Source organism: Sciurus carolinensis, chromosome 1 (assembly GCF_902686445.1).
Source record: "Sciurus carolinensis chromosome 1, mSciCar1.2, whole genome shotgun sequence".
Classification (NCBI taxonomy): domain Eukaryota; kingdom Metazoa; phylum Chordata; class Mammalia; order Rodentia; family Sciuridae; genus Sciurus; species Sciurus carolinensis.
This window is the reverse complement of record NC_062213.1, coordinates 133,321,615-133,465,793: the sequence shown is the minus strand read 5'-3', so window position 1 is coordinate 133,465,793 and position 144,179 is coordinate 133,321,615. Positions and strand designations below refer to the sequence as shown.

Here is a 144,179-nt window from a genome sequence, read left to right as displayed (position 1 = left end):
ATATTGTTGGATCTTTCTTTTTAATCCAATCTGCCAGTCTATGTCTTTTGATTGATGAATTCAGGCCGTTAACATTCAGGGTTATTATTGAGATATGATTTGTATTCCCGGTCATTTGGTTCATTTTTTTACTTTTATTTATTTATTTATTTTTTTGACACAACTTGGTTCCTCCTTTATTTGACAGTTCCTTTAGGATAATTCCTCCCTTTGTTTTCAAGGTTAAATATTTTTGTTCAATATCTGAAGTTCTCTCTTCCAGGTGTTCTATCCTATTGGTTATGCTTTCTATGGAGTTTTTATAGAAACTTTGTTTTCAAGGTTAAATATTTTGTCTTCAATATCTGAGGTTCTGTCTTCCAGGTGCTCTATCCTATTGGATATGCTTTCTATGGAGTTCTTAATTTGGTTTATTGTTTCCTTCATTTCAAGGATTTCTGTTTGTTTTTTTTTTCAATATCTCTAACTCTTTATTGAAATGATCTTTTGCTTCCTGTATTTATTTGCTCTTTTAACTGTCGATTGGTGCCATCATTCAATGCCTGCATTTGCTCTTTCATCTCATCATTCAATGCTTGCATTTGCTCTTTCATCTCATCATTTGCTTCCCTGATCATTTTAATTATGTACATTCTGAACTCCCTTTCTGTCATTTTTTCTGCCATGTTGTCATTGGATTTTATTGATGTAACATCTAGATTTGTTTGGGGCATTTTCTTCCCTTGTTTTCTCATATTGTTCAGGAATCAGTGGGTCATTAAGATATTGCGGATTCCTCTATTGACTTATAATGTCCCTGAAGATTGCTAGTATATCCCCTCTTATCCTTCAGTAGCCTGAAGTCTTGGAGGAAGTTGATAATGTGGTGCTCCACAAGGAAGCTGCCTCTCTAGGGTTGGTGACCCTCAGGTGGGGTATATTCCCTGATAGTGGGCAGAGGTGCCTCCACTTGTTGACCAATGGTCATCCAAAGGGGAAGTAGACTGTGGACTGAGGCAAGGCCTGTTTGTGCCTATGTCTCTGGCTTTACTGTCCCTGTGGGAAAACCTCCCCCGGCCGGGAAGAGTCACTCGGTGGGGACGTCTCGCTAGTCAGTTGCCCTCCTAGAGGTTCCCCTCAATTTACAACTACCGCCTGGGCTGGGCTGCCTTCCTCTGCTATGTTCCCAGGGGCCTGGACCTACCTCCTGGGCCTGGGAGCCTCACCCTTTGGAGACGAGTCTCCTTAGGCTGCCCCTCCTCAGAGAATCTGCCCGCAGTCCTGGAAACTTCGCTCCGCCCCTAGGCGTGTCTCTGTGCGGCTCTTCCACCAAGAAACCGCCTAGGTCCGGGGACCCTGCTCTGCACCTAATCGCCTGCCTATGCGGCCCCTCCTCTGAGTCGCCACCTGGAGCCCTGTACAATAGCTCCGAGACCCAGAGTCCCGCCACACACCTCTTCCTCCGGACAGCCGCCCAGTGTTCCAACACAGTCACTAGGAGTCCAAGCAACTCACTTCGCGTTCTCCTCCTCCCACCAACCGCCCATAGCCCTAGGCAGTCACTCTGAGTCCAAGTGACCCGCCCTGTTCCTCCTCCTCCTCAGGGTAGCCCCCTAGGTGTTCTGGAGCGGTCGCTTGGAGACCAGCGACCCACCGCGCTCCTCCTCCAGGCAGGCCACCGGTGTTCAGGAGCGGTCGCTTTGAGTCCAAACAACTCACCACTCACCTCCTCCTCTGGCAACCACCTGTAACTCTGATGCAGTCACTCCTAGACCAAGTGACCCACTGCGCTCCTCCTCTTCCTCCAGCAAGTCCCCCGGTGTTCAGAAGCGGTCACTCTGAGTCCAAACAGCTCACCACGCAGCTCCTCCTCAGGCAGCCTCCTTGAGCCCCAGTGGGTGCTCCAAGTCCAAGCGCTGTGCTGAACAGCCACCTCTACGATGTTCCCAGTGGTCCGTGTTTACCACTCCAGTGGGGGATGGGCGTCTCACCAGGCAACTCTACTTCACAAAGTTCCCTGCGTTCCGGGACTACCGTCCCATCTGGGATGCCTCCCCAACGGGAGAGACTCACCTGGCGGCTTTGAGTTGGTCCCAAGTTTCTCACTATCTCCTCTTTTGAATCCTGCATCCTGGAGCAACATGAAATGCAGCCGCCCTCTAGTCCGCCATCTTGAAACCTCTGGAAAAGAATTTCTGAGAGATAAAATCACCTCCTATTGCTTTTGAAACACATGGTTGAAATCTCTGAAGGAACTCTTGATGAAAATTTCTGTTGCCTCTTTCTCGCTGTCTCTGTGCAAACCCAGCAGTTCCTGGAGGGTCTCTGTGGGCAGCTGCACCTTCTGTCCCATCAACTTGTCATAGTGTGAAAGTGCCTTTTGCACAGCACCTGTGTTCTCTATCAGAGCCAAGGTCAGGATCGTGTTCTTCATACAGGGCAGATCCCCACTGTTAATGGCATTGACGTAGGTCAGTACCAGCATCTCTAGACCTACAAATAGAAAACAAATGATGACATTTAGTTTAGGTAGAGTGAAGGAAATTTTCCAGTTACTGTAGTTCTGTGCATGTCTATGAATATGTAATTGTCTCCTCAAAGGCATGAAGATCAACTGGAAGCCTAAAACAAATGCACACTCCCAAGTCTTGCCTCAGACCTATGAAACAGATCCTTTCCTTGGGCAAGATATACTTCTGATATATATAGACACCAAGGAAAGGATACCCCCTTGTATATAAGATTGCCTCTGTTTACTGGATCTTTTTATATGTATGATTTAGGACTATTAAGACAGGAATTGCTATCCCTTTGTTAATATCTATAGGGTATGTCCTCTGAACCTGGTCTATTATTTGATGGCATTAAGTCAGTATTTGTGGAACACATGTTAGAATTTCCATCAGATGGAGTCATTTATGGGGTTTAATTTAGCTTGGTGTTATACAGTCTCATGTCGCCATTGAGCTCTCAAAATATGGTCACATGACCTGAATATTTAATTTCATCAATTTATATTCAAGTTAAATAGGCACATATATTTCTTTGAATGCCAAATTGGACAGTGCATGTCCAGGTTAATAGGGAAATATTAAGAATAGAGCTTCTTTTCTTTGATCTTTGCAAGTTCTTCCCAGTCAGATATTTTATTAACAAAAACATTAGGTATTTTTTGTGACCATCTCAAATTTAGCAGAGCAATAGAAACAGCTGAAAAACAAATTAAGTCATTGTTAATGGAAGGATTGGAAGGGAACTCATGAGATCCATTAACCTAGATGCCTCCTGAGAGAGTTTTAGCCTTGGAATAATTGAGGATGCAGAAACAGAATTCTGCCACTTTTTGCAAAAAACCAGAATCCATTTCATCATCATGCAGTATCTCCAGCTGGGTAACTTCTTCCACTCGTAGGTGGACAGAAGATAAAGAATTTCTCCTTTGGAAAGAACTTTCAAATGTAGAGTTGGGAAAGGTTGTGTTTTTCAGCTTCTTCACTAGTGTCTGGAAAAGGTATAAAATTAAAGGGGGCAGGGTAGTGGTTGGATGAAGTAGAATACATAACAGAGTGCTAATGTTCCATTTAAGAAATTCTTCAAATAAATGTTTCCTCTACTTCATATCCTTTAGGTATGTGCAGCCTCACAAAACCTATGTACCGGGATGAAAGTAACCTACTAACAGTACAGTTGAAAGGAAAGCAAAAGAAACTCATCTCAGGAACAATGGAATATTGCAGTTAAAACTGGATCTATTAAGACAGGTACTAAACAAGCATTACTTCCTAGGAATATCCTAGAGTGGCTGAGCATAGTGGCACAAAACTGTAATTCCTGTCACTCAGGAGAATAACGCAGGAGGTTCGCAAGTTTGAGGACTGTCTCAGCAATTTAGGAAGACCCTGTCTCAAAGTAAAAAATATAAAAGGCTAGGGATGTATCTCAGTGGAAGAGTGATAGATAGATATTTATGAAAGGAATAACCTGGAGTATATGAACAGAAACTTGAATATAAGTACCTGCACAAAAATATTAATTCCTGATAAATTTTCTCCCTGTTTTCTAATCAGCGGTTCCTTCACCTTGATTTAGGATCAGGGAATTCTTCAGGTACTCATCTGCTCTGAGGGATTTTTCACCTGCTTCCAGTTTCAGGGTCACTTCTCTCAGAGTCCACACAAATCTGGGAAGAAGTGCAGAAAGTCAGCTGAATCTTCAACCTCATTTGTAGCAGGTTTGCCTCTGATGCCTCTGGCCAGCTCTGTCACATAGCTGAGGAGCTAAGGAAAGGTGTCAAAATGAACCCTCATCTCATATTAGTTCCACAGTTCCAAAAGTTTGTTTTGCTTTGTTCTGACACTTGTGGATTTATCAAGTATTTTTTTTGGGGGGGGGGGAATTAGGGATTGAAATCAAGGACACTCAATCACTGAGACACATCCCCAGCCCTATTTTGTATTTTATTTAGAGACATGTTCTCACTGAATTGCTTAGCACCTCACTTTTGCTGAGGCTGACCTTGATATCCCAATCCTCCTGCCTCAGCCTCCCAAGTCTCTGGGATTACAGGTGTGCACCACGATGCACAGCTATCAAGTATTTTTCATGTTTCTTTTTATCTTTTAGTTTGATTCTGTAGGATTTGTAGTTAGGCTGCTCTCTTGTTAATTCAGGAACCCTTCTAATGTTAGAGTCTTCTGAGTCACAGAATGGATATTGCAGTTGGTCCATGGCCTGCTGGTTGATGGCTCCCATGCTGTTTTACACAAAGATGCTGCTCAGGAGGACTGCGAGGGCAAAGATCCAGCAGTCATTTTGGTTGTTGCCCTGGAAGTCAGAACATAGTTGGGTCAGGCATAAATTCATCATCCTGGTCCTTTCTGGATAAGCATTGTTAAAAAATGTGTTTGTTTAATTAGATTTATCTAGAACTATAGGAAGAACCTGAATATAAAATTATGTTGTTATCAATAAGACTTATAGTGTGAACACTTTCTAATTAGTATATTTTGTTGGAAACAATTATATTTTACCAGCACATTAGGTCTGCTACGACCACTAGCAAAAAACTGCAAAATAAATAGTCAAGATTTGTGGGCATTCTAAACTTGAAACTTTCCTTCCTGTAAAGCAAAGTTGGCTTATATATGAGTAATAATATTTGAAAGCATTTATTGAGCAATTATGCACCTGATTCTATGCCAGGACACCATGACTTCTGGAGAATTTGTTGGTAATGTCCTGACTTTCAGTAGAGGTGGCATGCAAAAAGAACTCTGGCATTTAATAGCAGCCTCAAATTTTCTCTAGATAGAGATGGTTCCAATTCTGACTTGAAAGATAGGAAATGTAAAGCAGCTTCCTTCTATGGTCAGTAGGCCTGTATCCAACCTCCTTGTGTTTTAATTTCAGGACAGGTAAATGTAACAAGAATAGGAGAAATGTATCATGTAACATAAGAGATGAAATCTGGCCAGCAGCATCACTAGGCATGACAGAAGAAAGGGAATTCTAGTAATAAACTATCCCTCCTGTCTTTTACTCCCACCTAACATTTCAGAACCATGGTATTCTGATGCAGGAGTTCAAGTCTTACAATAGATGCATACCCAGCTAAGTAACCCCAGTGATAGGTCTTATTATACATGGAGTATTCATTTTGATATCTATTTTGGTTTCTGCCATGACAGCTTCTCTAGCTTTATCCCAAGAAACTCAAAATTCTCATTTTCTTAATAATTTGGCTCAAAATACTTCCAAAGCCCTACATAATTGGGTAAATATTGATGAAAGACTGAGACAAAGTTAAATAATTGTGAAACTACTGCCATAAATATAGGAAATGAGCTTACTGCTCTCAAATTTAAACAAAGACTTTGATGCCATGCTGGCTATAAATACGTCTGTGATACTATAGCCAAATACAATGCTTCCCAATGGGATGGGAAAAGGTAAAGAATCTGGGCATTTGGCACAGAATAATGACAGTATAGATCTTATGGAGTTACATCATAACATTCAGGATATTCAGGCAAGCAGGAATGACTTCCTGGATCCTGTGACACTTGCTGAATTCATAATTCATGATTTTAATGACTTTAATTCTAGGAATATGTTAAAACATTCAGTATGGTATATTTTTGGAATCATATTGTAGTACGAATTCTCTTTTGCATTGTAATTGTTGCCTTATCCTCCGACATGACATCAGGGAACTCCAAATAACAGAACATTGAGAGGGAACCAAGATGGTGGACTAGAGGGTAATCGCATCTCCCGTCACTTCAGAACCCAGGATTCAAGAAGGGGAGGCATTGAGAGACTCGGACTAACATAGAGCCGCAGGGTGAGTCTCTCCCACTGGGTGAAACTTGACCCGGGTGACAGGCTGGGAAGGGACAGCTTCTTGGAGTAGGGCAGGGCAGCTAGAGTCTTCCCCAAGCAGCCCTACTCCCTCCGGTGGCAGGCACGATCCACAGTCAGCTTCTTAAAGCAGGTTGCCCAATGTCCACACAGAGCCAATCCAAGCCCTGGACCAGCAGTGGGTTCCAGCCCACAGGTGGCTTCTGGGACCAGGGCAGGGCAGCCAGAGACTTCCCGAAGCAGCCCTGCACCCTCCAGTGGCAGGCGCGATCTACATCCAGATACTAGGAGCAGACCCACCCAGTAAGAACTTTTCCGCACACAGCCAGTCCCAAGCCCTAGACCCAGTAGTGGGTTAGGGGCAGCTTTCTTTGGAAGCACTGCATTATCAAGTTCCTCCAAGACTTCAGGCTACTGAAGGCTGGGAGGTGATATACTGGAAATCTACAGGGACACTATAAGCCAAGGAGGAAATCTCTAATCTCAGAGTCCCACTGATATCTGACCAATATGAGAAACAAAAGAAGAAAATGTCCCAAACAAACCCAGACACTATATCAATAAAACCCAATGACAGCACAGCAGAAGAAATGTCAGAAAGGGAGTTCACAATGTACATAATTAAAACAATCAGGGAAGCAAATGAGGACATGATCGCACCAATCAACAGTTAAAAGAGCAAATACAGGTAGACAGAGATCATTTAAATAAAGAGTTAGAGATACTGAAAAAAAAAAAAACAAACAAACAGAAATCCTTGAAATGAAGGAAAATATAAACAAAGTTAAAAACTCCATAGACAGCATAACCAATTGGATAGAACACCTGGAAGACAGAAACTCAGACATTGAAGACAAAATATTTAATATTGAAAGCAAAGTTGACCAAACAGAGAAGATGGTAAGAAATCTTGAACAGAATCTACAAGAATTATGGGATATAATGAAAAGGCCAAATTTAAGAATTATTGGGACTGAGGAAGGCACAGAGAAACAAACCAAAGGAATGAACAATCTATTCAATGAAATAATATCAGAAAATTTCCCAAATCTGAAGAATGAAATAGAAAATCAAGTAAAAGAGGCTTATAGGACTCCAAATATACAAAATTATAACAGACCCACACCAAGGCACAATATTATGAAAATACCTAACACAAAAAATAAAGATAGAATTTTAAAGGCTGTGAGAGAAAAGAATCAGATTACACTCAGGGGGAAACCAATAAGAATATCAGCAGATATTTCAATCCAGACCCTAAAAGCTAGAAGGGTCTGGAAAAACATTTACCAAGACCAGAAAGAAAACGGATGCCAACCAAGAATCTTATACACAGCAAAACATACTTTCAGATTTGACGATGAAATAAAATCCTTCCATGATAAACAAAAGCTAAAGGAATTTACAAAAAGAAAGTTGGCAATAAAGAACATTCTCAGCAATATATACCATGAGGAAGAGATGAAAAACAACAATGCAAATCAGCAACAGGAGAAACTAGCCTAAAAGAATAGCCAAATAAAGGAGAAACCAAATCATGTCAAAAAATAAAAATGAGTCAAATGACTGGGAATACAAATCAAATCACAATAATAACCCTGAATGTTAATGGCCTGAACTCATCAATCAAAAGACATAGACTGGCAGATTGGATTAAAAAGAAAAATCCAACAATATGCTGCCTACAAGAGACTCATCTCATAGAAAGAGATACCCATAGATTAAAGGTGAACGGATGGGAAAAAACATACCATGCACATGGACTCTGCAAAAAAGCTGGAGTATCCATCCTCATTTCAGATAATGTGGACTTCAAGCCAAAACTAGTCAGAAGGGATAAAGAAGGACATTACATACTGCTTAAGGGAAGCATAAATCAGCAAGACATAACAATCATAAATATCTATGCCCCGAACATTGGCCCATCCATGTACGTCAAACAAATCCTTCTCAAATCCAGAAACCAAATAGACCATAACACAATAATACTAGGTGACTTTAATACACCTCTCTCACCACTGGATAGATCTTCCAAACAAAAATTGAATAAAGAAACCATAGATCTCAATAACACAATCAACAATTTAGACTTAATGGACATATATAGAATATACCATCCAACAAAGAACGAATACACCTTCTTCTCAGCAGCACATGGATCCTTCTCTAAAATAGACCATATTTTATGCCACAAAGCTACTGTTAGCAAATACAAGAAGATAGAGATACTACCTTGTATTCTATCAGAACACAATGGATTGAAATTAGAAATAAATGACAGAATAAAAAACAAACTTCTCCAATAGCTGGAGATTAACTAATACACTATTATATGATGAATGGATAACAGAAGACATCAGGAAGGAAATAAAAAAAATTCTTATAAGTAAACGAGAACAAAGACACCTCATATCAAAATCTCTGGGACAGTATGAAAGCAGTACTTAGAGGAAGATTTACTTCATGGAGCGCATTCAACAAAAGAAGTAAAAATCAACAAATAAATGACCTAACACTACAGCTCAAAGCCCTAGAAAAAGAAGAAGAGACCAACACCAAAAGTAGTAGAAGACAGGAAATAGTTAAAATCAGAGCCGAAATCAACGAAATTGAAACAAAAGAAACAATCAGAAAAATTAACAAAATAAATAGTTGGTTCTTTGAAAATATACACAAAATTGATAAACCCTCAGCCACACTAACAAAGAGAACAAGGGAGAAAACTCAAATTACTAAAATTCAGAATGAACAATGCAATATCACAACAGACACCAGTGAAATACAAAACATAATTAGAAGCTATTTTGAAAACCTATATTCCAACAAAACAGAAAACCTCGAAGACATCAACAAGTTTCTAGAGACATATGAATCACCTAATCTGAACAAGGAAGACATACACATCTTAAATAAATCAATTTCAAGCAATGAAATAGAAGAGGTCTTCAAAAGTCTACTAACAAAGAAAAGTCCAGGACCAGATGGGTTCTCAGCTGAGTTCTACAAAACCTTTAAAGAAGAAATCATTCAAATACTTCTCGAAGTATTCCATGAAATAGAAGAGGAGGGAACCCTTCCAAACTCATTCTATGAAGCCAATATCACCCTGATACCTAATCCAGACAGAGCCACATCGAGGAAAGAAAAATTTAGACCAATATCCTTAATGAACATCGACGCAAAAATTCTCAACAAAATTTTAACAAAACGCATCCAAAAATATATTAAAAAGATAGTGCACCACGAACAAGTGGGTTTTATCCCAGGGATGCAAGTTTGGTTCAACACACAGAAATCAATAAATGTAATTCACCATATCAACACACTTAAAGTTAAGAATCACATGATTATTTCAATAGATGCAGAAAAAGCATTCGAAAAAATACAGCATCCCTTCATGCTCAAAACACTAGAAAAAATAGGGATAGTGGGAACATTCCTTAACATTGTAAAGACCATCTATGCTAAGCCCATGGCCAATATCATTCTAAATGGTGAAAAACTGAAAGCATTCCCCCTAAAAACTGGAACAAGGCAGGGATGCCCTCTTTCACCACTTCTTTTCAACATAGTCCTTGAAACTCTATCCGGAGCAATTAGAAAGACCAAAGAAATTAAAGGGATACGAATAGGAAAAGAAGAACTCAAATTATCCCTTCGCTGATGACATGATTATATATTTAGAGGAACCAGGAAATTCCACCAGAAAACTTTTAGAACTCATAAGTGATTCAGTGAAGTAGCAAGTTACAAGATCAATGCTCATAAATCCAATGCATTTTTATACATAAGTGATGAATCTTCAGAAAGAGAAGTTAGGAAAACTACCCCATGCACAATAGCATTGAAAAAAATAAAATACTTTGAAATCAATCACACCAAAGAGGTGAAAAACCTCTACAATGGAACTACAGAACACTAAAGAAAGAAATTAAAGAAAACCTTAGAAGATGGAAAGATCTCCCATGTTCTAGGATATGCAGAATTAATATTGTCAAAATGGGCATTCTACCAAAAGTGCTATACAGATTCAATGCAATTCCAATTAAAATCCCATGATGTACCTTACAGAAATAAAGCAAGCAATCATGAAATTCATCTGAAAGAACAGGAAACCCAGAATAGCTAAAGCAATCCTTAGCAGAAAGAGGTAAGGGGATATCGCAATACCAGATCTTCAACTCTACTACAAAGCAATAGTAGCAAGAACGGCATGGTATTGGTACCAAAATAGAAAGGTGGATCAATGGTACAGAATAGAGGACACGGACACAAACCCAAATAAATACAATTTTCTCATATTAGACAAAGGTGCCAAAAGCAGGCAATGGAGAAAAGATAGCCTCTTCAACAAATGGTGCTGGGAAAACTGGAAAACCATATGCAACAGAATGAAATTAAACTCCTATCTCTCACCCTGCACAAAACTCAACTCAAAACGGATCAGACCAGAGACCCTGCATCTTATAGATTTAAAAGTAGGTCCAATTCTTCAACATGTCGGCTTTTGATCAGACTTCCTCAACAGGACTCCCATAGCACAAGAAATAAAAGCAAGAATCAACAACTGGGATAGATTCAAAGTAAAAAGCTTTCTCTCAGCAAAGGAAGCTATCAGTAATGTGAAGAGAGAGCCTACAGAGTGCGAGAATATCTTTGCCAATCATACTTCAGATAGAGCACTAATCTCCAGAATCTATAAAGAACTCAAAAAACTCTACACCAAGAATACAAATAATCCAATCAACAAATGGGCTAAGGAAATGAACAGGTACTTCACAGAAGAAGATCTACAAGCAGTCAACAAACATATGAAAAAATGTTCAACATCTCTAGTAATAAGAGAAATGCAAATCAAAACCACCCTAAGATTCCATCTCACCCCAATTAGAATGGCAATTATCAAGAACACAAGCAACAACAGGTGTTGGCGAGGATGTGGGGAAAAAGGTACACTCATACATTGCTGGTGGGGTTGCAAATTAATGCAGCCACTCTGGAAAGCAGTATGGAAATTCTTCAGAAATTTTGGAATGGAACCACCATTTGACCCAGCTATCCCACTCCTTGGCCTACACCCAAAGGACTTAAAATCAGCATACTACAGAGATACAGCCACATCATTGTTCATAGCTGCTCAATTCACCATAGCCAGATTGTGGAACCAACCTAGATGTCCTTCAATTGATGAATGGATAAAGAAACTGTGGTATATATATACAATGGAATATTACTCCACCATAAGAAATGATAAAATTATGGCATTTGCAGGCAAATGGATGAAATTGGAGAATATCATGCTAAGTGAGATAAGCCAATCTCAAAAAACCGAAAGACGAATGATCTCGCTGATAAGCGGATGATGACAAATAATGGGGGGTGGGAGGGGTTAGCGTTAAGGTTAGGGTTAAGTTTAGGGTTAGGGTTAGGGAGGGGGGCAAGAATGGAGGAAAGAAGGACTGTATAGAGGGAAAAGAGGGGTGGTAGTGGTGGGTGGGAAGGATAAAATATTACAGAATGAATCAAACAACATTATCCTATGTAAAATTATGATTACACAAATGGTACGCCTTTACTCCATGTACAGAGAAACAACATGTATCCCATTTGTTTACAATGAAAAATAAAAAAAAATAAAGTCAGTCTGACACTTAAAAAAAAAAACATTGAGATAAGAGTTCAGATTAATGAAGGTCGGGAAATGATGTTACCATGATCAGATCTGATTTTAACTAAAAACAGAGAAAATGAAAAATCAGAATATGCAATCCCATTGTAACCTACATCTGCTCCAAGGCCACTGTTAGCTTTCTGTTACTTCATAAGCATTTTATTAAATGTTTTATAGCTTATGAATCTGTAGGTTAATTATCTCTATCACTTCCGGACTGATTCCATACAGAGAAAGGACAATTTTACTTTTAAAGAGGATAATTTAAGCAAAGTGAGGAGTTAGTTGAGTCTTATTTTCCAGACTGTAGTGAATAATAGCATGAGAAATGGACATTTAACTTTAACTATCCCTCCCTGACTCTTTCTCCTCTCCAGCCCCATGCTGTATGCCCACAGTGCATGTATAGAAGGCTCAGCAGAACTTTGTTAGTGGCACTCACACTTTTGCTTCCCAGCCTGCTTGTTCATCAAGTAAGATTTACCTGTGCAGTAGAGGCCCAAAATATCCACCTTCACCACAGGCTGCGTGGTGGCAGACAGGATCTTCTGGGCTTCCTGCTTGAACACTAGCTGCTCCTCCCTGTCCTTGATGATGTACAGGGGACCCAGCATGGCCATCACTGAGGACTAGTCAGGGATGTTACTTTTCCTGCAAGGGAAGAAGTGGGATTAGATAGAATTCCAGTCTCTAAGCTAAGCAAACAATTTCACCAGCTCATGTTGCCTTCAGAATGTCATAAGATTTCCCTGATTTGCAACATATTTTGTGTGTTTCAGTGAGACAAAGAAGGGTATATATTTGATCATGTTATATATTTGATCATGTTATATATTACTTAAAATAGTCCAATGCAAAAATATTTTTTATATTGTGGTTTATCTATATTTAAGCATTTGTATGATCAAAAGTTTTATGTTTTGAGGTTCTCATTAATAGTTTACTATGTATGTTAAGAGGGAAGTAGCATATGTTCAGAAGAAATTTACTTTATAAATTGGTTATATGTAAAAAGGAATGTATGTCTATTGATTTATTGAACCAATAATTATGTTTCTTTTTTTTTTTAACTTTGTGCAAAGACTAGGGTCTAGCTGCTTGTTTCTGACTTCAGTGAACTATAGGCTTGTTGAGAAGAAAAGTAACTGATGAACACCACTTATACTTACATGCGATGTGCCTCCTGATATTGAATATTGTTTAAAGTAATTTCTTACATAATACGAATCCCTAATGCTTTCCTTCACTTTCTGTCCTTGATTCCATGTCACTGGATGTTTCAGTCAGATGCTGGGTCCTTTGTCCTGTCTTAAAGGCTAAAACACTACATCTTTATCTTTGCCCTGCAATAGGATTCTCATTTTCTATCATCTAACCCAGGTAAAATTTTAGATTGAACTATTATTCCACTTGCATGAAGCTTATTATTTATCTACCTTCTGTGTAGGCAGATTGATTCTTCTTTATCTCTAATATTCTGTAATCCAAATTTTGCTTTAAAACCAACTCAGTTTGTATATTTCATATGAGGCTTTCTGTTCAGAGAAGGTATATTACTTTGTATTCTCAAAGGTGATTATGAAGTATTTTCTGATGAACAATGGCATTTTTTTTTCTGAAAAGTTCATTTTGGAACTATACAGAATTATAGTAGTGTTTTACAACAGCAATTAAATATTTTTTTAATTGGGGAGCAAAGGAGGTAAGTATTGATCTCTGCTGGTAGTGATGTAACTGTTTCTTTGTTTACTTAGTTTTCTGACTGCTATATATTGATCCCTGTGTCCTAAATTGATTCTGGTATAACTAACCTGTTAGCATTTTTGTGATTCATACATATTTTATTTAAAAGTTCCTTTTTCACTTCTTATTCTACATGAAAAAAAGAATTTGTTGAGATGTTTGCTTCTGTCCAGATGGAGCAAGGAGCAGCAGACATACACAAGTACTGCATGTGTGAAGCATTAATTTTCAAGACACTGGACATTCAGACAACAAAGTTGAATGATCTCTGCATGTCCTAACAAACAAAAGAGGGAGTGTGATTGACCCTTCTTGCTGATTTAAACAGAGACACAGGTAGAGAGAACTCAGTCCTGTGGAGTCCCTGATATAAGGGGATGGAGTTGAAATTTTATGGAGGACAAAGCACTAGAATGCTGTAGAGAATACCAAAGAGGAGTCAATTGAAGAGGGAGCTCTCTAGAGCACTGCGGGGCTCACCTTGGTATCTGCTGGATGCTGGTCAGTAGAGTTGGAGGAATTCCTACCAAAAGAATTAGAGGAAACTTTAAGGGATAGATGCAGTGCTGTTCCCATTGGCCAGGTTAGTAAACTCCAGGATTCCTAGATAATTAGGCAAAGTACACCAAAGGGTCTCTTCTTACAATTGGGGCATAATTGACACTAACTGCTCAGGGCCTAAAAATTCTCATAAATATCCTGAAAGGATGGAACAATTTCCAAATAGACTGAAGTTCAATGTATCTGGAATGCAATAAAAATTTACAGGGCATGTAAAGAAGTAGGAAAATGCAAGATGTAATAAGCACATAAAACAGTTAATCATAATCAAAGCAGCACTTACACAGATTTTAGAATGACCAGTAAAGGACTTTAGAGTAGTCATGATAACTGCATTCTGGGTGTTCAAGGAGTTAAGAAGATAAGGGAAGATTAAACAGGCCATCTATACACTAAGGCATTTTTACATAAAAGCAAGAAATGAGTAGGAATAACAAAAGATTCAGATCAATTTTTTGGTTAGAGCCAGACTCAATAGTTGTAGTATATAAACATGTCATTTAGCTGTCTTTAAAATTGTTTTCTAGAGAATGGGAAATAATTAAGAAAGAGTAAGTTATGAGTATCATATTTCTTGATTATAAGGAGAGATATGGTGGTGGGGGGCAAGAGAGGAAAAAACCTCACAAAATATAAGAGTTCAAATTAGGAGGAAAAGATTAAGACAGTGAAACAGGAAGGAGTCCAAATTAAGATTTATATATTCTGTCATACATTTTCAGGTTCTCTCTCTCTCTCTCTCTCTCTCTCTCTCTCTCTCTCTCTCTCTCTCTCTCACTGCTTTTCAATTTGAATTAGAAGCACAGTGAGAGGAAAGGGGAGTTTTAGGGGAACAGGGATAAGAGATGGAGAGGCAGGAGAGCACCTGCCTGTGGGTAGCCTGTGATGAATGAAGCTGGGGCTTCAGGCAGAGAGAGGAATCATCAGAAGGCAGGCTCTAAATCACCTGCAGGCACACACAGGTCCCTGTAAGCAAAGATGGTGCTGAGGTTAGTAATGCGCTGCTACAGAGCCTTGAAAAGGGCAGTTAGTGTGTGTTAATAAAAATAATAATAATAATAATAAGGAAAGCAGAAGGAAATAAAACAGGGAGCCCTGTGGTGGAGTAACAGTCTGAAATGGTGCTTCAAGGAGCTAAGCAATATGTGGGTCCTAAGTATTTGAATTTGGAGAATCTCAATTATTTCTAAAGACATTCATTTTGAATAAAGTACAAGCATATAAGTAAAAATTATGCTGTTTTCATGACTCCTCCTCTTTCACATAGGGTTTTAGTGTTTCCTCTTACTCTTATCAGTGGGCTTTTTACCCTGCATCTGACTTCCTGTGTTTCACTTTCATTAAAATAGCATATCTGTAGTTCTTTCTTAGTTGTGGTAGAAACTGTGTTGAGCAAGTTCCCTAATGGCAGTGGTAATTTGTGTTTCCAGTTCACAGAGAGTACCAAGTGAAAGACAATCCTAAGGCATTTAAAACTCTCAGCCCCTCATCTGCTGGTGACATTTGGGGACACGCTCCCTCTTGACAACAGTAGATTTAACCTAACTCCTGTCCCACATCAGGTTCTGCTGCAGCCTACCTTGTTGGTGGTGATTTTATGACTGACTGACTCTTGTAAAAGCCTTCCCAACCTTCCAGCATCATGTCATAGGTTCTAATTTACTGAGCAGGGTTTTTTTTGAGCATGGAGAATGCTCCTTTGATGAGAAAGTAGCATGCTTAACTTTGATTTGGACTTTTTCTCTCCAGTGTATGGGTTTTTTTTAAATTTCCTTGGTCAGTTAGAGAATGAGGACCAGCCAAGTCATTTGAAATGTACACTTATTTCACTACTGGGGACCAGTTAGAGAAGCCTAGAGATGAGAAAGTAATATATTATTTGGGGTCTTAATTTTCTAAAATAATGGGCACACTCAGAACTGACTTGGCTATTCTTTTAGTGAGGCAGCAAGTGAGGGAGGGCATGTCTTGTGTACTTCTGGACCCCAGCACCTAACCCAGCACCTGGTAGTTAAGTACCCAAGACATTGTTAGGAGGGCCTCTGCATACTGCACAGGTGTTCCAGGTCCAATGCAGACAGTTTTACATGAATTTACTTAATCTACTCACAACACACCCTTCCTCAGGGTTATATAGAAACTGAGGCACAGAAAGACCTTGGTTCTCAGATTTCATAGCATCTTGGCCATTTAAATGCAAGCATCTTTGATCTCAAATCTTCTTCTTGAAGCCCCTCAGTATACAGTCTCTATTTTCTGAGTGAATACTTGTAAAAGTAACAGCTTTTACTTATAGAACATTTACTATCAGCTTCCATGTGTTACATGTTTAGTGCAGCTTTGTCTGCAATCAAGAAAAACCTGTGGTATTGTCTCCATTTTACAGTGAAAACATGAAAGCTGGGCAGGTCATTAATAAGGTTGCCCATGTTTCCTAAGCAAATCACAGAAGTGGAATGTGAATTTTCAACTCTGTTCAACTTTTAACTGCTTCTTCTTCCCCACCTTTCTTCTGTAAGCCCAAAAAATGGAGTCAGCTGTCTATAAACTGAAGTCTCTGACCTCATGAACCAAAATAAACATTCCCCCTCTAAATTGTTTTTGTTAGGCATTTTGGTATGATTTTTTATGTATTCCATTTTTGCAAATACGCCTCCTTTTAGTTGTAGGCTTATTATTGTGAAGCCAATGAAACTGAAGTATCAGAACTCCTCTCTCCTGCAAGTGTCCCTACTCATGTGTTTAACCTGTTTTTCATAACATTTGCAAAAATAAGTGAAGTTGATTCAGTTTCCAGTGTGGCAGTATAAGGAGTGCTGTGGAACATTTTCCTAGAAAATAAATTACTGTAACTACAAATGTGTTTTAAGAAGTCAAAACTTCTAGCAGTTGTATTAAGAAAATAATTTAAACAATGGAACATTTTTAAAAAGGAGATCACCAGAATCTTGCTAAGAACAGCAAGAGCCTTTGGCACTGAGACAAGAACTGTTCCTTCCCTACTCAGTTTCACTGAGAAAGCTCCTCTTTTGAGATATGGCCAAGAAGAGAGGGTCCCCTCTCTCTTAAGCTTTCAGTCCAGAAATATGGCAGATTATTCACTGGAAGAGATAGGTCATGGCCATTCCTCATCCCCTCTGTTATGTGGTGAATTTTATCCCCACCCACAATAATTCAGAGAATCAAATTACATTCAGGGGGAAATCAGTAAGGATATCAGAAGATTTTTCAATCCAGACCCTAAAAGCTAGAAGGATCTGGAACAACATTTTTTAAGCACTGAAAGAAAATGGATGCTAACCAAGAATCTTATACCCAGCAAAACTTACCTTCAGATTTGAGGATGAAATAAAATCCTTCCATGATAAACAAAAGCTAAAAGAATTTACTAAAAAAAAGCTGGCATTACAGAACATTCTCAGCAAAATATTCCATGAGGAAGAGATGAAAAACGATGATGCAAATCAGCAAAGGGAGGAACTAGCCTAAAGGAATAGCCAAATAAAGGAGAAACCAAGTCATGCCAAAAAACAAAAATGAGCCAAATGACCGGGAATACAAATCATATCTCAATAATAACCCTGAATGTTAATGGCCTGAACTCATCAATCAAAAGACATAGACTGGCAGATTGGATTAAAAAGAAAGATCCAACAACATGCTGCCTGCAAGAGACTCACCTCATAGAAAGAGATACACACAGACTAAAGATGGAAGGATGGGAAAAAACATGCCATGAACATGGACTCTGCAAAAAAACTGGAGTATCCATCCTCATTTCAGATAATGTGGACTTCAAGCCAAAGTTAGTCAGAAGGAATAAAGAAGGACATTGCATGCTGCTTAAGGGAAGCATAAATCAGCAAGACAAAACAATCATAAATATCTATGCTCCAAACATTGGCTCATCCATATACGTCAAACAAATCCTTCTCAATTCCAGAAATCAAATAGACCACAACACAATAATACATAGGCGATTTTAAAACACCTCTCTCACCAATGGACAGGTCTTCTAAACAAAAATTGAATAAAGAAACCATAGATCTCAATAACACAATCAATAATTTAGACTTAACAGACATATATAGAATATATCATCCAACAAAGAGGGAACACACTTTCTTCTCCGCAGCACATGGATCCTTCTCTAAAATAGACCATATTTTATGCCACAAAGCTACTGATAGCAAATACAAGAAGGTAAAGATACTACCTTGTATTCTATCAGATCATAATGGATTGAAATTAGAAATAAATGACAGAATAAAAATAGAAACTACTCCAACACCTGGAGATTAAATAATATGTTATTGTATGATGAATGGATAACAGAAGACATCAGGAGGGAAATTTAAAAATTCTTAGAAGTAAATGAGAACAAAGATACATCATATCAAAAGCTCTGGAACAATATGAAAGCAGTACTTAGAGGAAAATTTACTTCATGGAGCACATTCAATAAAAGAAGAAAAAAAACCCAACAAATAAATGACTTAAAACTACAGCTCAAAGCCCTAGAAAAAGAAAAACAGAGCAATACCAAAAGTAGTAGATAACAGAAAATAGTAAATATCAGAGCTGAAATCAATGAAACTGAAACAAAAGAAACAATAGAAAAAATTGACAAAATAAAATTTGGTTCCTTGAAAAAATAAAGAAAATTGATAAACTCTTAGCCACACAAACAAAGAGAAAGAGAGAGAGAAAACTCAAATTACTAAAAGTTGGAATGAACAAGGAAATATCAAAACAGACATGAGGGAAATACAAAACATAAATAGAAGCTATTTTGAATATACTCCAAAAAAATAGAAAATCTCAAAGACTTCAACAGGTTTCTAGAGACATATGAATTACCTAAACTAAACAAGGAGGACATACACAATTTAAGTAGATCAATTTCAAGTAATGAAATAGAAGAAGTCATCAAAAGTCTACCAACAAAGAAAAGTCCAGGACCAGATGGGTTCTCAGCCGAGTTCTACAAAACCTTTAAACAAGAGCTCATTCCAGTACTCCTCAAAGTATTTCATGAAATAGAAGAGGAGGGAACCCTCCCAAACTCATTCTATGAAGCCAATATCACCCTGATACGTAAAACAGACAGAGACACATTGAGGAAAGAAAATTTCAGACCAATATCCTTAATGAACATCGACGCAAGCATTCTCAACAAAATTTTAGCAAATCACATCCAAAAATATATTAAAAATATAGTGCACCATGATCAAGTGGGTTTTATCCCAGGGATGCAAGGTTAGTTCAATATTCAGAAATCAATAAATGTAATTCACCATATCAACAGACTTAAAGTCAAGAATCACATGATTATTTCGATACATGTAGAAAAAGCATTTGATAAAATACACCATCCCTTCATGCTTAAAACACTAGAAAAAGTAGGGATAGTGGGAACATTCCTTAACATTGTAAAGGCCATCTATGCTAAGCCCATAGCTAATATCATTCTAAATGGTGAAAAACTGAAAGCATTCCCCGTAAAAACTGGAACAAGGCAGGGATGCCCTCTTTCACAACATCTGTTCAATGTAGTCCTTAAAACTCTAGCTGGAGCAATTAGACAGACCAAAGAAATTAAAGGGATATGAATAGGAAAAGAAGGACTCAAACTATCCCTATTTGCTGATGACATGATTATATATTTAGAGGAACTGGGAAATTCCACCTGAAAGTTATTAGAACTCATAAGTCAATTCAGTAAAGTAGTAGGATATAAGATCAATGCTCATAAATCTAAAGCATTTTTATACATACGTGATGATCTTCAGAAAGAGAAATTAGGAAATCTACCCCGTTCACAATAGTCTCTAAAAAAATAAAATACTTGGGAATCAATCTCACAAAAGAGGTAAAAGACCTCTACAATGAGAACTACAGAACACTAAAGAAAGAAATTAAAGAAAACCTTAGAAGATGGAAATATCTCCCATGATCTTGGATAGGCAGAATTAATACTGTCAAAATGGCCATACTACCAAAAGTGCTATACTGTCGGGGTACCACGGACCCCATCCTAGCCTGGCACTAAGCCGGGGCGGCCTGGTTTGCAACATCAAGGACTTCAGTGCGGAACCTGGCACTAAGCCGGGGCGGCCTGGTTTGCAACAAACAGCTGACAAGGACTTCCACACTGGCACTAAGCCGGGGCAACCTGGTTTGCAACAAACAGCTGTCAAGGACTTCCACACTGGCACTAAGCTGGGGCAACCTGGTTTGCAACAAACAGCTGACACTGCTTAAGGAAGTTGCCCCGGCACTAAGCCAGTGCCAGAATGGACTGCTCTGATTGGACAAGGTGACTCATGCTCGCTGCGCCCTTATTGTATTACATTGTTATCATGCTTATTGTATTACATTGTTATCATGCTCTCCCCACATGCTCTGTAACCTGATTGGCTCATGATCCATATATAATGACCATGACTTCCTTGTAAAAAAAAAAGAATGAAGGGAGAACAAGGAAAAGGAGAAAGAAGAATGAAGGAGAACAGAAGAACAATAAAGAGCTCAGATGAACAACCAGTGTGTCGTGTCTCTCTCTGCGGGCAGAGGGAACGCGACAAGTGGTGCCGAAACCCGGGAACGAACCAGGGACGAACTTTGGACCCTTGGAAGACAACAAACCAGCAGCAACTACCTAGGTAAGTTTTAAAAAAATTAATATAAGTTTTAAAGATCAATGTTTTATAAGTTTTAGAGATTAATGTTAACCAGTTTGTCTATTGTAAATATTAAAATAGGAGTGATAAAGGCAGCTTTAAAGTTCGCGGTAAAGCGACAATCAGGACACACGGAAAGTGGTACGGGGACACGCGGAATGCGGTCCGATTAAAGTTCGCGGTAAAGCGACGATCAGGACACACGGAAGGTGGTCCGGGGACACGCGGAATGCGGTCCGGTTAAAGTGAAAGTAGCACGTGAAAGGCGGCTACACCTTGGACTTTAAGCAAAAAGCGGTCCACATTAAAAAGTATTAAAGTGAAAGTAGCACTCAAAAGGGGGCAAATTAATCATGGGTTCAGAAGTGTCCAGAGTTCGCATGGAGGGACCTCTAAGAACTCTATTAAAAATAAATGGAACGCCTTTGAAGGCCTCCTCAGCGAGGAGATTCTTACATACAGTAGAGACTATAGCTCCTTGGTTTTTGGATGAAGGGTTATTAAATGCCCCACAGTGGGAACAATTGGGTGAAGACTTACACAAAGCCAATCAACAGGGAACATTGCCAACTGACATTATGGCTATATGGGCTCTCGTAAAAAGTTGTTTGACCTCACAAAAGGAGAAATTTCAACCCCCTCTAAATGAAGGAAATAACATTTTTGATCTGGAGGGAATGTGAGCCCAATACAAGTTCTTGTTTTCCTGTGTTTGAAAACCCACAAAATCAGAGGTATCACCAACCATTGGATTTTAAATTTATTAAGCAACTAAAAGAAGCAGCTGGTACTTATGGCCCTCAAACTGCATTTACCATGTCACTTGTAGAAACTATTTCATCTTTAAATTTGATCCCTAGAGTTTGGGAAAATTTAGCTAGGGCTACTTTGACTGGTGGACAGTATTTAATGTGGAAAACAACTTGCCATGAGATTTGTTTAGACACAGCTAGAAGGAATGCAGCAGCAGGCAATCCTGCATGGAATGTAGATATGCTTCTGGGGCAGGGTATTGCCAATCAGCAAACAGGCTTTCCATTAAAGGTTTATGAACAAATTAATAAGATCTGCATTGCTGCCTGGAAAGCACTTCCTAACAAAGGAGAAGTGCGAGGTAACTTAACAAAAATTGTCCAAGGCCCCACAGAAGCTTTTTCAGATTTCGTGGCTAGAATGGTAGATGCAGCAGGAAAGATCTTCGGGGATGCTAATGTAGCTATGCCTTTAATTAAACAATTAGTATATGAACAATGTACAAGAGAATGCAGAAATGCTATTAATCCATTTAAAAGCAAAGACATAAAGGCATGGATGAAAACTTGTAGAGAAATAGGTGGCCCATTAACAAATGCAGGCTTAGCCGCTGCCTTCCTTCGCATGGAAGGATTATTAAAGGCTTTATTAAAGGCTAATGGAGCACCTTTAAAGGTTTCCTCAGCTAGGAAGTTTTTAAAAACTATAGAAGACAAAGCCCCTTGGTTTTTAGATAAGGGCTTGTTGAATCAAGAGAAACTATCACAAGAGACAGAAAAAGGCCCCCCTCCTGATCCCTTCCACACAGCTCCATGGCCACCTAGGGAGGGAACACCCGTGTCCTTGAAGCAGTCCTCCCCCTAGGCAGAGAGCTCAGCAGCTCCATTCCTCAAAGTAGTAAGAAATAATGTTTTGTGATTTTCTGCATTCAAACCTAACCTGATTTCTCAACCAAGAAGAAAAAGGGTTAAAAAGTCCTGGGTGATCCTCCCTCCCCCTTGCCTGGCCTTGCTGAAGCCTGCATTGGAATATAGGCTGCAGCGGTCTCAGTGGGAAAGGGAGGTAACCTGAAGATAAGAAAAAAAGAAAGAAGAAAGGGTGTCTGTTTTAAACTTCTGGGTTGCTACACAGAACTACTCATTTTCCAGGATTCTTGTTTTGTTTTGTTTTTCTTTAATGCTGTATTTTTGAGCTCATAATTTTGATCTTGCATACCTAGGTTAATGATTTTTTTTTCTCTTTTTGATCAGTTCTATTTTTTATTCAACTAAAGTTTTTGAACATCTGTTACATTGCAATGGAGATTCACCTATAAAGTTACAAGGCCTTTGATTTTGTGTTATTTGTATGTCATGCTGTCTGGTGTCATGTCTTGTCTGCATCAAAACTGAGCGCTCCTAAAATTAAAATTTAAAAATGGATCCAAATACTTTTATTCACATGATTTGAAAGGGTTCAATTTAAATTGAGTAAACTAATAAAAGTAAAATGTCTTTAAAAATAACTTGCAAGTCTCTAGGTGGTCAAGCAAATAAAATGTTGATGTTAAACAATGTCTAATATCAATTGTTTCTAGGACTTTTCTTCAACAGGAAAGAGACAGCAAATACTGTTCAGGACACTTGTCTAATATCTTGGTTTTTACAGAATAAGTGAATTAGAGTTAACATATATGGGATTACTCAAATGTGTTTGTAGAGACATCTGATTAATTTGCAAAGCTAAAATGCTCATTGTTAAGTAACATCAAGTACTTTTAAGTCCTTAAATTACATGGGGTAACATACTTAAACATTATTGGTGTTTTCATAGGTTGGTAAATTAAAAGGGTTTAAACTTGCTTTGTGTCATCACTAAACTAAAAACAAGGTTACTAAGAGTTATGTCTTAACAAGTACAATTCTATATACAAAGGGTTCTAAAGGTTTCAACTGTGTTTCAGTTAGAGTACTGTAAACAACAAAGTATTTTATCTTGTTAAAATGGTGTAATTTATCTAAATTCAGAAATTTCATAAGAGTTGTTTCAGAATGTGAACAAAAGGGGGTCAACACATAAATAAGAAAAAATAAAAGGTTCTAAAAATACAACTATATTTAGTGAAGAACAAAATCTTTCTGGATAAGAAAGTGTTATATAATAAAATACATGAGGGTCTAAGTAAATGCTAAAAAAGTCTGTGTGTAAATGAAGGGCAAGTCTCAACAAGTCTGTGTGTAACTAAGTTGGTTGTATGTATGTGAAACAGCTAAAGGTATTTAAGGTTTTTCCTAAGGTGAAATACTTATGTTCTGATATAAGCCAAAGTTTAATCTATATGATAAAATAACATGGTAAAATGGCAAGGATTTCTTAGAAACACTAATTTACTCTTAACTTTGTGTCTATTAAGTTTTATTCTTTAGAACAATTAGTCTTAAAAATTGGGGTGTATACAATTATGGTTAAACAACTGTTAATAGTATTGTACTATGTTACAGAGTCTAAATTTTTCTTTAAAAACTAAATTTAGTAAGATTAAAGTGTCAAGATAATTGTGAAATGGTCACTCCTTGTATATTAAATGTATTCATATTTTCCAAGTATACAAGTTTTAAAGCAGGGTATTTATCAAGCTGCTATTCTCCAAACTTCTCTCTCAATGTTGGAATGCTTCTAGGTTCTCACGAGCAGTCTTAATGCGTATTCCTACCTTCCTACCAGTCCCAGTCTCTGTTACAGATATACAAAACTACCAGTACTATTATCAAGAAACAAAAGAGATTTTGGCATCACAATAGCTGTAATCACTGCCATTACAGCCTCTGCAGCAGCAGCCACAACCGCAGCAGCCACGTTGACAACTACAATACAGACAACAACTACAGTTAATCATTTGGCAGAAAACACTGCCACTGCCTTACAGACTCAAGAGACCTTAAATCAACATTTAAGAACAGGCATCCTCCTAGTAAATCAAAGAGTGGACTTATTACAAGAACAAGTGGACTTATTACAAGAACTTATGGGTCTGGGATGTGTTCTTTCTTTAAAAGCAGTTTGTGTTGCCCCTATCACTTTTTATAATGATAGCCATGCAGCTATGTTGTCTAAAAATCTTTCTCACTATCTTACTTGTACTTGGTCATATGGGTTTGACAATTTAACCTCTCAACTAAGAGCTAAAATTATGAGAGTCAATACCACCAGGGTAAATGTGGCACCTGTATCTAAAATGGTCAAATGGTTCTCTACTGCTCTAGATTTTGTAAAACAATAAGCAGACCTTGGCTCCCTAGGACTAATATTTTAGGTGTTTTATATCTCATTTGCTTAATTTATCAATTACGAGCCACCCAACAGAAAGATCAAATCATCCTTCAATAGTCCTAATTGCCATTGAGGCTAAAGACCTCCCCCCATATATGGCAAATAAGCTAGACCGGTAGTCAACGACGGGTAATGAAGGAGGTGGCCATGTACCAACCTAAGACAGAAGCTGTAGCATGCTCTACAGTCTTTGATGACGGGTAAGGACATGTGCTGGACCCCTCAACCTAAGACAGGCACGGTCTCAAGCCTTTTCTTTTAAATAAAAGAAAGGGGGGAGATGTCGGGGTACCGCGGACCCCATCCTAGCCTGGCACTAAGCAGGGGCGGCCTGGTTTGCAACATCAAGGACTTCAGTGCGGAACCTGGCACTAAGCCGGGGCGGCCTGGTTTGCAACAAACAGCTGACAAGGACTTCCACACTGGCACTAAGCCGGGGCAACCTGGTTTGCAACAAACAGCTGACACTGCTTAAGGAAGTTGCCCCGGCACTAAGCCAGTGCCAGAATGGACTGCTCTGATTGGACAAGATGACTCATGCTCGCTGCGCCCTTATTGTATTACATTGTTATCATGCTTATTGTATTACATTGTTATCATGCTCTCCCCACATGCTCTGTAACCTGATTGGCTCATGATCCATATAATAATGACCATGACTTCCTTGTAAAAAAAAAGAATGAAGGAGAGAACAAGGAAAAGGAGAAAGAAGAATGAAGGAGAACAGAAGAACAATAAAGAGCTCAGATGAACAACCAGTGTGTCGTGTCTCTCTCTGCGGGCAGAGGGAACGCGACACTGTACAGATTCAATGCAATTCCAATTAAAATCCCAATGACCTACCTCACAGCAATAGAGCAAGCAATCATGAAATTCATCTGGAAGAATAAGAAACCCAGAATAGCTAAAGCAATCCTTAGCAGGAAGAGTGAAGCAGGAGGTATTGCAATACCAGAACTTCAACTACAGTACAAAGCAATAGTAACAAAAACGGCATAGTATTGGTACCAAAATAGACAGGCAGATCAATGGTACAGAACAGAGGACACGAACACAAACCCAAATAAATACAATTTTCTCATACTAGACAAAGGGGCCAAAAATATGCAATGGAGAAAAGACAGCCTGTTCAACAAATGGTTCTGGGAAAACTGGAAATCCATATGCAGCAGAATGAAACTAAACCCTATCTATCACCCTGCACAAAAATCAACTCAAAATGGATCAAGGACCTCAGAATCAGACCAGTGACCCTTCATCTTATAGAAGAAAAAGCTGGTCCAAATCTTCAACATGTCAGCTTAGGATCAGATTTCCTTAACAGGACTCCCATAGCACAAGAAATAAAAGCAAGAATTAATAACTGGGAGAGATTGAAACTAAAATCTTTCTCTCAGCAAAGGAAACTATCAGTAATGTGAAGAGAGAGCCTACAGAGTGGGGGAATATCTTTGCCACTCATACTTCACATAGAGCACTAATTTCCAGAATATATAAAGAACTCAAAAAACTCTACACCAAGAATACGAACAACCCAATCAACAAATGGGCTAAGGAAATGAACAGACACTTCACAGAAGAAGATCTACAAGCAGTCAACAGATATATGAAAAAACGTTCACCATCTCTGGTAATAAGAGAAATGCAAATCAAACGTTATAAGGAATTCCTGTAGAATGAGAAATATTAAACCTGGAACAAAAATCTTTAAATGGTTTTGATGTATAAGCAGGAGCATTATCCGTTTTTAATTTTTTAGGCATTCCTAAAACAGAAAAACAAAGGAATAAATGTTGAATCACATCCTTGTAGGCTTCCCCAGTTCTGGCTGAGGCCACAATAACATGAGAAAAGGTATCGACTGTAACATGAATATAAGACAATTTTCCAAATTCTGATATATGAGTTACATCCATTTGCCATAAGACATTAGGTAAAAGTCCTCGAGGATTAACTCCCATCTGTGGAGAAGGAATAAATTTAGGACAAATATGACAATTTTTAACAATAGTTCTGGCTTCTTCTCTAGAAATATGAAATTGTTTTTGTAAGGCAGATGAATTTTGATGATGATTTTTGTGTGATATAATAGCTTCTTCTATAGCTGTTAAAATAAAATTTTTAGTTAAGTGATCAGCATGGGTATTCCCCTGAGCAAGGGGACCAGGTAATCCGGAATGTCCCCGAATATGACCTATAAAGAAATGTGAAGTTCTGTTATGAATTAAATATTGAAGTTCTTGTAACCTATGTATAATTTTAGACGAAAAGGAGAGTGTTGCTGTTTCTATGGTTGGAAACAGTTTAACAATGTATAGTGAGTCTGTGTACAAATTAAAGGGTTGAGCAACAGTCTTGAAAGCATAGATGACTGCTTCTAATTCAGTTCTTTGTGCAGAAGTTTCTTGTGTCCATAGAACTGTGGGTTGAGAATTAATTATTATAACTGCTTTTCCATTTGATGACCCATCTGTAAATATTAACATAGCATTGTTAATTGGAGTTGAAGAGCACCATTTAGGAAATATTATTTCTGTTTGAAGTAAAAATGTAGTAAAGGATTATTGGGCAAGTGGAAAGAAATTTTTCCTGTAAAATTTAGAAATGCAATAGCCCATTGATCATCAATTTGTAATAATTGGTCAAATTGTTCTCTTGTGTAAGGAATAATTATTTCATGCATTTCACAAGCAAACAATTCCTTACTTCTAAATCTAGCCTTTAATACCAAAGAAGCTACCATAGTAGGATAAGACATTAATATTTTCTTTCCTGATACTGGTAAGTGTATCCATTCAAGTGGATCATTTTGCCATAAACAACCTGTTGGAGTATGTTTCGTTTTTAGCACAATAAAAACCCAAGGCAAGTTATAATTAACTTGTTGCAAGTAATGTTTTTGAATTGCAGTTTCAACAACTTGTAAGGCTTGTTCTCCTTCTTTAGTTAATATTCTACTTGAGTTAGGATCTGAGTCACCCTTTAGTATTTCAAACAAAGGTTTTAAATCATTAGTTGAGAGTTTTAAATAAGGTCTAATCCAATTTATATCTCCCAATAATTTTTGAAAATCATTTAATGTTAATAGTTTGTCTTTTCGAATTTGTAACTTTTGAGAGCTGACACAATCTGTTTTTATATTTCTTCCTAGATAATTATAAGGAGGTTCCTGTTGAATTTTTTTAGGAGCCACTATCAGACCCCACCTCTGTAAATCTTTAATCAAATCCTGTAATATTATTTGTAACAAATGGCTTTGAGAATGTGCAATCAATATATCATCCATATAGTAATCATATAGCAGTCTGGATGCTTTTGTCTACAATTAATTAAAGCTTGATCTACAAATTTTTGACATAATGTAGGACTATTTTTCATTCCTTGAGGTAATACTTTCCATTGAAATCTTTGATAAGGCCTTTGTAAGTTAGGCGATGGTAAGCTAAAAGCAAAACGCCGTCTATCTAGTTTAGCTAAAGGGATAGTAAAGAAGCAATCTTGTAAATCAATGACTAATATGATAGCCTTTAGGGACAGCCACAGGAGAAGGACATTCTCCACTAGCTGCAGAGTATAAGGGGAAGTAGGTCCTAAATCTTTTACAGCTGTTTTTAGTTCTTTTAATATTTTAAAAGAGAGAGGCTCCCAATGAGGCTCTCCTCCCTCATCTATAGCCCATACTATGGGGCAACAAATACCAACATCTCCCTGTTTTTGTGCCTCACGAACAGCACCTAGAAATCCTACCTTTTGGACTTTCCTTTTTATTTTATCTGGGGGTTTAGGAAGGGCCGGCACAACAGGAGCCACCAAAGGTGGATCCTCATTGTGATATCTGAAAGCGGCTTCTTCCAAGTCCTCCTCATCAGACGGGGAGAGCTGATCAGGTAGACCTTTCTCCTTTTTGCCGTCTTCATCATCGTCTGATTCACCTTCACTTTCACTCTGAGTTTCCTCTGTATATTTTTTAACCGAGGCTGTCAGCAAAGGCTCCTTTTCTGAAATTTCATCTGGTGATCTTACCCTTTTACTTAGCTGCTCACTTTCATGTCTAGGGTCTAAACAGTCCCTAAAAAGATTCCACAATGCAAAAGCATCGGCGGGGACTCTTTCATTGCCATATAATCTATGATGTACATGCATAGCATCGCCTACCTTTTTCCAGGTTTTAACATCTAAGTTTCCCTGTTCAGGAAACCAAGAGGCACATTCTTGCACAAAATGAAAAAATCTTTTTAATTGAGCTGTTTCTACATGCGTTTCTCTTTTAGTTAATAAGTGCTTAGCAATATCAATAAATAGTGCTCTTTCTTTGCTTTCACTACCTCCCATGGTAGCTGTTCTGTCTATCCCTGCCTATCCTTTCTCGGCCTTCTCTACCGAGGGGTCCGCGGCACCCCAGGCAGGATCCTAGCTGTCTCGAAAAGGAAAGAAATTAATAATAAATGGGGGGTTTACCAGAGGGCCCCACGTTGGGCGCCACTTGCCGGGGTCCAGCCCTAGCAGGAGTCCATGGGTTCCACACCGGTAAACGGGGCGCGGGGAGACAGCGTCGGCGATGGATGGAGAATGAAAGACACAGACTCTAGTTCTGGTGCAATCAGTCCCACTTTATTCTGGGGAGGGCTGGGTTTATATACAGTTTTCTTCAGGCTATAATGGCAGTCTTGTGGTTAATATTAAAGAAGTTTTCAAAGCACAGGCAGAAATTGTTTTTAACAAGGAACAGAAAATTATGAGAAAACAGTAACCTTACAGATTATCCTTACCTATTCACAATTGTTTTAAAAATATCAAACTATTATTATCTAAACTCTATGTGACCTAAAACTATTCTTAATATTCTCGTGGTTAAAACAATAGACAAGTAATCTCATGTGACTATCTCTACTAGGTCCATCTGGTTAATATCTGAATTGCTGAGTTAAGGGGTACAGGAGGGCAGCGGTCTCAATTGTAATTGTGTACCAACGTTTATTATAGGGGTGACATATTCTTTGTAGGAAGGAAGGAATGTTATGAAACCTTATTCTCTTACCTCACCATCACACATGAACAAAACCATCGTTAAAATTTAACCAGCCTGTTGGAGACAAAGGCAGATCTACAACTATTTTCTCCAGAGGCTTTCAGGGACTCATTGCACGGTTGCAAATTATTTTTAATTTTGTTAATGGTAAAGACCCATTGTTTTTCAGATTGTAGGTAATATTTTCTAGAATTTTTGTTGTATTCCCTTCATCCCCTTAAGCAATCCGTTCAGACTGAAATGAGTAATATATTATCAGAAAAACACAGCAGAGAAAACACCATGCTCCGGAGCAAAACATCCAGCAATTCCTTTTAGGATGAGCCTTTGCAATCATCCTCCAGAGGATCTTTGTCAAGCACTGGATGGAATTCCGGATGCCCCCGCATACCCTAAGATTCCATCTCACCCCAATTAGAATGACGATTATTAAGAATTCAAGCAACAATAGGTGTTGGCGAGGATGTGGGGAAAAAGGTACACTCATACATTGCTGGTGGGGTTGCAAATTAGTGTAGCCACTCTGGAAAGCAGTATGGAGATTCCTCAGAAATCTTGGAATGGACCCACCATTTGACCCAGGTATCCCAGTCCTTGGCCTATACCCAATGGAAGTAAATCAGCATACTACAGAGATACAGTCACATCAATCTTCATAGCTGCTCAATTCACCATAACCAGATTGTGGAATTAACCTAGATGTTCTTCAATTGATGAATGGACAAAGAAACTGTGATATATATATATATATATATACATATATATATATATATAATATTCTATTGTTTATATATATTATATATTATATATTAATAATAATATATTATAATATATGATATATAAAATATTATATATAATATATAAATTATATATCATATTATATATTATTATAATATATCATAATATAATATTAATAATATTATATAATAATATATTGTATAATTATAATATTAATATTATAATATATAATATTATATATTATAATTTATATATATTATATGTTTATATATATATTTATGTTTATATATTATATATAAACATATATAACATGTATATATACATATATGTATATAATGTATATACATGTATATATGTATATGTATATACATATGTATATATACACATATATATAAATATATATAAACATATATATATGTTTATATATAAACATATATATATGTTTATATATAAACATATATATGTTTATATGTATAATTTTATATATATAATATATTTTGTTTATGTATATATTATTTATATATAAATAAAATATATATAAATATATATAATATTTTATTTATATATAATATATTTTATATATAATGTATATAATATATTATAATATAATATATAATTATATATTATATATGTTATATAGTATATTGTAATATATTATTATTATTAATATATAATATATATATAAACAATGGAATATTATTCAACCATAAAGAGTAATAAAATTATGGCATTTGCAGGCAAATGGATGAAATTGGAAAATATCATGCTAAGTGAGATAAGTCAATCTGAAAAAATCAATGAATGATCATTGATGAATGAATTGATGGATGAATGAATGATCTCGCTGATTTGTGGATGATGCCACATAATGGGGGGTGGGAGGTGGGCAAGAATGGAGGAAGGAGGGACTGTATAGAGGGAAAAGAGGGGTGGGAGGGTTGGGGGGGAAGGAAAAAAATAACAGAATGAATCAAACACCATTAGCGTATGTAAATGTATGATTACACAAATGTTATGCCTCTACTTCTTGTACAAACAAAGAAACAAGATGTATCCTATTTGTTTACAGTAAAAAAAGAGAAATGGAAGAAGTTTTTGCAATCATATATTCAGTTAGGAGGATGGTATGTAGCATGTATAAAGCACTCAAAATTCATTTTAAATAGCAAATAACCTAATTAAAATTAACAAATATCCGAACGAACATTTCTTCAAAGAGCAGGTACAAGTGGCAAAGAAGTACACTGAAGAAGTGCAATGTTATTAGCCATCAGGGAACTGCAAATCGAAATGACAATGCAATACCACTTGCCTTCTACCTGGTTGGCTGTACTAAAAATATTCATGGTAAGGAGCATTGGAGGATGTAAAAAAATTCAAATACTTATATACTGCCAGTAGGAATGTATAACAGCATGGGCCATTAATGGAATGAGACAAACATCATTACCCTATGTACATGTATGATTACATGAATGGTATGACTCTACATTGTGTACAACCAGAGAAATGAGAAGTTTTACCCAATTTTTGTACAATGAATCAAAAAAGTTTTTTAAATTAAAAATATATAGAAAAAATTTGAGGAAAAAAAACATTCTGGAAGTTCCTCAAAATTTAAAAAAAGTTACCACATAATCTATTGATTTCACTCCTATGTATGTACCCAAGAGAAATAAAAATATACATCTGCTTATAACAGCATTCTTCTTTCTTCTTTTTTTGGTACTGGAGATTGAACTCAGGGGCACTTAACCATTGAGCCACTGAGCAACATCCCAGCCCTTTTTTATATTTTATTTTGAAACAAGGTCTCACTGAGTTGCTTAGTGTCTCACTTTTGCTGAAGCTGGTTTTGAACTTGCCATCCTCCTGCCTCAGTCTCCTTAGCCTCTGGAATTACAGGTATGTATCATTACACCCGGAAGCATTATTCTTAATAGCTAAAGGGTGAAACGGTAACAATGTTCTCAATGGAAAAAAGGATAAATCATGGTATCTATGGATCATGATGTTATTTGTCAATAAAACAAAGAACAGATACCTTGTAAACACTGATGGACCTCAAAATGTTATACTAAGACATAGATGGAGTCCACATATGATAAAATTTTATTTATATGAAATATAAAAAGTAGGCACATTAAAGAGATAGAAAACAGAGTAGTATTTTACTGGGATTGGGGGAAGGGAAGAATGTGGAGGGAGTGTTTAATGGGTTTTGGATATCTTTGTAAGTGATAAAAAAGTCCTGGAACTAGAGAGTGGTCAGGTTGCTCAACATTGGGAATATAATTCATTCCAGGAAATTGTCTCCTTGAAGATGGCTAAAGGGATAAATTCTGTATTATGTGTATTATACAACAATTTTTATAAAACTCAGTATGACTGTTGTATGGAGATTAATTTGATAGGGCCCCAGACAATTAATTTGGATTGTACCATTCACCTAGGCAGGGCATGTGTTGTTTCATAAACTGACTAGTTTCTTTGTAGATTTAAAAGTGCTGACTGCCTTATACTCATTCTTGGAAAACCAAATCAGAGAGAAGGTCCTGTCATTGGATCTCAGATGTTCTTCTTTGTTGTTGTTCCCTTCAGCCCATGTGAGCTTTCGGTTGCTATGTTTCAAAATGGGCGCATATAAATGTTTTCTGCCAGGAAAACAATCTCATGTTGATTTTTTTTTTTTTTTTGGATATCGCTTAAAATCATATTTTTTAAATTGTAATTCAGAGTACAACTGAAATCAATGAAGAGCAATGCTTATGAGAAATTCAAATTCTAGCTGTTGGTATGATTCATTCAATTTCTTATTTCTGAACTGAGACACAAAAAAGCATAAGAACCCTGACTGTTGTGTAGCCACACTCCTTTTAGTACCTTCTCAAGGACTCCCCAGTGCCAGTAGTACATGGACAGCTCAATTCAGTAGCCAATTCCCCACTTATCAGATGCAATCATAATTAAAAATACTCGCTATAACCTCACTCAGGATCCCATATGAGTTTTTCTCTCTGCATTGTGAAGGTATAAAACAAATCAGAGAACAAATCTTAAAGGTGAGCTTGAGTCAGTCTTGATTTTCTTGCTATAATCATCTCCATCATAATCATTTTGTTAACTTTTCATACATTTTTCTGTCATTAAAAAGACATTATGTCTCTAACATATACAGTTTTATAACAACATCACTTGTTTTAGGAATTTTGCTCAGATTTTTCATGTCTATACTAGAGTTTTCAATTTTATTCTTAGTTCAATTATTTACTTAATATTATTCTTAATAAATATGAGTGGAGATCTGTAGGAAATTTCTGATTCTGAAAATATTTTGAACTTGTAATATGTAAACTCTGTCAACACAAAATATTGAAAAATGCTAATGAAACAGAGCACATTTTTTCATATATCAATAAAGCTACAAAAAAGAGAGACCTAAGAAATATAGCAAGAACCAGATATGGTGGCACACACCTGTAATCCCAGCAACTCAAACCTGAGGAAGGAGGGTTTCAAAGTGGAGGCCAGCCTCAGTAATTTAGCAAGGCCCTAGGATACTTAGCAAAATCCTCTCTCAAAATAAAAAAAATAGGAGAGGCCTGGAGATGTGACTCACTGGTTAAGTACTTGGGTTCAATCCCTGTAACCAAAGGCAGGGGGAGAAATATAGCAGGAGTCTGAGGGTTAGACCATGTTGCTTTGTCTTCTCCACAGTCAGGCAATTTAAAAATATTTGATCCCAGGAGGCATTTGGTGATGTCTGGAGAAATGTTTGGTTGTCCCAACTGGGTTGGTTACCACACAGGTACCATTATGAGACAAACTATATGTGCCTGGATCAGACAAACTCTGTTTTACCTGACTCCATTTCATATAAGAAATGCTTCTCCTCTGAGAAAATCCTGCCTCTGCCACTTCCTTATAAGCACACCCTGTTTAGCAATGCAAGGCAGTTGAAAACTGTTTGATATTTTTATACAATGTTTTATGAAGAAATACATCATAAGATTTTCTCTTTCAGTTCCCATTTTTCTTGGGCAGTGTACTGTATCTTGAACTGGGTCAGTCTGACCCACTTAATACATGGCTATGGTTTTGACTGACTAGTAGCTTGTAGTTTTTTGACTATAAAAGAAATACCTACCTTCTATAACGGCTCGAAGGTTGCAAAGGCAACTTGCTTGCTACCCTTCCAACCTGCTGACAAATAAGTTCCACACCTTGTTTCAAAACTGATGCAGTGGGTGAAGCTCGGCCCGGGTGGAAGGCCCGGACAGGGGTGGCTTCTCAGAGTAGGGCAAGGCAGCTAGAATCTTACCCAGGCAGCCCTGATCCCTCTGGTGGCAGGCTCCTTCCACAGCCAGCTTCTCGGAGCAGGCTGCCCAGTGAGAGCCTTTCTGCACAGAACCAGCTCCAAGTCCAGGAGCCAGCGGCAAGTTCCGGCCCGCAGGCAGCCTATCAGACCAGGCAGGGCAGCCAGAGACTTCTCCAAGCAGCCCTACTCCCTCCGGAGGCAGGCTCCTTCCACGGGGCAATCCAGAATGGAGGACTAGAGGGCGATTGCATCTCCTGTCGCTCCAGAACCCAGGATTCAACAAGGGGAGGCATTGAGAGACTAGGACTAACATAGAGCCACGGTGTGAGTCTCCCCCACCAGGTGAGCTCAGCCAAGGTGGCAGGTCCGGACAGGGGCGGCTTCTCAGAGCAGGGCAGGGCAGCTAGAGTCTTCCCCAGGCAGCATTGCTCCCTCCGGCGGCAGGCTCCTTCAACGGCCAGCTTCTCTGAGCAGGCCGCCCAATGAGAGCCTTTACGCACAGAGCGAGCTCCAAGCCCTGGAACCAGTAGCTGGCTAGAGGCAGCTTTCTTCGGAAGCACTGCATTATCAAGTTCCTCCAAGACTTCAGGCTACTGAAGGCTGGGAGGTGATATACTGGAAATCTACAGGGAAACTATAAACCAATAGAGGAAATCTGCAATATCTCAGAGTCCCATGGATATCTGACCACTATGAGAAAACAGGGAAGAAAATGTTCCAAACAAACCTAAATACTATATCAATAAAACCCAATGAGAGCACAGCAGAAGAAATGTCAGAAAGGGAGTTCAGAATGTACATAATAAAAACAATCAGGGAAGCAAACGAGGAGATGAAAGAGCAAATGCAGGCATTAAATGATCACACCAATCAACAGTTAAAAGAGCAAATACAGGAAGCAAGAGATCATTTCAATAAAGAGTTAGAGATACTGAAAAAAAACAAACAAACAGAAATCCTTCAAATGAAGGAAACAATAAACCAAGTTAAAAACTCCATAGAAAGCATAACCAATAGGATAGAACACCTGGAAGACAGAACCTCAGACATTGAAGAAAAATTATTTAATCTTGAAAACAAAGTTGACCAAACAGAGAAGATGGTAAGAAATCATGAAGAGAATCTCCAAGAATTATGGGATATCATGAAAAGGCCAAATTTAAGAATTATTGGGATTGAGGAAGGCACAGAGAGAAAACCAAAGGAATGAACAATCTATTCAATGAAATAATATCAGAAAATTTCCCAAATCTGAAGAATGAAATGAAAAATCAAGTACAAGAGGCTTATAGGACTCCAAATATACAAAATTACAACAGACCCACACCAAGGCACAATATTATGAAAATACCTAACATACAAAATAAAAATAGAATTTTACAGGCCACAAGAGAAAAGAATCAAATTACATTCAGGGGGAAACCAATAAGAATATCAGCAGATTTTTCAATCCAGACCCTAAAAGCAAGAAGGGCCTGGAAAAACATTTACCAAGCCTGGAAAAAAACGGATGCCAACCAAGAATCTTATAACCAACAAAAGTTACTTTCAGATTTGATGACAAAATAAGATACTTCCATGATAAACAAAAGCTAAAGGAATTTACAAAAAGAAAGCCAGCATTACAGAACATTCTCAGCAAAATATTCCATGAGGAAGAGATGAAAAACAACGATGCAAATCAGCAAAGGGAGGAACTACCCTAAAGGAATAGCCAAATAAAGGAGAAACCAAATCATGTCAAAAAATAAAAATGAGTCAAATGACTGGGAATACAAATCATATCACAATACTAACCCTGAATGTTAATGGCCTGAACTCATCAATCAAAAGACATAAACTGGTAGATTGGATTAAAAAGAAAAGTCCAACAATATGCTGCCTGCAAGAGACTCATCTCATAGAAAGAGATACCCATAGACTAAAGATGAAAGGATGGGAAAAAACATACCATGCACATGGACTCTGCAAAAAAGCTGGAGTATCCATCCTCATTTCAGATAATGTGGACTTCAAGCCAAAACTAGTCAGAAGAGATAAAGAAGGACATTACATGCTGCTTAAGAGAACTATAAATAAGCAAGACATAACAATCATAAATATATATTCCCCAAACATTGGCTCATCCATGTACATAAACCAAATCCTTCTTAATTCCAGAAATCAAATAGACCACAACACAATAATACTAGGCAATTTGAACACACCTCTCTCACTACTGTATAGATCTTCCAAACAAAAATTGAACAAAGAAACCATACATCTCAATAACACAATCAACAATTTAGACTTAATGGACATATATAGAATATACCATCCAACAAAGAACGAATACACCTTCTTCTCAGCAGCACATGGGTCCTTCTCTAAAATAGACCATATTTTATGCCACAAAGCTTCTGTTAGCAAATACAAGAAGATAGAGATACTACCTTGTATTCTATCAGATCACAATGGATTGAAATTAGAAATAAATGACAGAATAAAAAACAGAAACTTCTCCAATACCTGGAGATTAACTAATACACTATTATATGATGAATGGATAACAGAAGACATCAGGAGGGAAATAAAAAAATTCTTAGAAGTAAATGAGAACAAAGACACATCATATCAAAATCTCTGGGACAGTATGAAAGCAATACTTAGAGGAAGATTTATTTCATGGAACGCATTCAACAAAAGAAGTAGAAATCAACAAATAAACAACTTCACACTACAGCTCAAAGCCCTAGAAAAAGAAGAAGAGACCAACACCAAAAGTAGTAGAAGACAGGAAATAGTTAAAATCAGAGCCGAAATCAACGAAATCGAAACAAAAGAAACAATTGGAAAAATTAACAAAATAAATAGTTGGTTCTTTGAAAAAATAAATAAAATTGATAAACCCTTAGCCACACTAACAAAGAGAAAGAGGGAGAAAACTCAAATTACTAAAATTCGGAATGAACAAGGAAATATCACAACAGACACGAATGAAATACAAAACATAATTAGAAGCTATTTTGAAAACCTATATTCCAACAAAACAGAAAACCTCGAAGACATCAATAAGTTTCTAGAGACATATGAATCACCTAAACTGAATGAGGAGGACATACAGAACTTAAATAAATCAATTTCAAGCAATGAAATAGAAGAGGTCACCAAAAGACTACCAACAAAGAAAAGTCCAGGACCAGATGGGTTCTCAGCTGAGTTCTACAAAACCTTTAAAGAAGAGCTCATTCCAATGCTCCTCAAACTATTCCATGAAATAGAAGAGGAGGGAACCCTCCCAAACTCATTCTATGAAGCCAATATCACCCTGATACCTAAAGTAGACAGAGACACATTGAGGAAAGAAAATTTCAGACCAATATCCTTAATGAACATCGATGCAAGCATTTTCAACAAAATTTTAGCAAATCGCACCCAAAAATATATTAAAAAGATAGTGGACCATGATCAAGTGGGTTTTATCCCAGGGATGCAAGTTTGGTTCAACATCCAGAAATCAATAAATGTAATTCACCATATCAACAGACTTAAAGTTAAGAATCACACGATTATTTCAATAGATGCAGAAAAAGCATTCAAAAAATACAGCATCCCTTCATGCTCAAAACACTAGAAAAAATAGGGATAGTGGGAACATTCCTTAACATTGTAAAGGCCACCTATGCTAAGCCCATTGCCAATAACATTCTACATTGTGAAAAACTGAAAGCATTCCCTCTAAAAACTGGAACAAGGCAGGGATGCCCTCTTTCACCACTTCCACTCAACATCGTCCTTGAAACTCTAGCCAGAGCAATTAGACAAACCAAAGACATTAAAGGGATACAAATAGGAAAAGAAGAACTCAAACTATCCCTGTTCGCTGATGACATGATTATATATTTAGAGGAACCTGGAAATTCCACCAGAAAACTTTTAGATCTCATAAGTGAATTCAGTGAAGTAGCAAGTTACAAGATCAATGCACATAAATCTAAGGCATTTTATACATAAGTGATGAATCTTCAGAAAGAGAAGTTAGGAAAACTACCCCATTCACAATAGCATTGAAAAAAATAAAATACTTGGGAATCAGTCTAACAAAAGAGGTGAAAGACTTCTACAATGAGAACTACAGAACACTAAAGAAAGAAATTAAAGAAAACCTTAGAAGATGGAAAGATCTCCCATGTTCTTGAATACGCAAAATTAATATTGTCAAAATGACCATACTACCAAAAGTGCTATACAGATTCAATGCAATTCCAATTAAAATCCCAATGATGTACCTTACAGAAATAGAGCAAGCAATTATGAAATTCATCTGGAAGAATAAGAAACCCACAATAGCTAAAGCAATCCTCAGTAGAATGAGCGAATCAGGAGGTATCGCAATACCAGATCTTCTACTCTACTACAAAGCAATAGTAACAAAAACGGTATGGTATTGGTACCAAAATAGACAGGTAGATCAATGGTACAGGATAGAGGACATGGACACAAACCCAAATAAATACAATTTTCTCATACTAGACAAAGGGGCCAAAAGTAGGCAATGGAGAAAAGATAGCCTCTTCAACAAATGGTGCTGGGAAAACTGGAAATCCATATGCAACAGAATGAAACTAAACCCCTATCTCTCACCCTGCACAAAACTCAACTCAAAATGGATCAAGGACCTCGGAAACAGACCAGAGACCCTGCATCTTATAGAAGAAAAAGTAGGTCCAAAACTTCAACTTGTTGTCTTAGGATCAGACTACCTTAACAGGACTCCCATAGCACAAGAAATAAAAGCAAGAATCTACAACTTGGTAGATTCAAACTAAATAGTTTTCTCTCGGCAAAGGAAACTATCAGTAATGTGAAGAGAAAGCCTACAGAGTGGGAGAAATATCTTTGCCTTTCATACTTCAGATAGAGCACTAATTTCCAGAATCTATAAAGAACTCAGAAAACTCTACACCAAGAATACAAATAATCCAATCAACAAATGGGCTAAGGAAATGAACAGACACTTCACAGAAGAAGATCTACAAGCAATCAACAGATATATGAAAAAGTGTTCAACATCTCTAGTAATAAGAGAAATTAGAATGGTGATTATCAAGAACACAAGCAACAACAGGTGTTGGCGAGGATGTGGGGAAAAAAGTACACTCATACATTGCTGGTGGGGTTGCAAATTAGTGCAGCCACTCTGGAAAGCAGTATGGAGATTCCTCAGAAAGCTTGGAATGGAAACACCATTTGACCCAGCTAACCCACTCCTTGGCCTATACCCAAAGGACTTAAAATCAGCATACTACAGAGATACAGCCACATCAATGTTCATTGCTGCTAATTCACCATAGCCAGACTGTGGAACCAACCTAGATGTCCTTCAATTGATGAATGGATAAAGAAACTGTGGCACATATATACAATGGAATATTACTCTGCCATAAAGAATGATAAAATTATGTCAATTGCAGGCAAATGGATGAAATTGGAGAATATCATGCTAAGTGACATAAGTCAATCTCATGAACTAAAGAACAAATGATCTCGCTGATAAGCAGATGATGACATATAATGGGGGGTGGGAGGGGTTAGCATTAGGGTTAGGGTTAGGTTTAGGGTTAGGGATAAGGAGAGTGGTAAGAACGGAGGAAGGAAGGACTGTATAGAGGGAAAAGAAGGGTGGGAACGGTGGGGGGGGAAGGAAAAAAATAACAGAATGAATCAAACAACATTGCCCTATGTAAATTTATGATTACACAAATGGTATGCCTTGACTCCATGTACAGAGAAACAACATGTATCCCATTGTTTACAATAAAAAATAAATAAAAAACTGAGGCCGTGACTATTTCTAACGTGTCACAATAGTTCTACTGGCATCAACCAGTAATAGGGCAGGCATGCTGCTAAACATCCCACAGTGCACAGAAGAGGCTCCAGGACAAGCACTATGCTGCCCAAAACATCCATCCTGAGGAATGGAGGGCAATGAAGGAGGGCAAACGCCTGCCACCTGGAGTGCAGAGGATTCCCACAAACAGCACTGAGCAATTAGAAAGCAGCACAGGAAGCTCTGCTCTTTGAATTCCAGAAAAGACTAAACTAGTGAATAAACTCAGAACAATTGTTAACAGTGGGTGACCAGAACTAGAGGCTTCTGGGATTCTAGTAATGTTCATGCTGTGATCTCAGTGGAATTTACTGAAGGAAGTCATCCATGTTAGCAAAATCAAGCTTAGTAGAGCCCTGGGATACAGAAGTCTGACTCCCAGGAACTGGCAGTCATGAGATTTCAGATAGCCTGGGGTTGGTGGCCCTGTACAAAATTGGCTCACTATCTGAGGAAATGCTAATTCTCTAAGCAAATGGCTTCCCTATCTCCACCCCATTCTGTTCCTCACAGAAATCCCTTCCAGTCTGGGCCCCTTTACCTGTGTGACTATACCTAACGGGAAAGTGGGCTTCTTTACCTTGTTTTGAGGCCAGATCTTGGTGTGGCCCAATCTGTCACACCCCCTTCCATTTGAAAAGATTATTGGTTCTTGTGTTTATTTGATTAGATAAATTTCTTGATGATTAATCCATAGCCAGAGTGTCCTCTGACAGAAACTCTTTCCCTCATCCACACAGGAAATGGCAGAAGAACCCCCCACATTTGGTGCCAAACAGGGACTGTTCCAGAGGATTTTATAAGAAGTAAATTAAGGTAGTTGTCTGGTCCTTTCTACTGGGAAGCACACACATATGAATAGCTTATTCAGAGGAACAGAACAGAATTTTTTTTTTTTTATAGTGTGGCATTAACCTGGGGAATTCACTCTCTACAGAGAGAAAAATTAAACCAGAAATCTATTAAGCTATATTCAATATGTAGTCAGAGTGAAAACTCAGTGGAAAGAATGTAACTTCTACAGTTCTTTAAAGTAGCAGCAGACATGGTCATTTTAAATCTTGCAGACTCCATGGGCAGGTCTGCCTGCTTCCCTCTCCCATAGTGCTACAAAGTGGCTCGAGATTGAGACCTGACTTGGCTGACAATAGGTGCAGAAGATTAGACTCCTGGGAAGAAATCATCCTAATCAGGAGTTTAGAAGAGGACTCTAACTAGGCAGGGGAGATTAATTCGCAAGTTTCGTGGTCTAAATCCAGCCATGACTTTCCAAGACACAGGGATAGGCATGGTTCTTACCCCGGTCAGGGAGGATGGAGGTCAAGGAACAGGAATCCCGATCCCACCAGGAGAGCTCCATACTGCCGCCTACTCCGACAGAGCAAGACTGGTTCCTATGTAGACATAGCTTTTTGGAGCCAGGCCACCGGGATGAGAGGAAGGGTAGCAAGCAAGTCGGAAGTGCCTTGGCGAGCTGTAAAGAATTCAAAGAAAGTTGGGGGAAGTAACCCAAAAGTCCTTGTTCTCTATCAGGTGGGGTATGGACAGTTAAGGGTATTTAGCATCAGAACAGTCCAAAGGTCCATAGTGGCAGATGGCAGGTCACACATAGGTCAGGGATCATGCTAAGACATCAATAATCAAGACAGCAAAACATCACTTTTTTGTAAACAATTACCAATACAGCAATTAGCATTTCAGCCAGTCTCTGAAGCCAGAGATTATTGGCACTTGTGTTTATTTCCTTACATAAGTTTCTAAGTGACTAATCAATAGCTGGCACAGTCCTCTGACAGAAATTCTTTCCCTCATCCACATGGGACATGGCAGGAGAAACCCCCACAAGTTATAATGATGTTAGTATTTGTAAACCCCAAGCACGTGTGCAGCAAAGATCTGGGTACAGTTTTGAATGCATATTTAGTCTCAGAGGCATGATTTTTTTCTTAAAAAGCTATAGCCCACAGAAACATATAGTTAAGAAAAATAAGTTTAATAATATCTCATAGGGAAAATATTTTGGGTCAAGTTTACACATAGTGATTATGGATCTGACTTCATCTTGAGAGTTATGTTTTCTAGCAAATGAACAAAGGAATCACCTTCATTCACATCAATACAAAATGTAAATGCAAATAATATTCCTATGAACTTGGGACAAACACATGTAAAAACCACCACCTCCGCCGCCACACACACATGCAGAGCAAAATTTAGTCCTATGAAAACACCAACATTCCTCTCTTCTGACTAAAATAGTTACCCTTCCTAACGGAAGCATAATCTGAAATCCACATGCCTGATTAAAAATGAAAGATAACTTTAGAGGTACATTAATCCAACTTTGTTCCAGTGTCAAAACAAAAACTGAAAGGTGTACAAATAACAGTGAGGCACATACCCAGTGCAGACCAGCAGAGGCCAAATGAAAGATGAGCAGAAAACAGCATAAGTGATAAATGTGCTATGAACCAGCACAGAAAATGCTCTTCAATACAAGCAGTTCAGAACTTCCAGAAGTTTTTTGATAAGACAAAACATAAATCTAATTTCTATCATTTTTTTTTTTTTTTTTTTTTCTGTGCTGGGGATCGAACCCAGGGCCCTGTGCTTGTAAGGCAAGCACTCTGCCGACTGAGCTATTTCCCCAGCCCCTCTATCATGTTTAATTGTAGTTATACTCTTTGATGTTTGAGGTAACTTTGTGGACAATGTGCCTTGTTTTCCTGCTAGAGGCTTAAACATTCACCCCGGATACTTGTATTGACTTGATGATGTTTTGAGTAAAGTTTGGTATGATTATTATGAAATTCTTCACCAGTTTGGTTTTCATTAAACTCACATCTACTTTCTAATGACTTGAGAATTTGTCCCTATTATTATGAAATATTTATCTAGCATGATGTCCGATTTTCTAAAATGTATAATGGTTCTAAAATTCAGTGCAAATAAGGCCAGATTTTGCTTCTGATCACCAGGAAGTGAGGGACCAGCACAGTGTTTTGATCACTGATGCAAGCTGTCAAAAGACGGTCACGGACAGTTCTTACAACTCTAGGCTATCACCATGCTGGTGTCAATGGGAATCTCTGCCTCTTAATTATGCTCTGCAGAAAATCCTAATGTTCACTTTCTTTTGGATTCAGAAATAAGTCCAATCATTTTTCCCAAAATATCACATCTTGCCACCACCCTCAGCTACATTAACAGGTTTTAATCAGCATCGATCTGAGTCTTAGGCTCTTCTACTTTGTCAATATTATAGACTCATACTATTTCATCCTTTCCACTCTACTTCATCTATTTTTATCTATATCTGAGTGAACTTTAGCAGGGCCAATCCTCAAAAAACAAGTCTTAACAAAAGCAGGTGTAACATGGTATTCTATTGTTCCCAAATAATTTGAGATCCTTAAATGAATTGGTTCATGCCTCTTCAGAATTTTGATGCCCAAGAAGTGTGGAGAAAGAGAGACTTCCATACCTACATGAAAGAACTTCCTTCTTCTCCTGAGGGAGAAGGACAGAGAAGGCTACTGGGACTGTCATTGCTTGCTCCCCTAGAATGTGCCCCACAGCAGAAGAGACAAGCTGCCCAGGGCCCATCACCATGGGTTCCAGCTCTCACAGAAGCACTAAACAGAGAAGAGGTTGGTCACCCCGAGTCTGAATACTGGCATACTCTGACAGTTCTAGGCCCACTCCCAGCTCATCTCACATTTGTGCTCAACTCTGTCACCACAGAATCCAAGTCTCGGTTTTTCCACAGATTTCACTCCTCTTTAGCTCATCACACTCCTGTACCGGTGCTGACCTTCTACACTTCTCCATTTTTACAAATGCCTTTTCTGTGTCCTTGGGCAAACATGGATAGTCATCAACAAACTGCCCTATATCCCAAGGTCTTCTCTCAGAGCATCCCTCCATATTCAGGCTAGAATAGAAAGTTGCTGACCCCTTGATGACTCTGCTTCCCTTACCATCATCTGAATTAGATACTGTACATTCTGAGAACCTTCATGATTTTAGAACTAAACATGATGTTGGTCTCTCTTTTTGCTGCTTTTGGTCCCCATCTATTTTTCCTCCTTGCATTTTATTTTTTTTATTTTTAATGAAAAATAATCATAAATTCAAGTTAATTTTATAGTTTACACAATTTAAAAAGGGAAGGAAGACACCTCTCTCTGAAGCCTTATTTGGAAAGTAAGAATAGTTCCCAGTCCCTAGATGTGGAGAGTTGTTGCCTGACTGGTAACACTGGATCACAGCACTGGAAAAGAAGTATTTACACCTTTCTGGTAAAGTACCAAACACTTAAAAAAAAAAAAAAAAAATCAAACAATCCCTAGTAGCATTCCTTGGTGTGCAAAGTCAGCAGGAAATGATTATCCATAATGTTGACTCATACTCATGATGAGTCTTAGAAGCATTCAGAAAGCAGAGGGTGGTCATCAGGAATTTTTTCAGATTAGGTTTTGTGGGATGACATGTTCTTAATTTAACTGAGTTCCAAAATTTCATTCCCTTTATAACATCTCTGGCAGGGTCATGTTCAGTTTAGTGCAAGTGCAAAACGAAAATGAAAACAAACAAGTACATTAGGAGCAAAGGCTGATCGTTAAGATCCGTAGTCCTTCCAAACTGTGTGGGCCATCCAATTCACTTTAGTAATCCAGCTTTCGCTGAGCGCCTCATCAAATTTTTGCTTAAATTGTTTGAGTGCTTCTTTGCTCTTCCCTAAGGCAAGAGAGTCCTTCAGGTACTGTATGTGCTTAACGGAAGTAAGCTGGGGAAGCCCTGCAGTCAACATCAGTGCAAAGAGGGTGATGAAGAGATTCCCGTGTCGTCATAAAATCAGATACGCATCTTCACAACACTGGCGGAACCTGCCGAACTTTTCTGTGTTTCCTGTTTTTCCTTGTTGAATGACATGAATGAAATCATAAGTAAGAATAAAAGGCACTCTCTCCCTTTTAATGCCAAATTTAGATTTAAAATTTCCAAGAATATGTCCAAAGTCAATATGAAAGAACTGGCCGGTTTTTTTGACCATGATGTTGTCACTATGTCTGTCACCAATCCCAAGGACATAAGAAGCTACACAGTAGCCAGCACAAGACAGGGTAAACTCCTCAATTGCTGGGTCCAGGTCATCCCCAGAGTTATATTCCTTCAGCCAGTTCAGAAGGGCATCTTTGTTGAAAGCTGCTGCAGCAGCCACATTGCTACTATTCAGCTGAATGTCAGCCATTGTTTCAGAGGCGCTCACAACTTCAATGAGGCCAGAGTGATCTCCTGTTGCTAAACAGCCAGCCATAAGGCAGCATGCAAAGATCCAGACCAGCTTCTTTCCAGAGTAAATCCATCAAGCACAGCATTTGGAGTATTAACATATCCTGTCGCAAATCATCACCATTTTAAAAAATCACTCCAACTGAATCCTCACCAAATACCTTGTTGTTGTATACCAGCCACAAAGGCTTCATTTTGGAATCCATGTATTTGCACTTTTCAACAAAGAGTTCTGAAAGGATGACACATGGATTCAGAGGTGACTGCAGGTCAGAGAGGGCTTCCCGGTAAGCATTCTGTTTTAAACAAGTGTGCATAGCCTCCTCCCCTTTAGCTCTGTTTAGCTTCATTGCATTCAGTTCGATTAAACTATTTAAAGTTTTTAACTTATTGAATGCTTCAACCTGCTTGGAAAGCACTTTCATGTGGCCTACACTTCCTCGACAATAAGCTTCAAGGATCACACCAAACTGTACCGAGACAGCAGGAATGTGCACCTCTGACCTAAGATGCCAAAACAGAAACTGCCCTATCCTTGGATTAGCAAGTACCCTTTCTAATAGGAATCTAGAGAGGGCACAATGAAGAAAAGGCTCAGATTTTAAAACTTGCACCAGTTGTAAAAGATATTGAGAGAGTTTCTCATCACTCATCTGTCTGTGGGCAGGCAGTCCACAGCATATTCCTGCACATACTGATCTGGATAGTTGAAATCCAGAAGCTCCAGAGCCTCTCGAGGAGAAAGTTTAGGCCAAATCTGAAGCAGTACCTGAAGCTGAGCAACATCTTCAAGTTTATTGCACTTAATCAATAGGAGTAATTTTGGCATTGACTGTGGGAAATTCTCTCTGCACGCAAAGTCCAAATAAGATCCATTTCATTCTCACCAACTGAGACAAGGGATCCCTGTCCAAGATTTCTTTCAGTACAACAAGAAACTTTTTTCCACCTCGACTTGATACGTTAGCACTATCACTGCTTGCAATCTCAGCTGCCTTTTCAATACTCTTATCAAAGGGAGGGTAATAATAAGGTTGTTTTTTATTCTCTGGAAATTTAATATGCAAAACTGTTGCATTTTCAGTATATGGATTTGTCTGAACAGTTCCCATAGGATTCAACATTTCTTCAAGTTCATCAGGAAATGAAGACCAGCTGTGCAATATTATGTCTCCAGACTTCAATTGTCCTTTAAAGTCAAAAACCATGGTATTTACCCACGCTACAGGATAATGCCCTTTCCTACCTTTCCTGATGGTCTGATATTTAGAGGGATTTATAGTTTTTGTTGATTTCTTTGTTTTTACTTTATCTAAAACTGCATAAACTGCAAAACATAATCGAGCCATTCTTGGCAAGTCACAAATATTATTATCAAATTCCAGTGATTCATTCCAAATGTGATCATTTTCCCTCATATCTCTGAGCTTACAATGGTTTTACACAGGAGCTTGGTACCATGAAAAAGACCAGTCCTGACATGAACTTTTACAGTTTCTTCTGTGTTAAGTTTATTTCCCTTAACCAAGATGATTTGAAAAGGGTTGTTATTGTCCCACACATGAGAAATAACTCATGTTTTCTTTGGTGGTAAGGGAAGAGGAAGGTTAGATGAATTGCGATTTATGGCAGCCTCTATGGCAATCATTTCCTGTTCATACATTTTCTTTATCTTACTGAATTCCACAAGTATAAAATGGGGTAAGGTCCTGTTCATTACACAGTTCCGGATATACTGGAACTGAATTAGTGGGTGATCACCAAATACATATTCTACTCTCCCACTGACTTGCAACACATAGTCATAGGGGCTAGATTCATCTTCCTTCCCAAACGTTTTTGGATTGTCAATTCATTTATTTGATAGGATTCATATCAGGAAATACTTGAAAGCTAAACACATCCTGACAATTTTCAAAATGAATAGCTACAATGAGCTTTCCTCCATAAAGCTTATCTTCCAAGTTTTCAAGGGTAGATGGCTCATGCTCCGGTGGATACGTTTGCTTTAGCCAGTCAATCCATGATAATCCCACAAGTGACTGAATTTGTGCATTTTTCTTCACTGAATTTGTGCATTTTTCTTCTAAATTTATTCACTTCAGGATCCTTTAAGGCATCAAATTCATGCAGACCTTTTCCTATAAGGACTCCAATTTGTGAATCCAACTTTTCGGCTGGATCACAACTTCTTGTCACTAATTTGAGAACAGGAAGAAAAGGTCTGACATCGCAAAGTCTTCGTGTTTCATCTTCAAGCTCCTCATATACAGCAGTTTGATTCACACATGCAAACATATAGGAATCAATTTCCATAAGGAAGTTAAACATTGGGTAATTGTGAACTTGCTTCCATAACATCTGCTTAATATAAGAAATAGTGGCTTCCCGTGGTACCTCCAACTGGATATAAATCCCAGTGGGCAAAAGGAAATCCACAGGTATGGAGCCATCAGATGCTATCTGTGAGTCCACTGCCCAGATGTCAAGGACGTCTGCCATAGCAGGAGGCATTATGAAGCTGAAGCACATTCATAACCATGGGGCCCTCTCTCACTACTGGCAGATCTTCTAAACAAAAACTAAATAAAGAAACTATTTCATCCATCAACGAGCGATACGCTTTTTCTTGGCAGCACATGGATCCTTCTCTCAAAATGATAGTCCCCATTTCATTCTTTTAGGAAAATAGCATTACGTATTTTTTAAAAGTAAAGTTTTCATGTAAGACTTCTTCAGATTAGAAGATACACTGGGACTCAAGGAGAGAACAGTGAATTCTTCCTAAGTTTAGGTGAAATAATTTTGCTAGTTGGAAAAAACTATGGAGCTGCCCGGCACTCCGCCACCGCGGGCTCCCGGTCCCAGTGCGCGGTCAGCAGCCCGGGCCGCCGCGACCGCCTTGCTCAGGCGCTCACATCTCGGCTCCTTTCAGTCAGCTCCGGCCGGCCCAGCGCAGCGCTGCGCCGGCCGCCGCCCACTGCCATGGTCTCAGCAGCCGCCGCCCCGCCCCACGGAGCACGTGCGCGCCGCCGTGCCCGCGCCTCCTCTTTGCTTTTTAAAACATCTATGTCAGCTTTGACATTCATTACCTTTTCTCATTGACAACCTCTGCAAAGCCCATTCTTTCCTCTCCCCATATCTGTGATTGCCTTCAGTACTTCTCTTTATGTTTCTTTCACCAACACTTCTTGTCATTTACAGTGACTTCAATATGACCACACCAATATGCTGACCTCCCAATTCCTTCCCTTCCAAAATACTTTCCTCCACCAAAGTGATACTCCCTATATTCACATTGTGTTGGTTAATTTGACGTGTTCTTTTAGCAGGGTCCCAGTCACCCACATGTTTGGCCAAACATTTTCCTGATTGTTTCAGTGAGGGTATTCTGAAGGAGATTAACATGTATAGGAGGAAACTATGAGCAAGTCAAACTATTCTCAATGTGTGAATGTGAGTATTCCCAAACATGTTGGGTAAAATCTTAAACAAAATGGGAATACAGGTTTCTTCACGATATAGAGAATTCTTTACCAACCTACCTTTCTACTTCATCTGCAATGTTGGCTACTCCTAGTTCCATCATGGACTGCCTTCAACTAGAAGTGGAACAATGGCTCTCCTGGGTCTCCAGCATGGTGGCTCACCCTGGTGACTTTGATCTTGCCAGTCTCAATAATTGCATGGGCCAATTTCATATAGCAAGGCTCTTTCTACAAATAAACACATCCTAATGCTTCATTTCCTCTAGAACTCCATGACTAATACACATGACACCATTTTAAAATTAAAAATAAAAATATAGGGCCTGAGATTGTGGCTCAGTGGTAGAGTGCTTTCCTAGCATGTGTGAGGCACTGGGTTCAATTCAGCACCACATATAAATCAATGAAAAAAATAAAGGACCATCAACAACTAAAAAAAAAAATATATATATATATATATATATATATATATATATAACCCATATACATTTATATATATATATATATATATATATATATAATTTGTGAACCTTGCCTTTAATTATCAAACTCTCCACATCTAAATCCCTTTTCTCTCTCTAAGAAAATGCCCCTTGAATCTCATAGAAGTCTATTTCCACTTTGTTTACCATATTTTCACCACTCCCATATTCCTCTTTTCTCTATCCATTTTATATTCTATGGTCCTGATACATACTGTCTTCTAAACAAACAAACAACAAACCAAAAACCTCTACTTTCAGCCTCTTTCTGAAGAATGTTGCAGACTCCAGGGTGATTGATCTCTTCTCTGTCCAAGTTTTCTGACGGCCAGAAGAACCTCAGCTCTCCAGAACCTTCCAATGGTGTTGGTGAAGCCATCACTGAGTCTGAATCACAACTAATTCCTCTTCTTCACATTACCATCTTCTTCTACACCCTTGCATAGGTGAAATGCTCACTAATAAAAATCTTAAATGCAAATATGCATCTCATGGTCAGCTTCCTGGGGAAATCCAGCCAGCAGTTGATTTTATCAGGACAGGTCTGAAATCTAAGATGTTAAGATGAGTTTCTGGGTCTAGATCACTGACTGCCAGGATACAGGAACCCCAGTGGTGTTAGTGCCATGTCACCTGCATGGACTTGGCACAATGCAGCTGTGCAGTAGCTGATATTTTTCCTGCTGCTCTCTATTAGTAGAATGTCTCCCAAATCCCCTTTTCCAAGCCAATGAACCCATAACTTTCCCACTGGGACTTTTCATTGGTGAGGTGTCAGAGCTGTCTTTTTCCCCAGAGAAATTCCCTTGACTAAATGGGAGCTATTCTGCCAGGACCTTACACAGCCTCTCCCTACTGGATGACCCACAGATGATGACTGACTGATGTAGGGTACAGAAGTCCAGCACCTTTGACTTGAGAAGGAGCCGTTTCAGGCAATGTTTGGGTCACAGAGATTCCTAAGCAATCATCCCTAAGGTAGGTTCACCAGAGACACAATCTTTTCTTTGTTTTATTTTCCTGCTCTCTCCTGCCTCCTTCAGCCTCACTGTACTCAACAAATCACTTGGACAAGAACCTGTTCCTGAGGCTGTACATCTAGAGAATCTGACAAAAGGCAGGACTAATCCTGCTTTATGGTTCAAACAGGTAAACTTTATGTGAAGGTTTCAAGTGTGCTTATAAAGAACACAAATGGTATGTCCATGTATAAACAGAGAAACAACATGTATCCCATTTGTTTACAATAAAAATAAATTAAAAAAAAAGAATGAGTATCCTACTTTTGTTGGGTGCCAGTCACTACAGTAATACATTAATCCATACTTGTTAATCCTGATTTTCAAAATATTCAAACTTTACTGATACTTATGATCTGTTAAGTTTTTTCTGAATTACTGAAATATGTTAACATAATTTTTACATCTTCCTGTAGGAAAGTTTAAAACTTTCCCTTTTCTTGAATGCATTACATCATAAGTGATGGTATTCATCCTTAAATCATCAAATTCAAAGTTATTAACCTTTACTCTCCTCCAAAAGAAATCAAGGACTTCAACATATTTGACTTTTATCCACACATTAACAGAACTATTTTTTTGTTAATTCTTTTCTTCCTTTTAATCAAAGTACTTTATTACAATCATTCTATACAATCAACATTCATTGGTCATTTTACATATATACTGCTATCTTGGCTCTTTATTCTCTTTCATTTTAGATCATCTGTTTGAGAACTTTTTTACTTCTGCCTATGGTAATGGTTGACTATTCCAGTTTTCCCAGTTCAGAGGTACTGAGTACATGACAGGGGTCCCCTAGGGGGAGCCTGGAAAAATCATTACCATTGATCCTTGTACTGAAGTTGCAGTGTCCTTTAGCCTAAGCCCTACCCTCTTCTCCAACTGATGGGTATTGGGAAACTAAATTTAGGTCAGGTTGAGGTTATGGGATGAGAAATTTTAGTAGGATTCCTCATACCTCCTAAAAAGTATTCTTGATTCCATTTGGTTTCTGTGCCCCTATCATTTGTGACCCTTATTAGTCAACTCCTGGTCACCATGACCAAAACACCCAATAAAACAATCTAGAGGAGAAAAGTTTTATTTGGGTTCCCATTTTCAGAGGTTCAGTTCATGGTTAGCTGACTCTATTGCTCCGGGCCTGAAGTGAGGTCGAATATCATGACAGAAACACATGAAAAAGGAGAACTTCTCACTCCATGGTAGTAATGAAGGAGAGAGAGATGGAGAGATAGAGAGTTCAAGAGAGAGAAGGAAGCATGCAACTCACCGGGGGGAAAATATAAAACCCAAAGGCCTGAACCCAGTGATGTACTGCCTCTCACCACTCTCACCTGCCTACAGTTTCTACCCAATACAGCAGTTCTTACAAAGTATTAAAATAAGTTAATCCACTGATTATGTCATAGCTCTCATAATCCAATCATTTCACCTCTGAATATTCCTGCGTTAACACAGGAGTTTTGAGGTGATACCTCTTATCCAAGCCATAACAGACCCCACTCCCCCACTTCAGAATTTTCCCTGGACAGGCCCAGAAGTTCATTACTATACCTGTGACTTCTTTGATTCTAGTCATTACAGGTCAAAACCTGGTCACCATGTGTCAGGCTCTATAATTTCCCATCGAGGAGTCCAGTCGTGCAAAGTCACTGTCCCCTCTGCCTTACCACCAGAGATACCTCTACTGAAATCACAAGGATGCTAAGATTCCTCCACCTATGCATATTCTTTTTTTTCTTCTTTAGGTACCAGGAGCTGAACCTGGGGGTGCTTTACCATGGAGTCACTTCCCATCCCATTTTTATTTTTTATTTTGAGACTAAGTTGCTTCGGGCATCAATAAGTTGTTGAGGCTGGCTTTGAACTCATGATCTTCCTGCCTGAACCTCCCCAGCTGCTGAGATTAGAAGTGTGCACCACCACACCAGGCCCAAGAAAATTCTTAACATGTGGTCATTGTGCTTCTAACACCTTAAAATTAATTCAGAATTAGGAAGTAGAAATAAGAAATTTAATTGACATTTCAAAAGGAACAGAAAATTTTATAGCTCAATTATGAAACAAACAGTGATTAAAAACAAGACCACAGTGAAAATAGATTAAGATGCAAACGTTTAGCTTTTTACTACTCAGCAGTTTTACATCCCTCAGTGAGTTGACTGATGTCATTTCTTAAAATAATGAGCTGATTTCATCATATAGTGATCAAATTCACTTTATTTCTATCATTATCACTATGAGTTTAAAGTTTCTAATTTATTTCTAAATAACCAGATTCAAGTTTTCTTTACTAAGTCAAACAATCAAGAATATAATGAAAGATCCATGTCCCTTCAACCCCTGATTCCACCCAGTTCTCCCCAAAAAGAGTCAATGATGCTAGTTTCTCATTAGTCTTTCATGAGATATTTTAAATTGCATTTTAATAGTGATCAGACATTGTTTTTAACTCACATTACATCCTTCAAATCATTCTATATTAGGCTTTATAGAACTCTATGATATTTTGTTTCATGTCTATTCCGATATCAGTGCATATGAAAATTTATAGTACCAGTTATATATATATATATATATATATATATATATATATATATATATATAATTTCAATAGTTGCAAAATATTTGCCATTCAAATCAATGCATCAAAGGACCTCTGGCATATGTATACTATTGCTGATGTGTGTTTCCTAAAATGAACATCGTCTGTAAATATGTACATGCAATGTGTCTATCTAATATAGGTCAGGCACTGATATCTTCTAGAAAGCACTTTTCATGTTGTGTAAAACTTTGTTGCATTAAAATGAAAACCATGCACATCAAAACAGGCAAAAGCATACACCACAAGCTATAGATTTCTTTAAGAAGAACTAATCATCTAAATAGCCAGGAGAATCCTTTTACAGCATAACCAAGTAATTTAGCAGGAGCGGAAAATATTGTAGTCAGCCCATCAGCAAAGGTATCCAAAGCTCCTGCAATTGAGGGAGAATCATCATTTTCTGTAGCTTCAATTCTACTTTGCAGATTATTAATCATTGCATTCATTTCCTCAGATTTCTTCCTAAATCCTTCTTCAAGCAAATCCTTTTGAATCTGAAATCAATAAATAAACATCAGAAGGAACTTAAATATTTTATAATTCTGAATCTTTAAGAATCACAATTAGTCAAAACTTTGTAAAATATCTCTTACCCCTAGAATGTCTTCTCCATTATTGTAAGATAATGGATTGTAAGATACTATAAGATAAAAATACCATCTGGTCTAGACCTAGGCACTGTCAGGAAGCATAGTTTCCAACTTGATTAATATTGGTCCACCATTAGAGCTTTGCTGCTGTGATAACCAAGGTGTGAAAACAATTTCTTCACATTCTTCCCAAAAGAAAAGTCACTGGTCTGACCAAACAGATACTCAGTCCCAGTGGGGTGGCAAGGTCAGCATGGTCATCAAACCATAGGAGTGGTGGGAACTCATCATCTAATCTAGAAGTCTGTCTTCATATAACATCTAGATGGAATACGAGAGATTTCCTCCCCTACAATATGCGTGCTCAGGCAGTTATGTAAACCTGGACAGACTGCAGCAAATTTAGAAGCTGTCACTTCCCTGTGCTTTTAACTTCAGAAATATCTAAGAGTTCTATGATGGTGCGAATCTGCCTAGGGTTTTGGGTTGGGAGCAGTTATCTTGGTCTTGGGAATGCAAACCAATTGCTGCTCATTTTGAGTACAGCTGTTTAGCCAGACACCTGTGAGACCATTTTAAATCTCCCCAAATGGCAGCTGAAATTCTGTGTATAATCTCCAAGGACTTTTAAGAGTCCAAATATGGAGAAAAAAATCATAGGATTAAGAAAAAAAGTGTGTGTATTGGCAGGAGGGATGATTATTTAGGGCTTGTAATGAATCACAAGCAGCAAATGGTGATGGTCTTCCTTCTGTGAGCTGATTGTAATCTTTCCTACTCATTCTGGAGCACCAGGATAATCAGGTGCAGTACAACACCCACCTTCAGGTGGTGCTCCAACATGATGTTCTGGTTTTTCAGGAGCTCTTCTCTCTCCTCCTCTAGCTTCTTTTTCAATTGCTCTAGGTTTTCCTTGAAACTCCTCTTTTCAGCCTCCATCTGTTGCTGCTTTTCCTGTAGTTGCTGTCTTGAAAGTTCCTTTTCCCTCTCAGCTGCCTCCTTCCTGGCCCGCTCCTCTGTCACAAGACAGTTTTAGAGAGGGAAGTAAGAAAAATATTGTACTTCCCTGAGCTCAGAGACTAAACCAAATTTGAAAGGCGGGACAGGAAACCACAGAATCCACACAGGTTCCCACAATCAAGGGTGTTTTTCAGAAAGTAATGGGAAAGGTCCTGCCCTTCAGGCTGAGGTCTGACCTCCACTCCCCTTGTTCTTCACCCACTCAGCAAGGCATGCATTCCACAGAAGGGAAGTTCACAGTTTTGGGAAGGTCTTCCTGTCAGACCTGTCAGAGGGCATTACAGAAATCCACCTGAAAGTGGAATCTTTCCCCTGTACCTGCAATGGTCTTTTCCCCCTCAGTGAGGGCATTATCTGTCTGCAGGATAGATTTCTCTGTTGCTGCCTGTGATTGCAGGAACCTCTGGAAGACATCACCAGCCTGCGGTGCCAAGAAGAAGAAAAGAACTTAGATTTCACTGGGAGACCACTTCTGTAAAAACAAATGGATCCATATCATGATTTAAATTCCACTGTGGCTCCCTACAGTGGTCGAGCTCCTCAGTATGAGCTGAGGCCCTCCATATCTCCGGCTTCCTACCCTCTCCAGCCCCTCTACCAGTGCCCCTTCCCTCCACATGTTCCAGGCTCCGGCCAGTCTAATAATGTGCAATTATACAAACCAAAATCTCTGATGTTGTCATGTATTTGTCTTTCAATGTGAAATGCTGCCTCTGCTCTGTGCTGTTCTCCTTTCAGATGTGTAAAATGTGCACATGAGGAGAGATATTACATAAAGTTGTTTGGGATGACTAAATTAAAATCTTAGGGAAAGAGCATTTCACCTTGTCTATAATCAATAAGAGTTTGACATGTTAGTTGTGCCATTACTGTGTTTCCTGCCACCACCTAGGTAGCCTGTTGTCCTTGGATCATAAGTGACACCACTCAATATGCAATTGTCCATTTACTTGACTCTTTCTTATTTTGATCAGCCCTGAGAGCAAAGAATCTGACTGAATCTTGTGAATCATCAGCACTTGGCATACTGCAAGTAATGTGGAGGAAGAAATGATGTAATTTTTTTGTCTTTCCTGGCTTTCTGATATCCATGAGAGACAGAGGAAAACATTTCTACTCTCAGGAATATGTAGTAAAGGGGGAGCATTAGAAACCTAAATGGGGTCAGGGTGTAGCTCAGTGGTAGAGCACTTGTCTAGATTGCACAAAGTCCTGGTTATGGTGCCCAGCTCTATGGAAAAGGAGGGGGATAAAGACAATATGCTTTCTTATCACTCACAAGTAGTGCTCTGTCCTCAGAATTAAGAGATCCCTTAACTATTCTCTAAGCTCCTCCATGTCCCTGTACTCCTCACCTTGACCCCTTTCCTGGGCACTTGCCAATACTCCTGTTCAACCTTTTCCCTTGCTTCCATGTAGAGCTTGTGGCCCCCAGTAACGGAGAAAATTCCTGCTGAAATGTTTTCCATTAGGGCCTCTGAAATCTTATTCAGTTCATCCTGGCAGTATTTTTCAGATTTCTCTTCATTCTTCAGCAACAAGTTCTTCTTCTTCTCCTCTATTGTTTTCTGAAATGAAATTATAGACAGATGTCAGTGGAAGACAGAAATGGAGTAGATAAAACTTCAAAGAACCTGATAGGTTGATCAATCTAACTACATTTATCCTGGGAAAAGCATTTTTGTGGAATAAGGCCTGGGATGAATCAGAAATTGTAAAACTTGAGTCATTGCTACCCTGAAGATCATCTGTGAGTCTACAGAAAATTTTCTTAACCTCCCAGGTCCTCAAGATGTTCATCTGTGAGATGAAGGGATTGCATTCCACAGGCTCCATGGTGTCCTATAGCTGTGGAGTCCTGTGATTCAATTAATGTTCAATGATACAGTGATACAAGGCACAATGTAAGATGAACGAAAACCTGGATAGAGGATCTGGGAGAGAAACTTTGGTTCCTAGGAAGGTGAGAGTATGCACAGCAAGGGGGTAACTTGTGGGTAGTTCAGTCCTGTTTGCAACCTATAGAAGTACTATGTAGAATCCTTAAGAAGCCTTCAGAAGGATATCTATTTAGATTTTGTGAGACATCAGTGAGAAAATTGTGCCCAAAATTTTACAGGGATGAAAGATATATGGTTGTGGGAAACTAAATTCTTCATTGAATCCAAACTGCTTTATCCTTGAATGAGAGAGAAGAGACATGAGGTCCATAAAAGCACCTGGAGGATTCAATCATGAAAGGTAGTGACTGAGACAATTACCACCAGCTCCTTCTGGAATTCCTGATTTTCATCCTTGAAGGAGTGCTCCATGAAGACTGCGATGGCTTCCCTCTCACAGGCTGTGTGCACCTCCAGCAGCTCCTGGAGTGTGTCTGTGGGGAACTCCACTCGCTGGGCCATCTGCTCACTGTAGTGGTTGGCTGCCTTCTGCAGGGCTGCCGAGTTCTCACGCTGGGCCAGAGTGGTCACCGCGTTCTCCAAACAAGGCACTGACCCACTGTGGATGGCATTCACATACATCACCACCAGAGCCCCTAGGCCTTAATGAACCAGAAAACGTAGGGGTTAAATATGAAGTTATAGTTCAATGAGATCCAAGATTCTCAGACTATGTTTCTAAAATCACACACACTCATGCCCTTATCTCCTTCTATAATATTCACTTTCATTTTCCTGTTGATCCTTCATTTATATGGTCCTCTAGGTAGAGTTGAAAAGTGTAAATATAAACCTTCATCCCACAGGCTAAGATATATATGAAAAACATAATTCTTCAGTTTAAAAAAAATCTTAAAGGAAAATATATTACAAAGGTTAAAAAAGAGGCAGCATATATCAGATTATATTCATATTTAGCTTCTCATAGATTTTCAGGACTTATAAGTCAATATTTATATCTGGACTGCTTTAAATTTCCAGAATAATTTCATATCCTCCTTGCAAGGTACATTTAGCATATAAGACTTCCCCCCCAAATAGTATACATTTGTTTTTATACCCTGTTAATGATCTATTACCAAACAAAAATTGTTTTTCAGATTTGTGGAATTTGTGTTTTTCAGATTCAGGAGAAAATTTTGCAATTTGAATAGAAGCCTGTAAACTCTAATAAGTTACATAATAATAAAATATACACATTTCTTCTACTATGACTATACTTGATTCTGTATATCTTTAAGGCATACAGATAAATAGAATCAAACAAAAGTAGTGGGAATACAGTGTATAGTATGTTAAACATAAATTAGTCCACACAGAAATGAAAAACAAAGACTCACGATTCCCAGTAACCACAATTCCCTCTCTGAGGATCTTGGTCTTTGCATAGGTGTAGATGTAAGAACAGAAAATATTTGTTTGTTCCTGGAATTTGGGATCCAGTAGGCCTTCTGAGACATTCTCAATATTGACAAGGTGTTCTAAGTCATTTGTTGGCCGGACAAAGACAAAACATTTCCGTTTTGGAAAGAAATTCCTGATGCATTCCCTGGGTTGATTGAAAATTTTGACACTGGGATGGTTCCCTGAGGGATAGGGAAAACAGAGAATACTGTAGGAATTATCTTGTGACTGGGTACTAAAGGATTTTTCCACAGGGGTTGTAAATTTGTAGTGTTGTATATTGTTACAGAATTTTTTAAAATATAAATATTCAATACTACTTTGCACACCAAAATTGTGCTAATGATATAACTTTGACGAGATATTTTGGGAAGTATTAGACCCCAGTGGAAAAAGCCATGTAGACTGATATCCCCAGATCTGAACATGATACCAGTATAGAGTTGTTATGTTTACTGAATGGATAGAAGATTAAACATAAATTTCTGGTCTACTTCATCCCTTGTAGAAATGGAGTTGTGGGACCAGAAGACATACAAATAAGAGATAATGGAGTAATATCAGAAGTAGCAACATTAGGAATACTGAGAATGATACCATGATTCATTAAGGAAATCTACTTTCAGGTTTAAAAGAATTCATTTTTCACAAAAATGGTTATACCACACAAATAAAACAGTGGTTACCAAGGGTAGGGAGGACATGGAAGATGTGGTCAAAGGATATAAAGTAGCAGGTATGTACAAAGCAGAATTTTAGAGATCTAATGTTACTAGGGTAACAAATCTATAGTATAAGGGATTTTTACTAAATAAACCAAACCCTTCAAACACTGAAAGTAACCAAAATATGACTTTAAGATAATCCCAACTCTATAAACCATGTGACTTCTTTGAGATTAAAGTCTATATTTGAATTAACAGTTTGTTCTTCTGCCTACAGATTTTTTCAAAAATGTTTCTAGAAAGCAAAGGTAGATAAACAAAAGCAAAAAGGAGTAAATCACAATTGATATTTCTCACAGGATTCTTTAGCTAGCCACCCTGAAAATAATTTTCATATAAACTATATGTGCCATTATGCCATTAAACCATACATGCCATTAATATATTTTGATTTCAGATTATAGCATAAAAATATGCTGGAATTAAGAAAATGCTATAATATGTAAAGCAAAATGAAGTGTTCTGAAAATTATAATAAATATTGAAAAGATACAAATCAAAAAGACATATGCTTCCTCAGGTTTATTTAAAATATAAAGTTATTTTTGTAGATGAAATAACTAGAACAGTATTTGAAAGTTATATGCTTCTTCATGAAGAATATCTAACTGGCTGAAGTATATTAGTTTTGTGAGATGGGCTTCTCATAATTACATGACTAACAACTATGTGGTAAATTGTATTCAGAGGAAAGCAGATGCCAAATGAGGGTACAGAAGTGTCAGGTTACTAGAAAGTTTTAGCATCCATTGTAATTGGGATGCTAAAGTACAAATTATAGAAAAAAAAGAATTTGGTTTTGAATAATTTCACTCTACTTTAAGCCTTACTATTCTTAAGGAAACTTATACTCCAATTCCTGCAGATTTTCAACTACACTCCAGTCACCATTTCTACAGACCATGGTTCACAAATGGAACCCCAGAAATTATGGACTCTGTTCAGCAGATCCCATTCTCTTGTAAGCCTCACATGGCCCAAGCCACACTCTTATACCTTGAATCAGCTTCAAGGCGTTATCCAGGTACTGGTCTTCTGTGATGGGGTGATCATCAATCTTCAGTGCCAGAGTGAAATCCCGTACAGTCCAGACAAAGTCTGGAAAGAAACTCACGAACTCTGTGGAATCTTCTGTTTCATGAGGATTTGAGGAGGACTTTGCCCTGATTAATTTTGTCAGCTCTGTCACGTAACTAGGTCTTGGCTGAGGAAAAACATCATTTCCATATTTCCCTATTAAAAATTTCTTATAAACACCCTCTTTTGCCCTAGGTGCCCTATGCTTCCCCAGAAACGACTAAAAGTCAGTGCAAAAGACAATTACTCAGGAGGAAATTCCTACCCACCATCTCCATATTTCCTTATTAAATAGTTCTTAAAAGCACCCTGTTTTTTCCCAGAAGGAAGTAAGTGACAGGGCAAAAAACAATGATTTAAAACTCATTCACCCTAAGTGCAACAATACAGGAAGTTGAGTTCTTGGAAGGATACTGCAGCTGCTCCAGGGCCTGTTGGTTGATGGTGCCCACACTGTTATAGATGAAGGTGCTGCTGAGAAGCACAGCCAAGGCAAAGATCCATGAGTCATTCGTAGGGTCACCCTAGGAAGCACAATTACAGAAGGGACTTAAGAGGTTAAATTTTCGAAATTCATTCAGATCTTTTTTAAAATTTTTTATTAATTTTTTATTTCTTCTAAGTAGCTGTACATGACAGTGGAATGCATTTATACATTTTGATGCATCAGACCTATTTTATGGTTTTTATTGGTGCATTATAATTATATGCAATAGTGGGATTCATTGTGCCATATTTGTGCATGTGCATAACATAATTTGATCAATCTCATCCTCCAGTACCCCCTTTTCTCCTTTCCTTCCCTCCCTGATACCTTTCCTCCACACTCCTGGCCTCCCTTCTACCATTATTATTTTCTTAAATTTGTATATTTTGTTTCATTTATAAATTGAACTAAGGTACTCACAATGCAAAGAATACAAAGGTGAATGTAATAACAGCTTTGGCATTTATAATATTTCTTATGATTATAATTTCTTCATATTATTAGATGATACACATCTTCTCAAAGTTTTTTTTATCAAAGTATTTTTGGATACAATAAGAAATGCTTATTAACCAAAAATCCATCAGGTTCTTGATAGGGGTATTCAAAAGTAGAAGTTACCTTTTTTATATTGTACACATATTTATTAGCCATTGGTCATAAAAACATAAAAATATCATAATAGGCATAGTTAGAGAATCAAATTTTATTTAATTCAATTCATTAGATAGTCTCAGCTCACTACTGAATATTTTCCCCTGCTCTCAGGTTTAAAAAAGCAAATTTAATAATAATGACAATTGTTACTTCCACGATACTAATGCAATGCAATTAACATAACAAAAATGACAGTATTTATTAAAAAATTAGACCTTAGTGACATATGTAAGCAATATGTGCAATGTGATACTAGATATCACATTAAAATAAAAATTGGGAGTTGATCAAGAAAGAGCAGAGCTATGAAAGTTGGAAAAAATATGTGAAAAGACTTCCTAGAAGTCACGAGTTGACCATTAAAGTGTTGGCATAATGTTACTAGAAGAAATAAAGGCTATCCTGCAGGTGGAAAGACCCACAGAAACTAAAGTAGAGATTGTGGGTTTCAGGAGTCTTTGCAATGAAAACAGAGCTGTTAGTTTTGACTGTGGAGCAGGTAGCAGGGCAACAAGGCGGGAGGGTGGGTGCTGACACAGGGTGAGGAAGGGCACTAAAGGTCAGGCTGATTTGTTTCTGTAAGTCACAGCATTTTTCTAAATTTAATCTAGGAATTACTTCTATAAAAAGTGTATAATGCTGATCCTTAGAGTAAATGTAATAACAGATCTAAGTCCAGAAGAATCTTGAGCGGGGAGATTAACCAGTTCATTTTTCCCCAGATTCCATTTTTTTTTTTTTTTTTTTTTTTTTTTTTTGTGGTGCTGGGGATCGAACCCAGGATCTTGTGCTTGCAAGGCAAGCACTCTACCAACTGAGCTATCTCCCCAGCCCTCAGATCCCAATTTTTGAAAAGCAATTAGTTCATGTGCTTCTTAGAAGTGGATGTTGTGACAAATTATAAACCATTTAGATAAGCATATATCATTGTTTGAGAATAGCTTTAAAATGCCTATAAACACACCAATGATATTCCTTAAGAAATAAAAAGAAAAATTCTAACATTCACACAAAATCATGAAAGACACTGAAGGTTGACTGGAGTAAGAAGAACAAAGCTGGAGGCATCATGCTTTCCTATGGGAGATGAGTTACAGAGCTACAGTGATCCTAACAATAGTACAGATGATAAGGTCAGAAGAGGTATACAGAATCTTGGAATAGAAAAGAGATCCCAGAAACAGACTCATACATTAACAGTCAACTAATCTTGGATAGCAATGCCAAGAACACAAAATGAGGAAAAACTAATCTCTTCCACAAGGATGTGAGAAAGACTGGATATTCACAAGCAGAAAAGTGATTAAATCATCTAACAGATTTGAGACTTACATGTAAAACCTGAAATTGGATCTGGCAATCCCACTACTGTGTGTATGTGCAAAGGAAATGAAGTAAGTATATCTAAGGGACATCTCTACCATTAACAACAGCTAAGGCATGGACTCAGTCTAAGTGTGGAAGAAAGGTGGAAGAAAGGACAAAGAAAATGTAATTATACACACCAGAATGCTTTATATAACAACAAAAATAGGGAAATCTTGTCATTTGTGATAATAAATGAACCTGTAGGACAGTAAACTAAGTGAAATAAGAAAGGCACAGAAAGATATCACCTGACCTCACTTATATGTGGAACCCAAAGGAGTTACGCTCACAGGAGTAGAGGGTGGAATGGTGGTTAGCAGGGTGGGAAATTTTCAGCTAGCTAGTGAGAAAAGAAAGACTTGAAACTATAAAATGAGATGAAGCCATAAAAGCACGATGCCTCCTTTTTCCATAGGAAAAAAAGCTTCTTCTTTTTTTTTTTTTTAAACAAAAAGAAAACTTCTTTATTGTACACAGTACAGAATATAATGCAGCTTGGCAGGATGCATACAGCCCTGCACAGGGGGAAGTATTTAAAATCAATTGGCAGGTTAAAGCCTTTCTGCACTGTAGACTTTCCACACTCTGGAAAAGAAGCAAACAAACAAACAAAACACCCCTCAAACCCTGAAAAAAACGAAAAACCACCCAGGAGGTGCATGAGTCCATTGGGAATGCAATGGTGGTGCCACCATCCTATATCTCGTGACAGCATAGGCCACGTGGTTACAGCAGGAGGGGCAGCTCAGTCTACAGAAGATTATTTTCATACTTGCTAAAACAGCATAAATTCATTTAAAAAAAAATCCCAAACCAGGATAAGTAAAGAAAGGAAAAACAAATCTATACAGCATTTACAACAAATAAATCTCTAGCCAGCTGGAGGGTAAAATATGCATCTATGTATAGACGATGTGTAGATTAGAAAGCTATAAATATGGTTTAGAAGAGTCCATGCTTTGAGTTGCTTTTCAAAAAATGGAATGCTCCATGATCCCCCTTATGACCAACAGCACATTTGTGAAGCACTTCACAGGGATAAAGGTATGTTTTGTAGTTATGGAAATATGAGATTTTCCTTTATGGGAAATTAGCCCACAAAGGTGTCGAGCTTGAATCTTGGGTGGTGATTTGCATTGTACTCTAATCAAAGGATTCTTCTAAACCATATTTATAGCTTTCTAATCTACACATAGTCTATACATAGAAAAAAGCTTCTTGATACTGTTTTGGCAATGACATTTATCAACATGACGTGAAAAACACAGACAACAAAAGCAAAAGTAGACAAGTGGATGGCATCCAACAAGATAGCTTGCCAGCAAAGGAAACACCCAACTATGTGAAATAGCAACTGCAGACTGAAAACAAAAAAATCTGCAAACCATTTTGGCGAGGGGGTTAATATTCAAAATATGTAAGGAATTCATATAACTTGATAGCAATGTCAATCAAGTAACCAATACAAAGAAGCAGAGGACTTGAGTATATATTTCTGAAAAGCATACATACAAATGTCCAATAGAAATATGAAGATATTCAACAGCACAAATCATCATGGAAATGCAGGTCAAAACCAAATGAGATATATATCATACCTGTCAGGATGGCTATTATAGGAAAGACAAATTATAACAAATGTAGATGAGAATAATGAAGAAAGAGAACCCTAGTATTCTGTTGGTTGGGTTGCAAATTGGCATTGCTAGTATACAAAACATTCTGGAGTTTCCTTGAAATATGAAAAATAGAAATACACTGAGATTCAGAAATCTCACTTCAATATAGAGATCCAAAGGAAGTTAAATCAGTATTCCAAAGAGATAGCTGCCTTTCCACGTTATTGTGAAGCACTATTCACAATAATCAATATAAAGAAATAATCTAAATGTGTATTAATAGGTGAATGGATAAAGAAAAAAGGAAATTTAGAAGGTTAACTTTAAAAAGTAAGGAAATCTTGCCATTTGCAATAACGTGAATGAACCTTGAGAGCATTGTGCCTAGTGAAATAACCCCAATACCAAAAGGAAAATACTGCATTATCTTACTTAGGTGTGGTCTAAAATGGTCAAATAGACAAATCCATTGCTGCAGAAAATGGAATGGTGTGTTCTGCGGTCTGGCGGGTGAGAAAAACAGGGAGATACTGACCAAAAGGTACAAAGTTTCAGTTGCACAAGATAAATAAGTTCTGGAGGTCTAAGTTGCAGCATGGTGATCATAGCTATTACCATATCAAATAGTTGAATTTTGCAAGAAGCTGTCTAGAGTGTTGTCTCTACAAAAGTAAAAGAAAGCTGTGGATTGTACTGGTCAATTTGCCATGCATATCAAAGCATCAAGTTGCACAGTTTAAATACATATAGATTTTAATTGTCAATGCCATTTCAAAATAGGTGATACAAAGTAATCAGAGGGTATTATATTCCTCCTTGTGCAGAAAAGGAGCATATGGAAATTTAGACACTATTCTCAAATAATTCTCAAAATAAGACATAAAAAGGCAGATGCCTCAGGTAACATACTGTTGTTTTTAATTTATTAGATCTTTTAGTTATATTTGACAGGAGAATCCATTTTGATATAATTATATAATGGAATATATCTTTTTCTAATTAGGATCCAATTTTTGTGGATGGACCTAATGGTGGAATTCACTGTGATGATTTCATATATGAACATGGGAAAATCATGTCTGATTCATTTCACTGTCATTCCTTTCCCTATCCCTCCTCCTTTCCTGCCTCTCTATTCCCCATTTTCTAATCTACCTAACTTCTGATCTCCAATATAAAAAAATATTAAAGAAAAACTAGAATGTGTATTATCAGACAAAAACATGCTTTGACAGAACCAGCATAGTCATGATTTCTCAGACTTCCAGAATGCTCTGTGGGTTGCTGATAAACTTCACCATCAAAATGTAAACCTGACTCTACTAACTCCAACCCTCAAATGTACACTGCACTTCATAAGCTTGAAAGGTGGATCAGGAGTATTTCCTCACACCCCGGAGATGCATCCCATACTGCTCCACCCTCATATCAATTCCCTCTTATACTTAGTTCTATGTGGTGGAAGCTAGGATGTGCAGTTCTGATCACTTTTCAAGATTAAAGACGTTATCCCCAGCTATTGGAAGTGCAGAAGGATGATAGCCCTCAGACGTCAGCACTCTTAATGAGAAGACTTTGAAGGCAGACCTCCAAGGACTAGACAGAACTGGGGATAAAGACTGAAAGCCCATGTCTCAACACAGGATCCCTCAAAAGGTGTATCCCAGTCATAGATTTCCCCATGGAACTGACAGGGGTCTGGCATTGCACAACAGCATGGGGTCTTCCTCTCTCCAACCTATTTATTTCCCAGGCTCTATGTTTAATCTGAAGCATAGATGTGGTCTGTGCAATGGGACTGCAGGGTATTTTTGAGGACAGAGTCTTTACTTTGTTCAGTAATGCATATCTACTGAGCCCAGAAGTCTGGAACTTAACTGGTCAATAAGCGTTTTTTATATAGAATCCAAGCATTCACCTCAGCATCAAGAAATAAAGTATCCTATCTAGTATATACCACAGCATCATCTCTAAGTAATGAGAACAAAAGTGCAGGCAGTGTGGATAGAAGATCCTGTGGGACAAAATGGGGGCTAATTCACAAGGAAATAAAATGCTAAAACCTCCAGAACAATTCCCCCTCCTCAAAACCTGTTGTCAGCGTTACCTTGCCTCCAGGAAATTATTCCTCTCAGGAAGAACGTGTTAATGAGTACCTCTGGGTGACTCCATTCTCACCTTTGGATCATTCCCACCATTTGGTCACATAGGCAAGGTAAAAGAAGAAGATATGAGAAGAAAGAAAATCTGAAATCTATAAAAGGGTAGGATTCACCCCCACAAATGCCAGCTCTGAATCCTCTTTTCTCCCCCCACACCTTGGGAGAAGTCTGTTTTTGTTCTATCCTTTAAATATGACTTTCTGGTATTTAGTCTTCAACACTCAGGGAACAAGAACCTGATCCTGATTTTCGAGACCAGTTTCAGTAAGATTCAAGCAACCAATTTGCTTCATTCACTATAGTTCAGTTTCCAGATTTCACAAAAAGATCAAAGCAGTTAAATTGTACAGAGTCATAAAGAGACAAAGAGAAAATTCAGAAGACAGAGGATCTGAGACATCCTGCCTCACCTTTTCCACATCACCCAGGCCCTCAGTGTCTAGGAGGACCAGGGTGTGATTTGGCTTGGTGGGGTGGGGCACACACCACATCCAGATGCCCTTGGTTTCAGATTGTATGGTGGAGCCCAGAGGGAAGCCTGCAAGGGAAGAGCAGAGAGCAACATATGCTGAGAGCAGATCTTCTAAGCAGCCTATGGCACACAGTAGGAAGTCTTGGATTGTAAGTAGCCCAGCAGCCAAGATGGTGCATTCTCTACTTCCTCAAGAATGTCTTACTTTGCAAGTCACCTATTTCAAACAGTAGAGGTCATTAAACATGAGAGTGATGACATTCTCAAGTAGGAGGCAAAATCATCCTGAATGAGACAAAAATGGGAAGTCTGCAAGAGTGTGTTGGAAGAATTTCGTGGCTCCACATCAGAGAGCAGTTGACAGAAGAGAGATGTGAGAAGATGAAAGGTAGAAAAAAGAAACTGGGATAATACTTTTTATATTGAAAAATGACTGAAAACAAAGACAAAGCAAGAAATAAACAGTTCACAGATACAATGAAATGTGAAATCAAGAAAGGGTCTTGAAGATGGCAATAAAGATCTTTACATATTGTTGAAAATATTAGGCAGAAAAAGCAGAATTTGTTGTGTGAGAGGAGAGACACACAGGATGTAAGTAAAGATATGATACTGGTCATAAGTACGGGAGGATTTCCTTAATGTGGGTAAAGAAAAGAATATTGATGGCAGAGATTACAGTAAAGTAGTAATTTGGCTGTGAGATTTAGGATGACAAGTTTTCTTTACTGAGAGAAGTTGAGTCCTCCCTTCATGGAACAGGAATCCAGACAAAGAAGCTGAGATTCACTTGGAATAAAGCAACTTGTCCTACCCAGGACACCACTCACCACAGTTCTGTCCTGCCAGACGATTCATCAAGTAGGATTTTCCTGTGCGGTACAGTCCAACAATGGCCACTACTACTACTGGTTGGGAAATCTCCTCAAGAATCTGTACCGCTTGCTGGTTCACCATCAGCTGCTCATTTTTGTTTTCCACCAAACAAATGGGGGCGGACATTTTCGGTCCAGAAGCCATAGCAACCTGCTTACCTGGAAGAGCATACCAGGAAAAATGGAATTGCAAGGTTATTCTCTGCACTATCAATTTAGGACTGATGAGCCTTCTGCACTTTGTATGGGACAACACGTAACTGAATATGGGCAGACTGCAGCAGGTCTCCTCCATCATTCCCCCAAACCTCTAATAACATTGGGAATTATCTTCTCTGAAGTTCTACTTCAATAGTAATAATAAATTCCAAGGCATTATTACATAGTAGGAGGCCTATGATAAGCTGTGTATCTAACCTCATTGATATTTAAAAATACTGCAAATTAGAAAACATTACACTCATTTTTCAATTGAAATAAGTGAATTTCACAAAGGCTTACTGATTAAGTCATATAGGCAGGATTAAGAATGTAGAAAATTGAACTGAAAATGGAAGTTCAAAGCCTTCATTTCCTCAAAGGAGACATTAGGAAAAAAAGCTTTAAAATGGTTACAGTAATCTTATAGGAACTTTGAAAAAGAGGGAAAAAGTCAAATGAGACAAAACTGCACCCATATAGGTAGAAATTCCATGGTGTGAGCTTGCCCATTCCTAGTCCATTCACCTCAACTGGCAAGGTTTATCCTAAATAGCATGAAAACATGTTCTGCATAGCTAATCAATGGTATAAAAGGAAAATCTAAGGCACAATAACATTTTAAAGAGTTTATTTGAATAATGTTTTTCATGAATTGAGGAACAGATTGAAAAACAGTGTGGGTGTTGGTGTCTGTGTTCTGTTGACAAGTGTCAGAGTCAAGAATTTACTAGGAAATTGTAAAAGCTATGTAAAGAAATTATTTGAAATGATGTAGCAACATCATCATCTTATTTGTAGTTACAAAACTCCTAATTTTGCATTACTTTCTTTGAAAGTTTTTACTCATATAACCATGTTAGTGGGTTGCTTATTCATAGACAATGTTAAGTTTGGTTTGTCTCTTAAATAAGCATTTATGTGGAATTACTCTAGTTAAGTTTTCTTAATTTTGGAGTTTAAGCAAGGAAAAGGCTATTTTTAAGGGCTACCTGGTTTTGCTAGCACAATTATTTTTCAGTCCTGGCTGCATTTTAATTATGAATTAACACTAATGAAATGCAAATCAACACTACAATAAAGTGTCACTTCACACCCATGAGGATGGCTACTATCAAAAAATAAAACAGAAAACAAGTGTTAGGGTGTGGAGAAATTAGAACATTTAGCATTGGTAGTAGGAACACAAAGTGTGTAAATGTCTGGTGATTCCTCAGAAAATGAAACATAACATTAACATTTGACCCAAAAATTCTACTCTTGAGTATATACAACACATGCTTACAAAAAAAGAAAAAACAAAAGCATTGAAATAGAGGACTTGAACCAAGAGAACTGTACACCAATTATCATGACGGCATTATTCACAAGAGTCAAAGTGTGGAATCACCCAAATTTCCATTGATAGATAAATGATTAACAAAGTATGCTATTCCATACAGTGGAGTGCTATCAGCCATAAAAAGAGGTGAAGCCTTGACACACACCCAACATGGATGAATTTTGATGCTAAGTGTAAACCAGACAGAGAAAGACAAATATATGACCCCATTTATATGAGGTACCTGGCATAGCCTAATACATACTACATGCTATGTGGAGGAGGAATGGGGAATCACTATTCAAAAGGTACAGATTTTAGGTTTGGATTGTTGAAAAGGTGCTGGGGATGTTTAGTGGGAGTGATCACACAACAATGTGAAACACATGAAGAAGTAGAAGTCGGAGGAGGAGCAGAAGGTGAAGGAGAAGGAGAATAATAATAATAATAATAATCTGGGATAATATGAAAATCTACTTCTCTGTGGTATGTTACAGCAACCACCTGGCAGAAAAATCTCAAAAATGTTGAAGACACTGATTATCCTATAAGTTCTTTGATTAATAACTTGCAGTAGCTTTAAAATGACCATCATATAACAAAACATGCTGTTAAGTGCACCAGTGTGACTTTCATGTACTTTTATTTCCAGGATTAGAAAGGTGACGGGAATAGGGGCTGTAAGTAGGGGAGGGAGAAGCTCTGGAATGAGGCTTGAACAGAGACAGAAGGAAACACTTGAACTTCTGAGACCAGTTGGGGAACATAGTGAGATCCATTCTCAAACACATAAACACATACAAAGAGATGGGAATGCAGGGGAATGTCAGAATTTTCAGAATTCATTTACAGACTGTATTAATTGAGAAGGATCCAGTTCTCTGCAACTTACTCCCATGGATGAGAATTAAAATGCATATAACATTGTATCTCTCTCACTCACATACAGAGAGAGAGAGAGAGACAGAGAGAGACAGAGAGAGACAGAGACAGAGAGATAAAACCAAAGTCACTTGGGTGAAACTAAGGAGAAGGCATAGCATAGGAGATTTCACTGTCATTTATTCTGAGGTAAAAGTTTAATATAATAAACGGAGAACTATGTGTCTAATTATTCATCCCATGCATCTCCTGGCACATTTTTTATTTTCACTATATTAAAATTATTTTTCAGTCCTGAAAAATAAAATGCCTTCATATGACAACTGCTTATTTTTTAATCCTCAGAATATGCAAGAATAATGTTGCATAGGAATGTCACATATATTCAATTTTTAATTATTTATTAAATATGCAAGATGCATCTAGTGTCATCAAAATTATCAGCTCTAACACTTATTACTTGAGTGGACTTTATCAAGCAGTTTCCTTTCGTTGAGTCTAAGTTCTTTAGAATAATTATAGGGTTAATGTAAGTAAAATTATAAGTCAAACCTGGAGTACTTTTTGATTATTAAATGAGACACTACCAAGAATCAAAAAATGTGAATTCACTAAATGTCAAATTAGATGGAAATTAAATGATATTTATAACAAGCAAATGGGTCCATTAGGTTATGGATTTCAACAAAATCTACACACTAGGAATGAAAAAGAAACAAAAACTGTGAACAAATTTTTCACCAGAACAGAATACTAGTCAAGTTCAAAAACTCTGCTCCTGTACAACAACATCTTGTCTACTTCTTTGGTATGAGGAGTGGGGCATATGGAGATAAAATATGAGCTCCAAGTATCATCATTATGGTTCCTAGAACTGTATGCTCCCTTCTCTGAAGAGAATCAAAGGCAGACCCAGGATGATGTGGCTGTAACTGCAAACAAACTGTAGATATCTCTCTGGTGTCTTAGCTTTCAATGAACTGTGGAATTTTTAAATTCTGTTTGATCCTGTTTAGGAATAGTTTTCAGACTTCATTGTACAAAAAAATCACTCTAAAATATTGTTAAAATGTAGATTCCCTGTTGGGGATGTGGCTCAGTGGTACAGTGATTACCTAACATGCAAGAGGTCCCCAGCATCACCCCCCCAAAAAAGAATGCCCATGCTGTGGTGCAGAAGTTTAATTCCAACAACTTAGAGTTTCATAAGTTTGAGGCCAACCTCAGCAATTTAGTGGGACCCTATCTCAAAATTTAAAAAAGTAATAATAAGCACTAGAGATGTAGCTCAGTAATACAGAGATTCTGGATACAATTCTCAGTACCAATTTTTCTTTTTAAATTAAAACCTAGATTCCAAGGTCTAAGTATCTATGCATCGACAAATTCTACAGGTGACTCTGGAGTCCTTATGAGAAATAAACACCACACACATGCACACAAAGAATTTTGACTATGGGGTTATTTTGAACTAATAAAAATGGGTGTTGTAGGAACTAATTTTATTTCTTTTTTTAAATTTTTTGTTCTAATTGGTTATACATGACAGCAGAATGCACTTTGACACATTGTACACAAATGGAGCACAACTTCTTACTCTGACTGAACATGATACAGAGTCACAAAAGGCAATAATGTCTCTCATTCCACCGTCCTTCCCATCACCACATCCCTCATTCTCCTCTGCACAATCCAAAGTTCCTTCATTCTCCCCACCACCATTATGGTAGCATCTGCTAAACAGAAAAACAATTTGGCCTTTAGTTTTTGGGTTTGGCTTATTTGCTTAGCATATTCTCCAGTTCCATTCATTTAACTGCAAATTCCATGGTTTCATTCTTCTTTAAGGACAAATAATATTCCATTGTGTATATGTACCACATTTCCTGAGATGAATTCTCAGTCAAGTTATGCAAGCCTTTGATAGAAGAATTAATACCAATACTCCTCAAATTATTCCATGAAGTATGAAAGGAGAGAATCCTTCCAAACTCATTCTAGGAGGCTAGTACTACCCTAATACCAAAACCAGACAAAGACACATCAAGGAAAGAAAACTTCAGACCACTATCCCTGATGAACATACATTCAAAAATTCTCAATAAAATTGTGGCAAATCACATACAAAGACATACTTAAAAGATAGTGCACCACGATCAAGAAAGGTTCATCCCAGGGATGCAAATTTGGTTCAACATATGGAAATCAATAAATGTAATTCACCACATCAATAGACTTAAAGACAAGAATCATACGATAACCTGAATAGATATATAAAAAACATTTGACAAAATACAGCACCTCTTTATGTTCAAAACACTAGAAAAACTAGGGATAGTAGGAACATACCTCAACATTGTAAAAACTATCTACATTGAGCCCAAGGCCAACATCATTCTAATTGGAGAAAAATTGAAAGCATTCCCCCTAAAAACTGGAACAAGACAGATGCCCTCTTTCACCAATTCTATTCAACATGGTCCTTGAAACTCTAGCCAGAGCAACTAGAAAAATGAAAGAAATTAAAGTGATATGAAGAGGAAAAGAACTCAAACTATCACTATTTGCCAATGACATGATTCTATATTTGGAAGTTGTAGAAAAATTCTAGATCTAGTAAATGAATTCTGCAAATTAGCAGGAAATAAGATCAATATCCATAAAAAAATGCATTTCTATACATCACTAATGAATCCACCGCAAGAGAAACTAGAAAAACTACCCTATTTATGATATTCTCAAGGAAAAAAAAAAAACTTGGGAATCAATCTCTAGAATAAAAACTACAGAACACTAAAGAAAGAAATGGAAGAAGACCTTAAAAGATGGAGAGATCTCCCATGCCCTTGGATAGGCAGAATTAATATTGTCAAAATGGCCATACTATCAAAAGTGTTTTACAGATTGAATGTAATTCCTATTAAAACCCAAAGACATTCTTCATAGAACTAGAAAAAGCAATCATGAAATTCATTTGAAAAAAATAAAAGACCCAGAATAGCCAAAGCAATTCTTAGCAGGAACTCATTTTATTTCTACATAGACATTTACAGAGTTTTTACTCTGAAACTTTATGTAGTGTGTCTACTGGAAAGATCAAAAAGAACCTCTCTCTCTAGTTCACAGTATTTTTTAACTCCTTGGCAAGGATGGTCTTACTCTCTGTATTCCAGAACTGCTACAGGGCCTCATAGAAGGAGGCAGACAGGCTCCCATTTACTCCACTTGCTGCTGCCTGGGGTTGAAGTTCAGGGAGCATCATGTCCAAGAGCCTTCCTGTCTGGCTGTCACTTCAGAGCTGTTACTGACCAAAGCTGACCTACCACAGAACTGAAGCCAGCCACAGAATCCTGCAATAGACAATGGACAATAGGCCACCTGTGCTTCCTGCCCACTCCTCCTGTTGCTGCTTTCAATTAGAAATCAAGGTAAAGACTAAATTGCATGTTTTAAAAAAAAATACCTGCTCCCAGGGCCAGAGGTTCCAGCACAGTTCTCAGTTGCCTCACTCCAACCTTGCTCTTTTTCCTTCTGCTTCTCTGCCACCCTTTACAGAAGCTGTAAAACAAAAGAAAAACATAAAAATACTGAGGAAACCATCCTCTCCACAGCTGGAATGCTGCAGTAAAACTGAAATTGAAAGTGAATAATTACTGTTATTTTCACTGAACAGAATGGGTTTGCCTGTCAGTGAATGAAAAGCCAATAAGCACAACCAGGAGATAAGAAAGTCCTAGTACTCACAGCCAGTAAAGAGAGCACTGGAGATGTTTTCCAAAGCGCTGTCTGCTTTATTGGGGAAACTCATGCATATTCATATTAGAAAGCATCTTCATTCACTTCTAGAGGTGGGCATATTTCTGAGCATGCTCAGAGACCATGTCGCCTCTTACATTCAAATGTTCAAAGATGGCAGACAGGACACCTTTGGGGTGGAGGAGAATTTTGCATTGTAGCAGGATTATAATATGGAAAGTTTACTCTAGGCTACCTAAAAAAATGACTAGGTGATTTTGGCTGGTTTAAGTGGTTCCTTGTGGTTTTCTCTGGCTGACTTATCTGAGACAAGAAGACAACTTGAAAGGATGTAGATATTTAAAGGGTGAGCAGTTTCTTCGCCAGAAAGTATTGGTGCTTGCCTGGTACTTGCCTCCAAAGTTCCTGCCTAGAAGCTGGCATCATTAAAGGTAGCAGAGGCATGTCTAAAACACCCCCACCAGAGCTCAAATATGAATTGTTATGGGGCACAATTTAAGAACAGACCGATCACCACTGAGAAGTCCAAATTTGAGAGTCTTTATTAAGACAACCGACTGACTGTCTCACATAATGCCCAAAAAAATGGCTATTGGGAGAACAGCTCTGACCACTGGGTTGTAGGGGTTCCTATACCGAAAATTATATTGATCATAAGTGTCTGTAGATATGATTCAAAACTACACATTAACATCATGAGATCATCGACAGAGGGGGATGTGGGTCAAAATGACCTTTACCTAGGTACAAACTAAAGAATGGTTACTAACTTCCACACAATCACTGTTCACTTGGTACATTGTTTAGGAGCAATAGGAATCAAAAGAGAGCAATTTTTCTTTATATAGGAATTACCATTCTGTATTGTTAAACATGTCACACTAAGTAAGTGATGATGGGCACAGAGGTGGGGTGTTCCCATGGGAGAAGCTTATTTCCTACATAACATGGAGTCTCAGAGCAAAATGGAGTCTGTTTAGTCATTTCCCTTACAGTCTGGCCTATAACATTCTCATGGAGCCAGTTCTGTCAGCCCATCACATGAATGTTCGGTGCAGAGGTGAGAGGTCAGAAAAGCCATACACATTCCACTCTGATTCCCAGGCAACACAGTCCTACCAGCTATCATCTGTCCTTGTCTTGGAAGCTTTCATAGACTCCCTTCTGGATGCATCTCTCAGGCTGACTCTAGAGTCCTCAAAACACAAGGAATGTAGAAAATCCATGGCACAAATGTTAGCAAAGATATTACTTCAAACCATTTCTTCTTTGACAACCTTCTTTTCTTAATGGAAATTTCAGGAAGTTTTATAAATAAAGAATTTTAGTTATTGCATATAAATTATGCAACATAGACACATACAAAAACACTAAGGACACACATAACTACTATAAACTACTCTATATTTCACAAATCCTAGATAAAATTTATGTTCTCTTATGGATATTGCCTGACATTTATTTCAAGTAAAATCATGAAACAACTTGTTAGTTAAAATTTATTTTGTTATTAAATTTTTCTAACTACTTTGTAAATATCAAGTTGTTTGATTGCCTTATGTCAGTCTTGTTAAAACCACATGCATTTTTGAAACTATAATTTTCTTTTTTAAATTCTGATAATAATTAGATGGTTTATTTATATTAATTTTGCAAGAACATTTATGCAAAATGTACATGTCAAGTTAGTATCGTTTTTTTACACAAAGAAAATATACATTATTTAGATATTAAGATGCTATTGATTGTAGCATGATTATGGTCTTAGATTTGAGGAGTCTTTGTATATTTTTACCTACAATTATTCTATTATCTCTGCCGTATTAAAGATTCCTAAATCAATATGCTGCTTGCACATGTTAGAGAAGTAAATGGTGTAAGATATTGCTAGCACATATATGAAAATGTGTAAGTGCTACATGCTTTGTATTAACAAAAATAAAACATTATTTTACACAGTGTTTTCTTCACTGCTTTTTCTCATCAATTTTTCTTAAACATTTTTTCATCTCTTCATAAAATTTTCAATAACATAGTATCAATACACCTTTGTATGAACATAAGTTACTTCCCAATTCTGTAAATACTCTTTCTCATTAAATTTTATTACTGATTTTATCAGTTTTATTTCCTTGGATTTTGATATTTTATTTTTTCTAAATGTATAACTTTTTAAAAAAATTAGTACTTTTTACAATGTTGCTCAAACTTTGTAAATATTGAATGATAATAAAATACTTCCAATTAAATAAAAAAAGGAATTTTAGTATTTTTTTAACATATGTTTCCTAATATAGGGAACTTTAAACAGGTAATGATTTAATAATAAAATATCTAGAAGATAAAAATCAGATAAACAAATAAAATATAATTGAATTATCCAGAGATATTCATTGTCGACTTTTTCCTCAAAATTTTTATGCTCCCCTGATATAGTCTCTCCCAAAACAGGTGTCCCCTTTTCATAGAAACATAGAAAATTGACTCAGATACAAAGGCCTTTATTCAGTCAGATACCAAAGTTATTGAGTGTGCCTATTTGTGGAGTGAAGAAATGAATCAGTTCGTAGTGGAAGATGAGAGGTAAAATGGGAAATCTCCTGGGGAAGCAGGGCTATATGGGGTAGAGGGTATTCTCTTTCCTCTATTCCTTCCCCACTAACACCTTCTTCATCTAGGCCAATGTTCTTAATAAAAAGCAGAACAGTTCTATTTTAAACCATAGGGTTTCTGCTGTGACCAATTTTTAGAGCATCAACAGATAATACGTAAACAAGTGGGAGTAACTATGTTCCTATAGCACCTTATTTCCAAAAGTAGGCAGAAGGCAGATTTGGCTCATGCAACAAGTTTGTTGGCCCTTGCTTTAGGTAATTGGATGCAGAAGGTGATCACACCAAGTATGGTTTTCTTGGGGCGAGTGGATGAATTCCCTAACCCAAGTCTGAGTGCCACTTTCTGGTGTCATCTGGGTCAAATAGCATGTAAAAATCTGAGATTTTTTGGAAGCTGAATTATTGGAAGAGAATATGTTTCCTCCATCTGTCTGTTTTTCCACCCATATGATCTCTTGCCTGGGTGCCTGGCAATGTGATCACAGGCCTGCTCAACTAATAGTCTAATTCCCAATGTCATAGCACAGGCCATATTTCTTACATAAGCCACAGACAAACAGGTGGTGAAGCTGTATAGTCAGCTTTACTGCAGGAGAGTGTGGTTTGCTTGGGGATCAGCTGCCCAGGACTGCAGGCTCCTGTGAGTGAGCAAGGAAGTCTATTTGGTTGTGCATCCTGGTGAGTCCAGCTAGCCTAGTGGGATAGGCAAAAAGTAAAGGTGAAGATTACAAGGACAGACTTTTCTGTCTGCATTTGCTAGACATAGCCTTCATGACTCTAATCACGGATTAAGGTACAACAGTGTTGACGTGTTGGGGGTTTTCCGCATCCCACGTGGATGAGGGAAAGAGTTTCTGTCTGAGGACTATGGTGCTGGTGATCAATTAATTACTAAAAAATTTATCTAACCAATAAAAACAATTGCCAGTACTTTCAAATATAAGGGGGTGTTACAGATTGAGCTACACCAGATCTGGCCTCCAGCAAGATGAGAAGCCCAACATTCACCTTTATTTATTGTCACATGGATAAAGGGGCCAAGACCGTGAGAGATTTCTTCTGTAAGGAATAGGATGGGGTGGAGTTAGGGAAGCCATTTACTTAGAGAATTAGCATAAACTCAGGGGTGAGCCACCGCTGCACAGGGCCACCTACCCCTGGATGTCTGAAACAGTCTCTCATGACTACCAAATCCTGGGAGTCAGACCTCTGTATCCCATGATTCAGTCAAGGCTGATTCTGCTAAACATGGATGGCTCCCCACAGACATGCATATATGACAAGGCCATACTTAAGGTAGAAAATTTTGCAGTCACTACTAACATCTGATCTCAAAATCATAATTTTTTCAGTAACATGTGAAAAATTGGATTTTTCCAGTGAAAGAAAATTATTGATATCAATGTAGAATTCATAGAAATATATTGACCTTAATATAGAATTTACATAAATTTATCAACTTATTATAAAATATAAAATACATAATAAAAATAATAGTAACTGGAAATACACATGCAACTGTATCATCCTCACTCAATGGTAATATTGCATCTGTATGTTCCATTACAAACACATTGGTTATAACATAGTTATTGTAAGACTTCATTGCAATTTTCACAGGAGAGGCATATCTTTTATGGAGGGAGGGTGGGTACCAGGGATTGAACTCAGGGGAACTCAAACATTGAACCATATCACCAGCCCTTTTTTGTATTTTATTTATAGTCAGGATTTCACCAAGTTGCTTAGCACCTCACTGTTGTTGAGGCTGACATCAAACTGATGATCTTCCTGCTTAGCCTACTGAGTTGCAGAGATTACAGGCCTGTACCACCATGACCAGCAGAGGACATGTCTTTGAAGAAGGGTTCCAGGAGCTCCAGGAAAAGGGGGGAATGTGACTCAGTATCAGCGGAGTTCTTGGCATAAGTGACAGAAAAGAGATTCAGCATGTACCAGCAAAGTTATAGACAGAGGCTTATTTAGGACAGTAGATCCATATTTAATGGAAAATAGGGGCAATCTCAAGAGAGCAAGGAATATGCATTCAAGGGAGAGTGCAGGCTATCTCCAGAAGGAGAGACAGCAACCCCTTGGTGAGGGGTCTAATATTTACAGAGGGCACATGATAGGAGTTGAACCAGAGGTGGAGCCAGGGTGGATCTACATCTTTTGTGCCAGTTTTCTGCGCCCTCATGTTACAAGGGCCTGGTTCAAGTTTTGGGCCAAGGGCATGTGCTCAGGATTTGTGATTTTTCTTCAGCATTCTTTGCATGTCAGTAGTTCATGGGTATTTCATTTGAGACTCATCATCTCTTCCTTTATTCCAAAATTTATATCTCAGAATGATGAGAGAGATCAAAGATCTTGAGCTCCTATGGAGATCATGTGTTTTTGTTTGAATTCCTCCTTCAAGAGAAAGAGACTTGAAGACATGTGGTTTATTTGGGATGTGATGACATGAAGCTAATCGGGAGGACAAAATGGAGAGTCAAAATGGGGAAGTGGAAAAACCGATAACATGAAGTGTTGAGTTGGTAACCATCATTGGAAACTTGAGATTAATTCCAGAATGGTCCACTAGGTATAATCATTGTTTTCAGGTCCTCTGGGAGGGAGAGTTGAAATGTGTGTCTCTGTGTGTGTGTGCCCACGCTCCCTAGCATGAGCATACATACATCTATGTGAACTTTTTATCTATGCATTTTCATATATAAATTGAGTTCCTAATATTTTCAGTTCCAGTCTAACACAACTGAACTCATTCAACCTTTTCCCCTTTTCTTCGTTTTAACTCCTCTTTCTGACTATGAGAGCATTGGTTGTCATTACACAAAATAAGTATACCTACTTGCTCAAATTTAGCTTACACATAAAGTAATTTCAAAGTTGTTGGTTTAAAACTGTGTAAAAAACAAATTTACCAACAAGAGTTACACTATTAGCAGACAGTTCTTTTTTTATTTGGGGGTATGCAAGTGGTCAAAACACTCTATTCCTAAGTTGCTTTGAATACTTCTTTCCTTCTTCACCTTCTGTGGTGTGCTTGATTCATCTGTAATACAGCAACATTCACTCATTGCTCCTTCTGTTCCTTTTGGTCCTCCTTCATATGTTGGTATCTTGGTTGATTTTCAGTAGGTATTTATTTTTGACTCTGTGAAACACCATGGTTCTAAAAGTCAGAGAGTTAAGCATAGTGAGATCCTGTCTCAAAATCTCAAAATAAAAGTTAAAAAGGCTGAGGATGTAGCTTACTGGTTTAATACCCAGTACAAAAAATTAAAAAAAGTCAGAGATTACAAAAAGATATAGTTAGAAAAATGTCCCTTCATTTTACTACTGTATTCCAACTGTCTTTCTCTTGTTTCTAACACATCCCCCCACCATCCTCTATTGTATACACTCTTGTTAGTTGCTGGTTTGTCCTTCCTGGATTTTCTTTTCAAATATAATAATCAAATCAGGGTAATAAACATTTCCATCTCTTCCAATATTAATCATTTTCATGTGTGGAGAATTTCAATGTTGATTATTCATCAGCTGCATGTGGCTTTTAATTACTTCAGGCAATGAAGTCACCATCACAAAACAGTCTCTGATGAATCTGGCTTAGTTTTTCTCTGAATTCTGTTCCATATGGAATATTATATGCACAATTGCAGGCACAGCTACTTTATCCAGAATTTGATAATCAGATAATTTTGAAAATGTTATGAAGTTACAAGGAGGAAATGTTTTTTCATTGCAAATGCCTTAATGTAGTGTTTTTTATTTTAGCCTCTCAATCACTGTCACTCAAGGAGTTCATGATGAAACTTGTGAGTCTTTGGGATACAAAGAAATATACGATATAAGTACCCAAGTTTTCATTCTTCACTTTGTAACATTGGTTATTTCTGACTTGTTCCACTTAAATCATAGGATGCCAGTCTGCCTCAATCTGGCTTCCCAAGTTTTCAAGGATAAACTGAGAATAATTCATTTCATTGTATATACATAAAGAATTTATTTATGAAAAATTTAAAAATCAGAGTATACACTCAAAATTTAACAGTAGTTTCTGCTCACTGATGACATTGGTCATTTATTACTGGTATGCTTTCCTGCATATTGTGAATTTTTTACACAAGTGATTGTATCATAGAAAAATACATGCCCAGCAAGAAAGTAATTTCACTTTTGAAAAACAAAGTCACAAAAACTTTTCTGATGGGTATTATGTGTTATGATTCATTAGAGACAGTCAGAACCAACCTGGTGGGGTAAAAGAATGGGACAATGAAATAAAACTCTGATTGCAATAAATATTTGTCCTTTGTAACATGGCAGGTGGCTTCTCTACACTCAGGCTCTCTAACAGACCTGTGGTAAGACACTTTTAAAATTAAAATCAGAATGTTTGTACAAGATGAGATTGTTTTAGGGAAACACCTAAATAAACCCTGTAGCTTCACTTGTTTTTATTCAACTTAAAAACCACTAATTTTGGAGGTGACACAGCTGGGCAACACATCACTAGTCTCCCACCAGCTTTGCTGTGGATGACACCTCTGACATGTGGGTCATGATGATAACGCTTATCTAGGTTCCTTCCACGGCCTTGACGCTGCTTTTGCTAAAAACACTGACTCTTCACTTAAGTTTTGGTCAGATTCTCCTGGACTCTGCACATGGACTTGTTGATTGCCTGTGGGAACTGGTTTGTGTTTTCCTCTACTCCACCCTTGTGCTTTTTCATCAGCTATAGCAGCCCAAGCAAGCAAAGTCCTACAGCCTATCATGAGGCCCAGATGGAGCAACAAGGACATGATGATTGCTTACCATGATGTCGCCAGCTGCCTGAGTCACTCAGCAGTTCCTGGCACAAGCTAAAGGTGACCACCTGTTGATCTGAGTCTCTGGTGCAAGAAGAAACATTTTCTGAAAAGGGGTCCCTAACTAATGGAAAATGACCAGATTTTGACCCACTGGAGAGCTAAACACTAGAGAGCTTCTGGTCTTTCATCGGGAGATCATGACACCAAGTCCCATGACTGTGGCTTCCTCTCTTGAGACAGCCTCACTGTATTGTGGTACCATTCTTGATGGAACAGCTGTAGAGTCTGTCCCCTCATCATCCTGGGGTATCTGCTTGCTCCCCACAAGTCTTAAATATTAAATTACTTTTCATTTAAGTTGCTAAGCAAATTGTTATTAACCATTGAAAACCCTAAATAATACATATTCTAAAACAAGTGCGGTGGGTTAATACTTTTGAATAACAAATTATTCTTGATTTTACCTTCTATTATCTGATCAGAGCAAACATTTACCCAAGTGACTTCTAAGAAATGGTTTCACAGTAGGAAGACAGAAGGAAAAAAATGAATCCAAGGTTTTGATCTTGTGAGATTATAGTGAAGATTCTCAAAGGGACAGACAGGAATTTACTTTGAGTTAGAGTTAAAACTTCCTGTATGGTGATTGTAGAAGTTATTCTTTAAAGTGTAGGGAGAAGAAAAGACTAAGAAAAGGGGATTCAAAAAGAGAAATGTAGGTCCTAATAATGAGGCAGTAATTACCCAGAGGGCTTAAATAAACGGAGAAGTGGGTCCCGCACTCAGATTTGCACTCTAAACAGGGAAATTTCCTCTGTCAATACTCAGATGTCCCATCAGTGCCCACAGACCTCGCAGCCTCTATCCAGCTGAGAACTGTACAGTCTGTGCCCTGGAGCCAAGCCAGGTGTCCAGGATCTCTTCTATTAACAGGCAGTGTAAGATCCAAGACCCCTTGGCAGGATTAATGCTCCTCTGTGCCCTATAGATTTAATCGGTTTCATCAGATTTTCACTATGTTCAAACAATCCAATCCTGTCCTAGAACAAAAGTAATTCTTAAAAAACAGCATGAGAATATCTAAGGATGGAATATATGGGGGAAACAGAGTCTACCCTAAACAGAACTTGTACCATATCTTCTCAATGTAAAAAGAAACCCAGTTAAAAAATTTAATCTCTCTCCAGAGTGCCTGTTCATGATTTGAAATATAAAATCCAGATAAAGATCACATCAGTTATTAATATTATAAATAAGCATGAGTTGAATTACTCTAGAAGAGAACATTGCTTTCATACTTGAACTTTCGTGGTCCAACAGAAATGCGAGCATTGAGTTTGACTGAGTGGCAGTTGTTTCACATTTTGGAGTTGCCCCTTTGATTTCTTTCCCGGGGAGAGGGAGCTGAACAGACATCTTTTGTTCCTTGAATCTCTAGAGGAGGTTAAATGCTGGCAGTGGTAAACAGCTCGCCACCTTGATTTTCTGGATCTCTTGCTGAAGTTTCCTGCTCTCATTCTCGAATCCCTCTTTGAGACGTTATTCCTGTTTCTAAAGGAAAGATAATAATCAGAACTTGTACAGCTTACCACATTTCCCATATTGACAAATTAGTTCCCCTTTGAGTATTTCCATTAATCCCTCAAGAATTTTGATGCTTATTCTTGAAATTCTTTCCTCCTTTAGGTTGAATTCTCTATCTTTCTGTATCTTTCTCTGTCTGTCTCCCTTTCTCCTGAGCTTCCTATGCCTGCTAATAATTTCTCTGGTCTTTCTTGAGCTTCAGAAATATTGTTGTGATATAGTTTTAGAAATATCGGTGGCCTAGAGTTCCTTTCACTCATATGCCACACATTTTTTTCTGGAAAAACTATATATGTATAAATTGTGTGTGTGTGTGTGTGTGTGTGTGTGTGTGTGTATTTTTTGCTTTATCACTGATGTGGACTCTTGAACATGTGACTAAGTAAGATGGATAAAATGCAGTGGAAAGTTAGCTATGTGATTCAGAAACAGAGCAGGCATTTGATAAAGAATTTAGTACAAGTTTCCAAATTTTAGTGGCAGATACACCAGAAATAAGTTGAAACCACTGGGGCCTGCAGCTGCCCATAGCATATTTCTGGGCCAATATGAAGATTCAGTGTAGATGTGGAGTAATGCTCAGGTAGCAAGAAAGTACTGGCCACATGAGCACTCAACCAATGTGCTTAAAAATGGGTAGATGGTCAGGAGTCTTCAATTCATTATCATGCTCTCAGAAATAAAGTTATACTAGTTTTGGCAGAAAGAAAATCACTGATGATCCCACTGCGTAGGAAAAACTATTTGGATAGTTTACTAGGCAGTATCATGTAGCAAGGTTATTTACATCTCCTAGAATCACCGCATTTAGCATATGAGAAAATAATAGCCTGTGAGGTATTTGGTAAGAATTTGATTACAAATGCCTTAAAGCACTTGTACAATTCTTAGTAATTAATAGCTACTTTTTATTAACAATAACATAATGAAGGATTTCACGGGATTTTATCCAGCAAGTAGATAAAGTTCAGTAAGCACAGATAGTCAGAGATAAAAACAAAGAAACAAAAAAAGGAAATGAGAAATGTAGTAGAGTAACTGGACTGGATATTCTTCTTTTGGAAGCGTTAGTTTCTCATCCTTATACTCTGTTTTTGTTGGGGCACTGGAAGAGAAAACTGAGATGCTGTGATCAAATATCTGTAATTTCAGAGCGAGGGCCCTCTCTTGCTCCAACATTGCCTGGACCCTGTACTTCAGCATCTATTCAGTCAACTGCTTCACATGTTCCTGATAACTCTTTTCTTTCTGTTCCATCATTTGCTCATTCTTCCTTTGGATTTTCTCCAACATTTTCTTTGTAGCTTCTGCAGATTCAGACCTTATACATTCCACTGAGGAAGAAAAGCAAAGAAATGTAAAAATTAAGTTGTACATTATTTTACCTTTTATCCTTTTCAAAACATTTTCATATCATTCAGAATTGTGGTAATTTTTGCATCAGAAGACAGATGACCTTACATGCCAGTTAAGGTAAAACTACCACAGAACTAAGACTGATACTTGCTCTTCTTTCCTTACAAAGATAATTTCCCATGGACCAATATTGCCAGCAAACCTTCCTAGGATTTCTACCTAGTCTCAGTGTTTTCAATTGTTCACACCTTCGACCTCTTTTTCTTTTTCTACGAGTGACTGATCAGTTTGTAGAAGTGCATCTGCCACATCCTTCTTGGAATTCAAATATTTTGGCAGCATCACTCCTGCCTAAACAGAAGACATTCAAATGAGGAAATAGAGACTGTGATTAAAGCAAAACCCTGCAACACATCTGTTAATTCAAATTAATGTTCCCAGTCATATAACAATTCACTTCACAATTCAAATAGCATTTCAAATTTATTAGGTGTAAAGCTCAACTCTGGATCCCCCTTAAATCTCATCCTTCCTAATCACCCCAATTTTAGCATCTAGGAACAGTTCATCTAACCATATCCTTGATATCTTGTTTTCTCCTCACTTGTCCCTCATGTAATCATCAGATATGTAACCAGAATCTGTCACTTGTCATGTACTCCACACAAACACCCTACCCCAAGACTTTATCACCTCCTCTTACCACAGTCTGTCCTAGTTAGAGCAGCCAGAGTTTTACCATGTTATTTTAGGAACGATATAATTGCTCTTATACTCAAAACCCTCTAGAGATGTTGTGTTCAGCCAAATGAATTTCAAGTTGATTTCAGTGTCCTCCAAGGCATTCCCTTTTTTGGTCTTTGGCTTTATCTGCTGGAAACTCTCCTTAGCTTCCTGCTCCCAGCACATTAATTATTTCGCTATTCCTGGAATATGAGGTAATTAATCCTCCTGAACTCTTCCTGTTATTTGAAACTTCCTTCTCCAAATCATCTTTTGTTCCACTAGCTTCTTTGAATAGTCTGCTGAAATTTTATCTCATCTGATATAATCATGGTATAATACTATATTTTCTGGTCAACATCCCTTGTAACTGGGGTGTATATATGATTAAATTCTTGCCAAAAACACAATCAGAAATATTATAAGGTACTTCTTGGAAGTCTCCTTAAACTAATTGATTTGAAACCCTTCTGCTGTTCTGCCCCCCTCCTTTTTCAACTTACAAAGTGGAGTCAAAGGCTGAAGTAATCAGTGGTCTTAGAGCATGAACTCAACTCGAAGCAGAGGCCAAGTACCAAGGTGATGAGACCAAGACGGATGTGGGGCCATCACAGAAGCACCGGGTGATCTCCTTATCACATCTTGGATGCAAGAAAGAATCTATTGGTTTTGGTTTGTTTTTTTTTAAATCATTGATGCTTTTTCTTTTTAAATAAGATGTAGCCAAACCTAAATCTAACATGGAATCTGAATATACCAGCTTAGAAAATTTGTTAAGAGTGCAGATCATGCCACTCAGATTTGCATCCAAGCAATACCACTTGTTACCTGTGTGATACTGGGACAGTCCTTGTAATTCTCTGTGCCTAATTTTCTTTTTAAATCACTGGGTATATTAATAATAAATACTGTATGGATTTGATGTAAGGAATAATTGAACTAAGCTCTAGAACACAATAAGGGTATTAAAAGTCTTTACTGCTACTGTCATTAAAATTATTTGTAAGAGAGAATTTGTTTATTGCTTGTTAATACTTAGACAGAACTTGCTTTTTTCCATTTTATTTATTTATTTATTTATTTATTTATTTATTTATTTATTTAATACCAGAAATTTGAACTCAGGGGCACCCAACCACTGAGCCACAACCTCAGCCCCATTGTGTATTTTATTTAGAGACAGGGTCTCACTCATTTTCTTAGCATCTCACCATTGCCAAGGTTGGCTTTGAACTAGCCATCCTCCTGTCTCAGTGTCCGGAGCAGCTGGGATTACAGGTGTGGGCCACGAGGCCTAAGAACTTTTATTATTATTATTATTATTATTTTTATTAATTTGGTTTTTGCTTTTCTTTTTTAACTTCTCTATCCTTAGCAAATTGACAAGTACCTGACACACAAGACAAAATGAACTGTTGGTGAATGATTGGATGATTGAATGAATGAATGAATTCCACAAACATCTTTTGAAGACTCTCTGTGATTTCCAGGAAGACGCTAACTATCTCATGACAGGCTCTCTTACTGAATGAACCAGTCAATGGGTGAATGAAAGGCAGAGGAACTGCATAACAATCACAGTGCCATCTCCTTGTTCCCAGAGGGGTTTGAAAGAGTCTCCTCAGTAACCCCAGAAATGGTACCAGTTACATAGGTTACCTGTATCCCCTTTCCAGGAGCCTGGTAGTACTTTTTCTTCAGCTCCTTTTCCTTCTTAATAAAGAGATGGTAACCTCCTGGTTTAGAAAATGTCCCCTGCTTTACTTCTTCTTCCAGAGGACCAAAAATATCCTGAAGTAAAGTTGAGCAACAATCCGATGAGGCTTCCCTGTTTCGCTTACAGAAGTCCTCTCTCTTTGCTTCCAGCTGAGCCTGTGAAGTGACAAAAGAGCACAGATGGAGCAGTGAACCACGAGGAGAAGGGTAGTTACAGCTCCTGGGAAGTGCTTCTCCTGTGGAGATTGTGGCATCTAAATGGGAACATTGTCTTCACCACACTGTGACATCCTGCAACTTTCCTAATTGTGATTTTCTAAAGCTCTCTTCCCCTAGTTTTCCTGCTTTCAGAGAGTGATTCTCAAAGCACAGGTATTATTCCATATTAAACATTTATCTTTTCAGGTGTCTAATTTTTGGAGTGTTTCAGAGCCCAGGCATGGCAGTGAGGCAGGCCTGCACTGAGTTCCTTAACCCACCACATTGGGGCTTTGTAACCTTGATGCTTGTGAACTGAGGATTCCATGTCTGTGAAACAGAAGGAGCAATAATCCTCTTGTAGGGTTTTTTTGGTCAGAATATGAGGTGATGCAGACTATAATCCCAGTGACTTTTCTAGAGGTGTTGAGTAAGGACTAATAATTATTTAATACTTTCTTTAACATGAGAATAATTTTGTGTATATTCACTCTACCAATGTAAATAAATTTGTGTATATTCACTCTTCAGGCTAATGAAGTAATGAAGGTTAGATCATAATATACTTTCTTTTGTTGTTGAAATGTGGCATCCATGGTGGGGAAGTTAACAAAAATGAACAATTTAAAGTAAAAATCCTATGATTGGAGTGTCTTTCTTGGTCTTCTAAATTTTTTTTTCTGTCAGCTTACATGAAAAGCAATAAATTATTAGGGTTATTTTTTAAAAAGTGATTTAATTCCAACAGATTATTAGCAGGAAACACAACAGTAATGTGTCTTCTTTCCATATAAAGGAAGAAAACTAAATTAAGAATCTTTTTATAAATGCCATTGTACAATTTACATCATCACTGAAAATATGACACTCAGAGTAGGAAAATATACAAAAACAAATTATTGTGAGAAACTTGGATATTTTGTGCAAAAAAAGTAGTGCCATTTTTTCAATGGACTGAAGGCTGGGCATAATCTTCCAATCATAATTGCAAATATGTATAAAACACTGAGTTTTGCTGTTCTGAGATCTAGGAAAAAGTACTGTTCTCAAGAAGGACCCAGATTTTTCTGCCTATCATGACAGAACACCAAACATACCCCTAATTCCTCCTGGAACTTTTGGTCCACATCCTTGAAAGAATTCTTTATGAAGACTTGTATGACCTCACTCTCACAGGTCCTGTGCAAGTCCAACAGCTCCTAGAAGGTCTCTGTGGGCAACTACACCTTCTGGTCCATCTGCTGGACATAGTGGGCAAGGGCCTTCTGCACAGCAGCAGAATTTTCTATCTGGGCCATGACCACATTCTCCAAGCAGAGCAGATCCCCACTGCTGATGGCATTGACATAAGTCAACACCAGGCTCTCTAGACCTCCAAAAAATAATTTTACAAAATAGTGTCTGTCAGTTGGTGGAATGAATACTCTGTAGAATTTCAAGAAAGTCTCAAAAATAATAATTTTAAACATTTCATTAGAAATAATGGTGATGGAGTAATTTGTTACCTCTAGGTTCACAAGAGATTATTGTGTGTAACCTGTTTTGTTTTCCTTTTTGCCTAAAAGGAAGATTTGGGTTAATTGGATCAAGACAATGATATTCTGGCACATATATATTAGGTCTAGGTCTTTTATTACCTTTCATACTTATTTCTTCACAACTTTTCTCCCCTTTCTTTCCAATTGCCTTTTACTGCTGTGTATGAAAAAGGCCAAGAAGGAATCTAAGCTTTTTTTCCCTGCTTTCCTCGTGGTTCAGGTAACCTGCCCAGTGTCTGCTCTACGTAAATGGATCTTTCCAGGTATTTTCTCAGGAGAGCTATTGTTAGGTGACCAGTTTTCCTGGTTTCGCCAGGGCATTGTTGGTTGCACCACTGAAAACCTCTCATCTCAGGAAAACAGCCTCAGGCAAGTGAGAGTGGCTGTCACACTACAAGAAACAACACTTCCTAACTCCATCCTGGACCTTCTCTTTCTATAGTAAGAAGTAATTTCTCTATGTATTACTTTTTACTTTTCTTTTCTTCTTTGATCTTTTTTAAATCTTAAATTTGTATATCTAAATGCCTGTAGGAGGGGGTTCCAAGATGGCAGACTAGAGGGAGGCTGCGTTCCTTGTTGCTCCGTAACTCCAGTTTCAAACAGAGGATATCCATTTCTTGGTGAGGCAGTTTTTGCTGCTTATCAATTCCCCATTATTCTATTATTCCCCATTATTTACCCCATTTTTCTGTTGTGATGAACTGCAGTCTGCCAGCATATCAATGTCTTTTGTGAGTGCAGATTGCTCACTGTCAGGCGCCTATCATCTACCATTTGCCTGCCTCTGGCCAGTCCATCGCCTGCCTTACACCTATCCATCACCCAACACACGAGGTTCACCTCCCGATCGTCCAACAACAGTAGACAAACTAATCGCCGACCGCCAGTGGAGCACCGGATGCCTGCTGTTGCCCGGAAGTTCTCTGTCACAGTAACTGCATGTTTGATTACACGTGGCTGCCGCCATTTTGAGACATCAGCCAGGCCCCATAGGACCCCTGGCAGGACTGACTGAGCCCCATCTCCAGGATCCCTCAGCCCGACCGATAACTCCCTGCCTCTGGGGCCCTCACATCGACTGACTGCTCCCTGCCACCAGGACCCCCAGACCAACTGACTGCACCCTATCACCAGGACTCCACACTGACTGATTGCACCCGGCCTCCAGGATCCCACAACCACACCAAACACACCGGACCCCTAGGACCCCTTCCTGACCAATGCATCCCACCTCCAGGACCTCCAGCTGGCCACGTCCACACCCTGAGCTGCAGCTCCCCATTTGCCAACACATTTGAAGCCAGAGCGACCATCTTGGATAATCCTGGAAGCCTTAGCTCCTATCTTTAGGTGGGGCAAATCCCATCCTGAGACCCCTGCTGGAGACTTGAAGCTCATTGTCAGGTATCTCTCATGCATCAGGCTACTGAACACTGACTGGGAAGTTTCATTACTATATGACTGTTATACTATAGATTTTCTTTTTTCTCCTTATAGAAAACATTTGAGTTTTTATTTCTTTACTTTTCTTGCTCTCTTTTCCTTTTGTTTACCTGTTCCCTCAAAGTCTCTTTCTCCCTTTTTTGCATGCTAACATCCAATTTCTTTTGATTACACTCTCACCCTTTCTATTATCTAGAACTTCTGTATAATCTTTTCTTATCCCATTAACAGCCACATTCTACATCCCTCTGCATCCTCGTTATCCTCCATTAGAAACTGCAGACCTTATTGCAAATCTGTTTGTTCTATTGAAGATAATATTTTAACTCATTCTGTTTATTATGACAATTTTGTTATTGTCCTCATAGGGGCTGTTTGGTCCAGGATTGCATAGTGTCAGAATTGGGCACTGCTAATATTGATCTCCCCTTAAAGAAAGGGTTTTGGAAACCTATACGGCCACTATAAACCTATAGGGGGAAATCTGTAGTACCCCAGATCTGCACTGCTAAAGGGGAAGATACATAAACAACATGAACAAACAAGGAAAGAAAATGATCCAAACAAATCTAGATTCTATAGTAATAGAATCCAATGACAGTATGTTAGAAGAAATGTCAGAAAAGGACTTCAGATTATACATGATTAAGATGATTCGTGAAGCAAAGGATGAGAGAAGAGAGCAAATGCAGGCAATGAATGATAATACCAATAAGCTGAAGGAGCACCTGCAGGAAGCAAAAGGTCATTTCAACAAAGAGACAGAGATTCTCAAAAACAACCAAATGGAAATCCTTGGAATGAAGTAAACAATAAACCAAATAAAAAACTCAATGGAAAGCATCTCCAAAAGACTAGACCACTTGGAAGACAGAACCTCAGACAAGGAAGACAAAATATTTAATCTTGAAAATAATGTTGCCCAAACATAAAAGATGGTAAGAAATCATGAACAGAATCTCCAAGAACTATGGGACATCATGAAAAGACCAAATTTAAGAATTACTGGGACTGAGGAAGGCACAGAGATACAACCCAAAGGAATGAACAACCTATTCAATGAAATAATATCAGAAAATTTCCCAAATCTGAAGAATGAAATGGAAAATCAGATACAAGAGGCTTACAGAACACCAAATGCACAAAATCACAACAGATCCACACCAAGGCACATTAGAATGAAAATGCCTAACATTCAAAATAAAGATAGGATTTTGAAGGCTGCGAGAGAAAAGCATCAGATTACATATAGGGGGAGACTAATACGGATAGCAGTCAACTTCTCAACCCAGACTCTAAAAGCCTGGACCAACATATTTCAAGCTCTGAGAGAACATGGTTGCCAACCAAGAATCCTATACCCAGAAAAACTAACCTTCATATTTGAAGATGAAATAAAATCCTTCCATGATAAACAAAAGTTAAAAGAATTTACAAATATAAAGACTGCACTACAGAATGTTCTCAACAAAATATTCCATGAGGAGGAAATGAAAAACAACAATGGAGGTCAGCAAAGGGAGAAACTACCTTAGAGAAAAACCACTCAAAGGAGAAACCAAGCCAACTTAAAACCCGAAAATAAGCCAAATGACTGGGAATACAAATCATATCTCAATAATAACCCTGAATGTTAATGGCCTAAACTCATCAATCAAAAGACATAGACTGGCAGATTGGATTAAAGAGAAAGACCCAACAATATGCTGCCTGCAAGAGACTCATCTCATAGAAAAAGACATCCACAGACTAAAGGTGAAAGGATGGGAAAAATCCTACCATGCACATGGACTCAGTAAAAATGCGGGGGTTTTCATCCTTATATCAGATAAAGTGGACTTCAAGCCAAAGTTAGTCAGAAGGGATAAAGAAGGACATTTCATACTGCTTAAGGGAACCATAAATCAGGAAGACATAACAAGAGTAAATATTTATGCCCCAAACAATGGTGTGTCCCTGTACATCAAATAAATCCTTCTCAATTTCAGGAATCACATAGACCATAACACAATAATTCTGGGTGACTTTAACACATCTCTGTCACCACTAGATAGATCTTACAAACAAAAACCAAAGAAACCATACAACTCAATAACACAATCAATAACCTAGGCTTAATAGACAAATATAGTATATTCCATCCATCAACAAGAGGATTCACTTTCTTCTTGGCAGCACATGGAACCTTCTCGAAAATAGACCATATGTTATGCCACAAAGAAGCCCTTAGGAAATGCAAAAAAATAGAGATACTGCCTTGTGTTCTATCAGATCATAATGGACTGAGAGTAGAAATCAATGACAAAATAAAAACAGAAATTACTCCAACACCTGGAGACTAAATAATATGCTATTGAATGAAACATGGATAACAGAAAACATCAGGGAGGAGATAAAAAAAAATTCTTAGAGGTCAATGAGAATGACGATATAACATATCAAAATCTCTGGGACACTATGAAAGTGGTACTAAGAGGAAAATTCTTTGCATGGAGCGCATTCCAGAAAAGAATGAAAAGTCAACAACTAAATGACCTAACATCACAGCTCAAAGCCCTAGATAAAGAAGAACAGAATAACAGCAAAAGTAGTAGAAGACAGGAAATAATTAAAATCAGAGCTGAAATCAATGAAATTGAAACAAAAGAAACAATGCAAAAAATTAACAAAACAAAAAATTGGTTCTTTGAGATAGTAAACAAAATAGACAAACCCTTAGCCACACTAACAAAGAGAAGGAGAGAGAAAACTCAAATTACTAAAATTCATGATGAAAAAGGAAATATCATGACAGATACAACTGAGGTACGTAACATAATTTAAAGCTACTTTGAAAATCTGTATTCCAACAAAATAGAATCTACCGAAGACATTGACAAATTTCTAGAGACATATGCTCCTCTCAAACTGAACCAGGAGGGCATACATGATTTAAACAGATCAATAGCAAGCAATGAAATAGAAGAAGCCATTAAAAACCTACCATCCAAGAAAAACCCAGGACCAGACAGATTCTCAGCCAAGTTCTACAAGACCTTCAAAGAAGATCTCATTCCAATACTTCTCAAAGTATTCCAGGAAATAGAAAAGGAGGGTACCCTACCAAATTCATTCTATGAAGCTAATATCACCCTCATACCCAAACAAAGAAACATCAAATGAAAGAAAATTTTAGACCAATATCCTTGATGAATATAGATGCAAAGATCCTTAACAAAATATTGGCAAACCGTATCCAAAAGCATATTAAGAAAATCGTGCACCACGATCAAGTAGGGTTCATCCCATCTCTGGAATGCAAGGATGGTTTAACATCCATAAATCAATAAATGTAATCCATCATGTCAATAGACTTAAGGATAAGAATCATATGGTTATTTCAATTGACACAGAAAAAGCGTTTGACAAAATACAACACCCCTTCATGCTCTAAACACTAGAAATAATAGGGATAGTAGGAACATACCTGAACATTGTGAAGGCTATTTATGCTAAGCCCATGGCCAACATCATTCTTAATAGAGAAAAACTGAAACCATTCCCTTTAAAAACGGGAACAAGACAGGGGTGTTCTCTTTCACCACTTCTATTCAACATTGTCCTCGAAACTCTAGCCAAAGCACTTAGGCAGACTAAAGAAATTAAAGGGATACGAATAGGAAAAGAGGAACTTAAGCTGTCACTATTTGCTAATGACATCATTCTATATTTAGAGGATCCAAAAAACTCCTCCAGAAAACTTCTAGACCTCATCAATGAATTCATCAAAATAGCTGGCTATAAAATCAACACGCAGAAATCTAAAGCATTTTTATACACAAGCGACGAAACAGCTGAAAGGGAAATGAGGAAAACAACTCCATCTGCAATAGCCTCAAAAATAATAAAACACTTGGGCATCGATCTAACCAAAGAGGTAAAAGACCTCTACAATGAAAACTACAAAACATTGAAGAAAGAAATTGAGGAAGACCTTAGAAGATGGAAAGATCTCCCATGTGCTTGGATAGGCAGAATTAATATTGTCAAAATGGCCATACTACCAAAAGTGCTATACAGATTCAATGCAATTCCAATTAAAATCTCAATGATGTACCTTATAGAAATAGAGCAAGCAATCATGAAATTCATCTGGAAGAATAAGAAACCCAGTATAGCTAAAACAATTCTTAGCAGGAAGAATGAAGCAGGGGGTATCCCAGTACCAGAACTTCAACTATACTACAAAGCAATAGTAACAAAAACGGCATGGTATTGGCAGCACAATAGACAGGTAGATCAATGGTACAGAATAGAGGACATGGACACAAACCCAAATAAATACAATTTTCTTATACTAGACAAAGGTGCCAAAAATATGCAATGGAGAAAAGATAGCCTCCTCAACAAATGGTGCTGGGAAAACTGGAAATCCATATGCAACAGAATGAAACTAAACCCATATCTCACCCTGCACAAAAATCAACTCACAATGGATCAAGGACCTCGAAATCAGACCAGAGACCTTGCATCTTATAGAAGAAAAAGTAGGTCCAAATCTTCAACTTGTTGGCTTAGGATCAGACTTCCTTAACAGGACTCCCATAGCACAAGAAATAAAAGCAAGAATCAACAACTGGGATAGATTCAAACTAAAAAGCTTTCTCTCAGCAAAGGAAACTATCAGCAATGCGAAGAAAGAGCCTACAGAGTGGGAGAAAATCTTTGCCACTCATACTTCAGATAGAGCACTAATTTCCAGAATATATAAAGAACTCAAAAAACTCTACACAAAGAATACAAATAACCCAATCAACAAATGGGCCAAGGATATGAATAGATGCTTCACAGAAGAAGATCTACAAGCAATCAACAAACATATGAAAAAATGTTCACCATCTTTAGTAATAAGAGAAATGCAAATCAAAGCTACACTAAGATTCCATCTCACCCCAATTAGAATGGCAATTATCAAGAATACAAGCAACAATAGGTGTTGGAGAGGATGTGGGGAAAAAGGTACACTCATACATTGCTGGTGGGGCTGCAAATTAGTGTAGTCACTCTGGAAAGCAGTGTGGAGATTCCTTAGAAAACTTGGAATGGACCCCCCATTTGACCCAGCTATCCCTCTCCTTAGCCTATACCTAAAGGACTTAAAATCAACATACTGCAGAGATACAGCCACATCAATGTTCATAGCTGCTCAATTCACAATAGCCAGACTGTGGAACCAAACTAGATGTCCTTCAATTGATGAATGGATAAAGAAACTCTGGTATATATATACAATGGAATATTACTCAGCTATAAAGAATAGTAAAATTATGGCATTTGCAGGCAAATGGATGAAATTGGAGAATATCATGCTAAGTGAGATAAGCCAATCTCAAAAATCCAAAAGGCAAATGATTTCACTGATAAGCAGATGATGACACATAATGGGGGGGGGGACAAGAATGGAGGAAGGAGGGACTGTAGAGAGGAAAAGAGGGTGGGAGGGGTGGGGGGAAGGAAAAAATAACAGAATGAATCAAACATCATTACCCTATTTAAATGTATGATTATGCAAATGGTATCCTGTTACTCCATGTACAAATAGAAGCAACATGTATCCCACTTGTTTACAATAAAAATAAATTTTAAAAAATGCCTGTAGGATATCCCTTACTGTGTATATCAGATGAAACTCCATAGTAAATAATTCTAATACAAACAACTGCATCTACTCTGTAAACCTAGTCCTCCTGATATGACTATGTCAGTAAGTAGCATATCATCAGAACAGGAAACTGTATAGATAGACTTAAAATGTTCTCCTGATTTCCTCCATAGATCTATATTCCCTTTATTATCAAGCCTTTTGAATTTCACATCCAAAATATGTTCAAATCTTGTCCATTTCCACTGCCATAATCAATCCCCATTTATAACTAAACCATTGCAAAGAGCATCTACCTTCTAATTCCTTCCCTCAGAGAATCCAGTGCATTTTCTAAGAAACACTCAGAAAGATAGTTATAAATATAAATTCCCCAGGTCTTCCCACAGGGCTTAGGACCAACTGTAAACTCCTTGAATCACCAGTCGATCCTCTTGAGCCCTGAGCCCTGCATACTTCTTCAGTGATGGCACCACACTCATCCTCTTTCCTCTGCCCCCATCACCTGTCTTTCTTCTATTTGGTTGACATTGCAAAGTTCTTTTTTCCACAAGCCTTTATTCATTGCAATATTCTGTTGGTAAGCCATCCTTTCCTGTTCTTCTGGTTAACTCCCGTCCCTTTTTAAGTTCTCATCTTACACATCACCTTTACAGACAAATATTCTCTATCCCAATCTAAATGACATCGCACATGCCTAGACCCTTACTCTCTCCCAGCAACCGATTACATTTATTTATTATACTAATAATTATGAATTTTATTTTGTACTTTTTAAAGTATCTTTTGCTACCATTATTCAGGAATGGGGATATAAATCACATTTAATTTATTCACTAATATACCAGAGGTTGGTTCATTGCAAGCATTCCTTATTTTTGAATTTAAGAACAAGAAAATTGCACAATAGTTAGGGTCAAAGTCACATTTAAATGTGATATTTACTTTTTTTTTTCTGACAACTGCTCTCTCTCTCTCTCTCTCTCTCTCTCTATATATATATATATATATATATATATACACATATGAATCTTAATAGGCTCCTTCATAAGTGGGAAGCTGAGAAGTTACTAGAGTTCTACATGTTGGTGCACAATGTAATCCCTGTGACTCAGAAAGCTGAGGGAGGACAATCACAAATTGGAGGTCAGCCACAGCAACTTAGCAAGAACCTGTCTTAAAAATTAAAAAAGGGCTAGGAGGGTAGCTCAGTGATAAAGCACCCCTAATTTCAATCAATAGTACAAAAAAAAGAAGAAAATAAAAAAAAAGGAAAGTTTACTACAGAAAAATTACATTTTAGTTTTCATTTTGTCCTAGTTGCTATAAAAATAAGTTTTTTTCAGTTTTCTTGTAAAGTAATTAACGTGATCTGTGTGTTATGTTTTCCTTAAATCATTAGACAAGTGTTTGTGTGACGTAACATTTATGACTCCCCTCTTGTGTCCTTACAATAGGCAGAAGGAAAGTCCAGGTAAGAAGCTGGGAGACAGAAGGACTCACGTGGCCCATTGACTGTGATGCCACCAGGCAGAGTCTTGGCACTGGAATCACTGATGACGTATAAATAGAATTCTAAAGCTTGTTCTACAAATTCAGGACTCAGGTCTTTCTCCTCTAGCTGCTCCAGCTGCATAAGGTACTTCCTCTGAGCAGGCCGGTCAAAGATAAAGCACTTTCTCTTTGGGAAGAACTTCTGGTTGCATAACCGAGGCTCATTAAAGTTCTTACTTTTTTTTATCAGTATCTGCAGGAATGAAAATTAGATGAAGTGAACTTCAAACTAATTACTTCAAATGTATAATCAATTCAGAAAGTCTATGTAAGGAGAAATGAAACCATGAAAAATGCAGTGGGAAAACATTCCAAACAGAAATCACATCACCTGAAAAACCTGAGGAAATAACCGAGTGTATACAACCTATACCAAGAAGTCTACTGTGGTAGGGTAAATGTCCTAAAAGAAAGAGGCGCAAGATATAAAATCTCTAAACCAAAGTAAGGAGTGTGAAATTTAATATAAATTAAATGGGTAGCCAGAGATGGATTTTGAGTGAAGAGAATATGGTATGGTTTTTAATAAAAGAACATTCTGGCTGTGACTGCATCTGAGAAAGTCAAGATTATAAACAAAGAAAACAAGCAGTTAAGGAGAAAACAAAGATGGGAGAATGGAAGTTTAGACTAGAGCTACCTTATAGGAGGTACTGAGAATAGGTCAGTCCATGGAAATACCTTTGCCAGTGCAACTGAAAGGTTTTGTCAACTAATACTTTCAAGGATGCAAGGGAAGAAATCATAGGAGATGATGCCTGTGTTTCCGGTCTGAACATCCTTGTGGATGATGTGGGAGCTTACTGGGGTGGGACAGACTGGGTAAGGGACTGAGAGCAGGGAAAGAAGGGAAGAGACACAGCAATTACAGAGTTGTTTTCAGAGTTCATGATAAAAAAGAGGATGCAGCAAAGGAAATTAAAAGGTCTGGAAAGCGGAATATTAGAAACTATGACATTCTAGATACAAAAAAGGAAATGTTTGAGAAAAGAGGATAAGATTGATCTATCAGATCCTTCTGAATAGCAAATGAGATGAGAATTACCTATTAGAAACAGCAAAGTGAAATTGAGTTCAGTGCAATGCTTAGAACTTAACTTCATGAGAATGGTGATGTTGTTGATAATGACCTAGACTAAGTAATGCAGAAGGGTGTTGATAAATACATGAGAAGGTGAGGTAATAGAGAGACCAGAGTGTTATATGAATATATATGGGTTGCTAATGTCTAAAAGATATCAGCAGCTAAAATTGTTGACAAATATAGGGTGTGTTTCCTGGGTGGTTGGGAGATGACATCAGCAAAGAAGGGTGATGGAGTCTTCAATTGAGTGTGGGTGTGTGCTTCAAATAAGGTTCTCTTTTTAATGTCGGGGGAATAAGAAAGTGTCTGTAAACTAAAAAGGAGCAAGAAACACAAGTATCTCAATGAAGAGACAGATGATCACAAAATATGGAATAAAAAGTTATCACTTAAGACTAATGGAGAGGTGTATAGGGTAAATAATGTCTGGCATATAGCTATGTGTCAGAAAGTAACATTTAGAACAGATGAAGAAAAAAAAAAAACCCAGAAATTTGCTGTAGTGAAGACATGAGTTCCAGAGAATGATGAATGTTTGCAGAAGGTGGTAGATTAAGTCAAAAAGGAATGATCCAAGTGTTGTGTGGCTGGGTGTCTAAGGATATGTGAGACCACGAAGGCTTGAACTTTGGGTGATGATTGAGATGTTGAGCATAATGGGATTCTTCAGTACTTGTTGCCTCTGTACCTATGAAGATAGGAGCTATAATTTTCTAGTGTAGTGCTATTCTGGACCTCATAAAAAAGGATACTGCAGTTGGTCCATGGCCTGCTGGTTGATGATTCCTATGCTGTTGTAAATGAAGATGCTGCTCAGGAGGATTGCCAGGGCAAAGATCCAGCCATCATTCTGATTGTCTCCCTATAAATCAGTGCAGAAGTCACACAGAACAGTGCTTAGTTCAGATGGCAAAGACTGAATGTTAGTTCTGTCTTTCATTAGCTAGAGAATCATGGGAAAGTTACAGTGACCTGCAATATTATTTTCACTTCTAAAAGGAATTAAAGAATATTGAATTCCTGGTGTATAAGTAAAATAAGACACTATATAAATGTATGAAGAGTATGACACACATAAGCATTTGATAATATTTTAGTATCTATTATTTATCAGCTACTAAAATTCAAGCTATTTTAATAAGGGTATCCTACCTTAGTTGATGGACCTAATCCATTTCCATGACTTGTCATTGTAAAAAACTTTTTAGCAGTAGTTAAAATAAGTTCATTGAATAAGAGGCTTCCAAGCCTAAGATTTGATAAGAGTAGCAATATATGATCCTTAATGAATATAGATGTAATCATTAGATATTATACTTTCCTTCTCTTAGTAGTGCTTCTGTGAAAAGGGGTATTCTTACCATCTTTGTGGATTCATGCTGAAAAGTCAGGCATGTTTGTAAAAAGTATAGCCCAGTTTAGGGATATCTTCAGGCATCTCTCAAATATTTTGCTATGATATGAAAGAAAATTACTAAAAATAGATGTCATTATTTTATAGTTGACCCATAATTAAGCAGATGAAGTGGGTATCTACTCTCAGATTTCATATCAAGTAAATGAAAAGAATAATACATTAATAAGATTAGTCAGAAGCACAAATCAAGGAATGGGAGTTACAAGTACAGAGTGGGGTATTGATCTGATACAAGTAGAATGTAAAAGACTTCTTTTTCACTTTCTCTATGTCTTATAGCCTCTTGGTGTCAAGCAGGACTGGGTGTGTTCTCCTTTCTGGGGATGAGGCACACACCACATCCAGATTCCCTTGGTGTGAGACTGCACCGTGTAGCCCAGAGAGAAGCCCGTAGAGAAGAGTAAGGATGAGAGGGGAAGAGACTGAGAAAAATTTAATATACAATTAAAAGATAAAAGAAACAGCAAGTATTGATTTTAATTACAATCCTAGAAATAGGAATATTAGAGTATCCAGTGCAGTATGAAACCTTCATTTCACCTTAAAGTTCAAGGGAAGCTTGCTGTTACTACTTGAACATTCTAGTCAAGGTCTTATCATTCATGTTTATGTAAGCTAATTTTCTTCCTCAATACATTATTTTCCCCATAAAAGCAAACATACTTTTAAATGGGAAAATAATGGCAAAGTGGGATAAATGAGTTGATTGTTTCAAATTCTCCAAAGAGAACGTAAGGAGTTCATTAGTGGATGGAAAGTTAGCTTTCACTGTCCCTCCCTGACTCTAACTTTCTCTCCTCCAGCCCCAGGCTGGTTGCCCACAGTGTGGAGGACAGAGGGCTCAGCAGAGCTTTGCTGGTGGCACTCACCCTTTTGCTTCCCAGTGAGTTTGTTCATCAGGTAGGATTGGCCCGTGCGGTAGAGGCCCACAATGGCCACCACCACCACAGGCTGTGTGTTGCCTGACAGGATCTGCAGGGCTTCCTGCTTGACCACTAGCTGCTCCTCCATGTCCTTGATGAGGTACATGGGGCCTGGCATGGCCATCTCTGAGGCCATGTCTGGGATGGTACTCTGTCTGCAGGACAAGAGGTGAGATGGGCAGCAATTTCTAGTCAGTAAACTGAGTTGAACTTAACCGTATGGGCTAAAATTCTGTATTCTGTCCTTGATCTCCTATGTACATCTTAAAAAGACCTGTCAGGCTTTCATGCTATCCTAAATACTGGTCTACTAGCTCTTTTCAGAATAGGGTTATTTTAGAATCGATTCCCGAAAAAGTTACATAATGGGATTAGAGTGTTTTAATATACCATTTCTTCAACTTCCCTTACTATTAATGTCATATATAACCAGAGAACAATGGCTGAAGCCAGAACTTCAACAGTAGTTCAGTACTATTGACTAATGTACACACTGCATTCACTGTTTACTAGTTTTCCACTGATGTTCTTTTCTGCTCCCCAGTCCAATTTAGGACTCCCCACAGGTAAGTCATTAGTGTCTTCTCATCTTTGGTAGTTCCTAATTTGTCACCTTTCATGACTTTGACACTTCAGAAGGGTACTATCATGTAACTTTTAGACTGCTTTCAATTTTGGTATTGCTGATGATTCCTTCATATTAGATTGAAATTATACCTTTTCTGTAAGAATGTCACAAGAGTGCTATTCTGCCTTTCTCAGTGGTTCACATTACAAGATTCATGACATTGACATGATTTATCCTGATTCTGCTATCTTAAATTTGATTGAGTGGTTAAGGTAATATCTGCCAAATTTCTCCACTGTGAAGTACTAATACCAGTTAAAAATTTAAAAGTAACCTTTGGGGAGATACTTTTCAAATTATGCAAATATATTCTCATCATACTCTCATATTTTTTGGCCACTAATTTTAGCATGCATTGATAAGTCCTGCTTGTAAGTTAATTACTATTGAATTTCCCTGAAGGTGATTTTTTTTTCTTTATGCTTTTTCTTTTTCTTTTTCTTTTTTTAATCTGAGAATTGAATCCTAGGATGGTTAACCACTAAGCCACATCCCCAGTCCTTTTTATTTTTATTTTGAGACAGGGTCTCACTAAGTTGCTTAGGGCCTTGCTAAATTGGTGAATCTGACCTTGAACTTGTGATCCTCTTGAGTCACTGGGATGACAGACATGAGCTACAGAGCCCAATTGAAGGTCATTTTCTATTCTCATCATCCCATCCTTTTGTTAATCAGAATTCTACTTTAGGAATTATACATTCTTTTTATTTACTCAGACATTTATTTAGTTGTGTCAGCATAGACTTAAAAATGTGCACTCTGTGGGTTTTAGAAATTGATAATCAGTATTTATTTTGTTGCTCAACTTGTCCCAGATTTTATCATTAAGAGCTCCTACAAACTGGATTCTGTATCCTCTTGACATGATTCTATTATATTTTCTGTTCTTTCTGTGCAGCACAAGAAATTCCAGGGCCATGTCACATTTTCCCTGCTTCACTCCTAGAATTTACCCTTTCTCCCAAATGCTGTGGATCCTTTAATTTGGTAAATGTATTTAAGACACAAACATTCCATACTAGGCATATTTGCTGTTTCTAGTGCATCTCAGGGGAAAAGGTGAAATATGTGTAGGTATGCTAGCGCACATGCAACATATTCTCTACCAAATTTTTGCCTATTCATTTCTATGTATGACTTGAATCCTTGATGTTATTTCCAATTTAGTTCAACACAACTAAATTCATTTAAGCTTCCTCGTTTTTTTTTTTTTTCCTTTTTTCTTCTCCTTTCTCTAAAAGAAGACTGGTTGACAACACACATAATAGATTTACCTATTTGCTTTAACTTTACGACACACGTAGCACAGTTTCAAAGTTTCTGATCCAAAGTTCTGTGAAAACAAATTTATCAACTAGAGTGAATTATTAGTGGATGCAGTATTCCAAGGTTGCATAGTTCTTTAATTCTTCACCCTTTTCTGGTATGGTTAAGTTGTAGTGGGAAATGAGGTTCAGGACAATGAGATTGGGAAGCAATTATTAGTGTCACCGTGGCCCAGGGGGACAATTCCCAAAGTCTGAACCCCAAGCACAGTAGTGCTTTTACTTTTATACATAAGCAAGTTTGGGAAATAAGGTTAGGGAGTTGGTGTGATTCTATTGGAATGTACATTCTACATTTCTCATGTGGGTGCAAGCTTGTCAACCACCTACAAATTCTAACCTCATACAGCTTAGGGACTTGTATTGCACTAAGTTTAAAGGGGGAATGTTTTGACCCCATAGTTTTAATTTCTGTTTCTGCCACTGTGATCGTTATAGATACCCATTCACTACTTCAAGGCTCTATGGTTAAATGTTAGTAAGCACAGCTGCTGTGGGGTCAGCATGGAAATCCAGACTGTCAGCTCTTAAACTGCTAGAGTTTTCATTTTGCTCTACCATGATTATTAATTTGTAGCATAGTTAGAGTCATTCATCGCTCTTTCTGTTCCATTTGGGCATCATTTGTATCTTGATGTCTTAGTTGATTTTAAGCATGTGTTTAACTTTTGGCTATATTAAACCCCATGTTTCTAAAAGTCAGAGCTTTAAAAGAGATGTGGTTAGAAAAATGTTACTTCATCTCACCAGTGTATTCCCATTACAGCTGTCTTTCTTTTGTTCCATCAGAAACTCACCCATCCTATAATGATATCCATTCTTATTAGTTGCTGGTTTATCTTTGGATTTCATTCACAAAATATTCATATGAAGTCGATTTTCTTATTTAAATTTTCCAACATAAGATCAAATGGTATAACGATAATTGAAAATCAATCCATATCAGTTCATAGAAAATGTTGTCAATTATTTTGACAAGTATTTACTCCATTATATGGATATACCCAGTGTATTCAATCATCTCCTATGTTTGAACTTTTAAATTGTTTCTAATTCTCATAATTACAAAGTTGCAACAAGTAACTCTGCTAACCTTGTGCATATGCATTTTCCTATTTTTCCAGGTGGAACTTCAGAATTGAATCATACATGTGGGATTACTGGGTCAAAAATGAAAATCCTATAGATTCATTAGATATTGCCCAGTCCCTCTCCAGAAAGGAATACCACCTTGCATTGTCATCAGTTTATCTTGCATCTCATTTTCCAGAAAATGGATTTTTTTCTAGGTGCCTCACATCTTCCAACATTACAACAAAATTTGGTTTGGAGGCCTTTCCTGTTCACATTGACATCTTTCAACTGAGCAAAGCTGAGCTGTCTGAATTTACACATTATGTGATAATAATGAAACAGATTACATTTGCTTCCCTCCCCCATTTGAGAACAAGTTCCTTATTGTGAGAATAGTAGCTGAGGGACTGACCCCTCCACCATGACCTAATTGGTGCCCTGGAAACTGAGGTTGGAGATTGCCCCTCACCAGGCCTGTCCAGCACAGGAGAAATCTGCATGTGTGGCTTCTCTGCCTTTTGTCTCACTGCCTCTTCTTTAGAAACTTTTCTCATATTCAGAGATTTCCAAGAGGGAATTCTTTTTTAATATCACTTTATATTTCTTCATTTTATTTTCAGTTTTATTCTCTTAAAATACAACATCTGTAATTTTTCCAGGTGCACCTTGATTATATGAAATTAGTGATATCTGATCTCATTTGCCTTTTAGTTACAAAATCTAAGCTAAGCTATTTTCATAGCTGAAACTACGACCTGCATTTACTTCTTCTACTTTCTCTTACTGTTTCTATTAAAGCATTATAGTTAGGCATATAGTGGGGTGTGATGTAATCATATAAGCATGGAATACAATTTGTTCCACTTTAAATCCAGTACTTCCTCTGTGCCTCCCCTCTCCTTCCTCTTCCACTACTCCACTGGCCTTCAGTCTGTTTATTTGTACTTTGTAGATATACATAAGGGTGGAATTCACCCTGTTATGTTTACATACGAACATAACATATTTTGGTCAATTTCTTTCCATTGTTCCTCCCTTTTCCCATCCCTCCTCCCTCCCCCTCAATCCCCTTCCTCTACTCCTCTGATCTCCCTTTAATTGTCAGGAGATTCCTCTCCAATCTTTCCCCCCATGTTTTGCTCTAGCCTGCATATGAGAGTTAAGGAAATTTTCAAACAATAAGTTTCTTCTATTTTCCTTCAAAGCTGGTTTTGAATAAAACCTGTTTCTCACTAAGTGAACTGTGAACATTTCGGGAATAGTGAACATTGTGAAGCCCCCACCCCCACATTGGTGCCACCATCCTGTGGAGTATGTAGATTCAAATCTATCTCTGGTTTTGAAACAGACTCCATCCTAACCCAGACTTGGTCCGGGTTTCTTCCAGGCCTGTTCCTGTGGGACGCAGGCTCCCCAGTGTCTTCCTCCTCTTGCTGTGCAGAGCCTGCCATGCTCCCAGGGCTCCCTGCTGCCCACTCACTCCTTAATCTTTGCTGTGCCTCAGCATCACGGTCTTTCACTGGAGCCTGTGTCTCCAGTCTGACCTTTAGTCTATTGACTTTTGGCTCTGTTATGTTACCAGAATTTGTATTCTCTTTGTGTTAAGACCGATTCTTTATTATCTTCATGTACATCAACTGCATGTTGCTTTTAATTATTTCAGATAATAAAGATATCCTTACAAAATAATCTAATGAATCAGCATTGGTTTTCCTTTGAACTCTGTTTTGTATAGAGTGTTATATACACAACTGCTTATGCTTTCTCTTTAACCAGAGCTTGAGAATTGGATAATTTGTAAATTTCATAAAATGAAAAGGAGTGAAAAAGTCTTCCATGAATGAGGTCGGAGAAAAGGGAGATATAAAGGAAGGACAAGGAAACAATTTTATTCAGGACTTTCTCAATCTTTCCTAGGCCTGTCATTCTCAATAATCTGGAAAATCTGTAAATCTGGCTTGTGTGCTCTTAATTAGCCCACTAATAAATAGATTAATTTAATAGAGATATGACATTGTAATAAACCTATAATTTAGGGAACTTTCCAGTTTTATCTACTGGATTAGATATTGCAGACATCAACCTAAGGATCCTGAGAACCACCAGATCATCATGAACCATCCTGAGGTCACCAGACTGGTATCAACTCCACATACCTCTCATACCCACACCTTTCCAAGTTTCCTTTAAAAGAGCTGGGAACTCCACAAACTTGTTTCTCACTCTTGAGATGTCCCTGCATTCTCCCTTGAATGTGTATTCCTTGCTTTCCTAAATAAATATCTGTGCTTCTGCAACACGTGTTGGAATTCTTTTCCATCATGTCTGTCAAAGACCCTACTTGTCCTGAGCTGAGTTCCCCCTTCTCTCTGGAAATTTCTCAAACCCTCTTCCAGAGATCTCCCTTCTGATATTACCAGGCCTGACCTAGTGTTTTCTGTACTATCCCAGAGAGTCAAAATGATGATGAGAAAATATGTGTGAGCTCTTTGAGTACAGATAAATATAGACACAGGCACCCGAGTTCTCCTTCTCATCCTGTAAGCGCATTTGGCCAGCACTATACTGTTGATTACTTCTGTCCTGCTCCACTTAAAACTAGTAAGATGCCAGTCCTACCTCACTCAGGCTTCTTATCTCTTCAGGGGTAGCTAGAAAAAAGGCCACACATTATTCTATGATCAGGACCTTTTCCCACTTACAACAATTACCCTCTGGGATTGCTGGTAAGCTGATAGTCTGGTTTTTTTTGTTTGTTTGTTTGTTTTTGTTTTTGTTTTTGTTTTTGTATCATGGATGGAACCCAGGGGTAATGAGCAACATTATCAATCCTTTAAAAAATTTTTTTTAAAATTTTTTGAGACAGGGCCTCCTAAATTGCTGAAGCTAGCTTTGAATTGCAGTTCTCCTGCCTCAGTCTCCCAAGTGGCTGGGATTGTCTGTGTGTTCCACTGTGCCAGGCTTGATAATCTTTTCAGTTTGATTACATAAGGCATATCACCACATAATAGGAAATGATCAATGACTGGCTCAGAAATAGTGTCTACACAAAGATTTAAAACCTCCCAAATGATCACTGGGATAATTCCCTCTTTTGGCATATTTCAGTTTGTCTAATTTGCCTGGAGCTGTAAAAATTGCCAATAAAGCAAGATTTCATCTGAATTTCATTAGGTGATTAAGTGTCAAGATGGAAATGCCAATCTTAAATCCTTCCCAATTCCCTATGTGGGTTCTACTTTTGCTGAACCAAATTCAACACAGCAAGAGCAATGGGCTCTTAAATGACAGCTGCCTCCTGATATCACCATGATTGCAAGTGAGCTCCTATTCCACATCTGACTCAGGAGCAGCCTCTTGGGGGATGTTCATTTCAGAGAGAACCAATTCACCTCATAAACCATGTCCCACCCCTGCCCCAGTATCACCTGGAGCAAGGATCCTTTAGAGTTGGAAGAAGGCAGCTTCCAAGAGGTGAACAGTGCTGATGAGCTCCTTCCCTTCTCTTTCTCAGTTTGACCACAGTGTTTTCTCTTTCCCTGTCTCTGCCACATTGCTGTATTACCTTACCACTCCTGTAAGTAAAAAAATTCTGTGACTTTCTAGACTTTCTTCAGGAACCTGATAAGGAGACATTTAAACAAAAGGCTTTCTCTGAAAAGTACAAACACACAAGTCTAATGTGAAGGTGAAAGAACTGAAAACAAAGCAATGACTCAGCAGCCTTAGAGAAATCCCAGAAAGGATGCCTCCAATGGGAGAATTTTACATGATTTCTCTACTTGAACTTTCATTTCAAACAGGCTGAATTTGTGTGCCTCCCATCTGAAATTGGGAGTGGCTTCCTCATGCTGAGAATGGAGTCTGGCGAGAGACTGTGGCCCCCAACCCTGACAGGCACCAGAGAATCTGCATGAGAAAGGAGATTGCTCTGCAGGACTGGCTAACACAGCTCAACCAAATCTGCACATGTACATCTGCTACTGGTCTCACGCCCCTTCCCCTTTGCCTCCTCCCCTTTAAAATTTCTGCCCAACTTCAGGGATTTCATAGATGGAACATTTCAGAACAAATAAATTTCTTCTTTCTTCTTTTAAAGTTAGTTTTGAGTAAATTCTATCTTACAGCTAAGTCGACTCTGAATATGTCTGAAGCAGCAAGACTTAGAGCCTAGCCTCTTCCCTCCTGGTTGGTGTTATAGTCCCTCGAAACACAACTGGAAGAGATCTCAAAAACTGCTTGCAAGTTGGGCACTGTGGCACATGCCTGTAATCCCACTGGCTAAGGAGGCTGAGACAGGGGGATCCCAAGTTCAAAACAAGCCTGAGCAACTTAGCAAGGCCCCTTAGTAAAACCCTGTCTCAAACTGAAAAATATTAAAGAAATGGTGGGCTGGGGATGTGTTTTAGTGGTTGAGTGCCCCTGAGTTCAACCCATGGTTAATCAAACAAACCAAACAAACAAACAAACCAACAAACAATCCTGCTGGCAATAAAAAAATTAAAATGCTTCATTGGATCAGTAAAATGAGGTTCTTTGTCTCATGTTTGTTGGTCAGTGTGAGGACTGTGGGGCTTATGTGATATTTTTTATGTCCCACTGATTTGAGTATTAGACTCATTCACAATGGATCTAGGTACCTGTGCTTAGTAACTGAGAACTGCATGTGTCCTGAGGGAAATGTCCGTGTCTTAACCACCTCTGATCTGAATACTGATCCCAGGTCCTGGAACTTAGTGTTTAATACATAATAAATAAAGATGAGGATAGCTTTCTACTGCACATGTGACCCTGAAAACTGCTTTGCATAGATTATCCCATTTTATTCTTAAAACAAATACTTTTATCTTAATGTTATAGAGAAATTTGATGACTTGTTAAAATACCAGAGCTAATAAGCAGAATTTGAATCCAAGATATCTTCCTCCAAAACCCACTCTATCACACACTTCTCTAAAATACTTCTCTTTGTTGAGTGAACAATCATGTTTGCTAATCCTCAACTGCTTTTTATGCCACATTCTGTACATATATCATTGAAACTTCACTTTGCTGCTTGATGATATGAGGTATTTATTTTCCTTTTTGCCAGGAAGAAAAAGGTTCAGAAAGGAGATTAGGAATGTGTTTACCTAAAGCCACTGAACTACACCAAAATAGCAAGTCATTGAGTGAGATTCAGATTTGGAAATCCATCTGATTAAAATCAAAGTCTCTCTGTTACAGGGCGGGGCCTTTTAGGAAATAGAGGGAGCATGAAGGCCCAACTTCAAGCCGTGACTCTTGCAATCAAGTCAGAAGAATTTCAGATTTATCACTTGGGGTAACAGACATGAGTTTATTAGAAGGAATGGGAATGGGGAAAGAGGGATACTCTCAAGGGAGAGAGGGGTCCTCAAAGAGAAAAGAGGGACAGCATATGTCTTCTGTTACAAGAACCCCCCTTCCGAGGGTAACTTGTGTTCCTCTTACTGAAATGATTTGGGGCCTCCATTTCTCTTTAAGACAACTGGTTGTTTGATGAGAATTACAACATATCCTGTCCACTTGAACCAGGTAGGACTGTAGATAAGTTTTCCATGAGGGATTTTATAACAGAAAAACACATACTCATCAAGAAGTAAGTTTTCTTTTGAAAAATACAATCTCCTATATCACAAAACATTTTCTGCTATATCTTAAGTGCTGCAATTTATTGATGCTTATGTTAGGTAAGTGTTGAATACACTTTGAATATACATAGTCCATCATTACATTAATTTTCAACTACATATGTATCTTATTTTAAGGAAGATCAGATAGGAAAGTTTACTTGGTAAGATGCATTATACTTGTCTTTTTTGTTTGGATACAATCTAGGGACATTTGATGTATTTTCAGGGGTCATTGAAATTGTTTTTTCCTGGTGAACAAATAAGAATATAAAGCTTTATGAAAATAGCAGGTAGTAACTGAGTCAAATTATTAAATCATCCATGATGAATATATTTTAAATTATTTCACAGTCTCAAAACCTGTTAGGAGAGCTCAAATAAAATACCATAAACTATCTGGCAATATCTATAAAATAGATATTTATTTCTCATAGTTCTGGAATTTGGGAAGTACACGGTCAACTCGTTGGCTGATATGGTTTCTGGTGAGGGCCAACTTTCTGGTTCATGGATGTCACCATTACAGGGATGGAGCCTTCTGGGAAACTGAGACACAGCTATGCCCCAATTCTTGTGATCAGGTCTGAAAGATTTCAGACATGTCACTCAGAGTAACAGGCATGAGTTTATTAGAAGGGACAGGAAAAGGGAAAGAGCAAAGTTCTCAATGAAGAAAATGGGTTCTCTCAGAGAGGAGAGAGAGCATGTCCCTCCTCCCTCCAGTTTTGTTGGGGTTTCAGGGACGTTTCCAGAGATTTCCACCCAGATCCGTCTCCTAACTTTTGACTGACAGCCGATTGATATTCAACTTTCAAGTCTCCACTCCCATGACAACTTAGGTCACTCTGGCCCATGATAACTGCTTCTAATTGGAACCTGTCCTCATAGACTTTATAATCAGGGGAAATTATCCTTATCTCTCTGAATTCTGGGTTCAGATCAGCAAAATGGTAACAAAAGTCCCCCCTTCAGGTAATTTCTTTTTTTCTGATCAGAATTATTTGAAGTCTGCATTTATCCTGCACATAGCAGGTAGTTTTCTGAGGAATGTAACATATCCTGGCCACCTAAGTCAGGAAAGGCTGCAGATAAATTGCTTCTTAGAAAAGAAAGCATGTGGGGTCAGCACAGTGGGCTGGTTCATAGAATTCTTCCCTTAACCTCATGATCCACCACTCCCATTTGTATGCCCCTCTTTAGTGCCTTCTAACTCTTTCCTCATTTAATAGAAGGTGTTCAACCTGAGGGCTGCAAAAACCCAGCATACTGTTTGCTGATGTCAAAGAAAGAACTTGGAGGATTCAACAGAGTGATTTGGACATTTATTACTCATACCTTCCCTTGGCTACATAAAGCTGGGATAAAATAAATAGATTTTTGCACTGTGCTTGCAAACAGGGGAATATACAAAGGACAGGCTGCATGTCCAATGTGCAGGGGGACTTCTTCAGATGTTTAGAATACATGGTATTACTTCACACCCAAGCTCACGCTGCTCTGATCCCTATCTCAAGATTGAAATAAGGGAAGTGGCATTTCCCTTCCTACCTTCCCTAACACATCACTGGGAGTCCTGACTCTTCAGAAACAACAAACTCTAATGCTGACTTGTGTTCATCACAACACTCCATCCCTTTAGTACCTCCAGGGACCCTTCATGTTCCTCACTTTTTTATATCACACCCTATCCTCCACAAAGCCCTCAGAAGAGGATTCTAGGGACACACTGCATCTATATGAAGAGCAAGAACTGCTCAGTGGGCATGATAGAGTAATTAAAATTGCACAGAAGACATGTCACCATGTCCGAGGAAGGGAAATTAGCCATCTGTAGAACAGATCAATTGAAAGGCATAGATGCTATGGATTTGTTTAGATACTTGTGTTAAAGCATGACTGATATTGTGTTCATCATCAGGTATATCCACACAGCAGTCTGTCCCCAAGACTGCAGATACTCTGCTTTGAGCAGCTATCAATGTATATAATAGCCATCCTATTTTGGAACACCACCTTCTATCACTGGAGTAGTGTCTTCAATTAATAAGGTTATGACATATTTAGTCTGATGGAGAGCTTGAGCAGTGTGGGAGGCTAAAGACAAGACCTGAATTTCCACATCCATCATCACAGCTTGAGGAGAAAGTAGAGCTAACAGAATGACCAGGAGACACAGCATTACCTTGTGGGATGCACATTTGACTATCTCAATGACTGGACGTCTGTGGTAAGAGAGGTAAAACTCAGGCTGGTTATAAATTCATTCCATGTCCTATCCAATGATAAGGTAGTAAGGCCATCCACAGGGCACACACATCCACACGCACCACATGCAGGAGGAAACCCCATGAGCAACACAGTGATAACAAAGGACATCTGTTGAATTCACTGAGTTCTTGCACAGAAGGTCAGGCATAGAGCTCATAGTCGTGTTATCATGAACATATTGGGTGACACAACAGAAAGCTCTCTTTCTAACTTGCCATGATCTTCATGGCCATTAATCAGACACTGGTGAAGGATATGGGGGAAGTGTATAAAAGACAACAAACACTTGTAGAGTGAGAAAGTTGAGACCAGGTGGGACACCATCCTCTGAAGGAGGTACAGTCACCCAAAGCTAGCTCAGAAATTTATTATATAAGCTTATCACCAATATTTTTTTCTGTGAGAAATTTCTTCAAAGCAGGCAGACTTGAAGGGCAAAGCAATTATAATCACCTACTTGAGCTCATAATTCTTTACCCCTGGCAGCTGGTGTCTGAACTCAGGGTTAAGACTGATAGTCCTGTGGCTTGCACAGAACCTCTTTAAGCAAGACATCACCATAGCAATTGGGCAAATTGACCTTCACATTTACACAGGAAGTTCCAATATCAGGCACAGCTTCTTGCTGCAAGACTGCCACATCTATTTCCTACCACTCCAATACTTGACAGGATTCTATTGGAATAGAGGATCTGACACTTGACACGGTTCTGTTGATCATCCTCCCTCTTGGGGGTCATAGGTGTGGCATATCTCCATGTGTAGTTGCTTTTTAATATTAATAATCAATATATCATTAGAAACGTATTGAAAAAACATTGGGGAAACATATACTGTATTGGGACACAAAATACTACATAATAAAAATTTAGTAGTAATACATAGATAAAATATATGAAAATAAACAATTGTAGCTATGCTAGAGTTAAAAGGAACCCGTGATTGCTTTAGTATAATAATTTCTAAATATAGATGGATAAAGAGGCATTCCTCTGAGCTTGGATGCGGTGTTTAGCCTTTGTTGCTTTCCTAGTTTTAATAGTTGATTCTAGAGATACTTTACATAATAAAAATATTGAGGATAGTCATAAATATAATATGCATTTTCCCTAATTCTTTGAGAATCAAAATAAGATTACAGTCTGCCATAATATAAAATAGAATAGACTAAATATTAACTATAAGTTGATTTCTTCGCCCTTTGTTAATAATAGTAAAAACTTTTCACTGTTAAACACTGGAGTTCATGGTGGGGGTGGTTTCTCAGAAAATCTAGTGGCGTGTTTCTTCTGAAGGTTGAAGGTTGGCAGATCATGGTGCCCTCAATTTAACTGGGAGACAAGATTGTTTTAATTTAGCTGGGCAACAAGGTTGTTGTAATCTAGCTGGGAAATAAGGTTGTTTTCGTCTGGGCTGTCATACAGAGGGAATGTGTACTTTGAGAAGAAGCATAGATTGTACTTTTGAAGATTTTCTTATTTTAAAAACCATAAAATGACATAATATTACTAAAAATATGTATAATCATTATAAAAATATGTATAAAAAGGCTGGCAGAAAAATAAAGACAGAGATTCAGTCTCAAAACACTTGGAGTCTCTGTCTGCTGTTTCTCCACTGTGCCAATGTCTCCCATCCACCTTGGACCCCTGTCTGCTGCTAGGGCTGGACCCTGGCACAAAATAGTCAGAGACCATGAGCCAAATCATTGCTCCCCACAGTAACTTACCCTGAATTGCTACCTGTCATGAAAGTTTACTCCATATTTAATTATACCCAGATTCTCAAGAAATAGTGTCCTTCTAATAAAAAAAAAAAAAATCTTTTGTTTAGTGTAATTATTTAATGGTCATTTCAGTGGTTGGGCATTTTCAATGCAGTTCTTTTTTTTTTTAATTATCAGATTTTATTTAGCATGCCAATACAATTTATCCTGGTAATAAATTAATATGTACAGTTATAAAAATATTTGGTGCTATCTAAGAAAAATGTTTCTGAATGTATAAAGTATACGAAGAATCCTTTCAACAGCCAACTTAATTTTCAAACTCAGAAGTGTGGTTAACATCAAGTCACTGATGAAAACTGGAGTTCCCATTACCTGTAATTCATGATTCAGACAGTTTCGAGTTTATAAAGGTTTTAATTACCCATTCCATTCCAGTTAGCTCCCACACCTGAAATGACAACTGACAGTTGAAAACCTTCTGACCCCCATCTCCTATACCTGTACAGGCGAGGGATCACCTGCCTGGCTGGCCTCAGACTCTAACCAGAGACTGGGTTAAATCGGTTCACAGAGGTGCTCCACAAACGTCTGTGGGGTTAAATAAGGCACAAGCATCACTCAGAACTCCAGTCACACCTGAAAAAGCTTGGTTTTACTTTCTGCTTAGTATAGGATTAATTCCTGGTATGTTCTTTTTCAAACTTAACACAGTTGCTTTAAAACAAAAATCATTCTATTATTGCAGTGTATCAACTATCACTGACTGCCAAAGCTGTTTATATTTTTTTCTCCTGGGATGTTTGAACTTGGGCAGCTTTTCTTCCTGTTCTATGCTCACAGTAGACCTACATCAAGGCTGTCTATTCCTCAGCAGCAGAGAAAGTTTATATGTTAGCACCATCTATGATGAGCAGGGGACAGTTCATTTCTCTTTGCAGGTCACTGCCACCAGAATCAACCTGTACCCTACTCTGTTCATCTGAGCAGTCACTTTGCTTTTCAAAGAGTGTGGATTATTTCTGGACTGACAGTGTTCCAAAGAGACAATGAGATTTCTCATGGTATCACGAATACACCATATAATGTACCAATTACATCTAGCATACAATTTTGATTTATTATGTCTCAACCTAATGTTTACATATAGCCATGCTGCTGCAGGATTAAAAAAAAAAAAAGTCCACTTGTTTTAATTTAAACTTCCAAGGAGTGTGTAGTTCATTGATCAATCGTGTAGAACACTGATACTCTAGTATGCTTTTCTATTACAGGAGCCACCCAAAACAACTTGCCAGTTATCAGTTCATTTTCATATATGCAGTAAAGTTGTGTTTATAATGGAAATTACCCAATTTTCTCCTGATTCTAATTTCTTGCTATTCTCAGCACTCTAGCAAAGGAAGACCAGTAGTCTATCTTCATATATTTCTCTTCTCCATGGCAACATTTCTCTGTAGGAGTGCATGTTTGGTTTCGTTGCATGCTATAGAGGCTTATTAGATGTGTCCATACAGATGTATTTACTCAGAACAGGCCTCCCATTTTCAAGTTCATTCTCCATTGTAGATGCTTTACTTTTTAGTAGTGACACGATACTGTGATAGGCTAAAAGCACTGGCACCAGTCACAGAGACTTGGCATCAACCCCTCTATGAACTACAATTTCATTAGTTTTATCAGAAAATAAACAAAAATCCAGATACAAAAATATTTTCTCTGATCTGGTAAAATAATTAAAGCATTCATTTACTAAGTTGGCACATTTAACTCCTCTCATTAACAACTTTACTTCCTTTTTTTTTTTTAACCTTGTCATGATTTTTAAGGAACATTAGGAATCACCACTTCTTTGACCATTTCACTTTAGACTTTTCTTCCTTATTCCCTAACTTGTAGTGATGGAGAAACTGTAGCCCATCTTTTCTCTTTACTAAAACTCTGTGCATGAAGTGTAACACAAATGACATGCTAAACAGAACATGAACATTCTAATAATGGCAAGACTGGAGAGATTGGCTTGGTGAGGGAATCTGGAGTGCAGTAATGATGAAGCAATGGATTTTCTTTAAGTTAAAATAATAAAGCTGATTCAAATTTCAAAGAAAGGGCTAATTTTAACCATCTTAGAAACTAATTAAAATATAATCTCATTTTAACTAAGAAATCCTAATGACCGAGGTAGTTGATGCTGTTATCAGATACAGAATTAGGTTCAAGGTATAAAAATGATAACAAAGGGAAAGAAAGCACTGATTTAAAATTATCTTTCTTTAAATTCAGGTGGATAATTAAGAATGCTTCCAATTCAATGTTCTAAACATGAGCTCTGGGTATGACATGTCTGGGGCTCACTTCTCTATTTGAAGATGAACTCAGCAGTTGGTGAAAAAATCCACATGAAAACAGAATGGCAAACCACAAAACAGCTGTCCCCTTGAAAAAAATCAGTTACTCTGCCTTTGATATTTCCATCTGGGTTCATTTTTAACTGTTCAGGATGTGGATTCCTAAAGGTTTCTTCAGCATTTTACTAATTCTTTGTTGGTTGAAGGGGCTGGGACTGTTTCTCCACACATAAACTGATCTTTTTCATAAATCACTTTTATAATGAGAGAGCAGCTAGGACAGATTGCCACATCTTCCCCATTCTCCAAATCTTCCTTGGTGATGGAAAAGTTATCCCCACACGGGCAGGGGTAGAAATATGTTTCGGAGTCCTCATCATATTGGAAGTCCTCGATCTCCACCTCATTGTGAAACACCGCCATGGTCGTCGGGGCCGGCAAAACACTGCCCCTCCATCTAATTTTCTCTCCAGTTCTTTTTCAGTCCACTCTTTTCTGTCTTATTTGCAGGTTGGGCAACCTAGGGAATTTTTGCTGCAGTGCAGGAAGTTCTGAGAAAATCCAACAACCAGTCAGTTGGCATCAGTCCTGAACCTCCATTGCCCAGGCAAATAATAGCATACACATTGTTAATCCAAGGAGAATGTGAGAAATGTTTATAGGCACCAATAATGGAAAGTCAGCTCCATGAGGCAGTGTGCAGGTTACTTCAAGGTCTTGTGTTAGTAGTCTGCAATAGACTTGCCTGTGCAACTCTTCCAGACCAATCTATATGCTTGAACTTTGGGAGTATAGAAAGAATAAGACACTTTTGGGACTTACCTGCCATAAAGTGATATTAAGTGCTCCTCAGGTGATGAGAGTAACCACCTGTACTTGTGAGGGCCAGGCTCCTAGACTTACAAGCTTTACTTGTAAATTTAGAGAAGTTCCCTCCCACAGGGGATCACCAAAATGAACCATCAGGAACTGATTTGTTCAGTACCTGGCCAGCTAATGCTTCTGGTATAGAATGTGATGTCTTGAGGAGCTGGCAACAATAAATTGTCACTATTGCTCCTGGCCAGTTTGAGAATATGTTCAGTGGAAGTGTCCTTTTTCTGTAATCTTAAGTTCTATGGGCATGTTAACATACGAATGATTGCAGGATGCTCATGTCTGGCCCTCATACAGGCATAAATGTCCTGAGTGCCTCAGGCATGCAATTCAAATCAACCAATAAAATAGAATTATTTTCAGCCTCCAAGACTTGTTTCAGCAATCATTGGTTCTATCATTTAATCCAGTTCCTATTTGATTATATGTCAGGTGGAAAATCTGTAATATGTCCTGTTCTTGAGTCCACTGTGTGTCATGACCTGCAAAATGGGTTACCTGTGGTGTGCCATTCACAGCACACAGTTAGACCAGCTCCTTAACAATGGCCCTTTGATCAGCTCTTTTTTCTGGGGGAAGTTTCGAAGTAAGCCTGTAAGGTATCCACACAAGTCACAGCATATTTATCTCCCTTTAATGATGGGAAAGGGCCAATGTAGTCTATCAGACATCATTGCAGAGGGTCACCTAGTCTGATATGCTCCCTGGTGGCATTAGTCATTGCCAGGTAGTACTGAGAGCAGGCAAGACAGTTTGGGAATGCAGCAACATCAGACATTTTATGAGCAGTCTCCAGCATGTCACAACTGTCCACAGTCTTTCATCCTGCATGGTTTAATCTACAATGTAGACTGTCATGTCCTGCATGACCATTAATTCAGAAACTGGTGAGGGCTGGTGGGGAATTAAGAAATCACACAAACATTTAGAGAGAAAAGTGGGAACAGGTGGGAAAATTCCCTGGGGTTGATAGGAGTGGTTCATAGCTATCTCCACATGTTTATTATACAGGTTTTATCATCAAAAGGTTATTTGTGAAAAAGTTTCTGTAAGAATAGGCTTGAAGTTCACAGTGCCAACAAATCAATATGGTTATCTTACTATGCTCAGAATCCTCTTTCCCAAGGGGCCAATGTCTGCATCTCAAGATTAGTTTTGATATCTTCAGGATTTTGTCTAGAGATATCAAGGGCTTGTGTCAATACAGCAACTGGGAAATATTAACCCTATATTTACATACAGGAAAATCCCAGTGCAAGTGTACCACAACCCCAAGGCAATCAGATACATTGATTCAAATCACAGCTCTTCACAGTAGCCAAGTGGCAATTTCCCCTGCTAGGTCCTCCTCTAGCCATTTTATTTGATGAGTTCATCAGCTCTCCATTGCCTAGAAATTGGAGAGGGTAAAGGGCAGTCACATGACACAATGTGACAGCTTTGGTTTGGACATAATTCCAAAAGTCTCCCTATAGCTCTTTTCCCTGCAGTCATCTGAGATTAATCGTGCACTGTTGTTGCCTTTGAGACAATCACATTGTAAATTCTCTGAATATGGTCCAAGTGTCCCTGCAGATGGTTAATGGCCCACTGTGGTGAGTAATAACCATCCATACTGCTCACAACTCAGCCCATTGGCTGCTGTGTGCTTGCCCTTCATCATTCCACAGAGTTTCAGTCACATAAGAATTGAATAAAATAGCGAGATCAGTGGGCTGTCTTATGTGTGATTCAGTATGTCATTTTTTAAGAGAAGTAAAGAGGTATCTGTTTCCTTTCATGAACATGACATACAGTAAGGCAGTCCTAGAAGCTCACTGCAGTTTTACTTGTTTTGAGGGACTGGAGCTGCTACTCACTTTCCTCACTCCACAGTTGCTTTGGATCTAATTTTAAGGCTAGAAAACCTGCCTCAGAACCTCTCTGAGTCCCCCCTGGGTGAGACTTTGCTTCATGGAGGGCTTTCAATGGGATGCAGGCAGCTTGGTTGCATGCTGTTACTTCCTCCCTCTAAGGGACATATGCTTGTGTGACAGAATGTAATGTGAGAGTGAGGAGGCCAGAAGGGGACCCTGCAACTGTCTCCTCAGCTTTTCCTGCTTATTTATGTTATTTCCAGTGCCCTTAGACAGAGGTCTGCTCAGTTTTTTTGTTTGTTTGTTTGTTTGTTTGCATTTCTAAAACATTCCCATGCCTAATTTCAACTCCAACACAGAAAAGTTGCCTGAAGACACCAATTTATTTGGGATTGTTCAGATTCATTCCAACAGATGAGAAGGTGGCACTAGCAAGGAGGACTGTAGACACTATCTGAGAAAAATCCACAAGGGATTTTAGAAATAGCCAAATACCATGTAGAGGAGTGGGTCTGCACTTGTCTTCCTACAAAATTGTTAAGAAGTTGTTTGAAATAGATCTGTTATACCATCAAAAATTCAGCAAGTACTTTATTTTCAAGTATGTGAGGGTCCTTCTGCTTAGGAGCTCATTTTAACCCAAACAATGAAAACTTATGACTAGGCTTTAAACCAGGTGGATGGAGATATTTTTTTATTCATCTTCATTATTTTTTTTTTCACATCTCTTCTGACCCATATCTGATATACAAATAGCTATAATCATTCACCAACATTTCCTTGTTAAGGGTTTCACTTTCCATTGCTGGTCATGCGTGTTGGCGAGAGAAGATGGGCACCAGAGCTTCTGCCTGCCCCCTCACTGCCCTTCCCCAGCCCAATGTGCAGTGCTCAGGGTGTTCCTGAGAGAGAGCAGCAATCCCTTGGGGACTGACTCAGCAGCAGGCCTTCTGTTGCCAGTGGAAGAAGCCTCTGTGTATGCTTTGGTTGCCAAAACTCAAAGGAGACTGAAGATTACTTTAAGACCCTAAAGAAAGCACAGGTGTACCCTTAGGACTTTAGTGGAAGAAAGAAATAAGCAGAAGTCACAATGTTGCTATCTTGAGACTTTGTGGACAATATGTAGATTCCTCTGACAGCCTATGGGTGTCCTTTTCAGTGAGATTTTAATCTTCATATAAAATGCCTGATTTTATTTCAGCAGAACTAGGCTGAACTGATAGAAGGACTATGGCAGAAGTGAGGAGTCCAGGATTATGGCACTTTGTTTCCTATGTCAAACATCATACGTTTGCTAGCAACTAAAGCAGTGACTTCATTCCTGGGTTGTTACTCTGAGTAAGAAGCTTGAGGGACTCAGGGAACATGGGATGTGGAGTCCTGCAGAGATAATAGGCAGCAGTTTCACATCATTGTATAAGTTCCCTCTGTTTCAGTAAGTTCCTTCAGCACTAGTTCCTCCAATTTTGTCCTTTATTTTGAGCGCCCTAGAAACTGAGAAATATGGTGAGGACATGGTCAACTGGGACCCTACTGAAGGGCATCTCATGTGTTTAAACAGTTCACACCTAGTATTGGTGTGGTGGGCTTTGTACTTGGAACTAAGGATCACGTGATGAAGACCAAGTACCTGAGATCAAGAGGTGGTGGACAGAAGCACATAGGCATTTCAAATTTCACAATTATGAAGATAGATATATATATAGACATAGATATAGATATAGATATAGATATAGATATGAAGAGATCTATGGTGGGAGTGACACATGGCACAATGTCAGCACAGAGGAGGGACATCCCATCGTGTCTCAGTAAGTCAGAGATAGGAGGCATGGAATAACATAGGTTGGCAATAAAGAATATACAGGGAGGAAGTTAGACTGATGAAGAAGCCTGGTGTACATGTAAAGGACCAGAGTCAAGAGAATATGCCTACCTTGTAGAATCACAAGGAGTTCATTCTGGCTGTATGTCTGAAGCACTGAAGACCTGAAAAGAATTTCTAAAATATTGAATTGACCCTAGTGAATGAATTTCATTCTTTATTAATGTGGGGCAGAATTTGGAGACCATTCAAGTCCAGATGTGAGGAGATTTCCATCTGACCATACACTGGGGAATTGATGTTAAGGCCTTATTGAAAGTTCATAATGAAAAACAAAAATCAGGATGTCTTCTGCACTCCAGTTCCATGTTCTCAGCAGTAGACTCTTGTATTGAGCTGACTTTTGCTATTTCTAGCAGTATTAAACACTTTCTCCTGTCCTGGCATTTCCCAGCACATATTACTTCATTTTTAATTTTACTAATTATATTCATATTTGTTTCAATATAACATATCCAAATGAAATGTTGAAGACATGGAAGAACATATAGAGTTTAGTCATTTTCTCTTTTTACCTCAACTATACAGGTCCCTTCTTATTGTGACATGTATACTAGTTTATTTTATATTTTCCACTGGTAGGTTATAACATCATCAGATTTACCTTATAAGTGTCTAACAGAGGGACTTGAAGTTACTTCCAGTATTTTGTAATTATCATGATCCTGAAATAACTAAACCACTTCACATATCATTTTTCAATTGGGTCAAGAGATATATAAGAGAAATACCTATATGTGGAGTTGCTAGATCAGAGGTATATGTATTTTTACATTTGATATGTATTATTAAAACTGTTCTTGTTACCCATTAAGAAGGCAAAACTATGAGCTTCACAGTATTGTATTTCAAACATTTTTATTAATGAAGTTAATTTTTTTCTCATGTTTCTTTCTACTTAATGCAGTTGTTTGTCACTTCCCTTAAAAATTCATCATAACTTAAATAATCTTCATTACTAAAACATGAATTACAAATGTTTCCTTCACATTGCTATTTATCTCTTTTTGCTTGACTTAAATCTTTTTTAGAAATCATTCCATATTTTCTTAGTTGGTTCTCATTTCTTAATTCAATAAAAATCCTTTCTCTCATATTGTTGATAAAGTTTTTTCATTTTTAAACTGTTCTTGAATGAAATTAATATGACCCAAACACTTCATAAAAGAGTCGGACTACTGTTATGTTATTACAATACAGGTTACCTCATTTCATAATTCCTTTCTGAAAGGCCTCAATCAAAGCTAAAATAGTAGTGCTTACTATGATCCCTGCACCGATTATTTTTGTAGGCCCAGGGAGTACTTGAAGCAAAATAGGGCCAGCTGTAGCAAGCACCTGTGACATCATCCAGGGTGTATTCCTTTTAGATGTTTCAATCTCTTCTTTTAGTCGATTTATCTCTTTATATAACCTCTGAGCTTTCTCTTTAAATCCCTCCATAAGCAGTTCTTCTTGGATCTATAAAAGAGGAAGAGTCCATTTTTGAAAATCCCAGTTATTAACTGCCAGAGTTGTGTATTTAACAAGCATTTATAAAAGAGTTCAGACAATTATGCTATTAAGATACAGGAAACTTCATTCCATAATGTGGTATTGGAAGATCCTCAGTCAAATCTAAAAGAATTGATTGTCATCACCCCTGCACCGATTAGTTTTCCAGGCCAAGGGGGTAAACCAAGGAAATTAGTGCTAACTGTATCAAGAATCTTTGAAAATATCACTTTTGAGAATCCCCAGTTACTAACAGTCAGAGTTGTATATTTAACAAGTTCAGCAGTTAACCCTGAGTGTCTATTTCTCCATCATCTTAGAACATTCCTTGATATTTCCAGACCTTTGACCTGAAGAGTGGGAGTACTCAGGGTTTACACACTTGCGAGATTTCCTCTCCACTCACTGGAGGTGGACAGGAATTTCACTGTAGCACAAAGAATGCTGTGTGGGGGAGAATACAGGTTGAATTCTGATTAATTCTCACTTCCAACCAAGTGGCATGGCCACAATTCTCTAACAAGTAATGGGAAATGCTGACCTGGTGGAGAACACTGGTTATCAAACTCCTGTTTGTGACACAGGTTTGTTTGAGTCTACTTGTGTAGATGAATCCAGAAGACACGAGCAAGTGGAATAATTTCTGATCTTTCATTGTCCTTAATTTATATCAGGCCCAATGTGATACATACAGACGAGATGGATCTGTTTCTGGTCTCTTTGATGGTTGTGCCAGAATCCACTCAATTAGGGCACATGAACTCAACAAGTAATCCATCAACCTTGGGGGACATTATTTGTACCAACTACAGTCTGTCACTACACAAAGTCTATAAATACTCTATGGAGTTTCACAGATTTATAGGCTTTATTAGAATTCAGGTGCACTTGAGGTGTCAGTGTCAGTGAGACATTTACTTTTTGAATTTCCCTCTGGAATGCTGTCTGTACTTAACATTTTTTCTTTCCCATTCTGAGGAAAGTGACATTGTCTGCCAGGCGCTGCCAGGCCCAGTAAGACTTACCTTCAGCTTGTGCTGCAGCACTCTTTCCTGCTCTCTCAGTAAGTTCTCAAATTCTCTCTCTAGCTTCTCTTTAAGCTGCATCATGTTTTCCTGGAAGCTTGTCTTTTGGGCCTCCATCCTTTCTTGCTGCTCTTTCTGCTGCTGTCTTAGCAGCTCCTGTTCCTCCTCGGCTGCCTCCCTCTTGGCTCGCTCAGCTGCACCACAAAGGTTTTAAAAGAGAGAAGAAACAACAGACTTGTATTATAGACTCCTAAGTTCACACAACAAACTGATTCCTGAAAAGGGTAGAGGAAAATCCCTCAATTCACCATGTAACCATGACATCCAGAGTATGTGTGCAAATGTGATGGAAAACTCATTTCCTGAACTCCCCTATTGCTCTCAGATTTAGCAGAGTATGTATTCCATAGCATGAAGAAACTTCTTGTTTCAGGAAGGTTTTCTGGTCCAGTCAGTCAGAGTCTGTACAGGAACCTCCCCCACCCTCTGAGAGTTGCAGCCACCCCTGTACCACCTGCTATGGCCTTCTCTCCATCAGTGAGGGCTTTATCTGACTGCAGAATGAATTTTTCTATGGCAGACTGTGACTGCAGGAAGCTCTGAAGGACCTCCTTTGCCTGGGGAATCAAGAAGGAATAAAAACACTGTTGGCATCAAAGATCTGGTCTTCAGATGAGGAAGATATTATTCAACACACAAAACTGACTCTTAATTTTGCATCCTTCTTAGAATCCCATAGTGATTCCTTTCCTTCTGTGAACACAACCGAAGTCTATGCTCTTTGGTGAGACATGAAAACCCTCTTCAGCAGTCTCCTTTCTAGCTGCCCAGCCTCCTCTCCCATGAATGCTGCCCACCAGCAACCCAAACCAGATATAAGAACTGTTCTACAAATACATATCCCCTCCATTTTTTTTTTTTTTTTTGGTATTTGCACGTCATTTTTGTTCTGCCCGGACCAGTTCTAGCCTTTGATAACTTGGATTACATCTACAGTTTATTGACATGTATCTCTAACCTACTGTAACAGGAGGCTTTGCTAGGCTGCCTTCTGAGTTTCTTTTCAGCTTTGTTGAGAATGACAAATAAAATTGTATACATTGAAGGTGGATAACATGATGTTTTGATATTTGTCTACATTGTTAAATGGTTCCTACAATCAAGCCAATTTTCATGTTGATCACATCACATAGTTACATTTTCCATAGTCATGAGAATGACCAGATCTACTTTCTTAGTAACATTCAGGTACACAATAGATTATTTTGACTACAGTCACACTTGTACACCAGGAGTACAACACTTACTCATCTATAGCTGCATGTTTATATATTTGACCAGTATATCTCCTTCCCACTCTCAGATCCTGCTTATCACCATTCTTGAATAACTCTATGTTAAAATGAGCTGGATGGCTTTTTGCCATTATTTGGTTGGTTGGGTTTTGTGGGATCACTGAAGATTAATCATGCAACATTTGTCTTCCTGGATTTGGCTCATTTCATTTAGTGTATTATCCTTAAGATAATCCATGTTGTAATCTTTGGCAGACTTTTTTTTTTAATGACTGAGTAATGTTCTATAACATGGATGATATATATATATAGCTGTATTACTTAGTAATCACAACTACATTGTACTGGCATAAAAACACCTATAAAGACCAGTGGAACAGACTAGAGAGACAGGAAAGAATGAAATTGGAATGCAATCTTATACTTTATGTGAAAATGAACTAATATGCATCAAAGATTTAAGCATAAAAATCCTAAAACTGTAAAAACTCTATAAGAAAACTTAGGGGGAAGACCCTTCTCAATGGTTTCTTGAATTTAAAACAAAAGGCATTGGCAACAAAACAAAAACAATAAGTGAAACTGCATCAAACTGAAGTTTCTTCTCTGCCCAGAAACTATTAACAAAATGAAAAATATAAGGTAGAGAATTGGAGAAAATATTTGCAAACTATATATCTGATAAGGAGTTAATTCTAAAATATAATAGAAACTCTTACAATTCAATATTAAACACACACACACACACACACACACGTGCATGTGCACGTAAACTTATTAAAACATGGGAAAAGAACCTAAGTAGACATGTTTTCCAAAGAAGAAATTCAAATGTCAAACAGATATTTGTAAAAGTGTTCAGCATCACTAATACCAGTGAAACACAAATGAAAACCTCAATGAGATGACAGAACATCTGTGAGGATGACTATAATCAATGAGTCAAAGGACAACAGATGTTGCTGAGGAGGTGGAGAAAAGGGAACCTTGTAGAACTGCTGGGGGAATGTGAATTGGTGCCACCATCAAGGAGAACAGCAGGAGGACTCCCAAAGAAGAAAAGAATTCTGAGTTTCTGAAGGCTGCCCTATCCGCTCTGTCACTGGCTCACTGTATGACGTATGCCACTTATTAGATCCTCTATGCACTACATTTCTTTACTGCATAAATGTGGAAGACAGTAGTACCTAGTTTACTTTATTCTGAGAATTAAACTGCTATTGCAACAAAATCACCTGAAACTGTACCTGACATGGTATGTTAACAATGTCTGTTAACAACAGTTCATCATCATCCTCATTGTTACTATCAGCACATCCAGTTACTATTAACATACCATATTTATACACCATATCCAACTGAATGTTATTTTACCCATTTCAAGTATGATAAATTTCATGAGAACAATGGTTTTTCCTTCTTATTATATCTTCCACTTAACACAAAAAAACTAACCTTTGGTTAAATAAAAAAAGTAGATGGTTTCACTAGAATTTCTGGTTCTAAATCCCCTCTAGGAAGAACTACTTCCAGGTTATTTGAGTCTTAACAGGGGATATCAAATGATACAAATGTCAACATAGTGCCATTCTCTGCCTTTGTTTCACAAACGGTGCTGTGACCTTATAGTTTCAGAAGAAGCAACAAAGGCCTTCTCACCACTTACTCCTCACCTTTACTCCTTTCTTTGGCACCAGCTTGTAATGCTGTTCCACCATCTTCTTGGCTTCTAAGTAGAGACTGTGGCCTCCAGGAACAGAGAACTCTCCTCTTGTAATGCTTTGCATTAGGGTCTCTGAAAGCTGTTCCAGCTGAGCCTGGCAGTATTTGACAGATGTCTCTTCATTCTGCAGCAAGAAAGCTTCCTTCTTTCTCTCTATTGTGTCCTAGAAGGAAAATACAAATGAAAGTAAAGTGAAATGAAGTAAAATAAAGAGAAGTTGTTATGAGGAAAGTTCAATGGTTCTCCTGGATTAAGCAATCAGACAGCCTCAGAGTGGTCTGAGACGTGGAAAGGAGTTGGGAGATGTCAGCCACACATCTGGTCAGTTCTCTGTGAGACCAAAAATTACCTTAACTCCCTCCTGGTCAAGTTCAATCTCTGTAAAACCATGGAGTTAGAAGACATAAACTTGATGATTTATTCAGCTATAATATTAATAATGGGTATCCAACCCTAACAGTCTTTAATAAAAAGCTAAATTTGGACTAGAAGTATATATGACAGGAAATGTGGGCTTCTATGGTTGGAATTATACACATGAAAAATAATTCCTCAAGGAATGAGTTGAGTGTACTCTGAACAGAATTTTGAACCCTTCATAAATTCTTTTGGTGAGGGCGTGAATGTGTAAGAATACAGGAAGAGATTTTTTGATTGCTCGTACATGTAAATTACAATCCAGTGGATTCCTAAGAGTTTTTTTCACTGTTGTGTCATCCCAGATAGACAGAAAGACAAACTTCTACCAAAGGTGCCTCTGGTCAGCAGCATTACGCAGTCCCTGAGAGTTCTCTCTCTTGGTGTCCACACCCTGCCTTGTCCCTGAGCCTGTGAATATGAAGGATATTAATCCTATGATTTCAATGTGTCATGCAATACAGGTCAACTTTAAGAAATGGAAAGTACTCCTTAGGGCAGCACCCAATCACACAAACCTTTTAAAAGCAGTTTTCTCTGACTGTGGCAGAAGAGAAAATCAGAGTGACTAGAGAAAGATTTGATGGGTCCTTGCTCTCTTGAGGGTGAAGAGAGCTTCCCCAGAGCACCAAGGTGAGAGCTAAGGCCATCTGACTCCTAGGTTTCAATGTGTGGTGCATTGAGCAGAGCACTCCCACACCCTGTGCAGAGGTCTGACTGTGAGCCAATACATTCATGTTGCTTTAAGCAGCTCATCATTTAATAATTTGTTTTGCCGCAATAAAAAGTAAGTGCCACCTTTTAGAGAAAGGATGCAAGTAGCCTGAATAGCCCTGTTGCCCACAAAAACAAACAAACAAATAAATAAACAAACAGGTCCTTTCTATGATGAGAGAGATGCAAACTCTGGAATCTAAAGGCAGAGTTAAGTCTCATTCCAGAAGGAGAGGAATCAGGGAGGATAAATACAAAGACAATTACAACAAGCTTCTTCTGGAACTCATGCTTGTCGTCCTTGAAGGAGTGCTCCATGAAGACTGCGATGGCTTCCCTCTCACAGGCTGTGTGCACCTCCAGCAGCTCCTGGAGAGTGTCTGTGGGGAACTCCACTCGCTGGGCCATCTGCTCACTGTAGTGGTTGGCTGCCTTCTGCAGGGCTGCCGAGTTCTCACACTGGGCCAGAGTGGTCACCGCGTTCTCCAAACAAGGAATGGTTCCTTTGCTGATGGCGTTTACATAGGTTTCCACCAGAGTCCCCAACCCTGAGTGACATGGAATACACGGAAATTTTTACTCATCATTTTTACAATTTCTAAGCATTGGCATTATGAAAATCACAAAAAACTCTATGTATCTCAATGTTTTCTTCTTCTCCTACTGTACTTTCTGTTCTTCCTTTTTCATTTCCTCTATGAATCAATTACGATTTAATAGCATTGTTTTTTCTTTACATTCCTTTCTTCATTCTCAAATTCCCCCCATTACACAATTACTGATTACAATGAAGAGGTTTTTAGTGTTTCCTAAAAAATACTTTCCTATTTAAATAAAATTTAAAAGAATTTATTAAAGAAAGTAAATTACATAATTTGTGAGTCTGAATTAAAATAAAATGCTATTTTCCTTGTAAAAATATCATCATAAGTTACAGAAAGCAATATAGAGTTTTGAACCACACGGGGACTGAAGGATTGCATATACCACATCTTCCTGAAACCAAGACTGCTTAAATTTGTTTCACAAACACACAATCAGCTGGCATGGGACTCGTTACCTGCTGGTTATTTTCTCATTAGTTTCAATTCATAAATTTTCTTATTTATTTTCACTAATAAACATTTTATTCTATGGGACTTTCCCTCAGCTTGGAGATTTTCTCTCCTTAGAAGTAGCTTCTGATAGTATCCTTAGTATACATATATTGTGACATTTGTTAAGCTTTACCAAGTCCTCAGATATGGAAACTTTAAGTAAAATGCATTTCTGTGTGTGGCATGAATGTTTGCTCCACACTCCTTACAAAAGCAAACAGGATTACTGACAACCTCACAAAAGAATCATAGCATTATCATACATACTAAACCTCACAGACATGCTTTCAGACAAAAGAAACTCACGATTTCCAGTGACAACGATTCCCCCTCTCAGGGTCTTGGTTTTGGCATTGGTGTAGACATAGGTACAGAAGTTTTTTGACTGCACCACAAAAGTCCTTTCCAGTTGATTTTGTGAAACTTTATCAATATGGAATAATAGGTTTCTGTCATTCGTAGGCCGGTCAAAGACAAAGCACTTTCGTTTTGGAAAGAAATATCTGATACACTCTCTAGACATGTTGGAATTTTGGATTTTCTGATTCTCTCCTGTAAAAACAACACTCATTGAGGAGACAAGTCTGCAGGGAAAGGGACTGAGAACTTTTCTAAGAAGCTTTGACTAACTGCAGTTCCCAAACACTTGATCTTCCTTCATTCAATCATGAAAAGCAGTGTTATGTAAACATGAACATCATTTTTTTTCATCAGAGCTGAGAGTCAAGAAAGTACTTAGGGATAGGAAGGGAAACTACCCACCTCAAGTAGATAAACCTATAAATGATCTCCTTAGCCCATGTATAGTGGTGATAAATTATTTATTGAAAGTTTGAAATGACTGATTAATCACAAAAATTTTCAGAAAGACTTTTCTGATATTACAGGCCCATGTCAGAAATGAGATGTGCCTCTTAAGTAATGTAATGCTAGAAATAAGGACAAGATGTTGCTGGGAAAAGTAACATGAGGTGGAGAGATGATACCAAGAACTGTAGAGAAAAAGTGCTTCAACATCAAAGTCCCAATTCCACACACCATAATTATGTTTAGAATTCCTTTAGCAGAAAACTCCAAAGTAAAGTGAATTTCAATGTCATTTATACTTCTTGATGTCAGATTATTTTGGACTTGACTTTGTCTTACAAAGATTCTGTGGCATAAATCAGCTATTCAAAATAGATGTTAGTTCAAAGAATGAATAAACATGGGTAGTACTTATCTGCTAAATATAATCCATGTGATAAATTTATAATATTAATATGATACCAAAATAAGGCTGTGGGATAAAGAAGGTGATGTTGTCAAAAAGGCAAAATAAGGAATTAAGTATCACTGTTTTTTTTCCCCATGAACCAATTATTATATAAATATCTTTTTTTCTGAAAGATATAAGTATCTACTTTGTTATAATGAGTGAAATATTTTTAAAATTCAGTCATATTTCCTTGAATTCTAGGTTTACTCATTTCTACTTTAATAAACACTTTTTCCTCAAGAGAGAAGGGCAAGTTAAACTTAATAACTAACAAATATACGAGCCTTGGAGTGGGTAGCACTGATTGTAAGTTTCACAATTTTTCATGGCACTGATTTTTCTAAAATTACTGGTCACAACTTTGAGCCATAAATTTCTTTAGTGAATCTAAATCTTAGTCTCTGAAGATTTTTATGAAATAATAAATGAAAACTGTGCCCTCCTGTCAATCATCAATCACCATTAGCAAGGGCCTCAATCCAGTCTCAAATAAACATGTACATGGAGCACCTAAGGACAGGACTCAGTTGATCCCACTTCCTTACTGAACCTCCTTCCAGGAAGGTCACCCTCCCATACCTGAAATTAGCTTCAAGGCATTCTCCAGGTACTCATCTTCTGTGAGGGGGTGTCCATCCAACTTCAGCTCCAGTGCGAAATCTCGCACAGTCCAAACAAAGTCTGGAAAGAAACTAACGAACTCGGTGGAATCCTCTACTTCATCAGGTGTGGGGTCAGATTTTGCCCTGATTAGTTGTGTGAGTTCAGTCACATAGCTGGGATCTTAGCTAAGGAACGAGATGCACCACAATTTCCGGATCTCTCTTAGAAACAAACTTTGTAAACCTCCCTTTTTTTTTCCCCCCTATGTCCACTCTTACTCAACCAAGAGAATCAAGTTAGAAGAAAGAAGAAACAGTCTCAGTTGCATTCTCTTAAACTGAATGAGACATGATTGGTTTTTGGAAGGATACTGTAACTGCTCCAGGGCCTGGTGGTCTATGGTACCCATGCTGTTGTAGACAAAGGTGCTGCTGAGAAGCACAGCCAGGGCAAAGATCCAGTTGTCATTCTTAGAGTCACCCTAGGAAGCACATGAGAGCAAGGGGCTTAGGAGTCCAGTCTTCATTCATTCATTCAATTAGCTGTTCATTAAATCTCATTTCTGATATTTATATTGGTCCCTCTCAGAATATTAGTTTGTTTAGCTATGAAGACAAATGAAGGTCATTCTCAATGTGCATAAAATAGTTAATAAAATGCCTAGAACACGCTAGGTGTCTTATAATACGTGGACAATTACTCATTACACATTTCATTTTAATCATGGCTATACTAAGGATGCACTCACTTTTCAATTAAGTTCAACAACACTTTATTTGACATCTGACAAAATGCCAGACCCTGAATTTGGTTTTGTACATACAAAGTTCCATGTAACAGTCCCTGCTCACAGGAGTATCACTTTATGGAGGTGCAGATACACATAACAATATGAAACACAGCCCAAATGATAGTCTGTGAGGAGAGGAAACCAAAGTTAATAAAAAAAGAAAAAGGAGAAAGAAAGCCATGTGTTGGGGAGGCCCATGAGTGTGAATATTTGCTCTGGGAATTCAGAGCAAGAAGTCATTAACTGAGATTTAAATATTTGACAGAATATGGATTTGTGGAGATGCAGGGATCCAGCAAATAGAAGGACCAGCAGCATCTAATGAAAGTTGTTAGAGCAGAGAGTTCTTTTAATTCCCTGAAGTAGCAGTGAGTGTGCTTACCAGAGTGAAAAGAGGCCTGAAATAAGATCCTTGGCAAGACTTAAAAGACTTTGAAATAGATCCAGATCCTATTCAAATCCTATTACAAGTTATAAAATGCTTCTGCTCCATCAGTTTACATTTTGTTATGTTTTCACCTCTTGAGAATTGCTATTAGATATAAAGAAAGTTGTGTGCAAACTACAACATGTTGCAGATCAATAGTCTATATTGGTGTGATACAGAGAGGACAACTAAGAATGGTAAAACTGAATTTTTAAATTCTGAATTTCTAAGTCTATTCTTTCCTTCCCTGTCCAGCCCCACCCACTATCAAATTTACAGTAGTGAAGCCCAAGATCTACTGCTGCAACTTTCAATTAGATTCTGACTAATATAAATTAGGAGAAAAAAATCAATTAAAACTAATTGTATAAAGATGAAATCCCTAAAAATTTTCCATTTGCTATATTTTTGTTGGGTATAGTTCCTGCTTTTTGTTAGTGAATATTTCATGTGCAGAACTCAGAGACTGTACTACATTCTTAATGATAAAACTGGAGTTTTTCTGAAGATTGCAAGTATGGATTCTTAACCAAAAACCTATTTTCATGGCCTCTACCTTTAAAGTTACCAAACCTATTGACCCCAAAGATTACAGCTTTCTTCAGGAAGCTTTCCCTAACTCTAATGATTGGATCCATTTCCCACTTTTTGCATGTGTGTTCTTGTACTGATCTCATTCCATATTTCTTGTCTATACAACCAGGCTCTACATCTTTACTGTATTGACTGATATACTTGTAGTACTTAGCACAGAACCCTGAACTTCTGCTGTTTGATGTTTATTCATTAAATTAAATTACACATCCCAGTATTAAAAATATGAAGATCTGTCCTAATTTACCAATGTAAAGGTTTGAAAGTGAAGTGTCCCTCAAAAGTTCATGTGTGAGACAATGCAAACAAGTTCAGAGGAGAAATGTTTGGGATATGAGAGCCTTAACCAAGTTAGTGAATCAATCCCCTGAAGGGAAGAACGGAGTGGTAACTGAAGGTGGGTAGGGTGTGACTGGAGAAGGTGGGTCCCTGGGAGCATGCCTGTGGTAATTTATTTTGTATCTGGTGGGTGGAGTCTCTCTATCTGCATCCTGATCATCATTCTGATCATCACCTAGATCTCTGAGGAATGGAGTCAGCTATCTATGGACAAAGGCCTCTGTAATTGTGAGCCCCCAAATAAAGTTTTCCTCCTAAAATTGTTCTTGTCGGATTATTTGACAGAAAAAGAACTGAAGCAGCCAAGGTATTTTAGATTGCTAGGAAAGTTTGTGGAAATGGAATTTATCCTCATTATTCATAATTGTATTACAAGTACAGAAATATGTCACAGAAGTTGAATTGAGGTGACAAATTGAATGACACATGTAAAGAGCATTATGGATTCTCTGTCTCACCTTTTCCACATCACCCAGGCCCTCAGTGTCCAGGAGGACCAGGGTGTGGTCTGGCTTGGTGGGGTGGGGCACACACCACATCCAGATGCCCTTGGTTACAGCCTTCACTGTGGAGCCCAGAGGGAAACCTGTGAAGGAAGAGGAGAAAGCAACCTAGAGTGACAGCAGAGAGGTAAAGCTGCCAGAGGCTACATTGGTTAAATTTGTAGGAACAGAAAGTGTTGAGCAAGGATAGTGTTTGCTACCATTTCACAAGGGTAAGGAATTCAAGTGTCATCTTTCTCAAAAAAACACTCTGTGTCCCCAATACACCTCAGTCTTTCAAGTGCTCAATTTTTTTCACATTACAAAGTTTGTGTAAACTCTACCAACCCGTGTCTTCCTTTGTATTTTTATCTGATCAAGAAGAGCTCCAGTGTCCTCTGGTTTCAGGTTGAGTTCAACTTGTTGAACAAAGGAAGTCTTTGTACATGTGCACCAGGATACAAATATGAGAATATTTATGACTACCTTATTCATTAAAGATAAAACCTAGAAATAATACCTCTGCTTGTCAACAAAAAATGGATAAATAAATGTGGTATCCTCAGATATTAGCATGCTACAAAATAGTAAAAATGAACAAATTACAGATATGTATGACAAACAGCATGCTCATAAACTTCTTGTTTAGCAACGGAAGTAAGACCCACAAGAATACATACACCACAGTCCTTTCATATAAATCAAAAGAAGGCCAAACCAAGTTATTTTTTAGAAAGTCTAATAGACCATAGAACCATTATTTAGAAGAAAGAATAGAAGTGTGCCCTGAAAACCAAAATATTGATACACTTTGGTGACAGTGTGAGAGGGTATGATTTGGGCTTTTGAATGTTGGAAAAGTTACACTTCCTGATTTAAATAGTGATTATATAATTGTTCACTTATATTTATTAACTCTATATGTTTTACGTACTTTGTTATAGTTTGCATATTGCAAAAGATTAAGTAAAGAGCAGCATGCTAATTTGTCAAAGATTTGCTATGAAATAGAGAAAAAAATGGACAACTAGCTCAATTTGGATATTTTGATATTGAAGGATCCTACTATGCATCACTCTGCCTATCCATTGTTAAAATGACATACCTAACTAAATTTGCATGCTTTATCCAATAGCCACATGGATTGGACAAAAGGATGCAGAAGAAAGAAACAGAGCAATTGCTTGAGCTCTGATCCTGATTAGGTGAGAGTAGATGGGATCAGGAAGAACAGTGAAGCAGATATTTTGATAAGGTTGGGGAATTCTTTATCAATGGAGAAAAGCATGAGATACTTTGGGGTAGATTAGAGGTTATAAATATGCTGGGAAGAATTAGAAATTTTCTTTTGTAGGAGTGATTGGCCTTTTCCTTAATATGATCCTAGAGAAAGGGGGATCAGCTTCTCTTATTCCTAGCGCTACACAATGGCCCCCCAGGATCACACTCACCATGGTTCTGTCCTGCAAGTTGATTCATCAGGTAGGATTTCCCCGTACGAAACTTCCCTACAATGGCCACCACCACCACAGGTTGACATATCTTGTCAAGAATCCTTAAGGCTTTTGAATTCACTGTCAGCTGCTCATTCGTGTTTTCCACTAAACAAATGGGGGCCTTCATAATAGATTCAGATGCCATGGAAACCTGTAATTCAGAAAAGTCACTAAGTGAATCACAAGATCTTGAAGTCATTTGTGCTGACAATTCAAGGCACCTGCATGTCGATTCTCTGTTTTTGGAATGTTTATGTTAGCTTCCTACTTGTTGTATGTTTTTTAAAGAAAAAACACTATATAGCATGTCAAGTCCTGGTATAGATGACTTATGTACATTCTTATACTTCCTATAAGGACTCAAAAAATGTCGCCTGAAAAGAGAAGGAAATACAAGGGATAAAAAGAGGGATGAAAGAAGTCAAATATCACTGATTGCAGATGATATGATACTATACCTAGAAGATTCAAAACACTTCACCAAAAGATTGGTAGAGCTAATAAACATATTTGGCAAAAGAGCAAGTTATGAAATCAACATGAAAAAGTCAATATATTTCTTATATACAACAATGCATCTGCTGAAAAAGAAACCAGGAAAATAATTTCATTGAGAGTAATCTAAAAATATTGGAATTAAAAAAATTGGAATAAAACTAACAAAGGAGGTGAAAGACCTCTACAATGAAAACTATAGAACATTAAAGAAAGAAATTGAAGATTTCAGAAGATGGAAAGAACTCCCATGTTCATGGATTGGTAGACAATATTAATTATGAAAATTCTAATAATTATAATTAATTAATTATAATAATATTGTGAAAATGGCCATACTACCAAAAGCATTATACAAATTCAATGCAATCCCTATCAAAACAGCAAAGACATTCTTCACAGAACTATGAAAAACAGTCCTAAACTTCATTTAATGAATAAAAGACCCAGAATAGTTAAAACAATTCTAAGGGAAAGGAAAAAAAGCAATGCTGGAGGCATCAAAATACCTGAGTTTAAATTATACTACATCGTTATAGTTACAAAAACTGTCTGATACTGGCATAAAAGCAGGTATGTAAACCAATGGTGCAGATTAAAAGACGCAAAAACAAACACACAGATAAGGTCAACTGATCCTTAATAAAGGTGCCAAAAACATACATTGGAAAAAAGACAACCTTTTTAACAAATGGTGCTGTGATAACTGATTATCCATATGTAGAATAATGAAACTAGAACCTTACCTGTTACCTTGCAGAAGAATCGACTGAAAATGCATTAAAGACCTAAGAATTAGACCAAAATCTATGCAACTCCTGTAAGAAAACAAGGTCAACACTTCAGCATATCAGCACAATCAATGACTTTCTCAGTAGGACCCCTAAATCTCAGGTAATAAGACTAAGAGTTAATGGGATGACATCAAATTTGAAAGCTTTTTCCCACAAAAGTAAACAGCTAAGACTGTGAGGAAAGAACTCATGAATGAGAGAAAACCATTGCTAGCTACAATTTCAACAGAGGATTAATAGCCAGAATATAAAAACTTAAAAAATACAAAAAATTAATAAATGGGCAAATGGAATAAATAGACACTTCTAAAAAGAAGAAATACAAATGGCTAAATACACGAAAACATGTTCAATATCATTAGCAATTAGGGAAATACATATCAAAGCTAAATTGAGATTTCATCTCACACCAGTCAGAATGGCAGTCATCAAGAATACAAATGATAACAAATACTGGAGAGGGTGTGGAAAGAAAGGAACACTTTGATATTTTTGGTGGGGATAATAAATTTGTAAAACCACTGTGGAAATCAGTATGCAGTTTCCTCAAAAGACTTGACATGAACCCACCATATGACCCAGCCATACCACTTCTTGGTATTTATCCTGAAGAATTAAAGTCAACATACTATTGAGATACATGTGTACCCATGTTTATAGCAGCACAATTCACAATAGTCTAACTATGGAACTAGCCTAGGTATCCATTAACAAACAAATGAATAAAGTGGCATAGGTATGCACACTGGAGCTATATTGAGTCATAAAGAAGAATGAACTATGTCATTTTCAGGAAAATGAATAGAATATGAGACCATTATGTTAAGCAAAATAAGTCAAACTCAAAAGGTCAAGAGAAGTGCTGGGGAGTCATATTCACCAAATTATATTATTATATTGTGTGCATGTACAAATATGTAATGACAAATTCCATCATTATGTACAACTACAATGCACCAATAAAAAAAAAATGTGGAAAGAGAAGGAGAAAGCATTGCCTGAGATTTTTCAGAACAGAATGAGGAAAGCAAAGCACTGAAGACAGAGCCCTGAGAATATTAACATTTTGGGGCAAGTGGAGGCAGAATGAGTAGTGGTAGAGATGAACACTGGTTAGAAAAACTGCATAGGCATTACAAAAGAAATGGTTCTCTCATTAATTCAAGGAATACTTTTTGAGTACTTGCCAAGTGCTGGACTAGAGGTTCATTATCAAAGAGTGTACTAAATGATTGCAAATTCCTGTCTTAAGGATCTCTATTCTAGTGGGAAACAGATAATGACATTAATCAACTGTGATCTGATAATGACAAGTTCTCAGAAAAAAATAAGCAGGGAATAAGGTAAGGCCTCCAGGAAAATGAGATAAAGTGAAGGTTCTCATCACCTGCATTGAGGACAGGTATAGGGAATAAGTTAGGAGACCACTGAGAACAGGAGGAGGGGCACACCTTCCCCTCCCTGCCCCTTCTGCACCAAAGAGATCAGCTGAGCTGCATAGCACAGAGCCCTTTGGGACAAAGGCCACCACGGGACCACTCCCAGTGGCCTCCTAGGCTCTTCCTGCACTCTCCAGTGCAACCCCAGAGTGGAGTTGTCCTTGGGCATTTTGCCAACATTTTTAATTGAGGGACAAGTTCATGGGTGGCCGGTTCCACAGCTAACTCACCTGGCAGGGGCTCTGCAATCAGCGGACAAGTTCTCAGTTGCCTCTGCTCACAGCTTGCCTTTCCTCCACACCTGGTTCCTCTGAAAACCAACTGTTCTTCTTAGAAGCCGAAAACCAAACAGGATATTGCAACCACCCAAAGAGGGAGTTAAGATGAATAGAACTGAAATCGAAAGTAAACTCTGTTCTTCCTGCATTAACCATTGAGGCCCCACACTGTTTCTAAAGAAGCAGAAAAGAGTTTGTGAGATGAGGCTTGGGGTTTGGGGGAAGACCAGAATCTGAAGTTGCTCTGCCATTTCTCACAGATCAGCACACCTTTCCCCTGCTCAAGGAGGTACCATTGAATTAGGTATTGGCATCTTACCTCAACAGTGATGGGGACACCGCACTCCCCAGGGTTATCACCCCACTCCCGGACATTCTGAGTCCCCTAGGAAACAGGTCCACTGACTTGCACAGAGTCTGGTGGGAAAGCCCCTCAGCCTTCTGCAGACAGTTAGAAGCACTTGGGGAGAGTCAGTGTGTGGGGCCTGGTGCCCACTGAGTGTGTCTGCACGTGGACACTGTGCACTTTGTCCAGGCCACCCTCAGAGGCTCCCCTTTACAATTTGCATCGCCTATCAGGGATCGTTCATTTTAAATGGAAGAACTTTTAAATTTGTGACTTAATACCAGATTTCACTGTTTGAAAGCACTCACTCCATGCCCTCCCCAGTACCACTGGAAAGGTAAATAAATTGGTTTTGAATGGCAACTCTTTCTCTAAATTCCTTGAAGGTCAAAGATCTCCCAAGGTGAAGGTGACAGACTTTGGTACAGAGGTGGGCAGAGAGGGTTTTTCATAGCTACTGTATCACAGGAGAAAGCAGGATCCACATGAGACCTCAGCATCCAACTATCTGTCAAGGACTAAGACCATTGCAGAATCAGTGATTTCTTTTCTTTATTTTTTTTTAATTTATTTATTTTCATTCATTATACACAAATGGGGTACAACTGCTTTTTCTCTGGTTGTACACAAAGTAGACTCGCACCATTTGTGTAATCGTACCTGTACATAGGGTAATGATGTTTGTCTTACTCTGTTACTTTTCTTTCCCCCACCTCCCACCCCTCTTTTTCCTCTACACAATTCATCCTTTCTCCATTCTTGCCTCCCTCCCATCCTCCATTTTTGTATCATTATCCACTTATCAGAGAGATCATTCAGCCTTTTGGTTTGGGGGATTGGCTTATCTCACGTAGCATGATATTCTCCAACTGCATCCATTTACTTGCAAATGCCATAATTTTATTCTTCGTTATGGCTGAGTGATATTCCATTGTGTATTTCATTCAGTGCTGCTGCATCCCTAAGCTTCTGGGATCTGGACAGCTGCCTATGTCAACCATACCCACTTCCTTCCTCCCTCCCCCTACTATCTGTCAGAGCACTGGGGCGAAACAGCCACCTCCCAGATGGAGCAGCAGAGAGCAGCACTTCCACAGCAGGTGTTTCCAGGGTCTGTCAGCTGGACCTCAGGCTTGAGGGAAAGAGAAACTGCACTGGTAGCCTGACATGGTCCTGCTCTGTTTAGGGAGTGAAGGTGAATCCTCCAGTTTATTCTATTTTTGCCTTTTTCTAACTTTTTTTTTTTTTTAGTGTCCCCTTTCTTCAAAATATTCATTTGCTGTCAGCTGCCGATTCTGTTCCTGTAGCCTAAGCACATCATCACAATGATGAGAATTGTAAAGTAAGCTATAATTTCTACAGAAGCCAGCTGTTCAAGGAGAGCATGGAAATCTTAAGGAATGAGACTTCTTTTTTATTCCTTTATTTTGTTTACTTATTTTTATGTGGTGCTGAGGATCAAACCCAGTGCCTCACATGTGCTAGGCAAGCACTCTACCACTGAACTTTTCTCCCAAAGGTAATGAGAAGCTCTCAGGTCAGTCCTAGTGCTACTTATCCAGGCAATTTGTGTGATATACCCAAAGTTGAATGTCATTAGAAAGTCATTAGAATGAAAATGTTGTTATTGGGGTGCTCCATTCAAGTATTACGAGTTCTCAACGATCCCATTGTCTTCTCAACTCAGTCTTTGCCTGATGGTAAAGCAAGCATAGTTAGCCCTCTGATCCCTGACCTCAGTCTTCTAGTATTTTAGTGTCCATCCTAAATAAGGCCAGAGAAACAAGAGTAAGTACCTTGGTAAGAGTAAGTGCTTATTTTGCATATGACATAAGCAAGGTTCCACCCTGATTAATCAGTTACCAGAATCCCTGATGAGACACAATAGGTAATATGTAGTTATCAGCTGCATTCACATATCCTTAAGCCATTGCTGAGCAGGTCAGACTCTTCAAAATAGATTTGAATATTCAGCTTTCTCCTTGATCTCATAGAATGATTAAATTTCCCCATTGGAATCTTGAGATCGACCATGTGACTTAGTTTGCCAATGAATTGTATGAGCAAAGAACAGAGTTTTTAAGACATTTTATTCTTATCAGCCTTATTATTACTACTTGCATCCCGGAAAAAGGAATAAAAACCTCACTTTGGGATTATTCTTTTAAAGTGATCACAAATGAATCATTACCCTGTGTACATATATGCCATGACTCTGCTTCGTGTACAACCAGAAAAACAAGTTGTACCCCATTTGTTTACAATGAATCAAAACAAATAAATTATTAAAAAGAAAATCACAAATGCAAAGGACACAGAGCTGTGACTTGAACCTAGCCCAGAACCAGGAGCTTACCTTCTACAGCCAATTTGAGTCACATAAGCAGGAAATAGGTAGGTGCTCTTATAATCCATTCACTTATATTGTGTGTAATCATGCAATATTATTGTAGTAAAAACTAGCTAAGAAAGTTTCCTGTGTCTCTTCCATAAAGTTGCAGCTTCCCCCAACAATTCAGTCTTGTCAGATGACTAGATTCTCATCCTGCTTTTCTTTATCTTGGAAATCTCTGGAATATTATAAGAAATGTTCACAGAAGTCAAACCAAGGAGGGTGGAGCAATTCCTTGAGTACCAATAAGTATGGTTGTGTCTATTGACAAGGGAGAAATCCCAACCAGATGGCACTCAAAAGGATAACTAGAAAACTTCTGAATGCAGACATTGGGGAGTGAACTGGCAAATGAAAACAGGTTGTTGTAGAGATAATAATGCTTTTCTATCCTTAGTACCTTGATTTGATGATCACACATTGTATACATGTGTCTAATGACCTCACTGTATACATAAATATGTACAATTAAAATAATATTAATGAAATAAATTATAGACATCAAAATAAAATAAATTACATGTATCAAAAATGCATTTCTAATAAATCATCCTTTGCAGCATGTCTGGGCATAGGATCATGTAATTTCTATTATTTCCCTTCCTTTATTCCTTTTCTTTTTGGGGATACAAAGGTGAACATGACACAATATCCACCTTCCACATATTTCAGTATGTATTACAAGTAGATTTAGCTTCTTTTGTGAAGAACAGAAAAATTCCAGGAAATTACTGTATGAGGATATTTTTTTGATTGCATCTTTTTGTTTTTAACTTTTATGTGTAGGTCCAAAGGTAAGAGCCAGACTGATATTGGGTCTTTGCTTGATAAAATCAGTGGAGGCATAAGGTTCTTCTTAAAATGTGACTCATGCTAGATATATAGTCACCAACTCAGTGAACCTGAGTAGGACACCAAATTCAAAAGTCATAGGAATTCTTGCTTTTCAAGGTTTGTTAGAGCAGACAGGCCAGCATCAGTGTGTAGCAGAAGGTGCATGAATGAAGGGAAATGGAAAGGACACATTTCCAGTATTCGGGATTTTGCAATTCCATGCAGATTTTCTTCCCTAGGTCCTCCCAAGTCAGACATATGAAAATTTCTTTATGTATCTTTTACCATTGGCTTAAGGGTCCTTGACACATAAAATAATTAAAGACTATAATATTTCAAGTGCTCATTACTTAGAAGTCATTGGTTGGGTAGCATAATAGTTGGAAAAGATGTTTCCATGATTTTCAACTTTTTAAATTATATTTTTTACAGACTGCATTTTGATTCATTGTACACAAATGGGGTACATATTTTCATTTCTGTGGTTGTGCACAATGTAGATTCATACCATTCATGTAATCATACATGTATATAGGGTAATGATATCTCTCTCATTCCACCATTTTTCATACCCTCCTCCCTCTCTTTTTCCTCTATGTAATCTGAAGTTCCTCCATTCTTTTATCCCCCTCCCTCCCACCTCCATTATATATCATCATCCACTTATCAGGGAAAACATTCAGCCTTTGGTTTTTGGGATTGGCTTTTTTCACTTAACGTGACATTCTCCAATTCCATCCATTTATCTGCAAATGCCATGATATTATTCTTCTTTATGGCTGAATAATATTCCATTGTGGAGGTATCACAATACCAGACCTTAAACTATACTACAGAGCAATAGTAACAAAAATGGCATATTATTGGCACCAAAAGAGACAGGCAGACAAGTGGTACAGAATAGAAAACACAGAGACAAACCCACATAAATACAGTTACCTCATACTGGACAAAAGAGCCAAAAACATACAATGGAGAAAGGCTAGACTGTTCAATAAATGATGCTGGGAAAACTGGAAATCCATATGCAGTAAAAAGAAATTAAACCTGTCTCTCACCCTGCACTAAACTCACCTCAATGTGGATTAAGTTTTTATTTTCCTTTTTGTTCAGTAGTGATTTGATAAATAAATGATTTTTTTTAAATAAAATAATTAGAGAAAACAAGTGAGCCATGAAAATGAACAATACCTCACCTTAACATTTTACATGTCTGTTCATTGGAAGAGTTTTCCTCAGAATAGTGCCACACATTCAGTGTATTTTTTGACCTTCAGTGCACACATACTGACATCTGTCTCCATAGGGTAGGATATACTTACAACCTGATATGACCTTCTGCCTCCCTGGGGAAGAGGTTGTGGGCAAGGAAGTTGGGGTAATTAGACAAAGTATCTCTTTGATGTTACAGGTAATCTGAGGTAGATAGAGCTGGTTGAGTGGGTGGGAAGGGGAGAATAGAAATTATTCTAACTATAGAGTTTACAGAATACCAAGTTCTAGATGCCAAAGTGGGTTTAAACATTAATTTCTCAGATGGCTGTGTCTCTGTCCCTCGGACACCCTTAAAAGAGCATTCTTTACTTACGTCACATCCATGATGGTGACAGACACGACCTGTGCTTATAGCCCTGGAGTCTGGGTCATTCGTCATTCCATGAGTAACAGATTCAGTGAGAATGACTGGAAAGAACATCTTCTCTGTTGGTACCAGGATCCTATTCTGAAGTTTAAAAAGAGAAAATTTAGCCTCCCTCTGTGGTCTGTGATATCTGATTTTTGATAATGAATTACTTAAATAGATTCTTATTAACCTTTAGGGGAAAAAAGTGCCCCTCCTATGTGTTTTTAAAGTTTGTTAGAGATGGTCAATTGCAGATTAAGAAGTTTTTAATTGTTGATTTTAGTAACAGATCAATAAGACTCTGTTGATAAAAGCTATTCCTTCACATTTTTCCTACTTCTTATTATTCCCCAAAGCCTTCAGAATCAACATTAGCCTGGATACAGAGAGAGAGAGAGAGAGAAAGATGATGTGGACACCAGGAAGTGTCCAAGGCTGTGAATTCCTTGATCACAAGCTTCCCCAAGGGCTCTCTGAAGGGTAAGGATCCAGAATTGCCTGCATTCTGGTTATTAAAAGGACTTCTCTTACATTTCATAGAAGTGTGGCAGAGTCTGCATGCTTTGTCCCACCCCAATCATTCAGTTCTCTCTCGTTCTCTTCTTCTTTTCCTCTAGGCATCTGCTCCTGCTTCTCTGGATATTTACCAGAATCTGTTTAATCACAAATTTTAGGTATAGTAAAGATTACTCCATTCATTAGTTTGCTGGTATCCAGGGAATACCATTTCCAAATTAACAGATTCACTATAAAGAGGTAAAATCATTAAGTATCCACAAATTATTATCCCTTCCTGATAGCTATTTCTGTTTTAGAAAGTGTTGTAATTTGTGGTTAAAGTACACATTGGCCAACTTAATGTTTTGAATTATCTCCTAGGTTGAATAAACAGACTCTTTGGCCACTTGATGCCTAACTATGCATCTGACAGATATGTTCTCATGTGCAAACACAAAACTTACAGAGAATAATAATAGCAGGAATATTAATAAGAGCTCCAAAGTGAAAAACAAATCATGGTATTTTGGTTAAGTGAAAGATTTCTGCTAATGAAAATTGCAACTTCTTGTTACACCAAACAAAATGGTTGAAAAACACAATCATAATGTTGAACAGACTAACTAGACACAGTAGAATATAGACTCTGTCTACTCTTGTAAAGTTTATGAATCTAATGTTTGTTATAAAATCAGACCTGGTACCTGTCCTATATCTCAGTTTTCTCATGGTATTTGGAGTCATTTTTGAATCATTGGATGATTTAAAGCCCAACCGCAAAATAAAATTCTTTCACAGGTGATCACTAATAAGGGCTCAGGTTCAAATACTGCTAATCTGGGTATCAATGAGGTTGTCACTGTAGTTAATCCTAATCTGAGACAAACTGACAAGGACTCATCAATTTTGTCTGGCTTCACCTTCTGTAACTTTTTTAACCTGTCTGCTTTCTGTTTTTGTAAATGATAAACAATAAAGTTGTCCCAGACTTTCCATGGAATAACTC

At 37.9% G+C, this 144,179-nt stretch overlaps 3 protein-coding genes and 3 pseudogenes across 5 annotated transcripts; all 6 read right to left on the bottom strand.

Annotated features, from left to right (window-relative positions):
• Positions 1–2,194: 2,194 nt before the first annotated feature.
• LOC124959210 (guanylate-binding protein 1-like) lies at positions 2,195–12,630 on the bottom strand (annotated as a pseudogene).
• Positions 12,631–45,637: 33,007 nt separating this feature from the next.
• Positions 45,638–48,825, bottom strand: LOC124965595 (phosphatidylinositol 4,5-bisphosphate 3-kinase catalytic subunit beta isoform-like; annotated as a pseudogene).
• A 5,168-nt stretch (positions 48,826–53,993) lies between these two features.
• Positions 53,994–74,238, bottom strand: LOC124965618 (guanylate-binding protein 6-like). Its single transcript, XM_047526678.1, has 11 exons — positions 74,172–74,238; positions 68,263–68,466; positions 67,371–67,498; positions 61,082–61,191; positions 60,587–60,783; positions 58,802–59,047; positions 57,783–58,063; positions 56,877–57,089; positions 55,840–55,942; positions 55,324–55,517; positions 53,994–54,405 (listed from the first exon to the last, which is right to left on the bottom strand). The coding sequence occupies exons 2-11, from the start codon at positions 68,450–68,452 to the stop codon at positions 54,184–54,186; spliced, it is 1,884 nt and encodes a 627-aa protein (XP_047382634.1). The 5' UTR covers positions 68,453–68,466; positions 74,172–74,238; the 3' UTR covers positions 53,994–54,183.
• Positions 74,239–83,333: 9,095 nt separating this feature from the next.
• Positions 83,334–101,215, bottom strand: LOC124959105 (guanylate-binding protein 1-like; annotated as a pseudogene).
• A 15,061-nt stretch (positions 101,216–116,276) lies between these two features.
• LOC124965631 (DPH3 homolog) lies at positions 116,277–116,525 on the bottom strand. Of its 2 annotated transcripts, XM_047526714.1 has the most exons (2): positions 116,422–116,525; positions 116,277–116,346 (listed from the first exon to the last, which is right to left on the bottom strand). In XM_047526714.1, the coding sequence occupies exons 1-2, from the start codon at positions 116,523–116,525 to the stop codon at positions 116,277–116,279; spliced, it is 174 nt and encodes a 57-aa protein (XP_047382670.1). The 2 variants fall into 2 exon arrangements, with proteins under 2 accessions (XP_047382670.1, XP_047382660.1); XM_047526704.1 differs by having other exon boundaries at positions 116,277–116,525.
• Positions 116,526–121,327: 4,802 nt separating this feature from the next.
• LOC124965602 (guanylate-binding protein 4-like) lies at positions 121,328–137,580 on the bottom strand. 2 transcript variants are annotated; one of them, XM_047526647.1, is made up of 11 exons: positions 137,432–137,580; positions 134,429–134,624; positions 132,954–133,081; positions 130,717–130,826; positions 130,322–130,518; positions 128,791–129,036; positions 127,655–127,935; positions 126,207–126,419; positions 123,753–123,855; positions 123,239–123,432; positions 121,330–122,180 (listed from the first exon to the last, which is right to left on the bottom strand). In XM_047526647.1, the coding sequence occupies exons 2-11, from the start codon at positions 134,616–134,618 to the stop codon at positions 121,926–121,928; spliced, it is 1,917 nt and encodes a 638-aa protein (XP_047382603.1). In that variant the 5' UTR covers positions 134,619–134,624; positions 137,432–137,580; the 3' UTR covers positions 121,330–121,925. The 2 variants fall into 2 exon arrangements, with proteins under 2 accessions (XP_047382613.1, XP_047382603.1); XM_047526657.1 differs by lacking the exon at positions 137,432–137,580 and having other exon boundaries at positions 121,328–122,180.
• Between the last annotated feature and the right edge of the window lie 6,599 nt (positions 137,581–144,179).

Excerpts from the sequence above, each read along its gene's own strand:
- LOC124965618 (XM_047526678.1), bottom strand. The coding sequence starts at position 68,452 with ATGGCTTCTGGACCGAAAATGTCCGCCCCCATTTGTTTGGTGGAAAAC. Across the intron at positions 55,943-56,876 it reads TGCCCAGGAAAGGGGTCAAG|GCTGGTGATGTCTTCCAGAG; the intron begins GTGAGGAGTACA and ends TTGGCACCGCAG. Across the intron at positions 54,406-55,323 it reads TGTTGGAGCACCACCTGAAG|ATTCAAAAGGATTTGCTTGA; the intron begins GTGGGTGTTGTA and ends TATTGATTTCAG.
- LOC124965631 (XM_047526704.1), bottom strand. The coding sequence starts at position 116,525 with ATGGCGGTGTTTCACAATGAGGTGGAGATCGAGGACTTCCAATATGAT.
- LOC124965602 (XM_047526647.1), bottom strand. The coding sequence starts at position 134,618 with ATGGCATCTGAATCTATTATGAAGGCCCCCATTTGTTTAGTGGAAAAC. Across the intron at positions 129,037-130,321 it reads TGCCTTGAAGCTAATTTCAG|GAGAGAATCAGAAAATCCAA; the intron begins GTATGGGAGGGT and ends TTGTTTTTACAG. Across the intron at positions 122,181-123,238 it reads TGCTGCAGCACAAGCTGAAG|ATCCAAGAAGAACTGCTTAT; the intron begins GTAAGTCTTACT and ends CCTCTTTTATAG.